Genomic DNA, 144,179 nt, shown 5'->3' on the forward strand with positions numbered 1-144,179 from the left:
CATGTGTTTTGCTGTGTATGTTTTCACTTTTTGTGTGATCTTGGGCACTGGAGCCTCACCTACTCCAGAGCACCACTTTTTGTGTGTGTTACACAGCACCTTCAGTGCAGTGACACAGGATTGTCTTTGAGACTTCCCACTGACTCAATTTTTCTGGGGCTGACTACTGTCCCCCAGAAACAGGTAAAGTTGCCATTAACTTTATATAGTCACTTTAAATTACAGACCTAGTACACCCCATCTTACATGGAGTACTGGAAAGGGTTAATTCTTGTCTGTTTTTGTCTGTGCCTCTTGGAGCCTTGTTTCGCTCCCTTAACTTAAGACTTGGCTGGTGGCAGTGGTATCTACCCTAACTTTTCTACCGCGATTATCTTATGTAAACGTGGTATTGTTTTAGGCTATTATATTAGCCTCTAACATAAACCCGCTTACCCAAATACATTTCATTTTGGTTCCGGCTGGGTTTATTTGCCATTTCTTTTTGTTAAAGTCTTTCTCTTGTTTTTCTCTGCGCGCCAAACTGGGGATGATTCCTTGTTCGCTGTCTTTTCACGGGCTTCTGCTCAGAAGCCCTCCTTAAGTCGCCTGATAGTCTAGGTAGGCATGATGTAAGGGAGGGATCTTCGGACCCCTGCCATGGGTTCCCTTGGTAACCCAAGTCGCACTATTGTCTGATTGGCTAAGGGGACTGGCCTTGCCAGACCAGCCACCCTGTGGGGGATTGACAGCCAGGCTGTTTGAATGGGGAAAAACTGCATAAAAAGCAGGTCTCTGGGGTGAGAAGAGCAGAGTCGCCACTGGAACGAAAGAACCAACGAGGAACTGGAAGAAGGAAACCCCTACAACGACTGAACCGCCCGGTGAAGCCCTGCTGCAGGTCCGAATCTCCAAATCCAACGACAGAGAAGATCCTCCAGGAAACTTCTTCCCTTGAGCTGGTGGGACCAACTAGTTTGCCCAAACTACAAGCCAGGAACCCTCCTCTGGTTGAATTCGCTGTACAGAGCTACAGTGGGCCGGATAGCCAGGAAGGTCGGACCCGGCTTGAGTTTTAAGGAGCGCGCCTTTTATTCGTTGTTTTGCTCGGCTGCTGGTTTCTTCCCTGGGTGGCGCAGGACCCTCCAGTCTTCCTACTTTGTGTCCGTCTGACAGTCGCTTCAGGAACCATGAGCCTGCAGGAACCACCAGGAATGTCCGCCTCAGCTACAGCTCCCTCTCCGTTTTAAGGTGCTGTGCAAATCCAGTTGTCCATTTCGTTCAACCGCGGTGAAAGTGTTTGCAATCTTTCTCCAATCCGAGTCTTGTCCTTCTCTTCTCTTTGAACTAACTTTTCTACCAACCAACCTCGTCTGGAATCTGTGCCACGAACTTTACCGCGAACTACACTGAACTGTATTATCTTGAGCAAAAGACTTTTGAACCATTGACTTTGGCCCTAAGCCTTTTCTATCTGATTTTAACCTTGTAGTCTCTCTTGTTCAATTGCCCTGATTACTTACCTGTTTTGCCTAATTTCTAATAACTTTGTCTTTCCCTCCCTTTTAAATTGCTGGAGTGGCATTTTCATCCCACTTCATTTTGTGAGCTTAACTTGTCTGGAATTTAAGGGAAGTGGTGTGGTGTATTTTTGATTGTGATTTTTAACTTGCTTACATAGTGAAATGTTATACAACTGTTGAGTAAATAAATATATATTCTTTTACTTAGAAACCTTGAGTCAGTGTTTGCCTGAACCATAGTAATTGCTGTCCTTTGTGTAATCATTTGTACTGCTCACTTACTCTTGAGAGAAGTCTGGCTGCTCCGCTACTGCTACCACTATAACTGTGTAGTACAGGCTTGTACCAAAGGTGAAATTGTACTGTCACTTGTAGTCTTAATTGTGTGTAGTGTTCCCAAAGGGTACTGCATATGATTCTGCCGAACAGAGACAAGACAGCAAAGCTTCCTGTCCTGGTTCAGGACAATGTAGCTGCTAACATTTTGTTAGGCAATTATCTAGTACAGTTGGGGTTGATCTCCAATGGTCTCCCCATGACTGCTGCTGCAGTCACTAGGTCACAGGTGACACTGGTTCTGACTGAGAGTCAGGTACCCAAGCCAAAAGTGAGGCCTAAGGCAAGAAGGACTGTGATGCTGGAAATGCATCGGAGGGACAGGGCCTCTGTATCCTTGTCCTTTACTGTTTTTTTATCGTGTGTTCTGGCGGTTTTCCGTGCAGGAGTTCATGTGGGCTCCTGCCGGTGCAGCTCCCTTTCTTTGGGTTTGGTGAACGGACCCGTGGGATACCCTTATGGCACCCATGGGTGGAGGTACAACCCTGTGCCCCTAGTGTATGTTTTTGGGCACCTGTGGGTGGCCCACAGAGCAGGGTATGGGCTGGTGGCAGCTCCATGCTGAATTTGACAGGTGTGCAGAGTATCCTCCATTTTGGGATACCCCGGCCCTGCCATTGGTATCAGTTGATCCCTGATGGAAAACAAGATGGCCCCTGTGGCCTCTTGCTTTCTATTACCCATTACCTTGTTTTCCCAAAGTCCTGGAAAGCCCTGACTATGTCCCTTCCCCCTGACTGACTGTTGGGTGGAAATGCCATATATGGTGTTGTTGTGAAGGCCCGGCCAGACTAGCTGGAGCCTTCCCAGTGATGTATGTTGTGGGTACCTCCTGTGGGTGGGACCTGGGTGAATAGAGTGTGTGACGAATATGCATTCTGTGTTGTGGATGTCTAGTATCTGGTGGTTGACACAATGGCCCTCATTACGACCCTGGCGGAATTCGGAAAACGATGGCGGAAATGCAATACCGCCATCGAATAGCGCTCGGTGCGACTATGACCCGTCACCGCAAAGTACGATGCCATTAGCGACACCATAGTGAACGCCAACGCTAACTGCACCAAGCACGCGCGCGCCATGCCAAACCGTAAACACCACCATGGCGCAACGGTACGCCAATTCCGACCCCAGCGGACATGTACCTAACGCCATCAAGCATGGCGGAATGCACCATTCCGCCATGGTGAGAAGTACGGCATCGCGAATCAACCGTAAACGGCCCCACTGACTGCCCGTACACCGCTCCCTGCCCACAAAGTACAACTCCCCGTAGGTGCAACGAAGCCACAATGCAACCAGTGAAATGCACAAGTCACCCATGCATGCCAACGAACAAATGAACCTCAAGAGGGGCCAATGGGAGCTGCAGGGCACAGATGGCACGAATACAGAAGCCATCCCAATGGACATGACCACAGTCCCCCACCAAGAAACGCACGCAAACACAGGCACCTGTGACCAGCAATATTCAGAAAATCACAACATTCCAACAGTCCACCTGGCTGACCGGCATCTGTCACGCAAAACCCAATCCCCCGTCCCTGAGCATGACAACATTCAAACTGGCATATTGGCAGCCCCCATCCCTGACCTCACGGGCTTCGTAGGCAAACGCGCCCAGTACAGTACCACGCAACTAAACTCCGAAGCTGGAACCCAGTGCAGATCTCCTCACAATACATCGCTCCCCAAATAGGAATATGCCACATCACTTGCAAAGAAGAACGCTACACGGGCCAAATCAGAATAGAAATTTAATGCACATCAAAATCACCAAGCCCATACAGCCATCAGGCCATGAACTCCAAAACACATTTCACCATTGTGGGCTGCATCCGCAAGAAATGACCAGCCACTACTTGTGTGACGCCCTGTTCCCTCATGGTACACAGAGCCACATTCACGTACGAAAAGGCAACATGGAAGCGCACAGAACCGCAGGGCCGTCCCAATGGGGAGGCACTAGTCCAGCTGAAAGGCCGAAATGTTGCTCCGAGCCACCAGTACTGCGTAAGGGCATGTGGCCCATTGGCGATCGTCCCATAAGATCGTAATGCTGCTCCACTGATTAACACGAAGCAGCAGGTGTCGGGAGTAAAACCCATCTGCAGGAGTGGCATACAGATGGCAGTGGCAAAAGGGGAGGAGATACCTGTCAACCAAAAGAAAAGAAACAGAATAGAATGGCCATCAGAACTACATTCGAACAACTCACTTCAATGATCACACTAGATCCACAGCCATATGCATGCAAGCCCACTCCAAAGGATCATCACCACCCCAAAACCACTTGCGAATCATAACTATCTATATCGAGGTGAAAACACCATCACAAACGAGTGTACCTGTGCATGCGTCTGTGAAAACAGAATCCTTCAGATGGGATTGGTAACGTGCATGGACACAAGTGTCTGAAGGTGCGTCGAGACAGGGAGGGCTCAACAAGGCCAGATAGACGATGGTCCCACTATGGCAGCCCTGCATCACATAGCGCAGGGGGGGCGGACAGATCCCATGAAGCCCTGTACATGGCAAACTCTGTATCAAATCACCTGCCCATGCATCCATTCATCATTCCCTCATCCCGTAATGAAAACGCCTGAATATTTACTCACATAACATTAGAAATATCCATTGAGTCTGTGCGTTATGCAGCCTGCAAAATCCACAGTGCCCCAGCACGTAATTCCAGTCTAGTGAAGTAACATGTATTTGGGAACGTCCTGCCTTATCGTCCACTACGCAATTGCGCATCCCATACTATTCATATCAATCATAGCATTCTCGCCATGGCCCCTGTCCCAAGGACATTGAACAATAGAACGTTATATTTGCAGTCAGACCTGTGGGCATCTCCTCGCCGCTAGCTGAAAACCGAAAGCGCCGCCCTTCGAATTCCTCATTTGCAACATCACGTCGAAGAGGCATCTGTGGCCGTTTGAAAACACTAATTAATCCATCGAGTGCGGCTGTGTGTGAAAATGGCAACTGCCTTCACCCACTAATGGGACGCCCCGCCCGTCGTTGCAACTCGGTACAGTGATGAATGAGGGCCCACCGTTACTCGAGTACTACGTTCCACTGACCCTTCACAACTCTGTTCGCGACTGCACAGATAGTATGTGAAACAATGGGACCACAACAGAATGAACATATCAACCAATGTTACACGGCCATCGGGTACAAATACAAGATTGCAATAGCAAGATGCCATTCCACTAATTGCAGCGTTGTGCGCGGGACGTGCTCGGCCAAAGGGGAGAGCAGTTTGCACAGGTGGAATGAATCACCACAGGTGGAGGCCATTCAGCCTGGAAACACATAAATTGCACAGCCAGTCTCCTCCCACAACCACACCGAAATGCTACCGGCAGGACTCGCGATGTTGGCCCTGGGGGACCTGATAGCACTGCAAGTACTCCAACTCCAAGAAGAAGACGAACACCAACTACAACCGGCCGCACGGAGGAGACGCAGGAGGAGGAGGAGGCCAAGGCAGGGCCAGCAAGGGCCGCCAGCACAGCCACTACCACCACGCAGGCAGCCCGCAATCCCACGCCTCCGAGCACATCCGTTCAACCTCACTGATGAGCAGATCCACACCCTCTACCGTCTGGACCGGGACACCATAACCGCCATTGTGGACATGACACAGGCTGACCTTGTCAGCATGATAGATAGCCCAACCGCCATCCCACCCCTACTGAAGGTGGTGTCTGTACTCCACTTCCTGGCCACAGGCACCTACCAGCACACAGTCGGACAGTTGCATGGCATTTCTCAGCCACTGTTCTCACGGACACTATTGCAAGTGCTCGATGCCCTCCTGAAGCACGCAGACGACTACATCTCCCTACCACGCTCGGAGCTGGAAATTACCAACACAAAAGTGGGATTCCATGCACTTGCCGGCATACCGGGTTGCATTGGTGCCATCGACTGCACCCATGTGGAATTGGTCGTCCCACATGCCATGGAGGCCCAGTACCGCAACCGAAAACAATTTCATTCTCTGAATGTACAAATGGTGTGTGACTCCAACAGGATCATTACACATTGTTGTGCCCGATTCCCTGGATCAACCCATGATTCTATGGTCTTGAGGAACTCTACAATACCACGCTACATGGAGCGACACGCAGGGAACAGATCCTGGCTACTCGGTGAGTCTCATTTCATGCATGATGATGTGGGGTATGTGATTCGGCAATGACCTGGCAGGAAGGGGGCGGGGGGGGGTGTGCGTACGTAGCAATGGCATTCCACATCATACGTTTATCGTCCACATACAGGTGATGCTGGATATCCACTGAAGAGATGGCTCCTCACACCAGTCCGGAACCCACGGGACCAGCATGAGGAGGACTACAACCATGCCCACTCACGTACCCGTGTAGTCATTGAACAGGCATTCGGCCTACTGAAGGGTCGTTTCCGCTGCCTCAGCAGGTCTGGCGGGGCACTCCTGTACCGCCATGAGAAGGTTGCAAAGATGGTGATGGCATGTGTCATGCTCCACAACATGTGCGTACGTAGAAATGTGCCCATGCCCCCTGACGCAGAACTGCAAGCACCTGTAGATGGTCATGATGAGGGTGGGGATGTGGCAGCACCTCAAGGAGTCTGCGAGGCACCGGAGGGCCGTGACATTCGTCAGCATCTCATTGATGTATGCTTCTAGCACTCACGCCTGGTGGCTGATACATGGACACGGGACTCGTGGCACTGTGTGTGTCTGGGACATGCACAATATGGACTGTACGCCTATGATGGCCTAGTACACAAAGATCAATGTCCACACATCTCATTGGTTGATCGTGCACTTTTTATGGCATATGTGATATCATGTTGTACACCCTATCGACCCGCCACCCAAGTGAGCCCAACACACCCCCTCCACCCTCCCACCTCCCCCCCGAACACCAGTGTCCAAAGATGCTCATCGTCAGTGGGCAGTCGCTATTGCAAGCCCCCTCTGCGGGTATCAGGGGCACCCCTGCCTGTGGAGCGCAGGTTCCTCCCAGATCTACGTTGGGGGCTGCCCTGGACGGAACTTGCAACGGATGATGTCTCTGCCTGCTCACGTCCATGCATGTCCCTAAGGGTTTGTGAGAGCTCAGTGAGCACACGGCGCACTGCGGCAAGTTCACCACATACGTCTTTGGACGTCGCATGCAGTTCCCCCCCCCTCAGGCTCTCGGTGCTTCTCTCCATTTGGACTCTCAGGCTCTCGGTGCTACTCTCCATTTGTGCCCTTAGTGTCTCTGTACCTCTCTCCATTTCTGCCCTAAGTGTCTCAGTTGATGTTTCTATGTCTGCCTTAGTGCCCCCACATTCATCGGCATGGTCCTTGAGGAGCGTGGCCAGTTGCTGCTGTTGCACGATTAACTGGTCGAGGGACTGTTGCCTCTGCTGGGCCATGGCCATTTGCGGGGGTGTCACAGAGGGGCTGTTGTCCTCATGTTGCCCTGCCACAGGGCTTGTGGGGGATGGCCAGTCGTCGTCTTGTGGGTGCCCCTGCGTGGTATCCTCATGTAGTACGGGATGGAACAGACAGGGGGATTGGGACAGGTCATGGATGGATCTGACTTCGACATCCCCGTCTTCTGTGTCGGAGCATGCTGCCATCAATGGGGTGTCACCTATGGTGCTGCTGCCACCGGAGGCAGTGCCTTCTGTGGCATCCGTTGGGGGGACCTGTGGTGGTGGTGTTGTGGGCATGCTGGCTGCTGGGGTGCCTGTTGATGTTCCCTCCTGTGTGCTGCCACCTGATTTGTGCTGCTGCCGTGTCTTGATGCGTGCAGCTGAGGTGGAGGGTCTTTGGCCGTTGGTCTTGGCCCTCTTTGCAGGTGTGCTGGTAGGGGTGTCCTGCAGCTCGTCGTTTGGATCGGACCCTGTGGTGGAGTAAAGGAGGGCGAGGGTTATTGGTGGGTCTGTGGGAATTGGAATGGCATTGTATCACATGCATTGGGGTGGTACCTGAGGGTGATTTGGGTCGGGGCCTTGGAGGTGCTTCCATTTGTGTGTGGAGTGAGGGTGCAGTTGTTTGGCAGCCTGCAGTTAGGGTGTGCCTGCTGCACGTGTAGTGCGTGTTTTAGGGGTTTTTAATTATTTATGTATTTATTGTGGGTTTTAACGTGCGCTATCAGGACGATGTGTGTGGACGTTCTCCTGGACATGTGTTTCTGTTGCACTATGGGGACACATGGTGCTTCACATGGATGGACTTTGTGGTTTTGGCATTGTTTCATTAGGCCCACCTACCTGATTCTTCGGATGTCTGCACTCCTTTCTCCATCCCTCCGACTCCCTCTATGCTCTCCATTCCGATGGTGGAGGCACAGATTTCTTCCCAGGGGGTCAGCTTGATTGGTGATTCCGACCCTCCCCCGGTGGCTGTGGCAATGTTGCGGTTGGCAGAGAGTATGCTGCGGACGCGTATCCGCAGGTCGTCCCATCGCTTACGGCATTGCTGTGGGGTGCGGGGTGCGGTCCCCACCGCACTTACCCGCTGTGCCACCAGAGCCCATATGGCCTTCTTGTTTGCGAGTGCCGTCCTGGTCATTTGCGTGGAGAAGACGACGGCAGCATTCTCCTGGAGGGTCTCTGTTAGCACGGTGAGTTCCTCACGGGAGAAGTGGACCTGCCGCTTGCGGTCGCACGCTTTCTTCGCTACTTTTCCCATTTTTCTTGGTTTCGCTAGGGTGGATGACGGGTTGGGTTGTGTCTCAGGGTGGTGATTTTAGTGGTTGTGTGGTTTTAGTGGTTTTATAGGTGTACGGCGGGTTGTTTCCCGTTCCGGGCCCGTGTTTTAACTTCCGTTTCCGTATATTTCCGGTCACCGTACTTTACGGTAGGCGCACACTGCGGTGTCCGCTGTGATGGGTGGCGGTATTGCACCTAGGGCGCCGTACGGCGGCGGTGTGGGCCGTTTTGGGTTCATTTCCGCCATCGCGGACTTTGCACTTCCGCCATGCCGTGGTGCTCGTGCCCGATGGGTCGGAATGGGCCGCACTTTGCTCCTTCTTGCAATGGCGGAAACGCTATTTACGCTGTGGCGGTCCGGTCAGTCACTTTCCGCCAGGGTCGTAATGAGGGCCAATGACTGAGACACCCTGCCCGAAACCGGTATGAAAGCGGCTTGGAATGTTGAATGACACATAACTTGTTGTGAGTGTCTGGAGAGAAGTGAATGGCCTGAATACCCCATGTGCCTGATTGGCTGCCTGCCTGCATGAATGAATGCCCGTAGTCGTGATTGGATGCTTGAGTGTGACCCAGCAGAATGAATGGGAGATCAACAGTATATCTGGGGACCTCTCACTGCTAGAAATCGTGTTCAGAAGCTGAAGTCCACTACGATGAGTAACTGGAGTAACTGACGCTTGACCTTGAAACCCCGCTGGAGGAGAAGGAGTGCTGTGGCTCTCCCTCGCAATCTGAAAGCTGCTGTGTTTCCAAGGACTGACCCAGAGAGGACCTGGTAAGGCGCCCTCTTCCCGAGCTACAAGGGACCATCGTGCACAACTGATCTTTGCCAACGCTCCCTGGTAGACAGACCTTAGACAGGCTGCTGACCCGATACGGGGACTGCTGCGGAACTCCAAGGAGACACACTCGGACTGTTGTCCGCCACTGTCGACGACCGCTGTCGCCGCCCGGAGCCGCCGTGCTCCCGTTTGCCTAAGAACTTCAATTGATCATCGGACGCTCTCGTCTGCATCGTCACCCGCTTGTCTCCCGCTGGAGAAGGCCCGACCGGCGACACGCCGAGGAGTATCCACCGGCGGGTTTCCCGCCACCTAAAGACCACAGAGACGCTGACGACTCGACGCCCTTGCTGGGCCACAGTTCTTCATCATCTCTTTGCGGTCCAGAACTATCGTCACTGAGGTGCCCCGCACGCCTCTTCCTTGCAGGACGCCAACGCTCTGTCGTCGACGAGCACCGCTAGGAACAAAGCTGCCACTTCACGGCCATAGTTCACCCTGTTCACCGTCGGACGTTCGACGACCCGTGACTCCCGCCTTAAAGGAAGGGCACTCAAGAAGGGCCGTTGATTCCCCGACACCGAACGCCGAGGTCCTCGACACCTCTCGACGATCCATGGCTCCTGCCTGAAAGGGAGTCACTCAAGAAGGATCGGTCGACGCATCGTCGAAGACCTCTACTCCACCTACATTGGGGGGGGTAAAACCTTAATAGGAAGAAGTGAGACTATTGATCATATGGACTGGGCTTGTGCGATATATTTTTATTTACAGGTTGCCCAGGTGGGGGGGATCTCCACACAGAACTGTGCCTCGTGGTAGGGGTCAGTATTCTGCCTATTGTTTCAACCATCTTACGTTCCTGCCTATCTCTATTGCTGGTTTTCTCATTATTAATCTGTGTGACATTTTAACCGTACAGTTGATGCACTTTAATGAGATTGGATAACATTAGTGGTACCACTTTAGAACTGTATATATATTTATCATTATTGACTTCCAAGTACAAAGTGCGTTATTATGATTGTGTACATACTTTTGAATATTAATTATTTAAAGACTGTGTTTTCAGTAATACAGTGTGTGGACATTCCTTTGTGGGGGTTTGGGGACTACACTGTACTTAAGAACCAGCCCGCATCACCTCCTGAGAAGCTAGGCCTTGATTTCTCGTCCATTGCTACCTTATAGAGAATCTTGGCTGGGGTCCGCTGTGCCTCTCCTCTACCATATAGAGAGCAGAAGTACAGACACCCCCTACCAGTCTTTACACTGGTGGCAGCCGTGGGATGCTTATGGTTTTAAGATTCAGTGTATAACCGTGCCACTTACAAAATATCTGCACTTTATTAGATTAAGGTTTGGGTGTGTACAAAATAACGGCATTACAAGCAATGGAGTCTATTGCGAATGGTAAATTGACTCGGATGAGCTTAGAGGCTCTCCAGAGTGCTTGTGAAGCCAGGGAGTTAGACTTTGTGGATAAGTCTAGGGCTGAGCTGATAGCTGCCCTGGTGGACTACCAGACCGATGGTGAAACTCTTGATGAGGGGGGGAATGCAACCAATGAGGACTCTGCCCCTGGGGTTTCTACTGAATCTGTTTCTGGGAATGCCGCCATGTCTGTTTCTGGGAATGCCGCCATTCCTGATGCCTCTGTTCCGAACCCCAGCAATTCCTTGGAACTTGAGTTATTAAGGATGAAATTGGCCTTTGAATATCGCAAGCTGGAAATAGATGCTGAGTTTAAGAAGGAGGAGCTGGCTCAACAAGTGGAGCTCAAGAATAGGGATCTTGAACTCAAGAATAGGGATCTTGAACTCAAAGACAAGGACACTGAATGTCAGAGAATCCAGCTAGAGAAAGCTCGGGTGGAGACTTCAGCGAAACCCAGTGAGAGTGTCAGGTCCCCAGCAACTAATATTATGAAGGATTTGGTTGGTGTGTTTTCGGAGGGGTCTGATATCCTCCAATGGATTGAAGCGTTTGAAATGGCTTGTGCAATTCATGATGTTGACAAAAGAGATTGGGCTAAGTGTTTGCTAAGCAGAGTGCCTCAAACTGGATATGACGGTGTTCTGAAACTGAGTGTGGAAGAAAGGGGTCAGTATGAGTGTATGAAATCTGCTTTGATTGCCAAGTTTGGCAAGACGCCTACCCAATACCTTAAAAGGTTCAGGGATTTTAAGAAAAGAGAGAATGTGTCTTGGGTTGACTGGGTGAGTGCTGCGCACATGAATATGATGGGGTGGAGTGATGGTTACAAGGTGAAAACCTTTGTTGAATTGTCCCACCTGTTGTTTTTTGAGCATTTTTCTGAAGCCTGTTCACCAGAGCTGCGTCAGTATGTTGCTGACCAGAACATTTTGGATCCCTTTAAGCTGGCTAGGTTGGCTGACAAGTGGGTCTCCCACCGGGTGTCCCCTAAGGACTCCAGTGGGAAGGACAAGGGCAAAGAAAAGTGGCCTCTCAGAAAGCTGAGGAGTCCCAAAAGCAGTCACAGTCGAATAAACCTAAACCCTCCTCTCCTAAGACCCAAAAATCTAGTGGGGATAAGTCATCTGTGGGTGGGAATAAGAGTAGTGGTCCACCTGCTGCAAAGCAGGCTCCCGGTGGTTCCAGTACCGTACCCCGCACTACTGGCACTTGTTGGGGCTGTGGGGCTCTGGATCACAAAAGGGGTGACTCCAAGTGTAAAGTTAAGGCACTCGGAGTACAGGCTGTCAGCCTGACCTACCCTTACCCTGTGTCCGAGGTGGAGGCCACTGTCTTCCCTCCTCTACAGGGATCACATTTGGTGCTCCCGTAGAGATTTCCTTAGTGTCCCTTGGGGCCTGGGACCATTACGCGGAAGTACTGGCGACTATCCCACAGAACTCTTGTAGATTTTTGAGAAGTGTCCTCCTGAATGGCCAGCCTTCTAATGGTTTGAGAGACACTGGGGCAAGCATGACAGTGGTGGACAGGACCCTGCTCAAGCCAGAGGACTATGTAGATGCTCCTCTGAGAACCACCAGGTTAGCTGGTGGGCCTCCCAAATTATCGCCTGTAGCCCGAGTCACACTCGTAATTGGAGACAAGACAGCAAAGCTTCCTGTCCTGGTTCAGGACAATGTCCCTGCTAACATTCTGTTAGGAAATGATCTAGTCGAGTTGGGATTGATCGCGGATGGTCTTCCCATGACTGCTGCTGCAGTCACTAGGTCACAGGTGACAGGTGACACCGGGTCTGGCTGTGAGTCAGGTACCCGAGCCGAAGGCGCGGCCTAAGGCAAGACGAAGGAAGAGCAAGGAGGCCACCTCTTTGGAGGGAGCTCCTTCTCTTCCTGCTGTTCCTACAGCACCCTTGGGATCCATGCTCCGGACGGGTTGGGTCCAGTGGTAAACCCAGTCTCAACTCCTGTGGGAGAAGAGCCAGAAGACTCTCCTGTGGGAGAGGTTCTCAACCCGGAGGATCATCCCGATCTTCAATGCTTGCTAGCTGAAGGGGGACCCTCCCGGGCAGACTTCTGCAAAGGACAGAGAGAGTGTCACTCTCTGGAGGGTCTGAGGAAACAGGCCTTGTCCCAGGCACAAGGAGAAGTGCCTCGGACAGTCCGGATTTATTGGGAGGGTGAGCTCCTTGTTAGTGAGCCCACTAAGCCTGAACCTGGTGCCCTCAAGAGGTTGGTGGTACCCCAGGTTTACAGGCCCTTCCTACTGCAGTTGGCGCATGAGGTGCCCTTGGCTGGTCATCTTGGTACCAAGAAGCCTTCAGTTCTGGTCACCATCCACAAACCAATGGACAGACCGAAAGAACTAATCAAACTCTGGAACAATACCTGCGCTGTTTCACCAACGCTTCTCAATCTGACTGGATGTCGCATCTTGCCTTGGCCGAAGCGGCATACAACAATTCTGTTCACTCAGCAACTGGACTGAGTCCCTTTTTCTGTTCCTCTGGTCTTCACCCCAAGTTGCTGCCTCTCCCTCCTGTTCAGTCCAGCATTGTTCCTTCTGCTGATCTCTCTAGCTACTGTCTGTTCCCCTTGATTTACCAACCTGAACTGTGTTTTCTCAGCTGGTCCCCAGTGTGTCTCCACCACTTCTCTGCAAGGATTCAGGATCTCCTCTTCAATCTTCAACCAGCATCCTTGGACTTGTCTTCAGTTCCATCTACCTTCCCTGTCAGTGCTTGCACTGTCTTGACGTCACGTAAATCCGCAGGGAAGAGTTCTCGTGGCGTCAGGAGTTGGTCCCCATCCATACCTGTATCATCAGTGCTGGGTTGGGGCTGCTTCCTTGCGTCACCTTTTCATATACCGGCTTCCTGTTCAACCAGTCTGGATTCTCCAGTACGAACATCTCCCGGAAATACAGGTACATCACGGTCACATGACGCACACCTTAACAAGGTCATTGGCGGCACACCACTCCTGGACAGCAGACAGACAGTCAGAGATGAGGGAAGGAGAAGAGGAGGCCGAGGGTAGCCTGAAAATGAGCTGGGTATCATCCACATAGCACTGAAAATTGGGGCAGAGAGCGGTGATGCGTTGGGCAAGGACTGCCAGGTATTGGTTGAACAGCCAAGGAGAGAGGTTAGATCCCTGGGGGACACCACAGGTAGAGAAAAAGATATCGGAGAGGAAGGACCCAAGTTGGACCTGGGAGGGTTGGTCGGAGAGGAAAGAAGTCAGCCACGCCAGAGCCTGTCCAGTGATACCCAGGTTATCACAGAGACAGTTGAGCAGGATGGCATGGTTGACAGTGTCAAAGGCAGAAGAGAGATCAAGCAAGATGAGGACACACGGGGTGTTGGAGTCAAGGTTGGATAGCAGGTCTTCACAGATGTTCAGGAGAGCAGTTTCCGTGCTTCTGGCTGCCCTGAAGCCAGACTGATGGTCATGAAGACAACCAACAGATTCGGTGTGGAGATTAAGATGGGAGATGGCTAGTTTCTCCAGTAGCTTGCCCAGGAAGGGAGTGATGGAGATTGGGCGATAGTTAGCCGGGCAGGAGGGGTCAGCAGAGGGTTTCTTAAGAAGAGGGTGGACAAGGGAGTGCTTCAGGGGGAGTGGGAAGACTCCAGCGGCGAAGGAGTGATTGCAGAAATCAGCCAGGGCAGGAGCCAGGGAGTCAATGTGGTCCTTGATAGTTTTGGAGGAACAGGGGTGAACCTGTTTTGACAAGACTTTCACAGATCGGACTTGTCGAGAAAACTTGTCTGCAGAGAAAAGGGGAAAGGCAGAGAAGGAGGGAGGGGGTTGGCTGCAGAAGGGCCAGAGGAAGAGCAGGGAATAGAGGGAGGGAGGCAATAGGAGGAGAGTGAGGACAGGATGCCCTGTGTTTTTTAAATGAAGTGAGAAGCCAGTGCTGTGCAGAGGGCCTGGGAAGGGACAGGAGAGGTAGAGACTGCGGCAAGATTGGCCAGTTCCTTGCAGATTTTAAAGAGTTCAGCCGAGTTGTTAGATGCCGCACAGATGCAGGCTTGCATATGTGCTCTCTTCTTGGTGAGAACGGAGAGCTGGTATTGCCTTTGCAGCAGGCGGCAGGCCAGTTTGTCAGAGAATGAACATGAAGCACGCCATTTCCTCTCGGCCACCCTGCACTTGCGTTTTAGGGTGACAGGATCTGAGTCATACCAGGAGTTACACTTGGCTTTGGGCTTCAGTCGGATTCTCATGACAGGGGCAAGGATATCAAGAGTATCAGATATAGAAGAGTGGAGCATGGAGAGGGCTGTGTAAGGGTGAGAGTCAGCCAAAGGGGGAGGAGGAGGTGAGAAGGTGGCGGCGAAAGCCTCAACTTCATGGGTCGGATGACCACGAAGGTGGGTGGCAGTGATGAAGGTGGCTTGGCCTGAGAGGTAGGGAGGGTGAGGTGGGAGGATAGGAGAAAGTGATCACTCCAGGAGAGAGGAGTGGAGAGAGGGACAGAGAGGGGAAGGTCAGAGGAGATCAGAGCATCAAGAGTGTGCCCTGCAGAATGAGTCAGGCCGGAGGGAGAATGGTGAGTGAGAGTCGCAGAGGTCACGAAAGTGTCCAGAGCGAGGACAGGAGGCATCCAGGTGGATGTTGAAGTCTCCAAGAAGGAGGAGTTGAGTGGTTGAGGCCAAGAGGGAGGAGGAGAGGTCCGCCCACTCGGAGAGGAAGGAAGAAATCTGACCAGGTGGCCGATAGATAGTAGCCACAGTAAGGGAATGGCTAGGAGAGAGAGAGAGAGAGAGCGTGCAGACAAGGTATTCAAAAGAGGAGTAGGTCTGCGTAGGAGTGACAGAGGCAGGAATCCACTCAGGGAAGATAAGGGCAACACCCCCACCAGCACGGTTGGGCCTGGGCACGGAGAGGATCTTGTAGCCGTCAAGTGGGAGTATGTCAGAGCTGGTGCCAGAGCTGGTCGTGAACCATGTCTCAGTGAGACCGAGGACATCCAGGTCAAGTTCTTCAAGAAGGCGGCAGATATCAGAGGAATGATTGACAGCAGAGTGTTAGGCAGAATCCTGTGCAGTTCCCTTGGGGACCACTGCAAAAAGATTAAGACTACAGGAGTAAGCAGTAAACCCAATTGGTAGCAGTCTGCCCCACCCAGATTTACCTGGTAGCTGTGGCTGAGCAGTCAGACTTCTCTCAAGAAGAGTAGGGCAGTATACAGAGGATATACAATAGGGCTAAAAACACAGTAGAGCAAGCAAACACTGACCAGAGCTTGATATCTAAAGTATACAATTATTTATTTAACACACACTTTAGAAAATACACTAGCGCTATAAATCAAAAGCAAGTTCAAACACAATCAGAAAAGTATACACACCTCCCTTAAGAATTATTCGACAAGTCTAAGTCAAAACACCACTATTTGTGAAAACAGATGTGAGCGCGTAACTTAGATGGCACTCCAATAATTAAGTAAAAGGGAGAGAAAAAGACAGGTCATAAAAATAGAACAGTTCCCAACACTTTTCTAAGACCAAAACAAGTTAGTGAAGGCAGAGTCTACTGTAGATCCAAAGTTCATAGGCCAGGCCCACTTTAAATGGAGCAAGGTGAAATGTGCCCAAGATAACACAGTTTAGAAATGCATTCAAGTCTTTGTAAAAATGTTCAAAAGAGGTTGGGTTGATTCAGAAGGTAAAGTTAGATGGTCTGGGGGCTAACCCAGTTGGAAAGCCAAGGATTTAAGGGTCACCTTTAGCAAACCGCAGAAAAGGAGGCCAGGTGGAACACAGTACCTTTAAAGTTGAGGAAGCTCCAGCGGTGGCAGTTGTTCCTGGCAGCGGGTGCAGTACATGGTTTCGACCAGGGGAAGAGATGATCTCGTCGAGGAGGAAACTTGGAGTCGTTGCACTGCCCAGGGAAGAGACCAGCCGCGGAGTTCGTCGGTTAAAAGGTGCATTCCTGTTATCCGCGGTCACAGTGGTGAAGCTTGGCTATGCGGCCGCCGGGGTGCTTGGCACTGGCGATTCGACCAAGAGACGTCCTGGAAGGTGAATGGCGAACTGGTTGATCCCACCAGCTCAGAGGAAGAAGACTCTTTCAGCAGAAGATCTTCTCTTGTCGTCGGGAAAGTGGTGAAGTCGTTGCAGCAGGGCTCCACCGGTGGTGTCGTTGTTGCAGATGGCTCAGCTTCTCCCCTCTTCGGATTTCTTAGGTCCTGTGGCGACTTCTGAAGTTCCAGTCCCCAAAGCACTGCTTTTATGCAGAAAAACCCCCATTCAACAGCCTAGCTGTCACTCATACATGCTAAGTGGTGAGCCGGGCGGCTCACCACTGGGCCAATCAGAACAGAGTGCAACTTGGGTTGCTAAGGCAACGCAGTCCAGGGTGCCAATTCCCCCACCCACACATCCTGTGGAACCCAGACAGAGTGGCACCAGTTGGAGGGCTTCTGTGGAGATGCCCGCCAAAAAGTTGGAACAAAGGGCCCAACCTTGGTTGGAGTTACAGAGACGGACACAGACGCCATTTTAGAAAAGAGTTCTGGCGAAAAGACCCAACTGGTGATTTTATATTAAATAAATAAACCAGCGGTATCTTTAACATTGCACCAAAAAGTGGTGCGTTTAAAATCAATGGGAAAATCCCATAGGAAATATTCCGGTGGAATATTTTGCGTGGTAACCACTGCCACCAGCCGGAAACTCGACAAGTGGGGACTGGACAGTGCCCCTTGAAAACAGACCCAGGGGCAATCTAATTAATCCCTTCCAGTACTTCCACAATATGATGGTTTGTACTGGTTCTGTTCACAATTTTGGACTAGTAAAGCCAATGGTGACTTTACATGCCCTGGGAGACAGTAGTCAGTCCCAGGGTATGGAGTCTATGTTTGGGGGTCACTATGACACCCCTGTGTGACTGCACTGAGGGTGCTGTGTAACACATACATTAAAACAGATGATACCCTATGGAGTAAAAAGACCCCATAGCCCATAAGCACACAATAAGTCAAAGACATACCTCAAATCATGCCTAAGAGTGGGAGAAAAAGAGTCTCACTCTTAGCAGGAGAAAAAACAAACCCCAAAAATCCAGCAAAGCTGCTGGGGGACTCACTAGGTTTGGGAAATTAGCCTTATAAGAGAGTTCTCCCTAACACTCACCCCCCCCCCCCCCCCAGACTAAGGGACAGGAGGATTGAATCCACTCCTGGATGAATCTCATACCTCTAGTCAGTTACAAACATCCTAGAGAGACCATCAGCATTTTGGTGGTGACACCCTGACCTGTGCTCAATGGTGAAATCAAACACCTGGAGGCAGATTGACCATCTCAATAGTTTTGGGTTTTCCCCTTTCATTTGCATCAACCATCTCAAGGGTTGGTGGTCAGTCTGAATAACAAAAGTAGAACCATCCAAGTATGGCCTAAGCTTCTTCAGAGCCCACACAATAGCAAAACACTCTTTCAATGGTTGCCCACCTTGTCTCAGGTTCCTTCAGTTTTCTACTGATGAAGCAGATGGGGTGCTCCCTACCTTTCCCATCCAGGTGACTAAGGACTGCACCTATACCTGCATCTGAAGCATCTGTCTGTACAATGAAAGTTTGGTGGTAGTCAGGAGCTCTTAGTACTGGAGCTTGACAAAGGGCTTTCTTCAGGTTTTCAAAGGCCTGATTGCACTCCTCATTCCATCTAACCTTTTTTAGGGAACTCAGGATTGGAGATCACATTCAGTGGAGAAGCTGTGGTCCCATAGTTCTCTATGAAATTCCTGTAGTACCCAATGAGACCTAAGAAGGCTCTCACCTGGGTCTGAGTAGTAGGTGTTATCCAGTTTTGCACAGCTTCAATCCTACTGGGCAAAGGCCTTCTTTCTCCACCTCCTACCTCATGTCCAAGGTAGACCACTTTACTCTGTCCAGTCTGGCATTTACTTGCTTTTATGGTCAGATTGGCCTTCTCAAGAGCCTGCAAAACATGTCCTAGGTCGTCAACATGCTCTTCCCAGGATTGGCTGAATACTGCAATGTCATCCAAGTATGTCATGCAGAAATCCTCCATCCCAGTCAGAACATGATTTACCATCCTTAGGAATGTAGCAGGTGCATTCTTCAGTCCAAAAGGCATAACCTTAAATTGGTATAAACCAACTGGGGTAGAAAATGCAGTTTTCTCCTTGGCATGGTCTGTCAGGGCTATTTGCCAATAGCCTGACGTCAGATCAAACGTGCTGAGGTACTTGGCTGAACCAAGTCTATCCACCAACTCATATGTCCTTGGCAAAGGATGGGCATTAGTCTTGGTGACTGCATTAAGAGCTCAATAGTCCACACAGAATCTCAACTTTTTGGCTCCTGCCTTTGGTACTAACACAACTGGGCTAGACCATGGACTAGTAGAGGGCTCTATTACCCCGAGGTCAAGGATCTTGCTGACCTCTCCTTTGATGTGGGTTCTTACATTCTCTGACATTCTGTACCCTCTGCTTTTTACAGGCAGACAGTCACCAGTGAGTATATCATGCTGGCCCCAAGGGGTCAAGCCTGGTGAAAGTGAGAACAGGGAGGCAAACTGATTTAACATAGATTTGCACTCCTCTTGTTGCTCAGGTGTCAGATTTGAAGAGTGATTAACTCCTTCAATCTTTTCATCCAAAGGTAAGCCTCTGAGGAGATCAGGGAGAGGTTCACTCTCTTCTTCTTCTTCTGCTGAAGCTAGAAGCAAATCTCCTACTTCAGGCCTAGAGACATAAGCCTTCAGTCTGTTGGTGTGGAAAACTCTGGGAGCCTCCTTGGGATTGCCCAAGTCCACCAGATAGTTCACCTCTCCAAGTTTTCCCACAACCTTGAAGGGTCCCATCCATTTGTCTTGCAAGGCCCTCTGCCTTGTTGGTATCATAACGAGAACTAGCTGGTCTTTTGTGAACTCAACCATGTTAGCCTTTTCATCAAGCCAGTGCTTGACCAAAGCTTGACCAGCCTTCAGGTTATCACTAGCTTGGGCCATCATCTGTGACATTCTCCTCTGGAGTCCTATCACGTAGTCAGTCACTCTGACTGGCTTGGGGGAAGGAGCACTCTCCAACCCCTCCTTAATCAGGGCCAATGGACCTCTGACTGGATGGCCATAAAGAAGCTCAAAGGGACTATAACCTACTCCCCCCTGAGGGACTTCTCTATAAGCAAAGAGAAGGCATGGCAGTAGAAGATCCCACTTTCTCTTAAGGGGTTCTTCTAAAGCACGTATCATGCTCTTCATGGTCCTATCAAACCTTTCAACCAACTCATTTGTCTGAGGGTGGTAGGCAGTTGAGAACTTGTAGGTAACTCCACAGTTTTTCCACATGGCTTTCATGTAGTGGGACATAAAATTTGACCCCTGGCAGAGATTACCTCCTTAGGAAACCCAACCCTGGTAAAAATACCAAGGAGGGCCTTAGCCACAGCTTGCGCCGTAACAGTCCTCATAGGAATTGCCTCAGGGTACCTAGTAGCATGGTCTACTACAACAAGGATAAACCTGTTGCCTGAGGAGGTTGGAGGATCAAGGGGACCAACAATGTCGATTCCTACCCTCTCAAATGGGACTCCCACTACTGGGAGAGGCACTAAAGGTGCCACATTCTTGGAACCACTCTTACCAGAAGTTTGGCAGGTGTGGCAGCTCTTGCAGAACTTATCTACCTCAGCCCCCATTTTTGGCCAATAAAAGTGAGAGAGAGCCTTTCCTTGGTCTTCTTGAAACTCAAGTGACCAGCCAAAGGAATCTCATGGGCTAGTTGCAAGAACTGGAGTCTGTTTTCTTGAGGCACTACAAGTCGCTTGTAGTCTCCAGGTGCAGACTTAGTCGGTTCACTATAGAAGAGGCCATCTTCCCAGTGCAACCTATACTTCCCAGGCTCTTGCCCATCAGCCTGAGAAGCTGCCTGGTGGCGAAGACCTTCCAGAGTTGGACATTCTCTTTGTCTCTTACTGAAGTCTGCCCTGTTGCGTCCACCTTCTGCCAGTAAAGACTGCAGCTCAGGATGGTAAACAGGATCCAGATCTCCAATAAGTTCTTGGCCTTCTACTAGCTCTGTCTCTTCAGAGTCTAGTTCAACCACACAGGGTTGTACCTCTCTCTCAGCCTCAGCTAGAGGTGGAGTTACAGGTGTAACTTTGGACAACCTAGGGGAAGTCCTAGTTGGAAGCACTGGAGTGCTTGCTGCTGGTTTCCTTATAGAAGTCTTGGGTTTCCCCTTTGCTTCTTGTTGCTCAGATGTAGCAGTAAGTAGCTCCAGTGGAGTAGGAGTGATTTATTTTCTCATCATCTCCTTGGGAGAACCTGCAGGTCTGGTTAGCTCCTGTAACCTTTTACTAGGAGGTCTGGGGGTATGTGACACTACTCCAAGAGTTTTCAGGTCATTTCCCAACAGAACCCTTCCTGGTACCTCACATTGTACCCTGACAGGTATCTTCACAGTCATATCATTGCACTGGATGAGAACTGGTAACTGGGGAAGCATCTACACAGGCCCTCCAGCTAACTTGGTGAGGCGTGTGGGTGCCTTAGCAACATCCTCTGCCTTGAAAAAAGATGAATCCACCACGGTTATGCTGGCCCCAGTGTCCCTAATGGCAGGAGTCTCCTGACCATTCACTTGGACACTGTCCATATAATACTCTTTAGTATTATCTGGGATAGAATTATATACATCTAGATTCTGCTGTTCCCACAACCCCAGGGACACTAAAGAAACACTAGCTGAGTTTCTATTACTGGGTTCATCAGCCAGTAATAGAAAGTTTCCACTTGCCATTTGGACTTCCTCCTCTGGAGCGAAGGCTAAGGAGACAGTGTGGACCCCTGGAGGTTTACCCTTACATTTGGGATCCGCTTTCACATGGTCAGTAGAGCTACAAACATAGCATTTCCCAAATGCCTTCATGAATGGTGGCTTGTTCTGACCTCCTTCTGGTTTGGGACCAGAAGGTACACTAGCCTGATTTGGTTCCCCATGTGGCTTACCCTTATGGTTCTGTTTGGGGCCCTCTTTGGAATTGGAATTATTGGAATTCTCTTTGGAGTCCTTTTTAGGCTGTTTCCCCTCATCCTTTTTCTGAGTTACCCCAGAATCCTTGTGAGTAGCCCCGTTGGCAACCCACAAGTCAGCAGCCTTAGCTAGCTTCTTGGAATGTATTTCCTTTGAATCAGCCAAGTGCTGTCTGAGCTCAGGAGAGCAGGCATCATAAATTGACTCCAACAAAACAAGATTTTTCATTCCTTCATAAGTGTTCACTCTGTAACCCTTAATCCATCCCTCTAAGTTCTTCAAACTTTCACTCCCCCAGGTAGCCCAAGGGGTACCATCATGCTTTTTGAGGGTCCTAAACCTCTTAAGGTACTGGGAAGGGTTCTTCCCAAATCTAGCTATTAAAGCTATCTTCACACATTCATAGTCCATCCTATCCACCTCCCCCAACTCCATTACCACATCAGATGCAACAGGGGGGAGCCTAGAGAACAACAAAGGAAGCAACTGATTCCCTGTGATGTCCTGGAGCCCATGATTATACTCAAATATAGCCAACCAATCCAACACATCCAACCTAGGTTCATCCATACCCACAATCTCTTTAGGCATCCGGGGTCTTTTGGGACTGGAACTCCTAGAGGATCCAGGGAGAGAAGCATTTTCCACAGACAATTTCTTCATCTCTAGCTCATGTTTGAGCTCCATTTCTCTGTGCCTTAGTTCTTGGTGCTTTTGTTCAGATTGGGCACTAATTCTTTTGAAATCTAATAAAAGCATCATGTTATCTAGTTCAATGAATGCAGGACTTAATGTGGGACCTGACAAAGGTCCAGTAGACACAGCTTGAGGTGCTAGAGCAGGCAGAGGGCCAGTGGGGACAGTTACATTAGTCTCACCTTCCTCTTCTGAATCTACAACAATATTATCAACACTTTGATCCATATTAACTTCATTACTGTTGTCTACATTTGCTGGGGCGGTAGGCTCATCTGAACCACTACCCAGACTTTGGTTTTCTAACAATCTTTCAATCAATTCTGTTTTCTTGCCTTTTACAGGGAGATTCTTATGTCTACAAAGGGCTCTTAAACAATCAGCTGTATTTGCAGTAAGAGGCTCCTGGCTGTAACTTTCCACAGCTGACTTGTTAGAAAATAAACTTTTTGTAGCGCTAAGCTTTGTGGTTAGTTGCACTTAAGTATCATAAGCACTCTACAATGTATCCTCAATACAAATCCCACCGCTGTAAAACAGTGTTAGGCTGAATCCACTGCAGTTCCCTTGTGGACCGCTGCAAGAAGATTAAGACTACAGGAGTAAGCAGTAAACCCAATTTGTAGCAGTCTGCACCACCCAGATTTACCTGGTAGCTGTGGCTGAGCAGTCAGACTTCTCCCAAGAAGAGTAGGGCAGTATACAGAGGATACACAATAGGGCTAAAAACACAGTAGAGCAAGCAAACACTGACCAGAGCGTGGTATCAAAAGTATATAATAAATTAATTTAACACACACTTTAGAAAAATACACTAGCACTATAAATCAAAAGCAAGTTCAAACACAATCAGAAAAGTATACACACCTCCCTTAAGAATTATTCGACAAGTCTAAGTCAAAACACCACTTTTTGTGAAAACAGATGTGAGCGCGTAGCTTAGATGGCACTCCAATAATTAAGTAAAAGGGAGAGAAAAATACAGGTCATAAAAATAAAACAGTTCCCAACACTTTTCTAAGACCAAAACGTGCCCAAGATCACACAGTTTAGAAATGCATTCAAGTCTTTGTAAAAATGTTCAAAAGAGGTTGGGTTGATTCAGAAGGTAAAGTTAGAAGGTCTGGGGGCCAACCCAGTTGGAAAGCCAAGGATTTAAGGGTCACCTTTAGCAAACCGTAGAAAGGGAGGCCGGGTGGAACAAAGTAGCTTTAAAGTTGAGGAAGCTCCAGCGGTGGCAGTTGTTCCTGGCAGCTGGTGCAGTCCGTGGTTTCGACCAGGGGAAGAGATGATCTCGTCGAGGAGGAAACTTGGAGTCGTTGCACTGCCCAGGGAAGAGACCAGCCGCGGAGTTCGTCGGTTAAAAGGTGCGTTCCTGTTATTCGCAGTCACAGTGGTGAAGCTTGGCTATCCGGCCGCCGGGGTGCTTGGCACTGGCGATTCGACCAAGAGACGTCCTGGAAGGCGAATGGCGAACTGGTTGATCCCACCAGCTCAGAGGAAGAAGACTCTTTCAGCAGAAGATCTTCTCTTGTCGTCGGGAAAGTGGTGAGGTCGTTGCAGCAGGGCTCCACCGGTGGTGTCGTCATTGCAGATGGCTCAGCTTCTCCCCTATTCGGATTTCTTAGGTCCTGTGGCGACTTCTGAAGTTCCAGCCCCAAAAGCCTGCAGAAAACCCCCCATTCAACAGCCTAGCTGTCACTCATACATGCTAAGTGGTGAGCCGGACGGCTCACCACTGGGCCAATCAGAACAGAGTGTGACTTGGGTTGCTAAGGCAACGCAGTCCAGGGTGCCAATTCCCCCACCCACACATCCTGTGGAACCCAGACAGAGTGCACCAGTTGGAGGGCTTCTGTGGAGAAGCCTGCCAAAAAATGGAACAAAGGGCCCGACCTTGGTTGGAGTTACAGAGACGGACACAAATGCCATTTTAGAAAAGAGTTCTGGCGAAAAGACCCAACTGGTGATTTTATATTAAATAAATAAACCGGCGGTATCTTTAACATTGCACCAAAAAGTGGTGCATTTAAAATTAATGGGAAAATCCCGTAGGAAATATTCTGGTGGAATATTTTGCGTGGTAACCACTGCCACCAGCCAGAAACTCGATAAGGGGGGACTGGACAGTGCCCCCTTGAAAACAGACCCAGGGGCAATCTAATTAACCCCTTCCAGTACTTCCACAATATGATGGTTTGTACTAATTCTGTTCACAATTTTGGACTAGTAAAGCCAATGGTGACTTTACATGCCGTAGGAGACAGTAGTCAGTCCCAGGGTACGGAGTCTATGTTGGGGTCACTATGACACCCCTGTGTTACTGCACTGAGGGTGCTGTGTAACACATACATTGAAACAGATGATACCCTATGGAGTAAAAAGACCCCATAGCCCATAAGCACACATTAAGTCAAGGACATACCTCAAATCATGCCTAAGAGTGGGAGAAAAAGAGTCTCGCTCTTAGCCGGAGAAAAAAACAAACCCCAAAAATCCAGCAAAGCTGCTGGGGTACTCACTAGGTTTGGGAAATTATCCTTATAAGAGAATTCTCCCTAACACAGAGCAAGAGTTAGGAGTGGCAATGTGGAGAAGGTTGCCATCCTTGAAGGACTTCCGGGGAGGGGTACAGATCAGAGGTACGCCCTGCGGAGGTGTATAAGGAGCCAGAGAGGGGGCAGAGAGGGAGGGGGAAGGCAAGGTAGCCGAGGACAGGGGAGGGGGGACAGCAGGAGAAGAAAGCAAGTTGATGAGGCACGTGAAGCGTCTATCAAAGAGGTGAAAGTTGGCCTGAGGGCCTTGGACCAAGACGGTCCCATTAGAGTAAACATTAATGATGACCTTAGAGGAGTGGAAGGAGGCCAAGAGGACATCCCAACGGGTTCCACCATTAATGGGAGAAGAAGAGAAAGGAACGAGCACAGAGACCATATGAAGGGTCCATAAGTCAGGTAAAGGCACAACAAAGAGGATGTCAGTGAGAGTTTCCTTCGAGGGGGCACTGGTGTAGGTGTCAGCGATAGGGAGGCCTGGGTTGGAGACCAGGATGTCCTTTTTAAACTTAGTTGGACTGTGTCAATCTTTGGTTTTCTATGTATCATTTGTAACTATGAATGAATTGGAGTTTTAACTTATTCATGTATTCACTGATTGTAATTGTTTAATATTCATAAAATGAAAATAAAGAATTAAAAAAGAAAAAGAAACCTCTAACAGAAACTTCCTTTCCTGTTCAATTGGGTTCCGAAGAATATAACCCTCTTGAATCACAGTCTAATTTGATGTCGCAGATTCCACATCAAACAAAAAGACCATATCACATAATTATCAACAATGGTATAACATTGGAGGACATCATGAGAAGCATAAACTGCAATAACAGAAATAGGAATAGTTTAGACCGTTCAGTTGTATTGATATGTATTTGGCCCAGGAAATTAGGGTTTATGGGCCTGCCTACCTAGTGTGTTTGGTAGCACTGATACTACATGGAAGGATGAGGAGGAGGATGTGAAGGATGCCCAGACTATGCCATCCATGAACAATATTATTTGGGATGCCAGACGAGGAGATGTCTGGAAGATATTGCTTCCTTCCCCATTACATCCTTGACCTTACTCACAGAGTCGGAGAATGACCTGTTATCACCCACCACATGCTCACAGGCTTTGCCACCTCTGTTCAAAGTGCTATCAGGTCTACTCTTCCTGGCCACAGGATCATTTCAGCACACCAGAGCATTTGTAAGCAGAATATCACAGCCCACACAATCAAGGTGCCTCCACCAGGTCTTGTGCTGCATGCTAGCATGTGGGCATAGCCACAATCACATGCCACGTACACTGCAGGCAAGCAGACAGTGTAGGAACCCTATCCATTTGCACAGTTTTGTCGGGTACTGGGAGCCATTGACTGGACCCAAGTAGAGCTGCAACCCCCCCACACCGAGCACATTTTTTCAAAACAGGAAACATTGCCATTCCATCAATGTGCAGGTGATCTGTGAAGCCAAAGGACACATCATGCATGTCATTGCAAACTACCGGGAATTCACACATGCCCACTACTTCTTCAGCCATTCCCCAACATACCAGGCCCTTCGTTGTCAAGGTTACTGAATCCAGCCACCTGAGATGAGGCGCTCTAACACGCAGCACAGATAACCACTAGGGACCCACATATCGAGTGCTATGGTCGCACTCCCTTGACCACTCAGGTGGGGTATTGCTATATGCACCCCCCTCTAGTATGCAAAATCATTGTGGCATGTTGTGTCCTGCATAACATTTCCATATGACGTGGCATAGTAGTCGAGGTGCAGGAGAGCTTCTGCTATCATCCACAGGCACAACTCATTCCATAAGCAGGCCAACAGGCACAGGGACAGGGGACACGCAACCAGGATCCTACTTCACATGAATACTAGCCCCTATGGAGCACACACAGTAAAGCCACATCCCTGATGGCCTTCAATGATGCAATCGGGCAAATGCAGCCTGCCCATAATAACACCCTGATAATGGGTCTCTGGACTGCCAAACTGTGTGTGCCCCTCATCACGAAAAGTACAATGCCACCCCATCAACATTCATCACATGAAGTGCACAAACCACTGCCATAGTAATTTGAAGTGGAATAAAAGTGACCATGCCACAGGCCAAAAATGCAAAACATAGTGAGACCAGCCCCGGATCTATGTGATTTCTGCACCGAGTTTACTGCACTGGCTGAAAATGCAGACTTTTTTTTACCCATTTTTCACAGCATATGTATGTGTGGGAGACTCCCGCAATCCTCCCACTCCTCCCAGCATAAATTATTTACTGTACCCAATCCCCCACAAATATATACTGAGAAAAGGGGGTTTGGAAAAAAGTCTGCATTTTTGGCCGGGGCAGTAATGGTATGATTCCCCCAGCCCCTGGCACAATGTCCCTATGCTATGTGTCCCCTGTGTGGCATGCATCAACTGCAAAAAAGTGCTTACCTGACTGCAATCTTCATGACATGTCCTTCCACAACATTGCAGCTGCTCCTGCCCACCTCCACACCACTGGCATGTACGTGCTCCTGCAATGGGGAAAATACACAGCTGCCCACCCACCCACTCCACATGCATGTCTCTGATACCCTCAATATGCCCCCAGTGCATTCATAACGATGCTTTCCAGGAATACCAGAAAGCAAGCTAGCCAACCACAGGATACACAACCATAAATAAAAAGGTATGGTAGCGCAGCCCTCCCCATCAATAGCCCTTGATCATATTAATGGGAACATCAGCAACATTACACATGACACATGAGAAAGACGTTCCGGCCTCCGACACCTGCACCTCACCAGCAATGCACTACATACTACACACATTACCCACCTGCATACTTGTCAGCTGGATTTTCCACCTATGTGGATTGTGGCAGGCAGCTGCTTTGCATTCCCCTGCAACATGAACAGCGGTGGACTGGGAGCCAAAAGAGGCCATGTAAAAATGATAACCAAAATTACCCCACATGACACTCGTACTACACTACAAGTCCAACCCAATTCCCATGAGAAAATGTGGAAAAACCCCACAAGAGGCCCAGGGTGCAGACGTGAGAGTGCTCAATAGGCCATTTCGCACCTGATCATTGCGTGGCTACTGGACATGAGACAGGTCAGGAGACGGCATGCAAGGCTGACATGACAAGAGTGCAAATGGAATGCCACAAGAAAAATGAAGCTACTTCACCAGCCCTCACCAAGAACATGTGCACAGGAACATCCTGAGTAGACTGTCTACAAGCAGCAAGTCGTGGATGTGCAACCAGTAACCCAAAGCACATGCATAGCTGATCAAGGAGACATGCACACACACAGTTAGGGAGGACAACTCACATCTTCAGTGACAGTGACTATCACCAAATCAGATCATCCATGTAAACCCTACGAGAGCCGCATCATGCCACAACTGGAATGCATATATCACCAGCCATGTAAATCTGTGACAGTGCACAACCTTACCTGGTGGTACAGCTGTGGTGCTGTGAATCCCTCACAACCTCCTCCTAACACTGGGCTTCCACATTAATGCTAGGAGGGGCAGTGTCCAGCAGAGAGAATGGGGGCTTGGATGCAAATAAGGTGCTGGGGGGACCTCCCAGGGAGTCTAAGCACTGGATGAGGCAACATACCTGAAATAAGAGAACAGACTCCCTTGTTAAGAGCACATCTCACAAATATAAAGAATAAACAAATGTACATATTTGTGAGATGCGCTCTTAACAAGGGATTCTGTTCTCTCACATTATAGTAAGGCCATTTGTTGGGGCTTTCCCTTACTTGAGCTGCTCTCTTAATAAACCAATGGAAAAATTATTCTTCAAGAATATTATTGCTAAAGTGGCAACGCCTGGCACGATCTGTCAACCACTGTGCACTCTAATCTTAGAGTGTGGGCAGCAGCTGCTTTCACCCGATAAATAATTTATTTCCAATTACAACTTACTATGGATGTTATGTTATGTTTTGTTATTTGGCATTTATGTAGCGCTCTATATATCATTGGTATGATCTCAAAGCGCTGGTAGATTGAACACCCTCTGGGACAGCAATTCAGGTCAGCAGAGAGAAAAAAGTGTTGTAGGGTGCGTGGGAGCACCATTTATGGGTGCAGTTTATGTAATTGCCTGATGGTAGCTGCAGTCTAGCATTAGATGTGGTGGTGGAGATATCAGTTGAATGTGTGCAGTCTGGTGGATGGACATCCGGACTGGGTTCTGACTATGTTAGGCCTGTAGGACGCTTATGTGAGCAGCTAGACCGGTTTTTCATGGGATATAGCTGCATTTTATTAGAGTGATGAGGTGTTCATGGTAGTGTTCGTATGTGAACAGCTAGGCCGAATTTATCAAGGCGTCTAGATGTACTCTAGTTGAGTGATGGTGTATAGTAGAGAGTGAGCGTAGTGATATGATATGATATGATGGTTCATCCTTAAAGCGCCTGAGACCAGGCAGGTGAACAGGAGGTCAAGGGTACACAGCGACACATGGGCACAAAGGGGCACACAGTGACATGGGGGCTGGGCTTAAAGCAACAGGACGGGGGGCCCAGAGGGATATAAAGCAACATCATGGCGAACAAGAAGGCAGGGTACACAGTGACATACGGGCATGAGGGGTGAGGATGACTGAAGGACCACAATGAGCACACAGTGCAAGGACACTTACAAATTACTCCCAGACAGGTGTATATATCAAAAATATAAACACATTTTGCACTGCCCAGGGAAGAGACCAGCCGTGGAGTTCGTCGGTTAAAAGGTGCGTTCCTGTTATTCGCAGTGACAGTGGTGAAGCTTGGCTATCCGGCCGCCGGGGTGCTTGGCACTGGCGATTCGACCAAGAGACTTCCTGGAAGGCGAATGGCGAACTCGTTGATCCCACCAGCTCAGAGAAGAAGACTCTTTCAGCAGAAGATCTTCTCTTGTCGTTGGGAAAGTGGTGAGGTCGTTGCAGCCGGGCTCCTCCGGTGGTGTCGTCATTGCAGATAGCTCAGCTTCTTCCCTCTTCGGATTTCTTAGGTCCTGTGGTGACTTCTGAAGTTCCAGCCCCAAAAGCCCTGCTTTTATGCAGAAAACCCCCCATTCAACAGCCTAGCTGTCACTCATACATGCTAAGTGGTGAGCCGGACGGCTCACCACTGGGCCAATCAGAACAGAGTGTGACTTGGGTTGCTAAGGCAACGCAGTCCAGGGTGCCAATTCCCCCCCCCCCACACAGCCTGTGGAACCCAGACAGAGTGCACCAGTTGGAGGGCTTCTGTGGAGAAGCCTGCCAAAAAGTGGAACAAAGGGCCCGACCTTGGTTGGAGTTACAGAGACGGACACAAATGCCATTTTAGAAAAGAGTTCTGGCGAAAAGACCCAACCAGTGATTTTATATTAAATAAATAAACCGGCAGTATCTTTAACATTGCACCAAAAAGTGGTGCATTTAAAATCAATGGGAAAATCCCGTAGGAAATATTCTGGTGGAATATTTTGCATGGTAACCACTGCCACCAGCCAGAAACTCGATAAGGGGGGACTGGACAGTGCCCCCTTGAAAACAGACCCAGGGGCAATCTAATTAACCCCTTCCAGTACTTCCACAATATGATGGTTTGTACTAATTCTGTTCACAATTTTGGACTAGTAAAGCCAATGGTGACTTTACATGCCCTAGGAGACAGTAGTCAGTCCCAGGGTACGGAGTCTATGTTGGGGGTCACTATGACACCCCTGTATTACTGCACTGAGGGTGCTGTGTAACACATACATTGAAACAGATGATACCCTATGGAGTAAAAAGACCCCATAGCCCATAAGCACACAATAAGTCAAGGACATACCTCAAATCATGCCTAAGAGTGGGAGAAAAAGAGTCTCGCTCTTAGCAGGAGAAAAAAACAAACCCCAAAAATCCAGCAAAGCTGCTGGGGGACTCACTAGGTTTGGGAAATTATCCTTATAAGACAATTCTCCCTAACACAGAGCAAGAGTTAGGAGTGGCAATGTGGAGAAGGTTGCCATCCTTGAAGGACTTCCGGCGAGGGGTACAGATCAGAGGTACGCCCTGCGGAGGTGTATAAGGAGCCAGAGAGGGGGCAGAGAGGGAGGGGGAAGGCAAGGTAGCCGAGGACAGGGGAGGGGGGACAGCAGGAGAAGAAAGCAAGTTGATGAGGCACGTGAAGCGTCTATCAAAGAGGTGAAGGTTGGCCTGAGGGCCTTGTACCAAGACGGTCCCATTAGAGTAAACATTAATGATGTCCTTAGAGGAGTGGAAGGAGGCCAAGAGGACATCCCAACGGGTTCCACCATTAATGGGAGAAGAGGAGAAAGGAGCGAGCAAAGAGACCATATGAAGGGTCCATAAATCAGGTAAAGGCACAACAAAGAGGATGTCAGTGAGAGTTTCCTTCAAGGGGGCACTGGTGTAGGTGTCAGCGATAGGGAGGCCTGGGTTGGAGACCAGGATGTCCTTTTTAAACTTTTTCCTACCAGATTTAGTGAGGAGAGCAGGTTAGTCAATAGAGAAGATAGGAGAGATAGAGAGCACCATAGAGTAGGTGGGAGAGGAGGGGGAGAGGGAGAGGGACATAGGCGAGAGCTGGCGGACAAGATAGCGAACGGCAATCAAGTTGCGCAGTACGACAGACTCTCAGGGTTAAAGAGCTCACAATGCTCGAATATAGAACCGGGGAGAAGCCACCTAAGTTTGAGAATCCTGAAAGGGGAGAAAAGGGCCTAGAATTTCACAGTGCAATATTTGTGGTTTAAGTACATAGTTGGACTGTGTCAATCTTTGGTTTTCTATGTATCATTTGTAACTATGAATGAATTGGAGTTTTAACTTATTCATGTATTCACTGATTGTAATTGTTTAATATTTATAAAATGAAAATAAAGAATTAAAAAAGAAAAAAAAAACTCTAACAGAAACTTCCTTTCCTGTTCAATTGGGTTCCGAAGAATATAACCCTCTTGAATCACAGTCTAATTTGATGTCGCAGATTCCACATCAAACAAAAAGACCATATCACATAATTATCAACAATGATATAACATTGGAGGACATCATGAGAAGCATAAACTGCAATAACAGAAATAGGACTAGTTTACACCGTTCAGTTGTATTGATATGTATTTGGCCCAGGAAATTAGGGTTTATGGGCCTGCCTACCTAGTGTGTTTGGTAGCACTGATACTACATGGAAGGATGAGGAGGAGGATGTGAAGGATGCCCAGCCTATGCCATCCATGAACAATATTATTTGGGATGCCAGACGAGGAGATGTCTGGAAGATATTGCTTCCTTCCCCATTACATCCTTGACCTTACTCACAGAGTCGGAGAATGACCTGTTATCACCCACCACATGCTCACAGGGTTTGCCACCTCTGTTCAAAGTGCTATCAGGACTACGCTTCCTGGCCACAGGATCATTTCAGCACACCAGAGCATTTGTAAGCAGAATATCACAGCACACACAATCAAGGTGCCTCCACCAGGTCTTGTGCTGCATCCTAGCATGTGGGCATAGCCACAATCACATGCCACGTACACTGCAGGCAAGCAGACAGTGTAGGAACCCTATGCATTTGCACAGTTGTGTCGGGTACTGGGAGCCATTGACTAGACCCAAGTAGAGCTGCAACCCCCCCCACACCGAGCACATTTTTTCAAAACAGGAAACATTGCCATTCCATCAATGTGCAGGTGATCTGTGAAGCCAAAGGACACATCATGCATGTCAATGCAAACTACCGGGAATTCACACATGCCCACTACATCTTCAGCCATTCCCCAACATAACAGGCCCTTCGTTGTCAAGATTACTGAATCCAGCCACCTGAGTTGAGGCGCTCTAACACGCAGCACAGATAACCACTAGGGACCCACATATCGAGTGCTAAGGTCGCACTCCCTTGACCACTCAGGTGGGGTATTGCTATATGCACCCCCCTCTAGTATGCAAAATCATTGTGGCATGTTGTGTCCTGCATAACATTTCCATATGACGTGGCATAGTAGTCGAGGTGCAGGAGAGCTTCTGCTATCATCCACAGGCACAACTCATTCCATAAGCAGGCCAACAGGCACAGGGACAGGAGACACGCAACCAGGATCCTACTTCACATGAATACTAGCCCCTATGGAGCACACACAGTAAAGCCACATCCCTGATGGCCTTCAATGATGCAATCGGGCAAATGCAGCCTGCCCATAACAACACCCTGATAATGGGTCTCTGGACTGCCAAACTGTGTGTGCCCCTCATCACGAAAAGTACAATGCCACCCCATCAATCTTCATCACATGAAGTGCACAAACCACTGCCATAGTAATTTGAAGTGGAATAAAAGTGACCATGCCACAGGCCAAAAATGCAAAACATAGTGAGACCAGCCCCGGATCTATGTGATTTCTGCACCGAGTTTACTGCACCGGCTGAAAATGCAGACTTTTTTTACCCACTTTTCACAGCATATGTATGTGTGGGAGACTCCCGCAATCCTCCCACTCCTCCCAGCATAAATTATTTACTGTACCCAATCCCCCACATATATATACTGAGAAAAGGGGGTTGGGAAAAAAAGTCTGCATTTTCGGCCGGGGCAGTAATGGTATGATCCCCCAGCCCCTGGCACAATGTCCCTATGCCATGTGTCCCCTGTGTGGCATGCATCAAGTGCAAAAAAGTGCTTACCTGACTGCAATCTTCATGGCATGTCCTTCCACAACATTGCAGCTGCTCCTGCCCACCTCCACACCACTGGCATGTACGTGCTCCTGCAATGGGGAAAATACACAGCTGCCCACACACCCACTCCACATGCATGTCTCTGATACCCTCAATATGCCCCCAGTGCATTCATAACGATGCTTTCCAGGAATACCAGAAAGCAAGCTAGCCAACAACAGGATACACAACCATAAATAAAAAGGTATGGTAGCGCAGCCCTCCCCATCAATAGCCCTTGATCATATTAATGGGAACATCAGCAACATTACACATGACACATGAGAAAGACGTTCCGGCCTCCGACACCTGCACCTCACCAGCAATGCACTACATACTACACACATTACCCACCTGCATACTTGTCAGCTGGATTTTCCACCTATGTGGATTGTGGCAGGCAGCTGCTTTGCATTCCCCTGCAACATGAACAGCGGTGGACTGGGAGCCAAAAGAGGCCATGTAAAAATGATAACCAAAATTACCCCACATGACACTCGTACTACACTACAAGTCCAACCCAATTCCCATGAGAAAATGTGGAAAAACCCCACAAGAGGCCCGGGGTGCAGACGTGAGAGTGCTCAATAGGCCATTTCGCACCTGATCATTGCGTGGCTACTGGACATGAGACAGGTCAGGAGACGGCATGCAAGGCTGACATGACAAGAGTGCAAATGGAATGCCACAAAAAAAATGAAGCTACTTCACCAGCCCTCACCAAGAACATGTGCACAGGAACATCCTGAGTAGACTGTCTACAAGCAGCAAGTCGTGGATGTGCAACCAGTAACTCAAAGCACATGCATAGCTGATCAAGGAGACATGCACACACACAGTTAGGGAGGACAACTCACATCTTCAGTGACAGTGACTATCACCAAATCAGATCATCCATGCAAACCCTACGAGAGCCGCATCATGCCACAACTGGAATGCATATATCACCAGCCATGTAAATCTGTGACAGTGCACAACCTTACCTGGTGGTACAGCTGTGGTGCTGTGAATCCCTCACAACCTCCTCCTAACACTGGGCCTCCACATTAATGCTAGGAGGGGCAGTGTCCAGCAGAGAGAATGGGGACTTGCATGCAAATAAGGTGCTGGGGGGACCTCCCAGGGAGTCTAAGCACTGGATGAGGCAACATACCTGAAAGAGAACAGACTCCCTTGTTAAGAGCACATCTCACAAATATAAAGAATAAACAAATTTACATATTTGTGAGATGCGCTCTTAACAAGGGATTCTGTTCTCTCACATTATAGTAAGGCCATTCGTTGGGGCTTTCCCTTAGTTGAGCTGCTCTCTTAATAAACCAATAGAAAAATTATTCTTCAAGAATATTATTGCTAAAGTGGCAACGCCTGGCACGATCTGTCAACCACTGTGCACTCTAATCTTAGAGTGTGGGCAGCAGCTGCTTTCACCCGATAAATCATTTATTTCCAATTACAACTTACTATGGATGTTATGTTATGTTTTGTTATTTGGCATTTATGTAGCGCTCTATATATCATTGGTATGATCTCAAAGCGCTGGTAGATTGAAAACCCTCTGGGACAGCAATTTAGGTCAGCAGAGAGAAAAAAGTGTTGTAGGGTGCGTGGGAGCACCATTTATGGGTGCAGTTTATGTAATTGCCTGATGGTAGCTGCAGTCTAGCATTAGATGTGGTGGTGGAGATATCAGTTGAATGTGTGCAGTCTGGTGGATGGACATCCGGACTGTGTTCTGACTGCGTTAGGCCTGTAGGACGCTTATGTGACCAGCTACACCGGTTTTTCATGGGATATAGCTGCATTTTATTAGAGTGATGAGGTGTTCATGGTAGTGTTCGTATGTGAACAGCTAGGCCGAATTTATCAAGGCGTCTAGATGTACTCTAGTTGAGTGATGGTGTATAGTAGAGAGTGAGCGTAGTGATATGATATGATATGATATGATGGTTCATCCTTAAAGCGCCTGAGACCAGGCAGGTGAACAGGAGGTCAAGGGTACACAGCGACACATGGGCACAAAGGGGCACACAGTGACATGGGGGCTGGGCTTAAAGCAACAGGACGGGGGGCCCAGAGGGATATAAAGCAACATCATGGCGAACAAGAAGGCAGGGTACACAGTGACATACGGGCATGGTCCTAAAAAGGCTCTCACTTGGGTCTGAGTGGTGGGGGTAGGCCAGTCTTGTACTGCTTGGACTTTACTGGGTAGAGGCTGTATCCTGCCTCGACCTACTGTTAGGCAGAATCCTGTGCAGTGCCCTTAGGGACCACTACACCTGATTAAGACCACAGGTGGCAATACAAGTTTTACCTTTGGTACAAGCCTGTACTAATAAGTTATAGTGGCAGCAGTAGCAGAGCAGCCAGGCTTATCTCAAGAGTATATCAGGTCTCAGGAGGGGTGAGGGTGACTGAAGGACCTCAATGAGCACACAGTGCAAGGACACTTACAAATTACTCCCAGACAGGTGTATATATCAAAAATATAAACACATTTTGCACTGCCCAGGGAAGAGACCAGCCGCAGAGTTCGTCGGTTAAAAGGTGCGTTCCTGTTATTCGCAGTCACAGTGGTGAAGCTTGGCTATCCGGCTGCCGGGGTGCTTGGCACTGGCGATTCGACCAAGAGACGTCCTGGAAGGCGAATGGCGAACTGGTTGATCCCACCAGCTCAGAGGAAGAAGACTCTTTCAGCAGAAGATCTTCTCTTGTCGTCGGGAAAGTGGTGAGGTCATTGCAGCAGGGCTCCACTGGTGGTGTCGTCATTGCAGATGGCTCAGCTTCTCCCCTCTTCGGATTTCTTAGGTCCTGTGGCGACTTCTGAAGTTCCAGCCCCAAAAGCCCTGCTTTTATGCAGAAAACCCCCCATTCAACAGCCTAGCTGTCACTCATACATGCTAAGTGGTGAGCCGGACGGCTCACCACTGGGCCAATCAGAACAGAGTGTGACTTGGGTTGCTAAGGCAACGCAGTCCAGGGTGCCAATTCCCCCACCCACACATCCTGTGGAACCCAGACAGAGTGCACCAGTTGGAGGGCTTCTTTGGAGAAGCCTGCCAAAAAGTGGAACAAAGAGCCCGACCTTGGTTGGAGTTACAGAGACGGACACAAATGCCATTTTAGAAAAGAGTTCTGGCGAAAAGACCCAACCGGTGATTTTATATTAAATAAATAAACCGGCGGTATCTTTAACATTGCACCAAAAAGTGGTGCATTTAAAATCAATGGGAAAATCCCGTAGGAAATATTCTGGTGGAATATTTTGCGTGGTAACCACTGCCACCAGCCAGAAACTCGATAAGGGGGGACTGGACAGTGCCCCCTTGAAAACAGACCCAGGGGCAATCTAATTAACCCCTTCCAGTACTTCCACAATATGATGGTTTGTACTAATTCTGTTCACAATTTTGGACTAGTAAAGCCAATGGTGACTTTACATGCCCTAGGAGACAGTAGTCAGTCCCAGGGTACGGAGTCTTTGTTGGGGGTCACTATGACACCCCTGTATTACTGCACTGAGGGTGCTGTGTAACACATACATTAAAACAGATGATACCCTATGGAGTAAAAAGACCCCATAGCCCATAAGCACACAATAAGTCAAGGACATACCTCAAATCATGCCTAAGAGTGGGAGAAAAAGAGTCTTGCTCTTAGCAGGAGAAAAAAACAAACCCCAAAAATCCAGCAAAGCTGCTGGGGGACTCACTAGGTTTGGGAAATTATCCTTATAAGAGAATTCTCCCTAACACAGAGCAAGAGTTAGGAGTGGCAATGTGGAGAAGGTTGCCATCCTTGAAGGACTTCCGGGGAGGGGTACAGATCAGAGGTACACCCTGCAGAGGTGTATAAGGAGCCAGAGAGGGGGCAGAGAGGGAGGGGGAAGGCAAGGTAGCCGAGGACAGGGGAGGGAGGACAGCAGGAGAAGAAAGCAAGTTGATGAGGCACCTGAAGCGTCTATCAAAGAGGTGAAGGTTGGCCTGAGGGCCTTGGACCAAGACGGTCCCATTAGAGTAAACATTAATGATGACCTTAGAGGAGTGGAAGGAGGCCAAGAGGACATCCCAACGGGTTCCACCATTAATGGGAGAAGAAGAGAAAGGAGCGAGCACAGAGACCATATGAAGGGTCCATAAGTCAGGTAAAGGCACAACAAAGAGGATGTCAGTGAGAGTTTCCTTCGAGGGGGCACTGGTGTAGGTGTCAGCGATAGGGAGGCCTGGGTTGGAGACCAGGATGTCCTTTTTAAACTTTTTCCTACCAGATTTAGTGAGGAGAGCAGGTTAGTCAATAGAGAAGATAGGAGAGATAGAGAGCACCATAGAGTAGGTGGGAGAGGAGGGGGAGAGGGAGAGGGACATAGGCGAGAGCTGGCGGACAAGATAGCGAACAGCAATCAAGTTGCGCAGTACGACAGACTCTCAGGGTTAAAGAGCTCACAATGCTCGAATATAGAACCGCGGAGAAGCCACCTAAGTTTGAGAATCCTGAAAGGGGAGAAAAGGGCCTAGTTTTTCACAGTGCAATATTTGTGGTTTAAGTACATAGTTGGACTGTGTCAATCTTTGGTTTTCTATGTATCATTTGTAACTATGAATGAATTGGAGTTTTAACTTATTCATGTATTCACTGATTGTAATTGTTTAATATTTATAAAATGAAAATAAAGAATTAAAAAAGAAAAAGAAACCTCTAACAGAAACTTCCTTTCCTGTTCAATTGGGTTCCGAAGAATATAACCCTCTTGAATCACAGTCTAATTTGATGTCGCAGATTCCACATCAAACAAAAAGACCATATCACATAATTATCACCAATGATATAACATTGGAGGACATCATGAGAAGCATAAACTGCAATAACAGAAATAGGACTAGTTTAGACCGTTCAGTTGTATTGATATGTATTTGGCCCAGGAAATTAGGGTTTATGGGCCTGCCTACCTAGTGTGTTTGGTAGCACTGATACTACATGGAAGGATGAGGAGGAGGATGTGAAGGATGCCCAGACTATGCCATCCATGAACAATATTATTTGGGATGCCAGACGAGGAGATGTCTGGAAGATATTACTTCCTTCCCCATTACATCCTTGACCTTACTCACAGAGTCGGAGAATGGCCTGTTATGACCCACCACATGCTCACAGGCTTTGCCACCTCTGTTCAAAGTGCTATCAGGTCTACGCTTCCTGGCCACAGGATCATTTCAGCACACCAGAGCATTTGTAAGCAGAATATCACAGCCCACACAATCAAGGTGCCTCCACCAGGTCTTGTGCTGCATCCTAGCATGTGGGCATAGCCACAATCACATGCTACGTACACTGCAGCAAGCAGACAGTGTAGGAACCCTATGCATTTGCACAGTTTTGTCGGGTACTGGGAGCCATTGACTGGACCCAAGTAGAGCTGCAACCCCCCCCCACACCGAGCACATTTTTTCAAAACAGGAAACATTGCCATTCCATCAATGTGCAGGTGATCTGTGAAGCCAAAGGACACATCATGCATGTCAATGCAAACTACCGGGAATTCACACATGCCCACTACATCTTCAGCCATTCCCCAACATACCAGGCCCTTCGTTGTCAAGATTACTGAATCCAGCCACCTGAGATGAGGCGCTCTAACACGCAGCACAGATAACCACTAGGGATCCACATATCGAGTGCTAAGGTCGCACTCCCTTGACCACTCAGGTGGGGTATTGCTATATGCACCCCCCTCTAGTATGCAAAATCATTGTGGCATGTTGTGTCCTGCATAACATTTCCATATGACGTGGCATAGTAGTCGAGGTGCAGGAGAGCTTCTGGTATCATCCACAGGCACAACTCATTCCATAAGCAGGCCAACAGGCACAGGGACAGGAGACACGCAACCAGGATCCTACTTCACATGAATACTAGCCCCTATGGAGCACACACAGTAAAGCCACATCCCTGATGGCCTTCAATGATGCAATCGGGCAAATGCAGCCTGCCCATAACAACACCCTGATAATGGGTCTCTGGACTGCCGAACTGTGTGTGCCCCTCATCACGAAAAGTACAATGCCACCCCATCAACCTTCATCACATGAAGTGCACAAACCACTGCCATAGTAATTTGAAGTGGAATAAAAGTGACCATGCCACAGGCCAAAAATGCAAAACATAGTGAGACCAGCCCCGGATCTATGTGATTTCTGCACCGAGTTTACTGCACCGGCTGAAAATGCAGACTTTTTTTTACCCACTTTTCACAGCATATGTATGTGTGGGAGACTCCCGCAATCCTCCTACTCCTCCCAGCATAAATTATTTAGTGTACCTAATCCCCCACATATATATACTGAGAAAAGGGGGTTGGGAAAAAAAGTCTGCGTTTTCGGCCGGACGGTAATGGTATGATCCCCCAGCCCCTGGCACAATGTCCCTATGCCATGTGTCCCCTGTGTGGCATGCATCAAGCGCAAAAAAGTGCTTACCTGACTGCAATCTTCATGACATGTCCTTCCACAATATTGCAGCTGCTCCTGCCCACCTCCACACCACTGGCATGTACGTGCTCCTGCAATGGGGATAATACACAGCTGCCCACCCACCCACTCCACATGCATGTCTCCGATACCCTCAATATGCCCCCAGTGCATTCATAACGATGCTTTCCAGGAATACCAGAAAGCAAGCTAGCCAACCACAGGATACACAACCATAAATAAAAAGGTATGGTAGCGCAGCCCTCCCCATCAATAGCCCTTGATCATATTAATGGGAACATCAGCAACATTACACATGACACATGAGAAAGACGTTCCGGCCTCCGACACCTGCACCTCACCAGCAATGCACTACATACTACACACATTACCCACCTGCATACTTGTCAGCTGGATTTTCCACCTATGTGGATTGTGGCAGGCAGCTGCTTTGCATTCCCCTGCAACATGAACAGCGGTGGACTGGGAGCCAAAAGAGGCCATGTAAAAATGATAATCAAAATTACCCCACATGACACTCGTACTACACTACAAGTCCAACCCAATCCCCATGAGAAAATGTGGAAAAACCCACAAGAGGCCCAGGGTGCAGACGTGAGAGTGCTCAATAGGCCATTTCGCACCTGATCATTGCGTGGCTACTGGACATGAGACAGGTCAGGAGACGGCATGCAAGGCTGACATGACAAGAGTGCAAATGGAATGCCACAAAAAAAATGAAGCTACTTCACCAGCCCTCACCAAGAACATGTGCACAGGAACATCCTGAGTAGACTGTCTACAAGCAGCAAGTCGTGGATGTGCAACCAGTAACCCAAAGCACATGCACAGCTGATCAAGGAGACATGCACACACACAGTTAGGGAGGACAACTCACATCTTCAGTGACAGTGACTATCACCAAATCAGATCATCCATGCAAACCCTACGAGAGCCGCATCATGCCACAACTGGAATGCATATATCACCAGCCATGTAAATCTGTGACAGTGCACAACCTTACCTGGTGGTACAGCTGTGGTGCTGTGAATCCCTCACAACCTCCTCCTAACACTGGGCCTCCACATTAATGCGAGGAGGGGCAGTGTCCAGCAGAGAGAATGGGGACTTGGATGCAAATAAGGTGCTGGGGGGACCTCCCAGGGAGTCTAAGCACTGGATGAGGCAACATACCTGAAATAAGAGAACAGACTCCCTTGTTAAGAGCACATCTCACAAATATAAAGAATAAACAAATTTACATATTTGTGAGATGCGCTCTTAACAAGGGATTCTGTTCTCTCACATTATAGTAAGGCCATTCGTTGGGGCTTTCCCTTAGTTGAGCTGCTTTCTTAATAAACCAATAGAAAAATTATTCTTCAAGAATATTATTGCTAAAGTGGCAACACCTGGCACGATCTGTCAACCACTGTGCACTCTAATCTTAGAGTGTGGGCAGCAGCTGCTTTCACCCGATAAATCATTTATTTCCAATTACAACTTACTATGGATGTTATGTTATGTTTTGTTATTTGGCATTTATGTAGCGCTCTATATATCATTGGTATGACCTCAAAGCGCTGGTAGATTGAAAACCCTCTGGGACAGCAATTCAGGTCAGCAGAGAGAAAAAAGTGTTGTAGGGTGCGTGGGAGCACCATTTATGGGTGCAGCTTATGTAATTGCCTGATGGTAGCTGCATTCTAGCATTAGGTGTGGTGGTAGGGATATCAGTTGAATGTGTGCAGTCTGGTGGATGGACATCCGGACTGGGTTCTGACTGCGTTAGGCCTGTAGGACGCTTATGTGAGCAGCTAGACCGGTTTTTCATGGGATATAGCTGCATTTTATTAGAGTGATGCGGTGTTCATGGTAGTGTTCGTATGTGAACAGCTAGGCTGAATTTATCAAGGCTTCTAGATGTACTCTAGTTGAGTGATGGTGTATAGTAGAGAGTGAGCGTAGTGATATGATATGATATGATATGATGGTTCATCCTTAAAGCGCCTGAGACCAGGCAGGTGAGCAGGAGGTCAAGGGTACATAGCGACACATGGGCACAAAGGGGCACACAGTGACATGGGGGTTGGGTTTAAAGCAACAGGACGGGGGGCCCAGAGGGATATAAAACAAGAAGGCAGGATACACAGTGACATACGGGCATGGTCCTAAAAAGGCTCTCACTTGGGTCTGAGTGGTGGGGGTAGGCCAATCTTGTACTGCGTGGACTTTACTGGGTAGAGGCTGTATCCTGCCTCGACCTACTGTTAGGCAGAATCCTGTGCAGTGCCCTTAGGGACCACTACTCCTGATTAAGACCACAGGTGGCAATACAAGTTTTACCTTTGGTACAAGCCTGTACTACTAAGTTATAGTGGCAGCAGTAGCAGAGCAGCCAGGCTTATCTCAAGAGTATATGAGCAGTAGCAGAGGTTACACAAAGGGACCACAATTACTTTGACTCAAGCAAACACTGACTCAAGGTTTCAGGTAAAAAATATAAGTACATTTATTTTTAAACCATCATTTATAAACACAACACCTCTATTAAACTTTAAACAAAACCATACGTTAAATATACTACAACTAACCAATTCACTTTGTACAGTAAGTCTCAAGGTAAGTACCCTGTGTTTGAATGAACTGGTGTTATGAACAAAACACGATACCGCGGATACAGTTGCGATCACTTTTGACAGTTCGGTCTACTAAATAAACGCATATCCGTGATATGAAATGCTACCGGGGCAAAAACACACTTAGCACCTAGGAGTTGGAGGCAAAAATCACAGGCAATATTTAGGTTAGTCAGACAGTATCAAGAAACACTCAGAAACAGGAGTTCAAAAGTCAAAGGGTCGGAGAAAGGTTTAGGTGACACCAGAGGCCTGTGCCGAATATCACACCATTAGATCGTTCACGATTCAGTGTAGCCAAGAAGTACTTGGATATTGTCAATGTTCAGAAGCAAAAGTTATAAGAAGGAGGGAAGACAAGGACGAGCCTTGTGGATGAAGAAAAGGGATTCACCCAGTTTACTCGAGTAGAACACAGTACCTTATTCCCACGATGCAGCTGGTGCCGTGGCAGTTGTTCCTGTTGGTTTCCCGCAGACCCACGATTCCTGGAGCTTTGTTGTGAAGGAGGATGTCTGAAGGGGTGGTCTGCACCACACAGGGATGAAGCCAGCAGCAGCGACAACGCAAAGGTGTGCTCCTTAAAAACAGGAGAGGCTCAGCAGGTGGCTATACGGACCACTACAGCAATGTGCAGCGATTTCGACCACGGCGGAGATCTCTGGCTGAAGAAGATGAGGTGGTTATGCCCACCAGGCTCAAGGGAAGAAGACTCCGGACTGGATTTTCTCTTTGTTGTCGAAGGGAAGATAGCTCAGGACTGCAGCAGGTCTTCACCGGAACGGGGTAGTTGCAGCAGCCGTCATTCTCTCCACTTCTCTTTGGTTCCTTGTAGTTCCAAAGGCGACTCTGACTTCAAGCCCAAGAGACCTGCCTTTTATGCGCAAAACCGCCATTCACACAGCCTGGCTGTCAATCACGCAGCAGCCCGCCAAAAGACGGTGAACAAAGAAGGCGAACCTAGTTTGCCACGCAAAGTAAAACACAAGAAGGACTTTAACAAAAAGAAATGGCGAATAAACCCAACCGGAGCCAAAAGAAAGACGATTTGGTCAAGCGGGTTTATGTTCGAGGCTAATATAATAGCCAAGAACAGTACCACGTTTATCTAATATAATCGCGGTAGAAAAGTTAGGGTAGAAGCCACTGCCACCAGCCAAGTCTAAATGTTAAAAGAGCAAAACATTGCTCAGGGACGTACAGACAGAAAAGGGGTACAGATTAGCCCTTTCCAGTACTCCATGTAAGATGGGGTGTACTGGGTCTGTGGTAGAAATGACTATGTAAAGTAAATGGCAACTTTACCTTTCTTCTGGGGGACAGTAGTCAGCTCCAGCGAAATGGAGTCAGAGGGAAGTCTAAAAGACAACCCAGGGTTACTACACTAAAGGTGCTGTGTAACCCATACAAGAACAGGTGTAACTTGGTGTGGTGTGCTCCAGTGCCCAAGATCACACAATGAGTAACAACACATAGGCCAAAACACATGTAAGAGTGGAAAAAAAGATGTCCACTCTTACCAGGTGGAAAAAATAAACTCCAGAAATCCAGCAACGCTGCTGGGGGACTCACTAGGTGGGGGAAATTAGCCCTAGAAGGAGAATTCTCCCTAACACCTACTTCATGTCCAAGGTAGACCACTGATCCTTGCCTCACGGGGACAGGAGGGTAAGGCGGTACAGAGGGATATATAGCAACATCACGGGAACCGGAGGGCAGGGTACACAGTGACAAACTGGCACGGTGGTCATACAGCGACATCATGGGGACAAGAGGGTAGGGCAGTACAGAGGGATACATGGCGGCATGATAGGAACAGAAGGGCAAGGTACACAGGGACACACAGGCACAAAGGGTACACAGCGACAGAGGGCTGGGCTTACAGCGACAGTGAGGCAGAGGCATATATAGCGACGACATGGGGAACAAAGACAGGGTACACAGGTCACACCGGCAGAGTGGGGTTTATAGCGACATCATGGGGACTAGACAGATGGGCAATATAGAGGTACACATAGCAACATCACGGGAATAGGAGGGAAGGTGTACACAGCGACACACTGTTGTCTATAGCCAGTTCAAAAGGCATATTCATTGGTGACATGTGTTAAGACGGATTTCTGAACTCTGACCTGGTGGACAGAGGTTCAGAAGGCCAGCCTAGTTTCTTTGAACAGGGTAACCTCTTGACAAGCCAGACCAATCAAGGTAGCTATGGCAGGCGGTCAAGACTAGGTCTCAGGAGGGGTGAGGGTGACTGAAGGACCTCAATGAGCACACAGTGCAAGGACACTTACAAATTACTCCCAGACAGGTGTATATATCAAAAATATAAACACATTTATTACAAGGCCTTTGTAACTCAAGACATCGTAAAAGAATCACAGCAATACTACTAAACCAACACAACACCATCAATAACAGATATATACAAGACCATTGGGGTCTAAAGGGTTAACAGCACGAAATATGTCCACAAATATGTCCACAACCTAAAAGGGAAGGAAACAGGCAGTGGAGGTAGTCTTTAGTCCCCTTCAACATCAAACACACACCTAACTAAGAGGCAGTCCAAGCCCTAAGAAGAGGGGAGCCTTGTGCCCATAGCACATGCAATGCAAGCGCACGCGGTTGTTCCAATGGGCAAAACGGGGTCTCTAGCAGCTCAGGAAGGTGGGTGAGGCAATGAAGAATAGATTCCCACTATTCAGGGAGAACCTCCACTTGAAAGCAGAGGCAGTTCCAAGGTTCGGGAATAGTTTGCTAGTTCGCAACTAGCAGTGGAAAGAAGAGGGACCCCCAGGGGCCACTCATGCATAAAAATGGATGGAGGTGCTAGGGGCCACCGGTTAAGGTTACTTAGCGGCCCCAGGCGCACTCCAGACCAAACTTCGCCAGTCGAGTCCACTTCGGTTACAGGTTCAACTGCGGCAATATGACAGTTCTACGGCTTTCAGTTCTGAAGATACAGTGATGATTGCCAAACGGGACAGTGGTGATTTCTCCGCTCCTGATGGATGGATCAGGCCAGTTTCACTGCAGCAGGCTTCAGGGGCAAGAGGGTCACAAATGCAGCACACCTGCAAAGATCGTTGCCACGGCTGGGCAACACGGTAACCGCGTTTACTCCGGTCCTGGCGCACTCGTCTCACTTCAGACCTGGGAATGCCAAGTGTTCAAAATTCGGTGTGCGGGTGCCAGGGACACAGATCTAGCAGTATACCAAGTTTCGAGGGACTCCTCGAAACGATGTCAGAGACAGAGCAAGGGTCCTGCGTAAGCTGATCAGCCCAAACTTCTGAGAAGGCTTACTTGCAGATTTTGTTGAAGGTTGGTCCCACTATTCTAATGGGTCGAAGCGTCCTCGCAGACCTTCTAGGATGACCAGATGCAGAAGGGTCCCACGGGACGACAGCGGGCTCAGGGTGCCAAATCTTCCAGCGGTTCACCAGTGGTTCCTCGACTCGGCTTCTTAGTTTCAGGATACTTGGATCCTATCCTTCGTTCAGTGAGAACTCCAGAAATCAACATAGTATGGGTGTTTTTGGCCTCCTCTTATCCAGAGTCTCATTCATGCCAAAACGAAGAGGACCCAATGGGAGATCTGCTCACAAACACACACCCCATACGTGGACCAATCACGGACCACGGTGGTCCCAGGAATTCACAGCACTCCAGACTCTCTGAAACCCAGGATGTGTATTGGGGACAGACACCCCAGCCCACATCCTGAGGCACACACACAGGGCCTGCAGAAGCCCATGAAAGCTTGGCGTTTTGCGGGAAACTGCATGACCAAATAAGGACTGACCCCAGTCGGCTTGACCTGGGGAAGGCAAAGGGGCAAGATGGCCAAAGGGCACGACAAAGAACCTCATGGCATGGCCATTTTGGAGCCAGGCCACCTATTCGGTTAACATGGTTTAAATGTCAGGAAATGGTTAAAATTATATGAAAAGATAACCTGCCACCAGCCCTGTCCATGACACATCTGCACATTGCCCAAAAAGTCCTACGAGAGTATCTAGGGTCGTTGGAAATGACTATGAGACCGAAGTGTACTGTACTGAAAGGTACAATGTGCACTTGTTACATGTTGTAGAAAAGTTGCAACATTGGAAAAGGACTAAGGGAAACAAAATCTCCCAGTACTGACTGTCTTGAGGGCATGTCAGTTTCCCCATCAAAAGTGAGGGAAAGCCCAGAGGAGTGCAGCAGAAGGCTGTGCTCCCCTGGCAAAGTGAGACTAAGGTGTTTAAACAACAGCAAAAAGTTTGGGAGTGTACAACTGGAGGGAAAATTACATGTAAACTGAAATCTTTCCTAACACCCGCCCCTCCCAGACTAAGGACAGGGGAAACTAATCCACCCCTGGATGAGTCTCATGTTCAGGTCGGTTAAACGTTCTGGACAACCCATCAGCATTGCTATGTTGGACACCTGGCATATGCTCAATGGTGAAGTCAAAGCCTTGCAGACTTATGGACCACCTGAGCAACTTTGGATTATCTCCCTTCATGTTCATTAGCCACTTTAAGGGCTTATGGTCAGTTTGCACAGTGAAGTGGGTCCATAGAGGTAGCCCCTCAGCTTCCTTAGGGCCCACACAACAGAGAAACACTCTATCTCTACTGTGGACCATCTGAGCTCTCTGTCCTTAAAATGGCGACTAATGAAGACAATAGGGTGTTCCTTACCCTTCTCATCTACTTGTGATAGTACAGCTCCTATCCCAGTGTCAGAGGCATCTGTCTGCACAATAAAAGGTGTTTGGTAATCAGGGGCCCTGAGAACAGGGGCCTGGCACAATGAGTCTTTTAAGCCATTGAAGGCCTTCCCACACTCTTCAGACCAAGTTACCTTCTTGGGTTTCTTAGGAGTGTGGGAGAGCAGTCAGTCAGAGGGGCAGCTATGGTGCCATATTCTGCCATGAAATTTCTATGGTACCCATTGAGTCCTAAGAAGGCTCTCATTTGGGTCTGAGTGGTGGGGGTAGGCCAGTCTTGTACTGCTTGTACTTTACTAGGTAGAGGCTGTATCCTCCCTCCACCTACTTCATGTCCAAGGAGGAGCACTGATCCTTGCCCAATCTGGCACTTACTGGCCTTTATGGTCAAGTGGGCCTTCTAAGAGCCTGTAACACAATCCTAAGGTGTTTCACATGGTATTCCCAGGTGGCACTGAAAACTGCTATATCATCCAGATATGCAAGACAGAATTCATCCAACCCATTCAACACATGATTCACAAGCCTCTGGAAAGTGGCATGTGCATTTGTCAACCCAAAAGGCATTACCCTGAACTGTTAAAGACCCTCTGGTGTTACGAAAGCTGTCTGCTCCTTGGCATGTTTTGCAAGAGCCATTTGCCAATAGCCTTCAGTGAGGTCAAATGTGCTGAGGTATTTGGAGGCACCCAAAGTATTCACCAGCTCATCTGTTCTAGGCAAGGGGTGTGCATCTGTCTTGGTGACAGCATTCAGAGCCCTGTAATCCACATAGAACCCCAACTCAGAAGTACCTGCTTTTGGAACCAATATCACTGGGCTGAACCAAGGACTACTAGAGGGTTCAATCACCACAAGATCCAACATTGTGTTGACCTCTGTCTTAATGTAAGACCTTACTTTGTCTGACATTCTGTATCCCCTACTTTTGGTAGGTACACTGTCTCCTGTGTCAATATCATGTTTGCACCAAGGTGTCAAACCAGGGGGCTGTGAGAACAAGGGGGAAAGCTACCTAAGCAAACTTTTCACCTCTGCTTGTTGATCAGAAGTCAGGTGAGGGGCCACTTGGACACCCTCAATGGAGCTGTCTGAAGGACGGCCTTGGAACAGGTCAGGGAGAGGTTCTGACTCCTCTTCCTCAACATCTGAAACCAACAGCAGTGCAGCGATTTCAACTCTTGGGATTAAAGCCTTCAGTCTATTCACTTGGAACACTTTTGGAGCCTATACAGCCCTTCTAAGGTCCACTAAATAGTTGACCTCACCCAGTTACTCCACCACTGTGTAAGGGCCTGACCATTTGTCATGCAAAGCTCTAGGCTTTATAGGATTTATGATCGGGACTTTCTGACGAGGTGTGAAAGTGATGAGGGAAGCCTTCTGGTCATACCAGTGTTTCACCAGTGCTTGCCCTGCCTTCAGCTTCTCACTAGCCAGACCCATCAGGAGTACCATCCTTTTCCTGAGCCCTAGCACATAGTCCACTACGTTGGTAGTAATGGGGGGAGTGGGCATCTCCCATCCCTTCTTGACTATGGCCATGGGTCCCCTTACAGGGTGACCAAACAGAAGTTCAAAGGGGCTGAAGCCAACACCCTCTTGTGGTACCTCTCTGTAGGCAAACATTAAGCATGGTAGCAGAAGATCCCATTTTCTTCTTTGGGGTTCTTCCAGAGCCCCAATCATACTTTTCAAGGTCCTGTTAAACCTTTCCACTAGACCATTGGTTTGTGGGTGATATGCAAATGAAAACTTATAGGTGACACCACATTCCTTCCACATGGCCTGCTTATACTTTGAAATAAAGTTGCTGCCCCTACCAGACACAACTTCTTTTGGGAAGCCAACCCTAGTAAAGATGCCAAGTAAAGCTTTTGCAACTGACTTGGCAGTCACAGTTTTTAATGGGAATACCTGGTTGCATCGTCGACCAGCACCAGGATAAACCTATTGCCTGAGGAAGTTTGGGGGTCAAGGGGACCAACAATGTCAATCCCTACCCTCTCAAATGGTACACCTACAACTGGGATGGTACCAATGGAGCTTGGATTGTTGAGCCACTCTTACCAGATAACTGGCAGGTGGCACAACTCCTGCAGTGACTTTCTACTTGCACCCCCATATTGGGCCAGTAGAAGTGCAAGGATAACCTTTGCTTGGTTCTCTTCATTCCAAGGTGACCAGCAAGAGGCACTTCATGCACCAGCTGCAGGAGGAAGGGTCTTACAGCAAGGGGAACCACCAACCTCCTGTGGTCTCCTGTATACTCTGTAGGCGCACTGTACAGGAGCCCACCTTCCCAATAAATCCTTTGTGTCCCAGGAGGTTCACCCTCAAGCTGGGCATAGGCCTGTCTCCTTAGGCCATCCAGAGATGGGCACTCATGTTGGCCTTTGCTGAATTCTTCTCTGTCAGGTCCACCTTCTACTAATAAGTGTTTTAGTTCAGGATGGTCATGTTGATCAAATACTTCATGCAACACATCTACCTCATCAGGTTCTGGTGCTTGACCAACTACCTCCACCTCAGTGGTAGATGAGTTAGGGGGAATAGTCTCCTTCCCTCTTTTGTTTTTTCTGGCTCCTTCAGCCTTGGGTTTCCCCTTTGGCTTGGGCACCGCAGTGTTCTTGGCCAGTGCTGCCCTTGTTTGAGACCTTGTGCAGGGTCTTTATGCTGTATCTCCCACAATCCCTAAAGCTCTGAGATAATTTCCCACCAAGACCTTTCCTGGGACATCTCCCTGAACGCTCACTGGAATCCAGACTACTGTACCATTTATAATAAGATTTACAGGTATTACTGGGAACTGGAGAGGTGGGCCATGAGCCAACTTAGTGGGCATCAGAGGAGCTCTGGCAACTTCTGTTGGGTCTACGAAGGTAGAGTCCACTACAGTTCGACTACACCCACTATCCCTAAGAGCTGGAGTATCTACTCAATTGTTCAGCACACCGTCTTTGAAGTAGTGCTTGGTATTGTCTGGTATCCTACCATAAACCTCTGAGACTTTAGGCTCCCAGGAACCATGGGAAACTAAAACTACCTCAGAATCTATCCCACTGGAGAAGGATGCTCCTGTAATCTCTTCTTCCTCATAGGAGGAGAAGGCCAGATTAGCAGAGTGGGTCCCCAGGTGTTTGACCTTACATCTGGGATCCCCCTTCACATGGTCACTTGCTCCACAAGCCACACAAGATCCACTGGGTCTGGTGTCATAGGAGGCTTACTATAACCTGAGCTCTGTTTTGGAGGCTAACCTCCAAAACCCTGTGAGTTCTCTTCTGACTTACCCTTATTTTTCATTTTGTGGCCTTTTTGGGAGGATGTTTTATCAGATCCCCCACCCTCCTTATCTTTGGGCTTTTCCCCTCCTCCTGCTTACCAGGATGAGTCTTGTCCTTATGAGATACTCTATGTGACACCCACAAATCTGCTGCTATGGCTCGCTTTTTAAGATCTATCTCCTTTGCATCTCCCAAATGCTGCTTAAGCTCAGGGGAACAAGATGCAAAAATATGTTCAAGCATGACAAGACATATCATACCCTCAAAGGTGGAGACCTTATAACCTTCAACCCAGACAGTCAAGTTTTTAAGGACTCAGTTACATTGACGGACCCTGAGGATCCTCGCGTATGGAAACAAGGCACAATCACCATACACAAACTGCAATGCCAGACACGAGGTTTGATTCCCAAAGTCTAGGGTTTATTGCAAAGCAAAAAGTCTCAGTCGGCCGACTGGGTCTCACGTCTCGCAACGTGTGTCACCCAGACCTTGTGAGACGCAAGAGAGCGAGCATTCTACAACTGTGACATATATACAAAAAGACCATCATATTATCAGCTTGTGACACATCAAAACCGCCCATAATGTATCTTTCTTAGCAAGGGTTCGGTGATTGACAATTATGACAAGTATGACACCTTCTAAGACATTATTTTAGCAACAGTTGCAATCTGCGAAGACGCAGAGACTATTCTTTGTTACAGCGAACACGATGCTCTTGTTCTGTGAGCGAGCTGTGTTCATAGGAGAGACACATTCCAAGACCTGCTATCTTCTAGTTTCTATTTGTGAGCTAGAGGTCCGCTCGATCTAAAGGGGCCCAGTAAGGGGGGCCGTTAAAGAGAGTATAAGTCATGTATTTGCCTGTCTATTTCTGCAGTTTCTGCAGTTTCAGTGAGACCAGCTGGCACCTGGCTTGATGATTAAATGCCTCTCTGCTCACCTTCAAGGACTCGCGAGGGAGGAAAACAATGTATTTTCTGTCTGGGCCTGTCTCTCATATGTAACTTGTGGCCTTGCTTCGTGCATGAGCAGAACAAAATAAAATACATTTTGCAAGCGTTTGAAACAGAAAAGCAAGGAAGCAAATGGCGGACTCAGGGCACAAAATGGACGTTATATGGTTATGCTGCCGATTCTGCATTTGCGATGTAGGGTGTATGATGCGGTTGGTTTTCAGCTAACATAATATACCGTTTATGCTATGGTAAGGTATTTTTCAAGACTAACAACAGAAGACACCCAAGTACCTCTTTCTTTCTTTTTGTACTCTCTGAATCTCTTCAAGTATTGGGCAGGAGTCTTTCCAAACTTTAATGAGATGAGAGTTTGCTTCAACATTGCAAAATCTGCTCTCTTGGCTCTTGACATTTCCATAAAGGCACTGCAGCCAGAATGGGGCAGTCTACAAAGTAACCATGTAATTGTATCAGCATTGTCAACCTGTTGAACTTCACATGCATACTCAAAAGTATTCAGCCAGTCCATAATGTCATTCTTTTCATCATACACACTGAGCAGATCTTTAGGAAACCTTGGATGAGAGCAGTACCCAGACCCATGTCCAGGACCCTTAGATCCATTGGAAACTTGAACCTTGGCCAGTTCCAACTGGTGATCCCTGTCTTTCTGTTTTTCTGCCTGCTCTATCTTCAGCTTGGCCATGTTAAATTCAAGCTCCTTCTGCCTAAACAGTAGTTCTTGCTTCTTGAATTCAAGCATGACCTCAGCATCAGCACTGGCAGAGGAAACATTGTACATCACATCATCTAAATCCTCATGGCTCCCATGGATAAGTGCAGAAAAATACTTGTCAGTTCTGCCAGTGAGAGCAGCCCCACCACCTTCTGCACTTTCCTCAGGAGCTTTGGCACCAAGTTGTGACTCTTGCCATTCATTGATTCTTTGACTCATTTCCATTTTTGTGCCCTGAGCAGGTAAACCCCTCTCAGCACACATCTTTCTTAATGTTTCAGATTTAGAAGCATTTAAGGTTAACAAGGTACTTGTTTGCATTTTGTTAGATAAGTCTATGGCCTTTTTCAGTTATGCTACACAATTCACTATGTGTCCTGGGTAGGAATAACTCAAAATGCCTTCACTAGTGCGCAACACTGGATATCTTCAGTCCTATCCCACTGCTGTACACCAATTTGTTAAGACAGATTTCTGAACTCTGACCTGGTGGACAGAGGTTCAGAAGGCCAGCCTAAATTCTTGAAACAGGGTAACCTCTGGACAAGCCAGACCATTCAACGTAGCTATGGCAGGCAGTCAAGACTATGGCCCTCATTACGACCCTGGCGCTAAGTGAAAAACGATGGCGGTAAATGGTTACCGCCATCGTTTTCCGCTAGGTCCGATCATGACCCGTGACCGTTAACTACGATGCCATTAGCGGCATCGTAGTTAACGCTGCCGCTAACTGCGCCAATGGCGCGCGCACGCGACTTCCCACACCGTACTAAGCGCCATGGCGTAAAGGTACGCGAATGCCGACCCAAGCGGACATGCACCTAATGCCATCACCCAGCCCGTTAAGTACCTTACCGCCATGGTGCTAATTACGCCATCGCGAACCAACCGTAAAGGGCCTTGTGCAGTGAATCCAGCTGCCACAGGCGCACAGAATCAGCACAGGTGGAGGCAATACAGAGTCAGGAAGTACAAAAAGAGCACACCCAACCCCTTCCCAGACCCAGTCACACTCCACAATGATTCCAATAGGACTAGCAATGTTGGGGCTGGAGGACCTGATAGGAATGCAAGTGCTACAACTTCAACTACAACAACAACAACAATAGGCTGCACAGAGGAGACGCAGGAGGAGAAGGAGGGCAAGGCAGGGCCAGCAAGCCCCACCAGCACAGCCAGTGGCACCACGCAGGCAGCCCACAATCCCACGCATCAGAGCCAGTCCATTCAACCTCACCGCTGAGCAGATCCACACCCTGTACCGTTTGGACCGGGACACCATCAACACCATCGTATACATGATACACAAACAGCATGATAGAAACACCAACCGCCATCCCACCCCTACTGAATACCCCACCTGGCTGTGAGTAGCAGAGACAACGGAGCCAGATCATACCCTAAAGCAGCACAAACCTCAGCTGACACCACTAAAGCTAATGCCCGATGTATGCAGCCCCACCACGTGAATGAAGGTGTGCCCCAACATTGACACAACCATCTGCAAGTGCATTGTACCAATTCACACCACATTGACCTCAACGAAATGCACCTACATGCACGTCACCAGACACCATCCACTAAAAGGCCTGTCCCCATAACTGCGCACGAATGAGGCACATGACGGACAGAAACATCAACACACCATCACACAGACAGCAAGGCCCACAAAATGTCCCTATCAACATCAGTATTGCTCACTGGGGTCATGATGATGCTGACAGCAATGTTGCAATGATGTGAGCGTTGACCTCATAGGACACGTGCCAGGCCACCAAAACAAACGGCATGAACGAACACAGTGGATGGACACTCACAAGGCACTTGACCCCCCTGCATACATTGGTTGATGGCATGCACCACATTCCATAGGAGCCATGAGCATATACTGGTCGCATAGTGTGAATCAATTAGTGCATTCAAAAGAGGTCCGAAGTAACAGTTGGATGCAAGCCATGGTGGCACGTCATGTTTTGAAATAGACGTCATGACTGACACATACATTCTCGCCCACATACAGGTGATGCAGGCTATCCGCTGAAGAGGTGGCTCCTTACACCAGTCCAGAACCCACAGAACCAGCACGAGGAGGACTCCAACCGTGCACATACACGTACCCGTGTGGTGATTGAGCAGGCTTTTGGCCTATTGAAGGCACGGTTTCGCTGCCTCAGCAGGTCTGGTGGGGCACTCCTGTACCACCATGAGAAGATGGCAAAGATCGTCATGGCATGTGTCATGCTACACAATATGTGCGTCAGACGCAATGTGCCCCTGCCCCCTGATGCTGAACTGCAACCACCTGTCGATGATGAAGGTGGGGATTCGGCAGCACCTCATGGAGGCGGCGATGCACAGGAGGGGCGTGAAATGCGTAGTACTCTGATCAACCAATTATTCTAGCACACGCGAATGGGGGGTGTCACCTGGAGATGACGATTGTGGCACTGTGTGCGTCTGTTATATGGACACTGGGGACTGTTTACCAATAAATCACACATACGCAATGAGCAATGTCCACACATCTGATTTGTGCAAATATGAAAAGTGTATTGTGAAAGTGATTTTGTTGAACACACCCACTCCCCCCTGAACTCCCCAACACGCCCACTCCCCCCTCCCCCCTGAACTCCCCAACACACCCACTCCCCCCTCCCCCCTGAACTCCCCAACACACCCACTCCCCCCTCCCCCCTGAACTCCCCAACACACCCACTCCCCCCTCCACCCTCCCCCCTGGAATCCCTACAAAGGTGTGAGTAAGTCTGTGCAGCAGTGTCTGATGCAGGATTTCTCCACTGTCCGGCCACTATTGGCAGCCCCCTCCCCTGGCCCCCGGGGCACCCCTGCCTGTGCTGCGCAGGTTCCTCCCCGATCGGCGGATGGGGCTGCTTGGTGTCGAGCTGGCAGCCGAGGAGGTTCCTGCCTGCTCATTTGGAGGCATGTCCCGAATTGTCTGCACAAGTTCAGTGATGACGTGCCGCACAGCGGCGAGTTCTGCGCAGATGTCCTTTGTGGAGGACTCTATAGCAGCCTTCACTGTCTCCGCACATTTCTCCATTGCTGCCGTTGACCCCCCACATTCTGCAACATGCTCATTGAGGAGCGAGGATAGTTGCTGCTGCCAGGTGACGATCTCCTCCAGGCTTAGTTGTTCTTTCTGGCCCATGGCTAATGGCAGTGGTATTCCCATTGGGCTGCTCACCTCCTGCAGCGGGGATGGAGAGCCTGGCCAATCGTCATCCTCTGACTGCCCCTGTGTAGCACCCGCATGCGGGCTGCTTAGGGACAGGTAGGGGGAATGAGGGTGGGCAGTGGGGCTTCCGACATCAAACTCCTCAATGATCCCTGCTTCGCTATCGGAGGAGGCTGCGATGGCAGCAGTTTCCCCAATAGTGCTGCTTGCAGCAGAGCCTGTCCCTTCTGTGGGCACGATTTGGGTAATGTCTGCTGCTGCTGCTGCTGCTTCTGTGCTGCCTGCTGGGGTGGCTGTCAGTGCCCTGTCCTGTTTTCCTGGCATGGATTTTGGCTGCTGTGGGGTTTTCCTCGGGACGGCAGAGATGGAGGGTTGTGGTGTTGGCACAGTTGTCCTGGCCCTCTTGGTGGGTGTGGAGGCAGTGGTGTCCTCATCCTCAAGGTCGGAATTTGAGCCTGTGGTGGAGCACAAGAGGGAAAGTGTTATTGATGGGTCTGTGGACATTGGGCGGGCATTGTGACGACTGACATCTTATCAGTTAGTACATGCGGCACATTTGAGGCAGGGGAAAACAGGTTGTCTCCCTTTTGTGTGGAAGTAGCATGGAGGTATGTGGGTGCCTGCAGTTAGGGTGTGCATACTGCATGTGTACAGGGTGGAGATCGGATGTATCTGTGGGCAGTCTCCTGCTGATGTGTTGCATTTACACTATGGGGCAACATTGTACTTCACATGAATGGACTTTGGTGAATTTTGCATGGCTTGATTTGAGCCACCTACCTGCATCGCCTGATGTCGGGGCTCCTCTCTCCATTCCTCCTACTCCTTCTATGCTCTCCATTCCGATGGTGGAGGCACAGATTTCCTCCCATGGCTGCAATTTGATAGGGGACTCCGATCCTCCCCCGGTTGCCGTGGCCAGGTTTCTGTTTGCCGATAGTATGCTCCTGACTCTGAGCCGGAGATCGTCCCACCGCTTGCGGCACTGTCTCACATTGCGGGGTGTTGTTCCCACGGCACTAACCCGCTGAGCTACCAGTGCCCATATGGCTTTCTTCTTGGCTATGGCCGGTCTGGTCATTTGGTTGGAGAATACCACTGCGGCGTTCTCCTGGAGGGTCTCCGCAAGCATGGTGAGCTCCTCTCTGGTGAAGCGGTCTTGCCGCTGGCGGTCACAGGCTTTCTTAACCACTTTAGGCATTTTCTTGCAGGAAGAAGGTTGATGATGGTATTTGCCGGGTCCCAGGCTCGGATGTCCAGTGGTTGCGGAGGATGGCAATGGATTGTGTTTTTAAAGATGGCCGCCGTGCTCTTTCCCGTTCCGCCGCGGTGACGCTACTTCCGGTTCTGCTTATCTACGGTCACCGCTAATTGCGGTGACCGCTAACTACGGTCACCGCTATGAACGGTGGTCGGGGTGGCGGTGGTGCACCTTGCGCGGCATACGATGCCGGTAGGTGCCGTTTTGGGGGCATTAACGCCATGGCGCAGTTTACATTTCCGCCATGGCATAATGCTCGTGCGCGATGGGTCGTAATATGGCGCTCTTATCGCCATCGAACCATGGCGTTAACGCTCATTACGCCATGGCGGTAATTTCGATTACTTACCGCCTGGGTCGTAATGAGGGCCAATGTCTCAGGAGGGGTGAGGGTGACTGAAGGACCTCAATAAGAACACGGAGCAAAGACACTTACAAATTACCCCCAGACAGGTGTATATATCAAAAATATAAACACATTTATTACAAGGCCTTTGTAACTCAATACATAGTAAAAGAATCACGGCAATACTCCTAAACCAACACAACACTATCAATACAAGACCATTGCGGTCTAAAGCGTTAACAGCACAAAATATGTCCACAACCTAGAAGGGAAGGGAACAGGCAGTGCAGGTAGTCTTTAGTCCCCTTCAACATCAAACACACACCTAACTAAGAGGCAGTCCAAGTCCTAAAAAGAGGGGAGCCTTGTGCACAATAGTACATGCAATGCAAGCGCACACAGTTGTTCCAATGGGCAAAGCGGGGTCTCTTCAGGGGTCTCTAGCAGCTCAGGAAGGTGGGTGAGTCGATGAAGAATAGATTCACACTATTCAGGGAGGACCTCCACTTGAAGGCAGAGGCAATTGCAAGGTTCAGGAATAGTTCGCTAGTTCGCACTAGCAGTGGAAAGGAGAGGGACACCCAGGGGCCACTCATGCATAAAAATGGATGGAGGCACTAGGGGCCACCGGTTAGGGTTAGGGTAACTCACCGGCCCCAGGCGCACTCCGCACCAAACTTCGCCAGTCGAGTACACTCCGGGTTGCAGGTTCAACAGCGGCAATATGACGGCTCTGTGGCTTTCAGTTCCGAAGATACAGTGATGATTCCCAAACGAGACAGTGGAGATTTCCCTGCTCCTAATTGATGGATCAGGACAGTTTTACTGCAGCATGCTTCAGGGGCAAGAGGGTCACAAATGCTGCGCACCTGCAAAGATCATTTCCACGGCTGGGCAACACGGTAACCGCGTTTACTCCGGTCCTGGCGCATTTGTCTCACTTCAGACCTGGGAATGCCAAGTGTTCGAAATTCGGTGTGAGGGTGCCTCGGGCACAGATCTAGCAGTATGCCAAGTTTCGAAGGCCTCCTCAAAGCGACAGCGGAGACAGAGCAAAGGTCCTGCGTAAACTGGCCAGCCCACTGGTTGGCCTAGGGACACTTCCGAGAAGGCTTACTTGCAGGTTTTGTTGAAGGTGCCGAGAATAGTTGGTCCCACTATTCTAATGAGTCGAAGTGTCTTTGCAGACCTTCTAGGATGACCAGATACAGAGGGGTCCCACGGGACGACAGCAGGCTCAGGGTGCCAAACCTTCCAGCAGATCTCCAGCGGTTCCTCGACTCAGCTTTTTAGTTTCAGGATACTTGGATCCTATCCTTCGTTCAATGAGAACTCCAGAGATCGACATGGTATGGGTGTTTTTGGCCTCCTCTTACCTAAAGTCTCCTTCACGCCAAAACAAAGAGGACCAATGGGAGATCTGCTCAAAAACACACACTCCATACGTGGACCAATCACGGACCACGGTGGTCCGAGGCATTCACAGCACTCCAGACTCTCTGGCACCCAGGATATGTATTGGGCACAGGCACCCCAGCCCACATCCTGGAGGCACACACACAGGGCATGCAGAAGCCTGCGAAAGCTTGGCGTTTCCCGGGAAACTGCATTACCAAATAAGGACTGACCCGGGTCGGCTCGACCTGGGGAAGGCAAAGGGGCAAGATGGCCAGAGGACAGGACAAAGAACCTCGTTGCATCACCATTTTGGAGCCAGGCCACCTATTCGTGCCAAACGCGGTTAACGTGGTTTAAATGGCAGGAAAGGGTTAAAATTTTATGAAAAGATAAGCTGCCACCAGCCCTGTCCATGCCAAATCTGCACATCTCCCAAAAAGTCCTACGAGAGTATCTAGGGTCGTTGGAAATGACTATGAGACCGAAGTGTACTGTACTGTAAGGTACATTGTGCACTTGTTACATGTTGCAGAAAAGTTGCAACATTGGAAAAGGACTAAGGGAAACAAAGTCTCCCAGTACTGACTGTCTTAAGGGAATGTCAGTTTCCCCATAAAAAGTGAGTGAAAGCCTAGAGGAGTGCAGTTTAAACAGCAACAAAAGGTTTGGGGGTGTACAACTGGAGGGAAAATTACGTAGAAACTGAAATCTTTCCTAACAACATGGTTGGGGGTCCCATTGTGAGTTTAGTCGTTGGGTTGTTGGAAGTTCAGTAACATCTTCAAAGTTGTGGTTGGTGTTATGGAAAGAGCCACGTTTTTAGTACTTTGCGGAATGTCATATAGTCTTGGGTGTGTCAAATGTGTGATGGAAGCAAGTTCCACAGAGTCGGGCCAAGGCTGAGAAAGCGTATCCTCCGATCCTGACAGAGTTAGTGGTTGGACTCACTAAGAGGAGGGCAGTGCTTGATCTTAGGGTGCGGGGTGGGAGGTAAGGTTTTAACTTATTTTGCAGGTGTAATGGGCGGTCTTGTGCACTGCACGGTGAGTGATGCACAGGGTCTTGAAGGTGGCCCTTCATCCAACTGGGAGCCAGTGGAGGGTTCGGAGAGCTGGAGAGGTGTGGTCTCTTGGCCCCAGGGCGAGGAGCAGTCTAGCAGCAACGTTTTGCGCTCTTTGAAGTTTATTAGGGTGGTATCCCGGGACTCCTACGTATAGGGAGTTAGCATAATCCAGTCTCGACATTACAATATACATAACAGCGGCAAGTCTGTTCGGGTAGAAGAGGTAGGGAAAAATGCATCTGAGGAGTCTGAGATGGTACTGGCAACATTTAGACACATTGTTGATCTGTTGAGAGAGGGTTAGGCCAGAGTCCATAGTGCAGCCTAGGTTTTTTACCGTGACGGAGAGGGTGGCCCAAGAAAGCGGGCCAAGGGAGCGTATGAGGTAGAAGCACAGTGTTACCGCACACCATGATTTCGGTTTTTGTGGGGCTTAAGAGGAGGTGGTTTATTGTCATCCATCGGTCAATATCTAGGAGACATGCTTCAAGGTCGGGCTTGGGGTTGGACTCTGAGTTGTAAATTGTAAGGATGATTTGGGTATCGTCAGCATAGTTGTAGCACAAGATATTGTGCAAGCGGATGATCCCTGGAAGGGTGGACCTATAGAGGTTGAATAGGAGAGCAGATAGACATGCGCCTTGCGGTACTCCGGTATTAACCGAGCGAGCAACTGAGACAAAGGGGGAGAGGAGGGTTATTTGTTTCCTGTTGCTGAGGAAGGAGGCGATCCACTTGAGAGTGGTGCCACGGAATCCAAGGGAGTGGAGACGATCAAGGATGATTGAGTGGTTGATCGTGTCAAAGGCTGCAGAGAGGTCCAGGAGAATTAGTGCTGCACATCCATCAGAGTCTGCAGTGATCTTGAGATCATCCCAGATTGAGGTCACAGTGGTTTTGGTTCCATGTCGTGGTCTGAAGCCTGATTGTGTGGGGTTGAGGAGGTTGTTGGATTCAACAAAGGTGTTTAGTTGGCAGAATGCTGTCCAGTCAATGAGTTTTGCAAGGAAGCTGGTGTTCAAGATGGGTCTGTAGTTTTTGGGGTCAAGGGGGTCGAGGAATGGTTTTTTAAGGAGAGGCTTGACAAGCGCAATTTTGAAGGCATCGGGGAAAATGCCAAAACTGATGGAGTCATTTAGTATGGTTCTTGCGTGTTCTTCTGCGCAGGTGGACGAGAATATTTCTTTTATGACTGAGGCGGGGCAGCGGTCAAGGGGTGAGCCAGACGGTTTGCTAGCAGATAGTAGGTCAAGAAACTCGTCACTGTAGATGGGTCTGAATGAGTCAAAGGTGGGTGAAATGGGGGTTGGGGCAGAGGTGGGAGGGGGTTTGTTTGATTGGTCAGTTGTTGGGGGGGAGAGGAGGGACAGTATGCTGTTAAGGGAGGTCGTCCTATCAAGAGCAGTGGTGTAGAAGTGTAGGGTGAGGGAGTCGCAGAGAGATTGCGATGAGGCAGATTGGGTAGAGGTGCTCGTGGGTTTGATGAACTCAGATATGATTCTATGGAGCTCTTTGCTACGGTTACCACAGATGAGAATCCGATTGTTGTAATAGGCTTTTTTGGCTTTCCGGATTTCAGCTTTGTAATTGCGATGGCGCAAGGTGAAGGTGGATCTGCTGAGATTGTTTTTTGATGCTCGCCATTTGCGTTCCAGAGATTTATTTTGTTTTTTGGCATTCATCAGTTCGGGCGTGAACCATTTGTGGAATGGTCCATTGCATGAGGAAGCGGCGCGCGAGGGGGTGAGAGGAATTAGCGATTAATTGAGCCAAGAATCAAAGGAGTTGATGTTAAGAATCTGTCTGGAGGGGGCATTGGAGGGGGTCTAAGAAGTAGGGCTTTGGCAAGGTCAGGAAGGATCTTTAGTTTGTTCCAGCATTTGAGGACATGGGGAGGGGCCAGGGGGCTGTAGGGGCAGGGGTAGGGGAGAGGATGGAGAAAGGGATGACAAAGTGACTAAAGAAACAACAGCGATGAGGATTTTGAGGCATCATTCACTCCGGGTCCTAGAGAAGATAAACTCAGTTGTCCATGCCCAGGTCTTGGACCTGCAGGCATGGATCCAAGCTGCTGGTGAGTACTCACAGGATGAACCTTTCCATAGAGTTTGTGTGTCCTGCATGGGTATTCATAAATTGAGCATGTCAGTTCTTTTCACTGCATTTGTGTTGCACAATTCTTAACAGGCATGCAGCCTCATGACGATGTGGGAGTATGTGATGGCACACATCTGTAAAGTGGACAGGTGCAGGGATGAGCTATGTCAGATCTTGCTGACAAAGTATACCTGTGTGCATGCAATGTTAGATGCTGACTGCAAGGCCTCATACAGGACCAGTTGCCAGTTTGAGATGTTGCAGGCATGTGAGCTACAGTCATTTACACTTCCCCTATTGGTTTCAGTTTGCATCATCTCCACTCAGCAGCTGAGACAACATTGTTATCTGTCAGGCCACATACATTGTGGCTCATCATGGCAGTTGTTGGGGTTGGGAGTGACAGCATTGTTGCTTGATCCTCAGCAATGTGTGCATGTATGCGTTGCATGCTTTCATGTTGGACTGTCAGGGGTGCATGTTTGCTAGATGTGGTTAGATGGAGAAGTGCCTATGATGCACCGAACACATGTGGTTGGGTGCCCTTTCAATGGCCCTGCCTGCAGGACACACTTGAGTCACTGCATTATTGGTATTGTGATGTGAAATGAGTTGTTTTCATGTGTATGCTGTCATGAACCATCAAACTCGCCCCTTCTGGGCCTCCTAGTCCCTTACACTCCATAATACTACCAACATGGAGGGAAGATCAGAACGCTGCTTGCCAGTCTTCACGTTCTACGCAGCGTCCTCTATAAAGAAGCCACACCCCCGCGGCCCCGCGCGTCTCAACGCTGCTACTAGCTGTGATCAGACGTGTGCTCCGAACCTTCTCTAGTGCTACTTGCTATCCCCTGGCCCCTGGATTCCCTTCTCCCGACTTCTTCCCTCTTTCCTAAACTTCCCGGAATCCATGCGTCGCTTCCGCTTGCCCCCCTATTCCTTCTTGAATAATCCTGGAGTTGCCCGTGATCCTGGACATCGAAGCTGAACGTAATCTGGAAGCCGAGGACGGCCGAGCGGGCTTATTGAAGTCCCGAACCATACGAAAGAAGACTCCACCTAAAGAGGACACCAGGCAACATAGACAGGTGAGAAGGGGGGAAACCTGTGACATATGCGGCCAAAAATCAATGTGCTAGGTTCACATGTGAATGTCTCATCATTGTGACTTGCCATTTTGCTTTCACTTGTGAGACTATTCATTCTGATTCAGGGCATGGGCATGTGTGTCTGAAGCAGTTGCTTGTTGACTCATGCTGACTGCTTGTTCCTGTTACTATTATGGAGACTACACATGCATTTGCACTGAATGTTCCTGTTATTATTGTGGAGACTACACATGCATTCGCACTGATGATTGATACCAATGTTCTTTGTTCCCTTTTCCACAGTTGGAGAAGAGGGTACAAGCTGTGCGGTCGAACTGCAACCAGGGACAAGGCGTCCAGACCCAGGTGAAAACCCCAGGCTATGCCCAGTTGTTTCCACCTCTTCTGAGGGCGAGTGTGTCTGGAGGAGCATCCCGTACATCTGGCAATGCTGCTGAGGGGGAGTCCAAGGATTCCAGCATTAGTGGGACAAAGTGGTGGTGACATTGCCACACAGGGGCCCGAGATCATGGAGACCTCATTGGAGGTATCTGGGTAGATGGAGGAGACCATTGCAGGCCTGCCCCCCGTGTCAGAGGGGGCTACTGAGGGGGATGTGCAGAATGCACACCTGACCCTTGGACAGGAGGGTGTGCAGTCCACCATGGAGGGATCAGCACAACCTCCGGTCCCAGGGCAATATTCTGCAGCACTACCCACCTTCACCTATGCCTTTACCCAGACAGAGGCGGCACTTCCAGCCGATGTGGCCATCCGAATTGAGGTGCGGCCCCTGCTGATGGGTGGCTTGAGGTGGCGGGCTTCTACACATGATATTGGCCCTCATTACGACCCTGGCGGAAATCGAAAAACGATGGCGGAAATGCAATACCGCCATCGAATAGCGCTCGGTGCGATCATGACCCGTCACCGTAAAGTACGATGCCATTAGCGACACCGTAGTGAACGCCAACGCTAACTGCACCAAGTACGCGCACGCGCGCCATGCCAAACCGTAATTACCACCATGGCGCAACGGTACGCGAATTCTGACCCTAGCGGACATGCACCTAACGCCATCAAGCACGGCGGAAAGTACCATTCCGCCATGGTGAGAAGTACGGCATCGCGAACCAACCGTAAACGGCCCTACTGAGTGCCTGTACACCACTCCCTGGCCACATTGTACAACTCCTCGTAGGTGCAATGAAGTCACACAATGCAACCAGTGAAATGTACAAGTCATCCATGCCTGCCAACGAACAAATGAATCCAGGGGCTCCAAGTGCCTTGTGAGTGGCCATCCATAATTGCCATGGCACCATTGCCGCACTGATGCAGCACAGGCATGTGAAGGGTCAAGTCCAGCAACATGAACAGAAAAATGACACAAACAAAAACAGGCCCCCCCATCGACTGACACCAGTGTAAGGCAACATCCAAAGCAGTATCCTGAGTGAGACTGCACCAGCCCTGTACTCCTGCCAGTAAACAAACCAACCATCAGCATAAGCATGTACCACACAAGTTGGCAGAGTGGCTGAGCAGCCAGGCTCATCTCAAGAGGGGCCAATGGGAGCTGCAGGGCACAGATGGCACGAATACAGAAGCCATTCAAATGGACATGACCATAGTCTCCCTCCAAGAAACGCACGCAAACACAGGCACCTGTGACCAGCCATATTCTGATAATCACATCTTTCCACCAATCCACCTGGCTGACCGGCATCTGTTACACAAATGCTAATCCCCCACCCCTGAGCATGACATCATTAAAACAGTCATGTTGGCAGCCCCTATCCCTGACCTCACTGGCCTTCGTAGGCAAACGCGCCCAGTACAGTACCACGCAACTATACTCCGAAGCTGGAACCCAATGCAGATATCCTCACAATACATCGCTCCACAAATAGGAATATGCTACATCACTTGCAAAGAAGAACGCTACACGGTTCATATCAGAATAGAAATTTAATGCACAACAAAATCACCAAGCCCATACAGCCATTAGGTCATGAACTCCAAAATATATTTCATCATTGTGGGCTGCATCCGCAATAAATGACCAGCTTCTTCTTGTGTGACGCCCTGTTCCCTCATGGTACACAGGGGCTACATTCACGTTCAAAAAGGCAACATGGAAGCGCCTAGAACCGCAGGGCCGTCCCATTAGGTAGGCACTAGTCCAGCTGAAAGGCCGAAATGTTGCTCCTAGCCACTAGTACTGCGTAAGGGCATGTGGCCCATTGGCGATCGTCCCATAAGATCGAAATGGTGCTCCACTGATTAACATGAAGCAGCAGGTGTCGGGAGTAAAATCCATCTGCAGGAGTGGCATACAGATGGCAGTGGCAAAAGGGGAGGAGATACCTGTCACCCAAATGAAATGAAAAAGAATAGTATGGGCATCCGAACTTCATTTGAATTACTCACTTCAATGATCACACTAAATCCACAGCCATATGCATGCTAGCCCACTCCAAAGGATTATTTCCACCCAAAAACCACTTGCGAATCATAACTATATATATCGAGGTGAAAACACTATTACAAAGGAGTGTTTTTGTGCATGCGTCTGTTAAAACAGAATCCATCAGATGGGATTAGTAACGTGCATAGACACAAGTGTTTGAAGGCGCGTCGAGACAGGGAGGGTTCAACAAGGGCAGATAGACGATGGTCCCACTATGGCAGCACTGCATCACATAGCGCAGGGGAGGTGGATAGATTCCAAAAAGCCCTGTACATGGCAAACTCTGTATTAAATCATCTGTCCATGCATCCATACATCATTCCCTCATCCCGTAATGAAAACGCCTGATTTCATACTCACATAACATGTGAAATTTCCATTGAGTCTGTGCGTTATGCAGTCTGCAAAATCCACTGTGCTCCAGCCCGTAATTCCAGTGTTGTGAAGTAACATGTATTTGGAAACGTCCGGCCTCATCGTCCACTACGCTATTGCGCATCCCATACTATTCATATCAATCATTGCATTCTCGCCATGGCCCCTGTCCCAAGGACATTGAACAATAGAACGTTATATTTGCAGTCAGACCTGTGGGCATCTCCTCGCCGCTAGCTGAAAACCGAAAGCGCCGTCCTTCGAATTCCTCATTTGCAACATCACGTCGAAAAGGCAACTGTGACCGCTTGAAATCACAAATTCATCCATCTAGTGCGGCAGTGTGTGAAAATGGCAACTGGCTTCACTCACAAATGGGACGCCCCGCCCGTCGGTGAACCTCGGTACAGTGTTGCATGAGGGTCCACCGTTACTCGAGTACTACGTTCCACTGACCCTTCACAAGTCTGTTTGCGACTGCAAAGATAGTATGTGAAACAATGGGACCATAGCAGAATGAACATATCAACCAATATTACACTGCCATCGGGAACAAATACATGATTGTAATAGCAAGATGCCATTCGTCGAATTGCAGCGTTGTGTGCGGGACGTGCTCGCCCAAAGGGGATTGCAGCTTGCACAGGTGGAATGAATCACCACAGGTGGAGGCTATACAGCCTGAAAACAGATAAATTGCACACCCAACCCCCTCCCACAACCACACCCACTCCGAAATGCTACCGGCAGGACTAGCGATGTTGGCCCTGGGGGACCTGATAGCACTGCAAGTACTCCAACTTCAAGAAGAAGACGAACCCCAACTACTACAACAACCGGCCGCACGGAGGAGACGCAGGAGGAGGAGGAGGGCAAGGCAGGGCCAGCAAGGGCCGCCAGCACAGCCACTACCACCACGCAGGCAGCCCGCAATCCCACGCCTCCGAGCACATCCGTTCAACCTCACTGATGAGCAGATCCACACCCTCTACCGTTTGGACCGGGACACCATAACCGCCATTGTGGACATGACACAGGCTGACCTTGTCAGCATGATAGATAGCCCAACCGCCATCCCACCCCTACTGAAGGTGGTGTCTGTACTCCACTTCCTGGCCACAGGCACCTACCAGCCCACAGTCGGACAGTTGCATGGCATTTCACAGCCACTGTTCTCACGGACACTATTGTAAGTGCTCGATGCCCTCCTGAGGCACGCAGACGACTACATCTCTCTACCACGCTCGGAGCAGGAAATTACGAACGCAAAAGTGGGATTCCATGCACTTGGCGGCATACCGGGTTGCATTGGTGCCATCGACTGCACCCATGTGGAATTGGTCGTCCCACATGCCATGGAGGCCCAGTACCGCAACCGAAAACAATTTCATTCTCTGAATGTACAAATGGTGTGTGACTCCAACAGGATCATTACACATTGTTGTGCCCGATTTCCTGGATCATCCCATGATTCTATGGTCTTGAGGAACTCTACAATACCACGCTACATGGAGCGACACGCAGGGAACAGATCCTGGCTACTCGGTGAGTCTCATTTCATGCATGATAATGTGGGGTATGTGATGCGGCAATGACCTGGCAGGAAGGGGGGGGGGTGCGTACGTAGCAATGTAATTCCACAAACATCCTTTATTGTCCACATACAGGTGATGCCGGGTATCCACTGAAGAGATGGCTCCTTACACCACTCCGGAACCCACAGGACCAGCATGAGGAGGACTACAACCATGCCCACTCACGTACCCGTGTAGTCATAGAACAGGCATTCGGCCTACTGAAGACTTGTTTCCGCTGCCTCAGCAGGTCTGGCGGGGCACTCCTGTACCGCCATGAGAAGGTTGCAAAGATGGTCATGGCATGTGTCATGCTACACAACATGTGCGTACGTAGAAATGTGCCCATGCCCCCTGACGCAGAACTGCAAGCACCTGAAGATGGCCATGATGAGGGTGGGGATGTGGCAGCACCTCAAGGAGTCTGCGAGGCACAGGAGGGCCGTGACATTCGTCAGCATATCATAGATGCATGCTTCTAGCACTCACGCCTGGTGGCTGATACATGGACACGGGACTTGTGGCACTGTGTGTGTCTGGAACATGCACAATATGGACTGTACGCCTATAATGGCCTCGTACACAAAGATCAATGTCCACACATCTCATTGGATGATCGTGCATTGTTTATGGCATATGTGAAATCATGTTACACACCCCATCGACCCGCCACCCAAGTGAGCCCAACACACCCCCTCCACCCTCCTACCTCCCCCCCGAACACCAGTGTCCAAAGATGCTCATTGTCAGTGGGCAGTCGCTATTGCAAGCCCCCTCTCCGGGTATCAGGGGCACCTGGAGCGCAGGTTCCTCCCAGATCTACGTTGGGGGCTGCCCTGGACGGAACTTGCAACGGATGATGTCTCTGCCTGCTCACGTCCATGCATGTCCCTAAGGGTTTGTGAGAGCTCAGTGAGCACACGGCGCACAGCGGCAAGTTCAGCACATACGTCTTTGGACGTCGCATGCAGTTCCCCCCTCAGGCTCTCGGTGCTTCTCTCCATTTGTACTCTCAGGCTCTCGGTGCTTCTCTCCATTTGTACTCTCAGGCTCTCGGTGCTTCTCTCCATTTGTGCCCTTAGTGTCTCTGTACTTCTCTCCATTTCTGCCCTAAGTGTCTCAGTTGATGTTTCTATGGCTGCCTTAGTACCCCCACATTCATCAGCATGGTCCTTGAGGAGCGTGGCCAGTTGCTGCTGTTGCACGATCACCTGGTCGAGGGACTGTTGCCTCTGCTGTGCCATGGCCATTTGCGGTGGTGTCACAGAGGGGCTGGTCACCTCATGTTGCCTTGCCACAGGGCTTGTGGGGGATGGCCAGTCGTCGTCTTGTGGGTGCCCCTGCGTGGTATCCTCATGGTGTACGGGATGGAACAGACAGGGGGATTGAGACAGGTCATGGATGGATCTTACTTCGACATCCCCGTTTTCTGTGTCGGAGCATGCTGCCATTAATGCAGCGTCACCTATGGTGCTGCTGCCACCAGAAGCAGTGCCTTCTGTGGCATCCATTGGGGGGACCTGTGGTGGTGCTGTTGTGGGCATGCTGGCTGCTGGGGTGCCTGTTGAAGTTCCCTCCTGTGTGCTGCCACTTGATTTGTGCTGCTGGGGCCTTGGAGGTGGTTTCATTTTTGTGTGGATTGAGGATGCAGTTGTTTTGCAGCCTGCAGTTAGGGTGTGCCTGCTGCACGTGTAGAGGGTGTTTTTAGGATTTTTAATTATTTATGTATTTAATGTGACTTTTAAAGTGTGCTATCAGGCCTATGTATGTGGACGTTCTCCTGGACATGTGTTACTGTTGCACTATGTGGACACATGGTACTTCACATGGTACTTCACATGATTGGACATTGTGGATTTAGCATTGTTTTATTTGGCCCACCTACCTGATTCTTCGGATGTCTGCACTCCTTTCTCCATCCCTCCGACTCCCTCTATACTCTCCATTCCAATGGTGGAGGCACAGATTTCTTCCCAGGGGGTCAACTTGATGGGTGATTCCGATCCTCCCCCGGTAGCTGTGGCAATGTTACGGTTGGCGGATAGTATGCTCCGTACGCATATCCGCAAGTCGTCCCATCGCTTTCTGCATTGCTGTGGGTTGCGGGGTGCGGTCCCCACCGCACTTACCCGCTGTGCCACCAGGGCCCATATGGCCTTCTTGTTCGCAAGTGCCGTCCTGGTCATTTGCGTCGAGAAGACGACGGCAGCATTCTCCTGGAGGGTCTCTGTGAACACGGTGAGTTCCTCACGGGAGAAGTGGACCTGCCGCTTGCGGTCGCACGCTTTCTTCGCTTCTTTTCCCATTTTTCTTGGTTTCACTAGGGTGGATGACGGGTTGGGATGAGTCTCAGGGTAGTATTTTTAATGGTTGTGTGGAAATTGTGTTTTTATAGGTGTATGGCGTGCTGTTTCCCGTTCCGGGACCATGTTTTTACTTCCGTTTCCGTATATTTACGGTCACCGTACTTTCCGATTGCCGCTCATTGCGGTGACCGCTAAGATGGGTGGCGGAATTGCACCTAGGGCGCCGTACGGCGGCGGTGTGGGCCGTTTTGGGGTCATTTCCGCCATCGCGGACTTTGCACTTCCGCCATGGCGTGGTGCTCGTGCCCGATGGGTCGGAATGAGCCGCACTTTGCTCCGTCGTGCAATGGCGGAAACGCTATTTACGCTATGGCGGTCAGGTCAGTCACTTTCCTCCAGGGTCGTAATGAGGGCCATTGTGCAAGTATCTTGGGAGCTGCTTGTAGAGCATCACATGCAGATGGGCTGCCTCTTAACACAACTGGCAGCAGCACTTCTTTCCGGTGGTCTCTCTGGATAGCCCACTGCCATGCCCCTCCTCATCTGTGCCACAGTCATCCTCCACTGAGGACTCCATGCCAGCTACCACCATGGCCTCCTGTGCACCTGTCCCACCATGTGCCTGTGTCCTTGGTGGAACCGGAAGTCCATTCAATGGCAGATGAGGTGGTCACTGATCCTGCCCAGGAGCCTAGAGGGGAACAGGCTGTAGAGGAACATCCAGACGCTTGAGGGCAATGCAGGTGCTGTACTTTCCCTACGCCAGCGGTATTCAAACTGTGGGGCATGCCCCCGCAGGGGTCCGCGGCCACATCCCTGCAGGGCCGTGAGAGCCCAGCATGAAATGTAAAGATTTTTTAGATTGGAAGAAATGGGCAGGGGCACGGCTCACATGTTCGGGCTGAAGCATGAAACTGTCTCAGGCACCAATGAAAAAGTGGCCCGCAGTTGTAAATGGATATTCATTCCTTCAGTCACAGGCTGTTTGAATAGTACCCAAGGAGGTGCTTTGTGTTAAAATGTAAGTAAATTGTGATATTTAAAGAGTATTTATTCAGCAACAATGGTCAAAATTACTAACTGCATAGTGAAGCAACTACTCAAACTGGCCCACATTGGCCAAAAAGGTGGCCCATTTTGACTGGCCCACAATAGCATTTTGCATTTTTGCTACAGGCATTGCCCTATTGCCCTATAGGCCAGTCCGAGCCTGGCAGCTCATCCATAATGGCGAGGGGGTGCCCACCCAGTGGCCCTCTCACCCATTATGGAGGAGCTAAAGAGCCAGCCCAGTGAAACAATGAGCACTCCCTCAGCTGCTTTTTCGAGCTGAGGGAGTGCTCCTGGGCTGGCCGAACTGTCAAAGGGAAACACTATTTCCCTTTGACAGTTCAGTTTAGTTCCCCAGCCACACATGCTCACTGAGCCATGCAAGTGCTGGAGCGTTTTGCTTTGCCAGCATTGCATAGCTCATTGGAAATACTGGCTGGGGCACGGCATGTCTGTATGTGCGAGGGGGAGCTCCTGCGCCTCCTCGCACATTAGGACAGAGCAGCCTGGAGCAGGGCATTTCAGCACCCGCATGCAGGCCATTGCAGAAGGTAAGTTTATGTTCATTTTTTTAAATTTAAATATGTGTATGGATGTGTGCATGCTTGTGTCATGAGTGAGTGTATGGTGATGGATGCTCGTGTGAATGATAGAGTGATTGCTGCATGAATGTGTGTGTTCGTTTGTTTTGGGCCGTTGAGCTGATTTTGGCAAGTGGTGGATAGAGGGGGGAAGGAGGGTTGTACAACAAAGGCATTTTAAAAATGCCTAAATGCCTTTATTGCACAATCCCCCTACCCACCTGTCAAAATCAGCTCTCCTTCTGAGGCGCTTTGGAGCCCAGGGGACAGGGATGGTATTTTTTTATTGGATTTCTATCATAGATGTCCAGTCAAAAATACCATGCTTTCCCCCTTGGCCCCCTAGGGCCTTGCATACACACATAATCATGTTGATTTATTATAGTTCCAGTAAAAAATGGCATGCCTGGCCCCTGGGCCCCCCAGCACCAATTGCAAACTGTTTGACTATTTACCAATTTTCTTTTTTAAGTATGCTCTACAATGCAACATTTTAAACCATTATTTTTTTTTTATTCATGGGGGGCAGGGGGAACGCCACAAACCCCTCTTGATTGGTTTGGGCTCCCTCACTACACTCAATCACTATGGCATCTTTGGGGGAAATAGTTATGCCCCTCCAATTAAAAAATTCAGCAGCAGCCACTGGCCCTCGGAATGTGTTGGGAACAGGATGGGGGGGGGGGCAGAAACTGTGGTGGGAGTAGGATGGGTGGGAACCATGGGATAGTGGTGGGAGCAGGGTGGGGAGAGCCGAGGGTATGTGATGGGGTGGGGAGAGCCCAGGCACTTGGTAGGAGTGGGATGAGAGAGCCCAACCACTGATCGGAACAGGTGGGGGAGCCCAGGGACTATACTGGAAGTAGGGTGCAGCGATGGCACGCAACACATACTGTCCATTTGCCATTTGGGGGGGCGGCCTGCCCACATTTTGCTCAGGGGGGGCACGGGCTAAAAAAGTTTGAAGACCACTGCCCTACACAGACTGTCATCCAATTCAAGGGAGTACCTGCGCCACAGACACATTGCCAGGGAGCAGATGTTGACAGTGAGGAGGCAAATCCTGGATGGCATTTCCAGAAGGAGGAGGCACACACATGGTACAATTGAGGCAGGAGTCATGATGGCGCCTGCAGGCTCTGGTGCTCCAAAGTGAACTGGCCCATGAATGTTCATGATGTACAGCTGCCAAGTGTTTGGTGTTACAATAACTATACGACTGATACCACCATTGTACTGAACAAGGCCTGCAAGCCTGTTCGTCCCCTTGTAGGGACAGTGCATGGGTGTGGGTATTCCGTTGCTGCTCGGTATGTGACTGTACCATTTTGCCAACAGATCATGGATGTGTGCCTACATATTGTTTCGTCTATTCAGCAGGCAACAGGATTAGTGCATCTGTGGAAGTCTGATTGTTGTGTTCTGATGTGCAGTGGGTATGGGGGGTCAGCCAGTGAGCTGTTGTCAGGCAGGTGTTGTATCCAAATTGCATGGGAGTGTATGTGGGATACTTAGGTGGTCTGGGGATTCATCATGGACCTCTGTATGCAGGATTGTTCAATGGATGCTCTCTCAGACGTTACATTTCATCCAACTCCTGTTGTCAGTACTGTGCACTGTATGAGTAAGTGTGGGTGTTTGGTTGGTGCAGTTTAATGGGGGTACGTGGGTGCTGCCTTAATCTAGGGGACCGGGGCGCAGTTTAGTGGGGCTTCTGGGACGAGGGCGGACTTGTGGGTGCTGCCTCAATGTACGGGGCCGGGGCACAGTTTAGTGATGGTATGTGGGTGCTGCCCTAATGTAGGGGGCCGGGTCACAGTTTAGCGGGGTAATGGGACGAGGGCAGACTTGTGGGTGCTGCCTTGATGTAGGAGTCTGGGGTGCAATTTGGTGGGGGTACGTGGGGGCTTCCTCATATAGGGGGCCAGGGCGCAGTTTCGTAGGGGTACGTGGGTGCTACCTTAATGTAAGGGGGTGGAGTGCAGTTTAGTGTGAGTATGTGGGTGATGCTTTCAGTTAGTGGGTTGGGGCACAGATTAGTGGGGGTACTGGGACAAGCACTTGTCGGTCGCAGGAGAGGAGTGGATGTAATGGTGATTGTTGGTAAGAAATCCTTGATTACTTTTTTACATGGTCCGGCGTAATTATTCGACAGCGCTATGTTCTGTTTACTATGGGGGCATCTTGTGGGCGTCCGGATGCAACAAATTTTTCTTTGCACCACATGTTTCTGCGTGCATTTAATTCCATTAATCGGCTCCCGGCACTGTTTATTTCATCCATGCAATGTTGTTTCTCACGCTAACAACTTAGCGCAAACAAAGTGCTTTTTTATTAATTAGACCCCATGTCTGTACACATTTCACCTATCACTCACAGATATGATATGATATGATATGGCATTTATAACGCGCCTATACACAAGTATTTCAAGGCGCGACGAGGCAAGGGAGGGGGAAAAAGGGAAGACAGACAATGATCCTACTAGGCCAAGTGTCAATCAGATCGCGCAAGTGCATGGGAAAGGGGAAAAAGGGAAAAGTATGAGGGGGAAGGGAGAGGGGAAAGTGCAGTTCACAGGATAGTAGAATAAATAAGATAAATAAAAACAGCCGGCTGGTGGCAAGTGCAAGGTAAGTGCAGACATAAGTGCTGGTAGGGGGACTGTTGGGATACAGAAAACAGTCTCCAGGTGCAGGGGTTGCCAGGAAGGCAGTGAAGGTGGGCAATTGGCTGGGCCTGGGCCTGAGATCAGAAAGGGTGGCCAGGAACCTGTGGAGTTTCTGTCAGGAAATTAGCAGGGGAGAGGGGGAGAGAAAGCAGAAGCGAAGAGGAAGGTTTTGAGGTGCTTCCGGCACCAGAGATGGTTCTCCTCAAGTTTCAGAGAAGCAGGAAGGCTATTCCAGAGTGAGGCCTCTGCAGAAGAGAGAGATCTACCACCAACTCGTTGCTTGGAGAAACGACTGACCCTGAGGGAGTTGGAGGCGGATGAGCGAAGAACTCGAGAAGGAAGATATTTAGGAAGAGAGAGTTGAAGATATTGTGGCCCCAGGCCCCAGAAGGCCTTGTGGACAATGCAGAGGGTTATGAACTTAATCCTCACAGCCACTGGGAGCCAGTGCAGAGATTTCAGTCCTGAAGAGATACGATCCATGGGCTTGAGGTCAAGGACAAGTCTTGCAGTCCTGTTCTGGATGAGTTGAAGAGGGCGGAGGGTAGAGGCAGGCAGATTTAGATAGAGGCTGTTACAATAGTCCAGCTTAGACAGAACCAGGGCTCTGGAGACAGTGAGCTTCTGGGGGAAGGAGAGGAAAGGAAGAATACCTTTGAGGAGGTGCAGCTGGTAGTGTGACTTCTTAGAGACGTCAGAGATGTGAGGAGAGAAGGAGAGTGTGGAGTCGAAGATGACCCTGAGGTTTTTAGCCTTGCAGATGGGAGCAGGAAGAGGGCCAAGAGAGGCCGGCCAGAGAGCTGCAGGGAAGGAAGGAGTGGGTGTGCCGATGAGTAGAGTCCCAGTCTTACTGGCATTAAGGCAGAGGTCGTTGGCGGCACACCACTACTGGACGGCAGACAGACAGTCAGAGATGAGGGAAGGAGAGGAGGAGGCCGAGGGTAGTCTGAAAATGAGCTGGGTATCATCCGCATAGCACTGAAAGTAGGGGCAGAGAGCGGCAATGTGGTAGGCATGGGGTGCCAGGTGTTGGTTGAAAAGCCAGGGAGAGAGGTTAGATCCCTGGGGGACACCACAGGTAGAGAAAACGATATCGGAGAGGAAGGATCCAAGTTGGTCCTGGGAGGGTCGATCAGAGAGGTAAGAAGTCAGCCACGCCAGAGCCTGACCAGAGATACCCAGGTTATCACAGAGATGGTGGAGCAGGATGGTTATGTTATGTTATGGAATTTGTAATGCGCACCTGGTACCCGGAGGCTGATGAGCGCAAACTGACAAACACAAAACAAAACTACACAGCGCAGCACAGAGTATTACCTAGCCAGAATATCTACCAACAGATCTCTAGGTGAAGAGCAATGTCTTCAGCTTCTTATTGAAAAGTTCTGTTGAACCATGGTATGGTTGACAGTGTCAAAGGCAGAAGAGAGATCAAGCAAGATAAAAACGCAAAGAGTGTTGGAGTCAAGGTTGGAGAGCAGGTCTTCACGGATGTTCAGGAGAGCAGTTTCCGTGCTTCTGCTAGCTCTGAAGCCAGACTGATGGTCATGGAGACAACCAACAGATTCAGTGTGGAGATTAAGCTGGGAGATGGCCAGTTTCTCCAGGATCTTGCCCAGGAAGGGAGTGATGGAGATTGGGTGATAGTTAGCCGGGCAGGAGGGGTCTGCCGAGGGTTTCTTAAGAAGAAGGTGCACAAGGGAGTGCTTCAGGGCGGATGGGAAGACTCCAGTGGCGAAGGAGTGATTGCAGAAATCAGCCAGGGCAGGAGCTTGAGAGTCGATGTGGTCCTTTATAGTTTTGGAGGAACAGGGGTGAACCTGTTTCGACGAGACTTTCATAGATTGGACTTGTCCTGAAACCTCGTCAGCAGAGAAAAGGGCAAAGGCAGAGAAGGAGGCGGGGGGGTGGCTGCAGAAGGGCCAGAGGAAGAGCAGGGAATAGAGGTAGGGAGGCGATAGGAGGAGAGTGAGGACAAGATGTCCTGAGTTTTTTAAATGAAGTGAGAAGCCAGTGCCTTGCAGAGGGCTTGGGAAGGGACAGGAGAGGTAGCGACTGCAGCAAGGTTGGCCAGTTCCTTGCAGATTTTAAAGAGTTCAGCCGAGTTATTTGATGCCGCAGAGATGCGGTCTTGGATATGAGCTCTCTACTTGGTGAGGACGGAGAGCCGGTATTGCCTTTGCAACAGGCGGCAGGCCAGTTTGTCAGAGGATGAACTTGAAGCACGCCATTTCCTTTCGGCCACCCTACACTTTTGTTTTAGGGTGACATGGTCTGCGCCAAACCAAGAGTTACACTTGGATTTGGGCTTCATGCGGATTCTCATGACAGGGGCAAGGATATCAAGAGTATCAGATATGGAAGAGTGGAGTGTGGAGAGGGCTGTGTCAGGGTGGCGGCGAAAGCCTCAACTGACACGCGCTTCATGGGTCAGATGACCGAAAAGGTGGGTGGCAGTGATGAGGTGATGGAGGTGGCAGTGATGGAGGTGGCCTGGCCTGAGGGGCAGGGAGGGTGAGGTGGGAGGATAGGAGAAAGTGATCACTCCAGGAGAGAGGAGTTGAGAGAGCGATGGAGAGGGGAAGGTCTGGGGAGATCAGAACATCGAGAGTGTGCCCTGCAGAATGAGTCGGGCCAGAGGGGAGAATGGTGAGTGAGAGAGAGTCGTGAAAGAGTCCAGAGGGGGGACAGGAGGCATCAAGGTGAATGTTGAAGTCTCCAAGATGAGGAGTTGAGAGGTTGAGGCCAGGAGTGAAGAGGAGAGGTCCGCCCACTCAGAGAAGAAGGAAGAAATCTGACCAGGTGGTCGATAGATAGTAGCTACAGCAAGGGAATGGCTAGGGGAGAGAGAGAGCCTGCAGACGAGGCATTCAAAAGAGGAGTAGGCCTGCGTAGGAGTGATAGAGGCAGGAATCTACTCAGGGAAGATAAGGGCTACACCCCCGCCGGAGCAGTCGGGCCTGGGCGTGGAGAGGATCTTGTAGCCATCAGGTAGGAGCGTGTCAAAGCAGGTGACCGAGCTGGCTGTGAACCATGTCTCAGTGAGACCAAGGACATCAAGGTCAAGTTCTTCAAGAAGGCGGCAGATATCAGAGGAATGTTTGACAGCGGAACGAGATTTAAGAGTGGCAATGTGGAGAAGGTTGCCTACCTTGAAGGACTTCCGGGGAGGGGTACAGATCAGAGGTACCCCCTGCGGAGGTGTAGAAGGAGCCCGAGAGGGGGCAGAGAAGGAGGGGGGAGGCAAGGTAGCCGAGGAAAGGGGAGGGGGGACAGCAGGAGAAGAAAGCAAGTTGATGAGGTGTGGGAACCGTCTATCAAAAAGGTGCCGGTTGGCCTGAGGGCCTTGGCCAAGACGGTCCCATTTGATTAAACATTAATGATGACCTTAGAGGAGTGGAAGGAGGCCAGGAGGGCGTCCCAACGGGTGCCACCATTAATGGGAGAGAGGCGAAAGGAGCGAGCACAGAGACCATATGAAGGGTCCATAGGTATGGCGAAGGCACGACAAAGAGGATGTCGGTGAGAGTTTCCTTGGTGGAGGCACTGGTGTAGGTATCAGCGATAGGGAGGCCTGGGTTGGAGACCAGGATGTCCTTTTTAAACTTCTTCCTACCAGATTTATTGAGGAGAGCAGGATAGTCAATAGAGAAGCAGTTAGAAAAGATAGAAGAGACAGAGAGCAGACAGAAGGTGGGTGGGAGAGGAGAGAGGTGAAAGGGAGAGGGGGAGACACTAGCGAGGATGAAGAGTAGGCAGGCAAGCAAGACAATGAGAGGCAAAACAAGTAGGGCAATAGGACAAGACGACGACAGTGAAAGGGATAGGGGGAGACACTAGCAAGGACGAAGAGTAGGCAGGCAAGCAAGACAGTGAGAGGCAAAACAAGTAGGGCAATAGGACACAACAACGACACTCAGGATTAAGGAGCTCACAAAAAAGCACATTATTGTTAAAAAACAGGTGTGACACCCCTTAGCTTACGATTCCTGAATTGGAGAGAGAAAGCCTAGTTTAACAAAGTAAACACAGCAAATGGCCCAAGGAGGGTCTCAACAGATGAATGGAGCAGGTGGAATCAGGGCACGCAGTCACCCGCTCAGCCTGGATGTAATGGCGAGCGCGGTGTGCTGCGACTCCCTAGAGTGAAAACACGGGCACGAGGAGCCAATCGGGGAGGAGGGCGGGCAGTAGGCGGGCGGGAAGGAGGGGAAAGAGCAGTGAGGAAACGACAGAGGGAGCGGGGGACAGGGGCACCAGGAAATCAAGAACACAGTAAAATAAGCACAAATAACACATCACTGGACCAGGAGGGTCTCACCAGATGAATGGAGCAGGTGGAATCAGGGCACGCACCCGCTCAGCTTGGATGTAATGGCGAGCGCAGTGTGCTGCGACTCCCTAGACTGAGAACACCGGCCCGAGGAGCCAATCGGGGAGGAGGGCGGGCAGTAGACGGGCGGGAAGGAGGGGGAAATAGCAGAGAGGAAACCACGGGGGGAGCGGGGGACACGGGCACCAGGAAATCAAGAACACAGTAAAATAAGCACAAATAACAGAGCACTGGCCCAGGAGGGTCTCACCAGATGAATGGAGCAGCTGGAATCAGGGCACACAGTCACCCGCTCAGCCTGGATGTAATGGCGAGCGCGGTGTGCTGAGACTCCCTAGACTGAAAACACTGGCCCAAGGAGCCAATCGGGGAGGAGGGTAAACTTGTTAAAGGATAGTTCCAGGACTTTTTTTTTATTGTCCCTACGGTTCGGCCATGTGTTTTTAAGCATAACTCGGTAGATCGTAGAAAACTTTCCTATGGACCTTACCCGATTTTTCGTCCATTAACGCACTCGAAATCAGCCGCCATTTTCTGATAATCCTATCATTTCCCCCCATCGCCCTGGCTGCACTGCTTTTGCGGCACTAAATCAAATACCCCGCCCCTGAAACAGACTTTATGAAAACATTCATATTCCCCGCCTCTATCCGTGACGTGACTGAGCTGCGTAGGCAAACGCGCCCAGGCGTCTTCTACGCGACTCCACACAGAACCCGAAAATCAACACAGATGAGCTCACACAACACAGCGCGCCACAATTGGGAATATGAAACTGTACTTTTAAATTAAACCGCAAGATTGTAAATTTGGCAAAGTACATTTATTTGACATCAAATGTTTTGAGAATATTCAGCGGTTTACATTTTTATTTGCTCACGTTCCAAAAAGTTCGTTTTGAGGCACGCGATGTTCCTTTGCTGTACACAGGGTCTTAGATCATCTCACAATACAGCGCCACAATTCGGAATATGAAACTGTGGTTTAAAAGCAAACGGCAAGATTGTACACTTGGCAAAGTACTTTTATTGGACATCAAATGTTTAGAGAATATTCAGCGATTTGCATTTTTCTTTGCTCTCGATCCAAAATAGTTCGTCTTGAGGCAAGCGATGTTCGTGTGCAGTACACAGGGTGTTGGTTTACGATAAAATAAGCTCTTCGGTCGCACTGATAATCTCATGGCTGTTCCAACAACGAGGCACTAGGCCACCACAAAGGTCTGTATGTTGCATCTAGCCGTTAGTACCGCGTAAGGGCATACTTGTACTTGGCGATCGTCCCATAAAATGGTCAGGGTGGTAACGTTGTTCACACGGAGAAGCAACTGGTGGTTGAAAAACCCATCCGCCGGTGTCTGGTACTCGTGACACATGCAATAATGAAGGATGTACCTGTTTGAAAAACATAAAAAATGAAATTAGTCTCACCATCAGATCTTTATTAAAATTATTCATTTTATATATTTGGTCGGGAAATTATTTCATAGCTAGGACAGTGCAACTGGGTATTATACGTCAAGGGGGGGCTGTAGGATACTGAGACAGTCCCCCAGTGCAGGGGTTGACAGGGAGGCAGTGCAGGTGGAGAGTGGAAGGGCCCAGGACCGAGGTCGCAGACAGTGGACCAGTTGTAGCAGGGGAGAGGGAGAGAGAAAGCAGAAGCAAAGAGGAAGGTTTTGAGGTGCTTCCGTAAAAGGAGATGGTTCTCCTCAAGATAGTGCGCGGTACAAAACAATATGCCACATAGAACGAACAAGTTTAAATTGCGGTATAAACTCATCTAAAGAGTTACTTACATTATATTTGCATTTTCCATTGTTTCTGTGCGTAGGGCAGCCCCGAAATACCACTCCTTCTATGCCGACGTTATTTCTTCTAATGAACGAACATTAAATGGCTATCGTTTCTGAAATTTTATTCATTATCGTTTCTTACGTTATTGCACCACACCCCCAAAAAGAAGTCTTTCGGGGTGGTCCCGGCCTGTCAAGGTCAAATAACAATAGAACCTTATACTGAGTCGTGGGCCATTCCGGCACCCGAGCAAAAAATCAAAGCAGCTGACCTTCACTTTGAACGAGCACACATTCCTAGTTAGCTACATTCAGTCTAAGGCCATCTCACAGGACTTGAAATTTACACTCCATCTTTGCATTTTGTCTGCGTGCTTTGCAGCCCCAGAGAACCATAAATACGGAGACATTCTATATTTTTTGAAAAATGATTTATATTACTGTTTGGTTTAATTTAATGCGCAAATGAACAAGGTTGGATAGACACATTGCATGTACACTGACCAATCACTTTTATTTACACAATACATAGCTACACATATTCAATGGGCCTGCGACATGAGGAGACTCGAGAGCAAAGTCACAGGTGAAACCCGGGTGGTTCGCACTACTGCACGGTGAAGGGAGGGGCAAGGGTAGAGAGACACATTGCATGTACACTGAGCAATCACTTTTATTTACACAATACATAGCTACACATATTCAATGGGCCTGCGACATGAGGAGACTCGAGAGCAAAGTCACAGGTGAAACCCGGGTGGTTCGCACTACTGCACGGTGAAGGGAGGGGCAAGGGTAGAGAGACACATTGCATGTACACTGAGCAATCACTTTTATTTACACATTACATAGATACACATATTCAATGGGCCTGCGACATGAGGAGACTCGAGAGAACAGACAATCAAATTACAATCATTTAAACCGTGATGTGTATTTCTCAATGAGCTCTTCTTTAAGTGGACATGGAACAGAGGCAATGTTGGGTGGCAATGCAGTTGTCCCCTGCACAGGTTCATTCACAACTCCATGTATGTGCCTATCTAGGACATCAACAATTAGTCTCTCAATAAACTCATATTGCATATCCTCAAACACTGGTTTGATCACCCATTGTTTACTTCTTTTAGTGAAGGCCTTATTGTAGCGAAGCGTCCCTAAAGTTCCGGTCGTCCTACTTTGTTGACGGCCAACATTATGGTTATGTGCCAAGACCGCTAGAAGAGTCCGATTTATCATGCCCTCCATGCCAAAATGCAATCGTTTTGGCCGGTACTTTAGGCACATATTGTGGAACACCTCCAAATCTCCTGTGTGGCAGAATTCCGTGAGTCCCCTCAAATCTCTTGTTATAGTTTTATCAAATACAATCTTTTCAATGGCTTTGTGAGTGGGTGATGAAGGAATCAACCACTTCTTCTTCCGTGCCTCCTCTGTGGACAAATGGCCATGTTCACAATTGTGGAAATGTTGGTTTGTGTTTCAACGGTGAACGTTGGTACAGTGTAGCATTACTGACCGCCATTTTTCCAGTAGAATTTCCAACGACCCTCCACATGTTTTTGAGCTCCACCAAAGATGGTTGCTGATTGACTTGGACCACTGTGAAATACCTTGCATATCTTTTTTTTTACCTGCAGCCAACATTTTTTTATTGATTGTTTTTGCAAGATGCCAAACGTCAAATTGGTGATTTATATTTTTGTACTCTTCTCTCATTGTCTTGGCAATTGAAACGTGTCTGTCCGTGGCTATCAGGTCGATCACCATTCCCCGCGATTGTAGTTCTTGCAATGATGCTACAAAGCCAACTTTCTCCATGGCCACTGAGGATGTACTTTGTGACACCTGCACGACCACCGAACTCACAATTTTCTTACTTTCCATGTCCTGAAAGTGGTAGGTGCAGTACTTGGCTGAAAATCCTGGGCTGTCGCACTGTCCATCACCGGCTAGCCTGAACCGTTTGCCCGCGAATGTACTATCAATAGACATTTTTTCCATTCTCCAAGCTTCGCTAATGGCTGGAAATAGATAATCGGTTTGGTATTTGTAGAACTGAGTTTCCGCAATGAAATGGATTCCCACAAACTGAAAGAAAGACTCTAACTTTTTAAAACTTGAACCACTAAAAAGTGCAGCCGCTGCACAAAGTAGATTGCCTGCTGGCAGTCGCCCCAGCATGGGTTGTGCAGACCATGAGAAAGGATGATATTTTGTACAGGTGGCATGTATTTTAAGGTTAGTGCCTCGAATTGCACGAGTCACATTAATCAATGGCTCCCCACATACTTCCCCACCAACCGAATGGCCACATTTCATCCGAATAATAATATCAATCAAACAACTATCGAATACAATGAATTTGGCCTCTTTCCTTATACTGTCACTCTGCATCCCAGCTGGTTCGGCCTTTAACGTTGAGGACATGTCACTCACATGAAAGGTAGAATCTCTGATATTGTCTTCCGCTATGTTCAGTGATATTGATGGTGTTTCATTGTCGTCCACTTCATTGTCTTCCATTGCAACATCTGTTCCTTCTCCGGCGATGGGTGAATAAAACAATTTCTTCAACTTTCTCGCGGTCTTAGTTTTTGCGGGTGTGGATTCTGTGAATTGATCTCCGACTGCATCCGAACTACCAGGAGGACATTCACTATCGATGGCTGGGTGTGGTATAGCTCCGTTGTCAATCACTTCATATTCTTCCCATTGGCACGATGCATCTCCAGTCTCAAGTCCCTGCCAAAAGGTTTGACAAGCAACATCTCTCGTTCGCTTCACTGTCTGTGTAGATCTAGTTCGTACACCCACTCGCAACTAGAGGACAGATTGGAAAAGGGATGTTCAGTTTAAACACAACTTACAGTATTGAACTATTAACAGTGAAAAACAACATAATATAGTGACCAGGCCACTAACCTTCTTTTGCTTTCTTTTCTTTGAAACTTTCTTGCCTCGAACTTCAACATCAGGACGCTGTTGCTCCGACTCGTGTGTGCATGTCTCCACTTCCTCTTGCGCTGCAACGACTATATTTTCATGATAAGCACATCCATCACGCACTGACGCTCCATCGACTCCCTGAAACATAGAACTTTCATTAGTATGTATAATAATATCGAAAACACAAAATGTACTTGGGGACCAATACCCACGTACATCTCAATAGCAAAACACGAATGAACGCTTTGTGTAGAACATTCAAACGACAATTATTCACGCATTGTTGATCTAGTTAGATGGAACTGTCAAGATCCATACCTCGGGCTCCTCATAGACTTCCATTGATGATATTATTGAAGATGATGCTTCAGTACCTCCCTGAAACACAGTAATTGCATTAGTATGGTTTTCTATTTTGTTAAAAAGAACATAAACTTTGTGCAGGCGTCAACGGCTCATCTAAATAGACCTGCACAAATGATCAGTTGTCTAAAATAAATAATGGATATGTAAATATGATTCGATTTGCTCGATCGTTGGAAGTGTCACCACCCAGAGATCTGCATCAACTACTAGGGGTGATGTTCTTGTAGAAGAAGCTCCGTCATCTCCCTGAAACATAGTACTTGCGTTAATAAAGAAGGAAGTATAGCGGATGTAATCACGTCATATGATTTCGCTTGATCGAACTGTCAGTATCCATACCTCGAAATGCATAAGAACATCAAGGGACGATGTAACTGCGGTGCACACTTCTGCAAGCTGTTGCGCCGACCCGTAACTGCATGATCCCGCTTCTTCTTGGACTAATGCTCCATCGACTCCCTGAAACATTGGACTTTCGTTAGTAATGAACACAATATTGAAAAAAGAAGAGACATAGGAGGGCGACGACAGAAGGACATATCAATGACTAAAAACGAAAGAAACATTGTGTGTAACAATCACACTACAAGAATGCAAGATCTGATGATCTCCATCGATGGAACTGTCTGGAAACGTACCTCGAGCATCTGAGTGACATCAACGGTAGTCGTCAATACGTTGGACTCCTCAGCATCTCCCTGAAAGACAGTACTTGCATTATTTTGGATAACAATAATTATAACTGAAAACAAAGACTAGAGGACGAGTACAGTCAGTGGCAGAATAGCCAAGTAAGATTACCCGATAGGCGCTTGAAGTGGCTGATGACTGCAATAACGACACGGATGGAGAATCTTCCGCCTTCATATTGAGTGGATACATAAATGGGGAAATTATTGTTAGCTAATGCTACACACTACCGCAAGGCCGAGAGATAAATACGTAAACTTGACTCACCAGTGGAGGGATGTGGACGAATAGAGTGGGAATAGCGGTTGAGAGCAATTTTCGCCTCGCTCGCGGTGTGTTCTTCTTTATTAGCAATGATGTGGAGTACATGTCAAAGGTAAAGTGCCTGCTGCAGATGCGGTATCGATCACCCCTCTTGTCCGCAAAGACTTCTAGGACTCTACTTTCAAGCTCAGAAGGTGGATATCCGCAATATCGGACCCATTCTCGTATCTGATCTATTGTTTTAGGGAAAACATACATTATAGTACCTTCAGATTTATTATGGGTCTTCGAAGGGCAACCGCCAATGGAACAGGCATTGTGGAAAGTTCTGAAAAGTAAAGATCAACAATTATCTATGAATACCAATGTGTTAAAAAATTAAATGACACATAAAAGGTTCAATGCAAGGTTCGTTTTGGTTCTTGTAACTAAACTCAGAACATGTGACTAGTTCCTTGCATGTACTGTCTTGAACGAAAAGAAATTGGACGCAAAATGATTATGGTACATGGCCTTACCTTGACGAACAAACAGTTAGATGCAGGGATCAGAGCAGTTTCTTGTCGTAGAACAGGGAGCAGTTCACAGGTTGCAAACTGACGAGTTTCCTCGAAGTGGTCACGGAAGTTCGCAGAGACGAAGAGCAGATAACCAGCACCTTCACGGGTTGACTAGCAAAGCGCAAAGAAGTTCTCATTAGAAATATGAAGTGGGTTATAAAGAATTCGAAACAGGGGTGTGTTTGTGAATGAATGACGTGTATATGTCGTGGCATTATGCGGTTTGCAGGGGGCCGTCCAGCGTGAGGGGGGATGCTTGGCAGGAGACACGGGGTCTGGAGGTAGACATGGGAACAACAACCCATGCTCCATAGACCACTTTGAAGTGTACATGGTCTTTGGCACCTCTTGGCCTTTATCGCTCCCTGACAGCTCCACTTGGCAGCGCAAGTACCCCGGTGTGAACTGCCTTTGATAGGGCGGGGGTGGATTGAGGCGGTGGTCGTGCAGACAAGACACAGGAAGACTCGTGAATGGAGACACACTTATGTGGACTGCAGGGGGCCGTCCAGCGTGAGGGGGGATGCTTGGCAGGAGACACGGGGTCTGGAGGTAGACATGGGAACAACAACCCATGCTCTATAGACCACTTTGAAGTGTACATGGTCTTTGGCACCTCTTGGCCTTTATCGCTCCCTGACAGCTCCACTTGGCAGCGCAAGTACCCCGGTGCGAACTGCCTTTGATAGGGCGGGGGGTGGATTGGGGCGGTGGTCGTGCAGACAAGACACAGGAAGACTCGTGAATGGAGACACACTTATGTGGACTGCAGGGGGCCGTCCAGCGTGAGGGGGGATGCTTGGCAGGAGACACGGGGTCTGGAGGTAGACATGGGAACAACAACCCATGCTCTATAGACCACTTTGAAGTGTACATGGTCTTTGGCACCTCTTGGCCTTTATCGCGCCCTGACAGCTCCACTTGGCAGCGCAAGTACCCCGGTGCGAACTGCCTTTGATAGGGCGGGGGGTGGATTGGGGCGGTGGTCGTGCAGACAAGACACAGGAAGACTCGTGAATGGAGACACACTTATGTGGATTGCAGGGGGCCGTCCAGCGTGAGTGGGGATGCTTGGCAGGAGACACGGGGTCTGGAGGTAGACATGAGAACAACAACCCATGCTCTATAGACCACTTTGAAGTGAACATGGTCTTTGGCACCTCTTGGCCTTTATCGCTCCCTGACAGCTCCACTTGCCAGCGCAAGTACCCCGGTGCGAACTGCCTTTGATAGGGCGGGGGGGTGGATTGGGGCTGTGGTCGTGCAGACGAGACTCGTTTGCCGCAGGGCCTCACCAAGGAGAGGCCATCTAACTGCATGTAAGAGGCAGGCTGCAGGATCTAGTACATGGAAGGCAGGGGGGTGAGTTTATAAATACCTCACCCTCCCAGGAGAATATGTGGTGTGACAAGACAAGGCACAGGAAGACTATTCAATGGAGACACACTAGATTCATTTAAAAAATCAAAACAACCATTGTTAAAATATATGTTGGGTTTTATTTTAGATCTTTATTTCAATTGAACATAAATAATAAACATTACACATTGTAACTTTACACATTGTAAAGTTCCGGTTGCAGCACATCCAGGGAAAACCGCGGTATTGTCCACTGTCGCTGGGGAAATGTTGTCTAATGGCAAGTACCGCACAGGCAGGTATTACTCTCCGAACGCGGTGACCGAGCCTCCCGTGAAGCCACCAAGTGAAGCAACGATAGGCCACCAGCCTGTACCACCTGTGAAAATGAAAGATGCAAACTGTATTAAAATGACAAAACTTTCTTATCACTGTCGATTCAGGTAAAAAATGTCATTCTGCTTTGAAAAAAATTCTATCTAGAAAATGCACAATATGGAACCAATTTACATGCGTTCGAATGATATGTAGATGTAATTTTATATGTGGGAGACGACCATGACATAGTAGTGGCATCACTGACATCACAACCAGAGTATACTTACTCGTTACTCGGATTACGCGGACGAACAGTGCCGCGAAGTTCGTGCATAAGCACCATCATCATCCTCAACACGGTCCGTGAGAGGCAGGCTTCCCTGAACTCTGGCAGCTCGGTGATGCATTGCGGACTTGGCTCGCCTTCCGAAATGTAGGCCAAGCACCCGGAATTTTCACGGCAGCAGCAGTTCTCCTCCTCAGTTGGCATTAGCTCGCACCGATTGCACGTGCACCAGGTGGAGACGCCGTCCATGCGACATGGTCCAGGCTCTTCATCCGTTGACTGGTCCTCCCAACTGCTGTCAGAATCCCCATCGTTTTCGCGTGCTTGCCTTTCCAGTAGTTCCTCCTCGGTGTACTCGGGCTCGTACATATACGGCATTATTGTAGCCATTGTGTGGTAAAGAAAGTAAAATAATTTACAGAGATGGTACAGGTGTTCACAAGGCCTAGAAGCGGCGAAGGTAGCTGACCAGAGCACAGAAACGAGTCACAGAATACTCAAAGTAACACAGAGAGAGTAATGGAATCGAAAATCTGCTGCTGTGTGTTGTGAAACGGTGTGTTTATACTTATTGAGGAAAGAGGCATCCTGCCATTTCCATGGCGACACTTCATTAGCTGAGGCGCAGCGATTGTTGACACGAAACGTGCTTTGTCGTTGGGAAATGGGCGGTACGCGTCTGCTGATGTCAGGCTCAGGGGCGGGGGATTTGATTTAGTGCCGCAAAAGCAGTGCAGCCAGGGCGATGGGGGGAAATGATAGGATTATCAGAAAATGGCGGCTGATTTCGAGTGCGTTAATGGACGAAAAGTCGGGTAAGGTCCATAGGAAAGTTTTCTACGATCTACCGAGTTATGCTTAAAAACACACGGCCGAATCGTAGGGACAATAAAAAAAAAGTCCCGGAACTATCCTTTAAGTTCCATCAGAGCGTGAATTAGTCAAACATCCGTAAACTCCAAAATCATCAATCCGGAAGAACCAATATGCACAGATGTTCCGATTCACGGTATTATGAAATTTGTAAGAGATGACCAGCTGTTTTCGATGTTTATACAATATTGCACGTTTTAAGGATTTTAAAATCTAACTTTTGTTTTGGTTGCATTTATTTCCCTGCATTAGATGAATAACATATTTTAAACATGCATTGTTTTGGTAGTGAGCTTTTGTGATTTGTCTGGAACGTTCCCCAAAACCGGAGTACAGGGCCTAAGTAATTCTATTTCTTTGATGCAGCTTTATTAATTTATTCAGTTTCTTTTCTCGGATTTTCAACACACTGCAGTGCCACAAAGCACTAAGAACACTGTACACAACATAACACAAATAAGAAAATAAGAAATATGAAACAAAACCGCTGGCTATCTTTTTAACTGCAACAGGGCAGGAATCATGGCGACCACGGCCTCTTGACCGACTTTAAAATAGACCGCCTGTAAGATAGACAGACCATGACTGACCACTGGGTCTGAAATACTAAAGGGAAGGCGGCAACATCTCATCTCAGAACCTATAATATGAAGAGATATTTGAGTTTTTCTAAATCAAATACTGAAAATACTGATAGATGATAGACTAATAAGACAGACATAACATTCTTGAAGTTGATCAGCCTTGAAAAAGACTGTTACGGGTCAAAACACTACTAAGGAAGAAATAGATAACTATGTCAAATCTAAAATGTCTTAGTGAAGCATTAGAACCCAAGGAGGGGGGCATTACCGGTCTGGTAAGGTCCCTGGGGTGATAGTTACAAACCTGAACGAAGGGTACTAATATTCAATCTATAGCCTGAATACGGTTAAAAACTTAGGGTACAACACGGGTACTGTTCACTAAGTCCTAGTTATGTGTGGTGACAAAGGGCATACCCACAGAAGTCAGAAAATAAAATAACTCAAATCTTTGATTGGCTAACCCAGCCCCTTTTTTACTCAAATCATTATAACTTCAGCTTGTCACCCTACTTAACCCTGTAACGACCCAGATGTTGTTGTTATCACCCTATAGCACCACATTAGACCTCAGGGAGGATACATCTGTTTGAGACTACGAAAAGGGATGCCAATTTCATTTTCTTCCGTTTCCATCTCTTAACCTGCATCCCATGATTCCCAATGCATACTTTTGCCACGTCCAAATCTTGGCGCGTATGTGTCTTGTCATATGACTTGGTGAAACTCGCCCTTCCTTGTTTACAGGAGTGATTTCATATAAACAATAGAGCAAAAAGCCTCCACATTACAAGGGCCCACTTGAGTGAATCTCAAGCCCATCATGGCACCACACAATACTTATTTCTAGGACCACACAGCTCCAGTTCTAGATTTTGCAACTCAAGTTAAGGCTATATTTTACTACAAGCTACACATTCATTGTGGTTGCATTGCGTTCACACTGTTTTTTATAAGTAAGTACAGGCTAAAACATGCATCCATACTACCACAAACATTTCCCCTTACAACTCCCCATTAAACTGCTTGGGGGTCATACAAGGAACATGTACAAAGTAGTTAATCATGTTTTTTCTCTCCCTCTCACCTTACTACCAAAAGACAATAGTCTGAAAAGACACTGGCGGAGTCACAATACACCCATACCTACACAAGGCTATGCACTGTAAGACTGCAACAGTGTTGATGGGCACAGTATAAATATATCTTAAAGTAACATAACATAAACAAGGCAAAAAATAGGTTGGTGTGCTCACTTTTTAGGAATTTGCAAACATGTCAAATTCACATTGCTGACATACAACCCATCCCAAATGTTTTTTCGGGAACAGAGGTATAAGTAGAAGGGCTTTGCCATCTCTGTTTTCTTGGGCATGTTTTCAACATGTCCAGACTCACCATGACCATATGGAACACTGAAAGGTCTGACCACTGCTGAGCCAAAGACAGTCTTTGTGTCCTTAAGCACTTTGCACAAAAGCACAAGCATAAGACTTGGTGAAGTATAAAATCATTATGGCAACCATAACATAAATGAGGAAACCAACAAAAAAGTTGCTTTGCTTACTTTTCAGGAATTTGTCAACATGGCAAATTTGCATTTCTAACATACAACCACTCCTAAATGTTATTAAATACTAAAATGATTGTTTGCAGAGTGTTCTACCTGCACAGACTTTTTTGCTTTTTGTTCCTGGAGCCAGTCTGTTTTCCCAAGAGTGAGTGGAGCTGAGTTTTTCTCTTCTTTCTATACTCAGCAAAACATTCAAAACCCTCTTTCGCGACCAGGAGCGTCGCAGAGTGTTTGCAGAGTGTTCGTGGGTGTGTGAGGAACACACACCCGCTCTGCTATATCCTGCATAAATCTGCGAGACATCTGACTAGTATGGAGGAAAAACATGAACCTGACCAGCTGCAACGTACGAGAAGTAAGGTACGTCAACGTGTGATCCGTAAAGTTGCTGTACTCAGCTATGAAAGTGGGGCAGAGGTCGGGGTTGAGACCCGTACAAAGAATTCAAAATCCAAAAGTATGCACTCAATAGACTCAATAGACAAACGGAACTCACTGCGTCTTGAAAGCAATAATAGTTATCCCTCTTCCCCCCCGTCCCAACCCATTGAACCCTCCTCCTTTGGTAGAACTCACCGAAGATATCGACACAGTATTCTGTGAGCCTACAGACAAATGCATCATGACCCTACTCCTGGAAGCAGAAACTGCGAGCCAAAGAGACCAAGCCTTCGTATACTCTGAAGAATCCAGCTTGCCTGTTACTGAAGCGATATCCTAAAACTGGAAAGACGCGACAGCACAGAAGAAAGTAATGATAACAGGGGAAACAGACTTGAAATTACATTGCGCCCGACACAAACTCCGGAAAAAGACATACAGGAGTTGGCAAGCATGGAAATGGAGAGTGTCTGGGCAAGAGACGCAACAGAGGTGACAGAGGTTGTTCCATCACTCAAACTTGGACAACCGTAACTGCTGAACCCATATGCATGCATTAGTAATGGCCGAACCCCAAACCATCACCCATAATGATAGGCTCACAACTTGTATTAAGTGTTGGCAATAAAAGGCCGTAGGATTTTATTGTACAGATATGGGTTATGGCAATAACAATATCACATATCATGATGGCATCATACATTTGGGCACCGGGTCCTGAGGTTACCCCCATAGACCCGTGCCGCCTTCTTGTGTCCCACGACTTGTTGTGGGCACCGTACAGTGCCTTGTACTTATTTTTGTTCTCCTCCCCTTTTTGTAGGGTGAGCCGGTTCTGTGGTAAAGAAGCAAGAAGATTTGGAAGACACTGAGTAAACTGTGAACCTCCTGTTTGCTTGGGTCCCCGTTCAGGGTCCACAAACCGATTGTGTTTACTCTGAGCATGCTGCTCTCATTTATAGGACCCAGGGAGGCCCTGGGTCTTTGTTGTGTATGTGGTGGGGGCTGCTGTTGTCGGAGCCCCCGGCCGGATAGCCGACTGTCTGACACCCTGGTGGGGGCAGATCTTTTGAACCTGGGCCCTGCCTGACGGTTGTTTTCCTTAAGGCGCTTAGCACCTTGCTGTTTGGAGGAAGGGTGCGATGACTGTTCGCACCTTCCCCTTCCGTGTCTTTTGTCCTGCCGAGACTGCGTGTCTCTGTAGCTGGGGGGAGGAGAGGAGCAGGCGCGGGAGGTTGGGGCTGCCCCTCTCCCAGCTGCCGATGGTAACAGCAGTTACCCTGCCTCGCTTGTGGGATGCCCATGCAGCATTGCCCATAACTGCTGAACCCATATGCATGCATTATTAATGGCCGAACCCCAAACCCTCACCCATAATGATAGGCTCACAACTTGTATCAAGTGTTGGCAATAAAAGGCCGTAGGATTTTATTGTACAGATATGGGTTATGGCAATAACAATATCATATATCATGATGGTATCATACTTTTGGGCACCGGGTCCTGAGGTTACCGACTCGGACCCGTGCCGCGACACATGGGCAGGTTGCCGGCTGACCATGTTCCCCCAAGAGTATGCCCTAGAGACAGCCCCTGTGAGCAAGTGTTGTATTGATTTCCCGAAGGAAATGCTCTATGCCCTGGCTAGACAGATGGGTGCCGTCGTGGAGACAAAGGTCTGGGTTGCCTAGTGTAATGGCTGGGTGTTTTATGAAACCCAGTCCTCTTGTCATACAGAATCTCTCTATCGTCCTGTTCAGTTTTCTTCTGGATATGTCTATAGATTTGTAGCAGTTGGCCCCTAGCCATTTCTTTCTTGGTAAAATGGCTGAGAAGTATATTTCAGTACCCCTCCAGTTGTGCAAAATGCCTGCTAGGGAGGAGCAGATTTCTTCGCATAGGATGCGTCTAGCTGTGTTGACTAGGTCTTTGCCCCCTAGATGGATGATCAGGAATTCTGGGAGGTCCCTGTATGCCACCAGTTCTGCTAGTGTTTTGTGGACGTCAGCCCAACGTAGGCCTCTGTATCCCCACCATGAAGTAATGGTGTTTCTGAAAGGTGGCCCTTCTTTGGTCTCTTCTGCCCATCTGCCTGTCCTGAAAACAAATGAGTGGCCAGCTATCCATGCTGATTGGAGTGTGGTCCTCCATTCGCCTGTTGTTTCTGTGGTGGTTGGAGGTAGGGAAAAGAAAGAACATTTTTGGGTGGATGGCTATATCAATTTTGGTCTGATATATCTTTTATAACAGTCTGACTTCCATCCCCCTATGTTTTTTAGTAGTTGCGGTGCTAAACCTACTTGCCATGGTGCAGTGGCGGCACCTATCCTGAAGGAATGAGTGCCGAAATGTTTGGAATCCCACCCTGCTCTGCTGATTGCTTTTATCAGCACTCCTTTAAATTGGTAGCGGCTTAGGGCCGATGCATCCTTGTGGATTAAAAAACTCCCCCCTACTTTGGGTCGTTGTGTATAATAGAGGTTGGTGACGCAAACCGGGCAGTTTGTTGCCTCATCGATGCAACAAATATTGATGGTAATTTTTGCACCCATTTTCGACTGTTGCATTTATATGTTAACACTCTCCTGTCTCACCCTGATTTCCATGAAGCCCAGGCCGTTTGTGGCCTTGGTGCTGGAAGCGATGAGTTGTCCTACCCGGAAAGCCCCGAAGTAGGCTAGGAAAAAGGCTGTTTTAAATGGCATTATCTCGTATGGGTGCCAACATATGGCTTCCAAATGGCTTGCTATCTGCACCAGTTTGCCGAAATCAAGGGGTCGGCGGGTGTCCACTTGCGGACCCTCTATTCTGCCCCATCCCTTCATTGAATAAGAGATGAGGGCGTTCTGGGTGGGGTCTGAATCGCCCCGTATTTGTGTAAAGTATGAAATTGCCACCAGGTGTCTTTTAGCCCAATCCCTTTTGAAACCTTGTTCCCGGGCCCATTTTAAAAATACTTCTATATCTTTAATCGTTATTAGTTCTACGTGGTTTACACCTGTGGCCTTAAATACTGTTTGCAAACACTTACCGTACTGTGTTGCAGTGGTGCTTGCCACCGCCCTCTCTGCCATCTCCGTTAGGAAGCCTGTGAGGTTGTTGGCACCCGTTGTTGATGTGCCTGATTCTTGTTGGGCATCCCGGCCTGGGCTCTCTGGCGCTGGCGTTGATGCCAATGTGTTGCTGGCACCCCTTTTAGAGGTGCCTGCTTTGTATTGGTTACCCCGGCCTGCACTCTCTGGTGCTGGCGCTGATGCCAATGTGTTGTTGGCACCCGTTTTAGAGGTGCCTGCTTTGTATTGGTCATCCTGGCCTGCACTCTCTGGTGCTGGCGTTGATGCCGATGTGTTGTTGGCACCCGTTTTAGAGGTGCCTGGTTTTTTGTTGGGCATCCCGGTCTGTGCTCTCTGGCGTTGGCGTTGATGCCGTTATTCTTGTCTTCCCATTATTGCCCAGCATTCTGCTGGTATTGGCGTCATCTGTTCTTGGGCGTGCGGCGCTAGCTCTCGGAATCTTGTCCACTGGAAACGAGATAAGGCATCAGCAATGTTATTATCTGCCCCTGAAATATGCTTCGCTTTGAGAACAACGTTTACTTGTAGTGTGACTGTTGTAATGGCTCGTAATACTTTTAGTACTAAAGGGCATTTTGTAGACCTTCTGTTTATGGAGCCCACTACAGCCATGTTATCGCACCAGATCAAAAGTCCGTATTCGCTGGTCGCCTGCCCCAGATGTGTAATGTTAGCCAGATGGGGAATATTTCTAGTAGGGTGATGTTTCTTGTCCACCCTGCTGCTTTCCATGAATTGGGCCAGTGTCCTGCCACCCATTCGGAGTCTAGTATGGCTCCAAACCCCTTGCTCCCAGCTGCGTTGGTGTATAGGACCCTGTTTGACTGGGTATTTAAAGGCGTTTGCCAAAGTAAAGACCTGTTGAAATCTCTGAGGAATTATCCCCATGTTTCCAAGTCTTGTTTCACCTCTCTGCCATATGCAAGTGTGGTTTGGTGAGTGATTTGATTTTGAACTCCAGGCTTCTGGAAAATATCCTTCTTTGAGGTATTATTTTGGATGTGAAATTGAGGCTGCCTGTTAAGGATTGTATTTCCTTTACAGTCCCCTTTTCTCTCATTATCAGGTTTTGTATTTTAGCCAGGAGTTCTGATATTTTTGTTTTGGGGATTCTGCAGAGCCCCTTTGCTGAGTCCATTTCGATGCCCAGCAAAAGTATGTTTGTGTCTGGTTTGGTGGTTTTTCCCCTCGCTAGGGGAACTCCCCACTGTGCGGCCATGTGCTCCAGTTTTGCTAAAGCCCGGCCGCATTCCTCAGAGTTTGGTGGCCCTATGACCATGAAATCGTCTAGGTAATGCACTATTTTTGTCCCTGGTCTCTGCTTTAGGAAAGCCCACTGAAAAAAGGAACTGAATTGCTCAAATAGTGCACAGGATACTGCGCACCCCATGGGGAGGCATCTATCTACGTAGAATTTGTTGTTAAAAGTGAAACCTAGCCACTGCTGTGACTCTGGGTGGACTGGCAAGAGTCTGAAAGCAGATTCGATGTCCAGCTTAGCCATCAAGGCTTTTCTGCCGCACTCTTGTATGAGCCTTACCGCCTCTTGGAAATGCGTGTAAAATAAAGCAGATTCTGTGTGTGGGATGCCGTCGTTTAAAAACTGGCCTTTAGGGTAGGAGAGGTGATGGATTAGTCTCATTTTCCTGGGTTCTTTTTTGGGGACCAGGCCTAGTGGAGATATTAAATAGTCCTTTAAAGGCATGACGTCCCAAGGACCTGCTACCCTGCACAGTTGCAGTTCTTTCTTGATTTTGGTTTCTACTATCTGGGGGTTGTCCCTGGCTGACTTTAGGTTCATCGGGATGTATTGTGACCCAGTGCCCTTAAATGGGATGAAAAAACCTTTGGTGAAACCCTGCCATAGTAACCTGCTGGTTTCCTTGTCTGGGTAGCTGTTTAGGGCGTCCCTAAAATTGCCCGGATTGATGGGCGTTCGTCCTGGTTCTAAAATTGGGATATCATTCTTTCTTGGCTGGTAGTCTGGTGCAGTTGCTTGCTGCATGGTCGCCATTGCAGTTTGTGCAGGCGTGTTTGTACCAGCATTCTTTGCCCCATGTACACTGGTTTTTCCCAAAATTTCTGCATGGGATGTTGGATTTGACAGCCTGCTGTTTGTTCTGTGTGTGGGCATTATTTTTAGCTGCCGAAGGCTGGTTCCTCCGAAAGGGCTGCTCTCCTTTTTGGATTTATCATGGTCATGGGATTTGCTTATTTGCGAAATTTTGCTGTTTTTGGAAGAAGAATGCATGGTATCTTCTTCCTGGGGAGGTTCGGAGTTGAGGGTGTATAAATCGTTCTGGACTTCCTCCCACTCAATGGCCGGCCTTTCTGACATGCTCCTCCTAAATCTGATGTCGTATGCTAGCCATGTCTTCCCCCTCTGTGTTACTTTTACTTCCCTTATTTTATCAACGTATGCCCAGATCTTCCTACCATCCATGGGGAATTTTTCTTCATATATTGTTGCTAAGATGGCAAAAGCCTGTAACCAGTTGTCCCAGTTTTGTTCGACCTGAGTGTTTCTGGCAATAGCTTTTTCTTCTATTTTTTTGGGGTCTCTGAAAGCGTCTTTCCCCTTGCGCTGGGCTTCTATTAGGGAAAAGATTTCTATAAATTCTTTGGCCCATATGGCTTCTTTGATTGTGGTATCAATGTTCCATGCCAGGCATCCTTTGTATCTATTTAATATCTCTGTTTGGAAAGATTTCATGTTTTGGTCTAATTGTGCATTACAGATTGTTACAATGTCAGTTGTATTGCTGCCGGATGCCCCTGTCGCGCCCGTGTTGTCTGTGCCTGGGGTTGCCCATGCTTTTAGGGCACCTGCTGAATCTGTTGCTGGGGGTGTGGAGGCTGTTGTATTTATAGTTGTGGGCGCTATTGGCAAATGCTGTACTTGTTGTGGCGGGATTGCTGTAGGTAGTGTTACGGGTGGGTTGACAACTGTTATTGTAGGTTCTATTGCGATGGTAGGGTTTGAGGCCCCAGGTTCCTTTGTGGGCGGTGTCTGTTTCCCCCTTATTTCTTCCATTAGTTGCTGTAATTCCGCTACATTTTCACATAGTTTTGACAATTTTTTGGTACCTTTTCTGGCGCCTTCGGATATTTTTCTCCTTTTTAATGGTGCAGAAACCTCCTCCTGGCTGGGTGGGCTGGTAATTCCTTCCCTGGGTAGGCCGTACATGTTTTCTCTAACCCATGCCCATCCGTAGTGCTCTGCCGCTTCAATGGCTGCTAGCAATTGTGGTGATTTGGGCTTCTGCACCGGTGTTGGGGGTGCCCGTGCTTTCCGTTTGGGCCCCATGTTCTTCTATGCCTGCTATAGGAAAAGGAAAAAGATTTTATCAAGGAGTTAAACTGTTGTTATCGGCGAGTTCTCTGCGCCTGTTCTATTTGTTGCCCATGCTGGGTAACTGTTGACTGGTGTCTTCTTGACCGGGTTCAGAAAATTGGGCAGCCCCCAGGCTTTATTTACTGGATTTAAATAATTGGTTTCGCTTATGAGGTTGCCCTGTAATATTACAGAAATTATTTCAAATCTGCAGTGTTTGGGCCCGCTGAGCTTGAAACTGTGTTCGCCAGCTCTGCGTGGCTGTCAAGAAAAGACAAGCTCCCGGCTCGCCGTGCTACCAAGCTGGCTTGTGACTCTGCCCGAGTTTAAAAATTGCTTGTGTTATCTTGCCCCGCCTGCCTTATAACGCGGGGGTTCCGGTCCACTGTAATAAAATGTATCTCTTCCGGACATAAATGTCTATTTTTCCTCCCTCGTAGCCCCAGCGCGGTGGCTCGCCTGTAAGTTGTTGAATCGGAAGCCGTCCGCGCCGTGCTGTTCGAGTGCCACTCTTTCCTTCGTTCGCACTGGTTTTGGGGATGATTCCGCAGCACGCGTCTTTGTTTGTTTTGTTTTGGACACGCTCGCCGCTCGCTTTTCCTTCTATGCCGAAAATGTTGAAGTTGACAGGGTCCGCGCTGGCCGTTCGGTTGCCGCTTCTTCCTTCGTTAAGGCTGCATTGCAATTGCTTTGAACAGTACAATGTTCAGGAAGGAAAAAAGACACTGTGATGTACAGCGAACTTCAAGAATTGCTAAAGAAGCAAGAAGATTTGGAAGACACTGAGTAAACAGTGAAGCTCCTGTTTGCTTGGGTCCCCGTTCAGGGTCCACAAACCGATTGTGTTTACTCTGAGCATGCTGCTCTCATTTATGGGACCCAGGGAGGCCTTGGGTCTTTGTTGTGTATGTGGTGGGGGCTGCTGTTGTCGCACCCCCCGGCCGGATAGCCGACTGTCTGACCCCCTGGTGGGGGCAGATCTTTTGAACCTGGGCCCTGCCTGACGGTTGTTTTCCTTATGGCGCTTAGCACCTTGCTGTTTGGAGGAAGGGTGCGATGACTGTTCGCACCTTACCCTTCCGTGGCTTTTGTGCTGCCGAGACTGCGTGTCTCTGTAGCTGGGGGGAGGAGAGGAGCAGGCGTGGGGAGGTTGGGGCTGCCCCTCTCCCAGCTGCCGATGGTAACAGCAGTTACCCTGCCTCGCTTGTGGGATGCCCATGCAGCATTGCCCAGAAATAGTTAGGAATGGTGTAAAACCCGGAACAGGCCGTAACGGGCAGGAACGGTACCCTAATATATAAAACGGCAGCAAAACTCACCTGAAAATGATGCAAACACACATGAAGAACATTTTGGAAATGGGAAAGGTTGAACAATGTGCTGTCATTAACCCATTACTGCCCAAAATCTACATTTTCACACGAAAAAGTACCCAGAATGGGCCAGAACCGTACCCTAACATATAAAACGGCAGCAAAACTCACCTGAAAATGATGTAAACACACATGAAGAACATTTTGGAAATGGGAAAGGTTGAACAATGTGCTGTCATTAACCGATTACTGCCCAAAATCTACATTTTCACATGAAAAAGTACACGGAACGGGCCAGAACGGTACCCTAATATATAAAATGGCAGAAAAACTCACCTGAAAATGATGCAAACAGACATGAAGAACATTGTGTAAATGGGCAAGGTTTGAACAATGTGCTGTCATTAACCCATTACTGCCCAAAATCTACATTTCGAAGGGATTGTGTCCTCCGACGTATTCCTCATCTTAGATATCTCCTTCCAGCTTTGCTGGCCTCGGAAAAATTTTCTCTCTAGAGGGCACTGCGCGTCGACGTCCTTCGAGTCGATGTCCCTCGGCAGCCGCCGTATCGACGCCGACGTCATCCTGGCTATAAAGGCCGCGCGCAGCGCCCGTTGCTCAGTTCCGTTTTTCCGCGCGTACTCAGTGCCTCGGAATACCGTTGCTCAGTTTTGTCAAGTATAAACCTATTTACCTCGAGTTATTCGACCCGTACTCGATGGCTTCTTCGTCGGAACCGACAACTCCTCGATCCGGCTTCAAAAAATGCCGAGATTGTGGGAAAAAGATGTCGCTGACTGACCCTCACAGAGTTTGTCTGTGGTGTTTGGGAGCTGAACACCATTGTTCGGAGTGCGAGGACTGTATGTCCATGACAGCTAAGGCCCTGAAGGAGCGTAGGGGGAAGCTGGAGAAAGGTAAGACTTTTAAAGCTTCTTCTTCGTCGACGAAGTCGAGACATTCGTCTCCTCGTCACCATTCGCGCTCCAGATCTCGGAGTGGGTCTCATCACTCCTCGAGATCGAAGCACTCGAAGAGGAGACGTCGAAGATCCCCTTCTCCGTCTTCCTCTTCCTCTGTTTCGCCAAAGAGAATCCCGTGCCCCACGAAACATAGTTCCCGGGCTGAATGGGAGGAGTTGCGCAAAAATATGATGAGCGTCTTCGAGAAAGCGGCCTCGACCCCCTCGAAGACTGCCGAGAGCGATGCTCTGGTCGAAAGACCCGAAGGTCAAAAACGCCGAGAGTCGCAGTACCCGGCGAAGGAAACCTCTCGAGCGCGTCACGAACCCTCGAGCAGGACTATGACCTCCAAACCTTCCTCGAAGGTTCCGTCGACGCCGTCGACGAAAGTTCCGTCGACGTCGAGGTCGATGTCTTCGACGCTGTTGTCGAAGGGACCTTCGACACACGAGTCTGTCGACTCGACGCCAGCGTCGACAGCGGTGTTGACGCCAAGAAAAGTCACGGTTACGACACACCCAGTGTATATCCCCAGGTCCTCGACGTCGATGGCTTCGAAATTGTCGAGTAGAATCCCAATTCTGTCGAGGTCTTCGAGGCCTCCGCCTTTGTTTTCGACGCCACGCTCGAAGCCTTCGACGTCGGCGTCGACGACATCAACGTTTTCGAGGCCGATTATGACAAGTTCGGCACCCTCGGCCTTGGAAATGGGGTTTACACCCTTTATGAGTTCAGAGCAATTGAGAACTATGTCCTCAATATTGGAAGAGGGTGAATTGTCTGAACAGGAAGGCACATTTGACTTGCAGGGACCTGTAACCCCAATTAGAGAGGAATTTTCCTCTGAAGAACGCAGGTTAAAGGATCTTCATGATTCCTTACATGAGGCAAGTGGGTTAGACACCTCCCCTGAGGTGGAGTTTGCTAGGCCAGACCCGGGGGAACATGCTGAAACCCCCTATAGAGCCTTAATGGCCAGGATCACAGAGTTTATGGGGTGGTCTACACCTTCACAATCTTTCAACAAGATGACCTCACGGATATTCTGGACAAAGGCCCACAGGAGGATCCTGTGGTGCCTTTTCATAAAGCTCTTCAGAGGAAGATCATGACAAACTGGGAAACCCCAGATGTCGTACCAGCAGTAAATAAGAAACTGTCTACAAATTACAGGGTGTCCTCTACAGACCCGGAGTTCTTGTCTAAACACTGTAAAGAACTGGTGGGGGGTGATCTGTACTTCCGCTCTCTATATGGTAGAGGGGAGGCACAGAGGACCCCAGCCTAGATTCTGTATTCGGTAGCTATGGTCGAGCAATCAAGGCCTAGCTTCTCCGGAGGTGATGCAGGCTGGTTCTTAAGTACAGTGTAGTCCCCAAGCCCCCACAAAGGAATGTCCACACACTGTATTGGTTAGAACACAGTCTTTATATAATCAATATTCAAGGTTATGTACACTTATCATAATAACTCACTTTGTACTTAGGAAAATCAACAATGGCAAATATATACAATTCTAAAGTGGTACCACCCTTTGTATTAGATCTCATTAAAGTGCATCAACAGTACTGTAACAATGTCACACAGATCAATAGAGCGAAACCAGCAATAGAGAGAGGAGAGAAAATAAGATGGTTGAGCAATAGGCAGAATACTGGCCCCTACCACTAGACACAGTTCTGTGTGGAGATCCCCCCACCTGGGCAACCTGTAAAATAAAGATATAGCACAAGCCCAGTCCATATATCGTTCTGCAAGTCTTATTCCCTCCTATAATGTTTTTACCCCCCCAATGTACCTGGTGGAGTGGAGTTCTTCGAAGAGGCGTCGACAGATCCTTCTGGAGCGACCCCCTTTCAAGCGGGAGTTACGGATCGTCGAGAGGCGTCGAGAAGTGTCGAGGAACTCGGCGTTCGGCGGCGGGGAATCGACGGCCCTTCTTGAATGCCTTCCCTTTCAAGTGGGAGACACGGGGCGTCTAACGTCCGCCAACAAACAGGGTAGAACGGTGTCGATGAGGCGGCAGCTTCGATCCAAGCGGTGCTCGTCGACGACGGAGCGTTGGCGTCCTGCAAGGCAGAGGCATGCGGGGCGCCTCGACGACAATTGTTCTGGGCCGCAAAGATTGTGGAGACGGGGGCCCAGCAAGGGCGTCGAGTCGTTCGAGTCTTTGTGGTCTTCGGGTGGCGGGAAACCCACCGGCAGGTTTCTCCTCGGCGCGTTGGTCGTCCTCGACTTTCTCCGGCAGGATAAAGCGGTCGACGGTGCGGACGAGGGAGTCCTTCGATTCAAATGTTCTTAGGCAAGGAGCGGACGGCTCCGGTCGTCGGCGGCACGGCGTCAAGTGGTTCCCACGGCTGGGCAACACAACTTCGACGGGCCTCCAGCGGTTACACAGACCTGCGAACCCTGTTCGACGGCAATGGACTTCGACGGCGGCGATGTCCGGGTGCTTCACTTCGATCTCCTCGGCGGTCCCGTCTCGGGTCGGCAGCCTTTCGAGGGTCTGACTTCCAGGGCGCTTCGGCAAAGATGTAGCAGTGCTCGATGATCCCTCGGAGCACGGGAAGAGGGCGCCTTACCAGGTCCTCTCTCGGGTCAGTCCTCGACGACTTCGGCAGCTTTCAGATCGGTCGAAGCAAGTGCAACAGCAAGTCTTCTTCTTCCAGCTGGGCGTCGAGGATCAGCAGTTCCAGTTACTCTTAGAGTGGAGACTCAGCTTCTGAACGCTTCTGAACAATTACTAGTGGTGAGAGGTCCCCAGATATACTATTCTGTCTCTCATCCACACTGCTGGCACACACTCAGCAGCCAATCATACAGAAGGGCATTCATGCAGTCAGTCAGCCAATCAGGCACACAGTGCATTCAGGCCACACTCCTCCCTTTCAGACACTCACAACAATGAATGTGGATTGGGACAAGTACCCAGCCAGTCAACACTACACACTGCATTCAGGCCAGTTTCGGGCAGGGCTGTCTCAGTCTTTGTCTCTCATGCCAGAAACCAGACAACCACAAAAAGGAGTGTATATTGGTCACACACTCCATTCACCCAGGTCCCACCCACAGGAGGTACCCACAACATACAGTCACTGGGAAGGCTCCAGTCAGTCTAGCTGGGCCTTCACAACAACACCATATATGGAACTTCCACCCAACAGCCAGTCAGGGGGAAGGGACAGAGTCAGGGCTTCCCAGGACTTTGGGAAAACAAGGTAACAGGCAATAGAAAGCAAGAGGCCACAGGGGCCATCTTGTTTCCTATCAGGAATCAACTGATCCCAATGGCAGGGCCTGGGTATCCCAAAATGGAGGACACCCAGAGCACCTGTCAAATTCAGCATGGAGCTGCCACCAGCCCATACCCTGCTCTGTGGGCCACCCACAGGTGCCCAAAAACATACACTAGGGGCACAGGGTTGTACCCCTACCCATGGGTGCCATAAGGGTATCCCATGGGTCTGTTCACCAAACCAAAAGAGAGAGCTGCACTGCCAGGAGTCCCACATGGACTCCTGGGCAGAAAACACGACATAACACACGATAAAAAGCAGTAAAGGACAAGGATTCAGAGGCCCTGTCCCTCTGATGCATTTCCAGCATCACAGTCGCCCCCCCCAGACTGAGGTGGAGGGTGTCTAATCTCCCACGGGATAGACACCCTCATCCAGACGGTCAACATACCTTCTGGAAAGGCCATCTGCATTATCGTGACTCTTCCCTGGTCTGTGCTCTATGGTGAAGTCTAGCCCTTGCAGGCTAATGGACCACCTGAGCAATTTCGGATTCTCACCCTTCATCTGCATAAGCCACTTCAGGGGCTTATGATCTGTTTGGACCTTGAAGGTAGACCCCGTAAGGTAGGGCCTAAAACGCCTAAGGCTCCAAACTATGCTAAAACACTCCTTTTCAACAGTAGCCCACCTAAGCTCTCTATCCTTGAGTTGTCTACTGATGAATATGATAGGATGTTCTCTCCCTTTGTCATCTAACTGGGACAAGACAGCTCCAATTCCGGTGTCGCAGGCATCCGTCTGGACGATAAAGGGTCGGCTGTAGTCAGGCGCACACAACACAGGTGCCCTACACAGACTTTCTTTCAAGCCATCAAAGGCCCTCTGACAATCTTCGGTCCAATTAACCTTCCTAGGCTGTTTGGGTGAAGTTAGAGCTGTCAGGGGTGCAGCTATGGTTCCATAGTCTGCCATGAAATTGCGATAGTACCCAGTGAGGCCCAAAAAGGCTCTCACCTGGGTTTGAGTAGTGGGAGTCTCCCAGTTCTGTACATCCTTTACTTTACTGGCGAGAGGTTGGATTTGACCCCCTCCTACCTCATGACCAAGATAGGTAACTTCCCCTGAGCTATCTGGCACTTGGTGGCCTTGATAGTGAGATTAGCCCTTTTCAAGGCCTGCAACACCTTATCCAGATGTGTCAAATGCTCTTCCCAGGTGGAACTGTAGACGGCAATGTCGTCTAAGTAAGCCGCACAAAAGGCTTCCAGCCCACTGAGCGCATGGTTGACCAATCTTTGGAAGGTGGCAGGGGAATTCTTCAACCCAAAAGGCATGACCCTAAACTGGTAGAGTCCCTCAGGTGTTGAGAAGGCCGTCTTTTCCTTGGCATGGTCCGTCAGAGCTATTTGCCAATAGCCTGAGGTAAGGTCAAAGGTGCTCACAAATTTGGCAGCACCTATGGTGTCCACGAGCTCATCAGCCCTGGGCAATGGGTGCGCGTCAGTTTTGGTGACGGCATTGACTCCTCGGTAGTCCACACAGAACCTCCAATCCTTGGTACCCGCCTGGGAACTTGCCTTGGGGACAAGGACCACTGGACTGGACCAGGGACTGGTTGAGGGTTCAATAACACCCAGATCCAACATCTTGGCGACCTCTGCCTGGATGTGGTTCTTGACGGTATCTGACATACGGTAGCACCTGCTTTTGACAGGCACACTGTCACCAGTGTCAATTTCATGCCTACACCACGGTGTAAGGCCTGGCGTCAGTGAAAACAGAGAGGCATACTGTTGGAGCAAAGCCCTGCAGGCCCTCTGTTGCTCTGTTGTCAAATCCGGAGAGAGATGTACTCCCTCCACTGAGCCATCCTGAGGGTTGCTGTGCAGCAAATCAGGAAGGGGCTCACTCTCATCCTCTTTTTGCCCTGAAGCTAGCAAGAGACATGAGACTTCTGCTCGCCGGTGGAAAGGCTTGAGCCTGTTGACATGGAATACCTGAGGGGCTACCCCAGAGGCTCCCATGTCAACCAGATAATTGACTTCGCCCATCTTGGAGATGATCCTGAAGGGTCCAGTCCACTTGTCTGCCAAAGCTCTAGGCTTGGTAGGCTCCATCACAAGGATTTCCTGTCCCGGAGTCCAATCCACTTGCGAGGCTTTAAGGTCATGCCAGTACTTATTCAATTCCTGGCTGGCCTTGAGATTTGCTGTTGCCTGACCCATCATCTGCGTCATCCTCCGTCTGAGGCCTAACACATAGTCCCCCACTTGCTTGGCGGGACCTGGAGGGGTGGCTTCCAAGCCTTCTCGGATCAAGGCGAGGGGCCCCCTCACAGGATGTCCAAAGAGTAACTCAAAGGGGCTGAAACCAACACCCTCTTGAGGTACCTCTCTGTAAGAAAACAGCAGGCATGGCAGGAGGAGATCCCATTTCCTCCTTAGAGGTTCTTCCGAAGCCCTTAGCATGCCCTTGAGAGTTTTATTAAATCTCTCAACCAGACCATTGGTCTGGGGGTGGTAAGAGGTGGAGAACTTGTAGGTTACCCCGCACTCTTTCCACATGGTTTTCATGTAACTAGACATGAAGTTGGATCCTCTGTCAGAGACAACCTCCTTGGGGAATCCAACATGGGTGAAAATGCCCAGGAGAGCCCTGGCAACCACCTTGGCAGTAACAGTCCGAAGGGGTATTGCCTCAGGGTACCTGGTGGCATGATCTACCAAGACCAGGATGAACCGATGTCCACCTGAAGTGGGAGGGTCAAGGGGACCGACGATGTCGATGCCCACCCTCTCAAATGGTGTGCCAACCACTGGCAATGGTTGCAGTGGGGCAATGACACTGCCTCCAGTCTTGCCAGACAACTGACAAGTTGGGCAGGTCCTGCAGTGGGACTCCACCTCTACTCCCATCCGTGGCCAGTAGAAATGGGCAGAGAGCCTCTGCTTAGTCTTCTTGATCCCAAGATGACCAGCCAAGGGCACCTCATGCGCCAACTGCAGTAGGAAGGGCCTGTAAACCTGGGGTACCACCAACCTCTTGAGGGCACCAGGTTCAGGCTTAGTGGGCTCACTAACAAGGAGCTCACCCTCCCAATAAATCCGGAATGTCCTAGGCACTTCTCCTTGTGCCTGGGACAGGGCCTGTTTCCTCAGTCCCTCGAGAGAGAGTGGCACTCTCTCTGTCCCTTACAGAAGTCTGCCCGGGAGGGTCCCCCTTCAGCTAACAAGCATTGAAGGTCGGGATGATCCTCCGGGTTGAGAACCTCTCCCACAGGAGAGTCTTCTGTCTCTTCTCCCACAGGTGTTGAGTTTGGGTTTTCCACTGGACCCAGCCCGTCCGGAGCATGGATCCCAATGGGTGCTGTCGGAACAGCAGGAAGAGAAGGTGTTCCCTCCACAGAGGTGGCCTTCTTGGTCTTCCTTCTTCTTGCCTTAGGCCTCGTCTTTGGCTCGGGTACCTGACTCACAGCCAGACCCGGTGTCACATGTGACCTAGTGACTGCAGCGGCAGTCATGGGAAGACCATCCGAGATCAACCCCAACTCTACTAGATCATTTCCTAACAGAATGTTAGCAGGGACATTGTCCTGAACCAGGACAGGAAGCCTTGCTGTCTTGTCTCCAATCATGAGTGTGACTAAGGCTACAGGCGATAATTTGGGAGGCCCACCAGCTAACCTGGTGGTTCTCAGAGGAGCACCTACATAGTCCTCTGGCTTGAGCAGGGTCCTGTCCACCACTGTCATGCTTGCCCCAGTGTCTCTCAAACCAGTAGAAGGCTGGCCATTCAAGAGGACACTTCTCAAAAACCTACGGGTGTTCTGTGGGATAGTCGCCAGTACTTCTGCATACTGGTCCCAGGCCCCAAGGGACACTAAGGAAATCTCTACCGGAGCACCAAATGTGATCCCGGTAGAGGAGGGGAGGACAGTGGCCTCCACCTCAGACACGGGGTAAGGGTCGGTCAGGCTGACAGCCTGTACTCCAAGTGCCTTACCTTTACACTTGGAGTCACCCCTTTTGTGATCCAGAGCCCCACAGTCCCAACAAGTGCCAGGAGTGCGGGGTACGGTACTGGAACCACTGGGAGCCTGCTTTGCAGCAGGTGGACCACTACTCTTATTCCCACCCACAGATGACTTATCCCCACTAGATTTTTGGGTCTTGGGAGAGGAAGGTTTAGGTTTACCCGACTGTGACTGCTTGTGGGACTCCTCAGCTTTTTGAGAGGCCCCCTTTTCTTTGTCCTTGTCCTTCCCACTGGAGTCCTTAGGGGACACCCGGTGGGAGACCCACTTGTCAGCCAACCTAGCCAGCTTAAAGGGGTCCAAAATGTTCTGGTCAGCCACATACTGACGCAGCTCTGGTGAACAGGCTTCAGAAAAATGCTCAAAAAACAAGAGGTGGGACAATTCAACAAAAGTCTTAACCTTGTATCCATCAATCCACCCCATCATGTTCATGTGCACAGCACTCACCCAGTCAACCCAAGACACATTCTCTCTTTTCTTAAAATCCCTGAACCTCTTAAGGTATTGGGTAGGTGTCTTGCCAAACTTGGCAATCAAAGCAGACTTCATGCACTGATACTGACCCCTTCCTTCCACACTCAGCTTCAGAATACAGTCATATCCAGTTTGAGGCACTCTGCTTAACAAACACTTAGCCCAATCTCTTTTATCAACATCATGAATCGCACAAGCCATTTCAAACGCTTCAATCCATTGGAGGATATCTGAACCCTCCACAAATAAACCCACCAAATCTTTCATAAACTTGGTGGCTGGGGACCTGACACTCTCACTGGTTTTAGCTGAAGTCTCCACTCTAGCTTTCTCTAGCTGGATTCTCTGACATTCAGTGTCCTGGCTCTTGAGTTCAAGGTCCTTATTTCTGAGTTCAAGATCCCTATTCTTGAGCTCCACTTGTTGAGCCAACTCCTCTTTCTTAAGTTCAGCATCTATTTCCAACTTGCGGTATTCAAAGGCCAATTTCATCCTTAATAACTCAAGCTCCAAGGAATTGCTGGGGTTTGGAACAGAGGCAGCAGGAATAGCGGCATTCCCAGAAACAGATTCAGCAGAAACCCCAGGGGCAGAGTCCTCATTGGTTGCATTCCCCCCCTCATCAAGAGTTTCACCATCAGTCTGGTAGTCCACCAGGGCAGCTATCAGCTCAGCCCTAGACTTATCCACAAAGTCTAACTCCCTGGCTTCACAAGCACTCTGGAGAGCCTCCAAGCTCATCCGAGTCAATTTGCCATTTGCAATAGACTCCATTGTTTGTAATGCAGTTATCTTGTACACAACTAAACCTTAATTTAATAAAGTGTAGATATTTTGTAAGTGGCACGGTTATACACTGATTCTTAAAACCATAAGCATCCCACCGCTGCCACCAGCTGTAAAGAACTGGTGGGGGGTGATCTGTACTTCCGCTCTCTATATGGTAGAGGGGAGGCACAGAGGACCCCAGCCTAGATTCTCTATTCGGTAGCTATGGTCGAGCAATCAAAGCCTAGCTTCTCAGGAGGTGATGCAGGCTGGTTCTTAAGTACAGTGTAGTCCCCAAGCCCCCACAAAGGAATGTCCACACACTGTATTGGTTAGAACACAGTCTTTATATAATCAATATTCAAGGTTATGTACACTTATCATAATAACTCACTTTGTACTTAGGAAAATCAACAATGGCAAATATATACAATTCTAAAGTGGTACCACCCTTTGTATTAGATCTCATTAAGGTGCATCAACAATACTGTAACAATGTCACACAGATCAATAGAGCGAAACCAGCAATGGAGAGAGGAGAGAAAATAAGATGGTTGAGCAATAGGCAGAATACTGGCCCCTACCACTAGACACAGTTCTGTGTGGAGATCCCCCCACCTGGGCAACCTGTAAAATAAAGATATAGCACAAGCCCAGTCCATATATTGTTCTGCAAGTCTTATTCCCTCCTATAATGTTTTTACCCCCCCCAATGTACCTGGTGGAGTCGAGTTCTTCGAAGAGGCGTCGACAGATCCTTCTGGAGCGACCCCCTTTCAAGCGGGAGTCACGGATCGTCGAGAGGCGTCGAGAAGCGTCGAGGAACTCGGCGTTCGGCGGCGGGGAATCGACGGCCCTTCTTGAATGCCTTCCCTTTTAAGCGGGAGACACGGGGCGTCGAACGTCCGCCAACAAACAGGGTAGAACGGCGTTGATGAGGCGGCAGCTTCGATCCAAGCGGTGCTCGTCGATGACGGAGCGTTGGCGTCCTGCAAGGCAGAGGCGTGCGGGGCACCTCGACGACAATTGTCTGGACCGCAAAGATTGTGGAGACGGGGGCCCAGCAAGGGCGTCGAGTCTTTGTGGTCTTCGGGTGGCGGGAAACCCACCGGCAGGTTTCTCCTCGGCGCGTTGGTCGTCCTCGACTTTCTCCGGCAGGATGAAGCGGTCGACGGTGCGGACGAGGGAGTCCTTTGATTCAAATGTTCTTAGGCAAGGAGCAGACGGCTCCGGTCGTCGGCGGCACAGCGTCAAGTGGTTCCCACGGCTGGGCAACACAACTTCGACGGGCCTCCAGCGGTTACATAGACCTGCGAACCCTGGTCGACGGCAATGGACTTCGACGGCGGCGATGTCCGGTTGCTTCACTTCGATCTCCTCGGCGGTCCCGTCTCGGGTCGGCAGCCTTTCGAGGGTCTGACTTCCAGCGCGCTTCGGCGAAGATGTAGCGGTGCTCGATGATCCCTCGGAGCACGGGAAGAGGGCGCCTTACCAGGTCCTTTCTCGGGTCAGTCCTCGACTGTTAGGAAAGATTTCGTAATTGTAGGTAATTTTCCTTCCATGTGGCACCCCTAAACTTTTTGCTGTTGTTTTTCACCTTGTTCTTGACTTTGCCAGAGAAGTGCAGCCTTCTGCCGCACTCCTCTGGGCTTTCGCTCCTTTCTTACGGGGAAACTGACATGCCCTTAAGACAGCCAGTACCGGGGAACGCTGTTTCCCGTAGTTTCTTTTAACATGTTGCGGCTTTCGTGCAACATGACACAAGAGGGCAATGTAAGCTAAGTTACAGCTCTCTTGGGTCTCTAGCCTTCTACAGGCCCTAGATACTCGTTTAGGATTGTATTTGATCGGTGCAAGTAATTCAGGGACGGGAATGGTGGCAGCGATCGTTTCTTTGTATTTTGAGCTCCTTTTGGCGTTCTAAGCGCGTTTTCTGCGCTTAACCCAAAATGGTGGCCTGGCTCCCAAAATGGCCAGACCACGAGGCTCCTTTGTACTGTCCGCTGACCGTCTTGCTCCCTTCACCTTCCCCAGGTCGAGCCGACCCAGGGCCTTCCTTATTTGGGCATGTACTTTCCCGCGAAACACAGATGCTTTCGCGGGCTTCTTCATGTCTTGTGTGTGCCTCCAGGGTGTGGGCTGGGATGTCTGGTCCCAATACACATCCTGGGTGCCAGAGAGTCTAGGGTGGCGTGAATGCCTGGGACCACCGTGGTCCGTGATTGGTCCACGAATGGTGTGAGTGTTGATGAGCGGATCTCCCATTGGGTCCCCTCCGTTTTGGCGCGAAGGGAACCGTGGATAAGAGGGGGCTGGAAACACCACTACCATGTCGATCTCCTGAGTTCTCACGAACGAAGGAATACAGGAGCCAAGTATCCTGCAACCACGAGGCTGGACCGAGGAATCACTGGTGACCCGCTGAAGGACTTCTCCTCTGCACTGCTGTCGCCTTGTGAAACCCTTTTCACCTTTGATCGAACCAGAAGGCCTGTACTGGTACGTCGTCCCTTGGAATAGCGGGAACAGCTATTCTCGGCATCTTCACCATCTTCTGCCAGTAAGCCTTCGGAAGCGTCTCTGGGCCAACCAGTTGACTGACCAGCTTACACGGGAGTCTTGCTCTGTAACCGCCGCCAGGTTGTGTAGTATTTCGAGTCCTTGTCACTCTCACACGCTTCGTACACTTGGCGTTCCCAGATCGGAAGTGAGTAGTGTACATTTGGCTCAGATACACACGGCCGCTCCGTCGCCCTGCTGTGGTGACAAAACTGTGCAGGTTTCTTTGATTGGGACGTCTTTTTACTCAACACGACGACGAGGCGTTCCCTGCTCTTCTGAACCTGCCAGCTGCTGAAACTGACGCGGAGAAGCCTGGGTCTGCTTGCATCGGGGACCGGTGAGTAGCATAGCTAGGATCTGGTCGCCCTCCTGCAGGAGCCCATTGCTTTTCCCCGCTGTGTAAAACAGCACCCTTGTCCGTACTCGCGCTCTGCTTCTGCCCACTGTGGAGGCTGCGCTTGAGTCGCGGATCTTGTTCTTCTTCTTTATGCACTAAACTGAACTGCCTGACTTCCTTCGAAGAGCTTCTCCTTTTGCCCGTTGGCACCAGCGTGTGCAGGTACTTTTGAGCACAAGGCTCCACTCTTCGCAGGGCTCGGACTTCCATCTAGTTAGGTGCCGCTGAAGGTGAACTGGGTCTAAGCATTATCTCGCACTGCCTCTTTTCCTTCCCTTTTAGGTGGACTACACATTTCGTGCATATAACGCTTGCGACTGTCGTATTTGTATATATATTGTGTTGATATGGTATGTGTTGGCTTAGTATTGTGATATTGTGATTTTTTCGCTACGGTCGTTGTTTTAAAGGCCTTAAAATAAATGTGTATATATTTTTTATATAACACCTGTTTGGAGTAGTTTGTAAGTGATCTTGCTTTGTGTGCTCATTGCGGGCTTTCAGTCACCCTCACCCCTCTTGAGACCTAGTCTTGACCGCCGCGATCGCTACCTTGATTGGTCTGGCTCGTCCGGAGCTTACCCTGTTCCACGTAATTAGGTTGGCCTTCTGAACGTCTGCGCCACCAGGACAGAGTTCAGAAATCCGTCTTAACATCGACGACTTCGGCAGCTTTCAGATCGGTCGAAGCAAGTGCAACAGCAAGTCTTCTTCTTCCAGCTGGGCGTCGAGGATCAGCAGTTCCAGTTACTCTTAGAGTGGAGACTCAGCTTCTGAACGCTTCTGAACAATTACTAGTGGTGAGAGGTCCCCAGATATACTATTCTGTCTCTCATCCACACTGCTGGCACACACTCAGCAGCCAATCATACAGAAGGGCATTCATGCAGTCAGTCAGCCAATCAGGCACACAGTGCATTCAGGCCACACTCCTCCCTTTCAGACACTCACAACAAGGAATGTGGATTGGGACAAGTACCCAGCCATTCAACACTACACACTGCATTCAGGCCAGTTTCGGGCAGGGCTGTCTCAGTCTTTGTCTCTCATGCCAGAAACCAGACAACCACAACAAGGAGTGTATATTGGTCACACACTCCATTCACCCAGGTCCCACCCACAGGAGGTACCCACAACATACAGTCACTGGGAAGGCTCCAGTCAGTCTAGCTGGGCCTTCACAATAACACCATATATGGAACTTCCACCCAACAGCCAGTCAGGGGGAAGGGACAGAGTCAGGGCTTCCCAGGACTTTGGGGAAACAAGGTAACAGGCAATAGAAAGCAAGAGGCCACAGGGGCCATCTTGTTTCCTATCAGGAATCAACTGATCCCAATGGCAGGGCCTGGGTATCCCAAAATGGAGGACACCCAGAGCACCTGTCAAATTCAGCATGGAGCTGCCACCATCCCATACCCTGCTCTGTGGGCCACCCACAGGTGCCCAACAACATACACTAGGGGCACAGGGTTGTACCCCTACCCATGGGTGCCATAAGGGTATCCCATGGGTCTGTTCACCAAACCAAAAGAGAGAGCTGCACTGCCAGGAGTCCCACATGGACTCCTGGGCAGAAAACACGACAGAACACACGATAAAAAGCAGTAAAGGACAAGGATTCAGAGGCCCTGTCCCTCTGATGCATTTCCAGCATCACAAACACCCATCCCCAGAAAGTCTGGTGGTACAGGCAGCATCCTCTACCGATGTCAAGACGGCTTATCCTACCGTCCCACAGGACAGGGATGATAAAAAATATGATGCTATGGCAAAGAAAGTCTTTTCAGCATGTAGCATGGCGTTAAAATCTGTTAATGCTACTTGCACCCTTGCTAGATTCAGCCATACACTTTGGGAGTGTGCTTCTACAGCGGCTGACTGCATCCCGGAGGGAGAAGAAAGGGATGCGTTCCTGAATATTATACAGGACGGTAAAGACGCTATGTGCGAATCCCTCCAGATGGGCATTGATTCGGCTGACAGTATCAGCAGAGCAATGGCGGCAAGTACATCAACCAGGAGATTCGCTTGGTTGAGAAAGTCTGGTTTTGCCCCAGATGTGCAGGCCAGGCTCTTGAACATGCCATTCGATGGCTCTTCTTTGTTCGGGAAAAAGGCGGATGACAGTTTAGAGAAACTGCAAACTTCAAAAGCAGCAGCAAAATCCCTAGGAGCTGCAATCCGTCAGACACCTTTTCGTCCCACAGGAACCTCTGCGAGGGGCAAGTCCTTTCGCTTCTACTCCGCATTCGGAAGAGGTAGAGGACGACCGGCTTAAAGGGGACAAAGAAGAACTACCCGAGGTGGACGAGGTAGATATTCAAAAGCCGCAGCAACTGCAGGTGCCTCTTTACCATCGGCATCTGCATCAGCCGCCCCAAAACCACTCTGAGGACTTCCCTCACAGGACACCTGTAGGAGGCAGGTTAACTCAACATCTGGCGGTATGGCAGGCTATCACGTCAGATGCTTGGGCATTGGAAAAAGTTGCCCAAGGTTACTGCCTACCTTTCCTACGTATACCTCAGAGTCATCCACCGGGGATCAGCTCTCAGAAAGCTCCAGATCCGCTCCTCTTGCAGGACATTTTAGACCTGCTAGAGAAAGGTGCCATAGAACCGGTACCTGTAGCGGAGAGAGGAACAAGGGCTGGTACTCCCCTTACTTTCTCATTTCGAAGAAAGACGGAGGACTGAGACCCATCTTGGACTTGCGAGAATTGAACAAATTCCTCAGGAAAGACAAATTCAAGATGGTCACTCTTTCTCAGATCCTCCAGGCCCTTCAGTTCCAGGACTGGTTGGTATCTCTGGACCTTCAGGACGCTTATTTCCATGTGCCTATCCATCTCAAACACAGGAAATACCTGAGGTTCGCAATTGGCAACTCTCACTATCAATTTCGAGTGCTGCCATTTGGGCTGACCTCCGCCCCGAGGGTCTTCACCAAGTTAATGTCGGTAGTGGCGGCAAGTCTAAGGAGGGAAGGGATTCACGTCTACCCCTACCTGGACGATTGGTTGATCAGGGCTGTTTCTTCGGAACAAGCTCAGATCCAGCTAAATCACGTGTGCCACTTCCTTCACAGACTGGGCTTCTCCCTCAATTTAAAGAAGTCACAAATGATACCATCGCAGAGACGCCAGTTCATAGGAGCGATCCTGGACACTTCCCTGGGAAAAGCCTCGCCACCAGAGGTGAGGGCTCAAGATATTCTACAGATGGTTACCAAGTTCCAACATGCCCAACGTCTCCCAGCTTTCGATTTTTTGAGGTTGCTAGGCCTCATGGCATCCTGCATTTTCCTAGTGCCAGAGGCTCGCCTGAGAATGAGATCCCTCCAGTGGGCACTGAGGACTCAGTGGTCACAATTCTCAGGGAGACTGACAGATCTTCTTCAGGTTCCCGACAGAGTAGCTCGAGACCTTCAGTGGTGGGCCTGTCAGGAGAACATTCTGAAAGGAAAACAGTTTTGGCAACCCTGGCCGGAGATAACAGTAGTCACGGATGCCTCACTCACGGGGTGGGGTGCCCACGCCAACGACTTGACCATCAGCGGTCGTTGGTCCCCATCGGAGTCCAGACTACATATCAACCTGTTAGAGCTGAGAGCCATCAGACTTGCGCTGAAGGCGTTCCTGCCAGCTGTACAAGGGAAGAATGTCCTGATAATGACGGACAACACGGTGGCCATGCATTACCTCAACAAAAGGGGAGGCGTAGGATCACTACCCCTGTGCAGAGAGGCGATGCAGCTCTGGTTTTGGGCAATCCAAGAAGGAATCTCTCTATCGGCAGTTCACCTAGCCGGAGAGAAGAATTTGACAGCGGACGCTCTGAGCAGGCAGAGCACAGTCTCCCACGAGTGGGAGCTAGCTCAGGAAGTCCTTCAAGAGATCTTCGCCCTTTGGGGAACCCCTCAGGTAGATCTGTTCGCCACCAGCCTCAACAGGAAATGCGACCTATTCTGCTCAAGGGAATTTCCCCCGAGAGGAGCTCTGGGAGACGCGTTCATAGTGGACTGGGAGTTTCCGCTCCTGTACGCGTTCCCACCGGTCCCTGTCATTCCTCAAATGATCAGGAGGTTGAGAAGATTCCGGAGAACCATGATCCTAATTGCCCCGGATTGGGCCAGGAGAACGTGGTACCCGGACCTTCTAGACTTGTCCACCTGCCCTCCAATTCGACTTCCACTCCGAGAGAACCTACTCTCACAGAAGGGAGGTCAGGTTCTCCATCCAGACATCAAAACCCTCAACCTTCACACTTGGCTTCTGAAAGGCTGAGGTACAAGGATTGGGACCTCCCTGATGATGTTATGGAGGTGTTACTTTCGGCAAGGAGGCCAGCAACAAAGTCTTTATACCGCTGCCGTTGGAACAGATTTTGCAGCTGGTGTAGAGAGCAGAATATCGAACCCTTTTCATGTGGTACACCAATGGTTTTGTCCTTCCTACTATATTTGGCAAATTCAGGCCTTCAAGTTGGCACCATTAAGGGCTATCTCGCAGCGCTATCCATCTTTAAGCGCACTGCGGAAGAACCATCCTATTTCAAGTTACCCTTGGTAATACAATTTCTTAAGGGGTTAACCAATGTTTATCCCCCAAGACCATTCCAAGTTCCCCTATGGGATTTAAACTTAGTCCTAACTTTCCTGATGGGCACACCTTTCGAACCACTCCATTCTTGTTCGTTAAGATTCCTTACCCTTAAAACTGTTTTATTAATAGCACTTACATCTGCTAGAAGGGTGAGCGAATTACAAGCTCTTTCTTGTAAACCCCCTCACACTATCTTTCACAAAGACAAAGTTGTCCTGCAAGTGAAGCCGAATTTCCTCCCAAAGGTGGTTTCTGAATTCCATATCACTCAGAAGATTACCCTACCATCTTTCTATCCTCCTCCTCACCCGGGGAAAGAGGAAGAGAGGTTACACAGGTTCGACCCTAGAAGGGCTTTAAGTTTTTACATCAGTAGACTAGCCAGGATAAGACAGGCAGCCCAGCTGTTTGTAGGTTACACAGGTCACAAGCTGGGGTTACCTATAACTAAGCAGACCATTTCCAGATGGATCATCCTAGCCATTCTGGAATGTTATAAATTGGCAGGAAAAGAGCCTCCTCAAAACCTTAGGGCTCATTCGACCAGAGGTATTGCAGCTTCATCGGCCCTCAAAAGAGGTGTGCCGGTTAAAGACATCTGTGCGGCCGCTACATGGTCGTCTGTCCATACCTTTACACGATTTTACAATCTGGATTCCTCCTCCAGTCAAGAGACTAGGTTTGGAAGGGCTGTACTGCATTCTATTCATCAATAGAAGACAGCATGAAGTCAGTACTCCCTCCTCCATTAATAGAATACTGCTATGGGAGCATATCTAAGATGAGGAATACGTCGGAGGACACAATCCCTTCGAAGTTACTTCTTACCTTGTAACGTTCTTTCGACGGGATGTTCCTCCGACGTATTCCTCATCGACCCTCCCATCCATCCCCGCAGTTCTACTTCCCTTGTTGTTGCAGCTTACGCTCCTTCAGGGTGATTAGTTTAGTCCAGAAAGCATATTTGTGGGCTACAAAACGGAACTGAGCAACGGGCGCTGCGCGCGGCCTTTATAGCCAGGATGACGTCGGCGTCGATACGGCGGCTGTCGAGGGACATCGACTCGAAGGACGTCGACGCGCAGCGCCCTCTAGAGAGAAACATTTTCCGAGGCCAGCAGAGCTGGAAGGAGATATATAAGATGAGGAATACGTCGGAGGAACATCCCGTCGAAAGAACGTTACAAGGTAAGAAGTAACTTGTTCTTTCACATGAAAAAGTACACGGAACGGGCCAGAACGGTACCCTAATATATAAAATGGCAGAAAAACTCACCTGAAAAGGATGCAAACAGACATGAAGAACATTGTGTAAATGGGCAAGGTTTGAACAATGTGCTGTCATTAACCCATTACTGCCCAAAATCTACATTTTCACATGAAAAAGTACACGGAACGGGCCAGAACGGTACCCTAATATATAAAATGGCAGAAAAACTCACCTGAAAATGATGCAAACACACATGAAGAACATTTTGGAAATGGGAAAGGTTGAACAATGTGCTGTCATTAACCCATTACTGCCCAAAATCTACATTTTCACACGAAAAAGTACCCGGAACGGGCCGGAACGCTACCCTAATACATAAAATGGCAGCAAAACTCACATGAAAATGATGCAAACACACATGAAGCACATTTTGGAAATGGGGGAAGGTTGAATAATGTGCTGTCATTAACCCATTACTGCCCAAAATCTACATTTTCACACAAAAAAGTACACGGAACGGGCCGGAACGCTACCCTAATATATAAAATGGCAGAAAAACTCACCTAAAAATGATGCAAACACACGTGAAGAACATTTTAGAAATGGGGAAGGTTAAACAATGTGCTGTCATTAACCCATTACTGCCCAAAATCGACATTTTCACACAAAAAAGTACCCGGAACGGGCCGGAATGCTACCCTGATATATAAAACGGCAGCAAAACTCACCTGAAAATGATGCAAACACATGCAGAACATTTTGGAAATGGGGAAGGTTGAACAATGTGCTGTCATTAACTCATTGCTGCCCAAAATCTACATTTTCACACGAAAAAGTACCCGGAACGCTACCCTAATATATAAAACGGCATAAAAACTCACCTGAAAATGATGCAAACACACACGAAGAACATTCTGAAAATGGGGAAGGTTGAACAAGGTACTGTCATTAACCCATTACTGCCCAAAATCTACATTTTCATACGAAAAAGTACCCGCTACGGGCCAGAACGGTACCCTAATTTTTAAAACGGCAGCAAAACTGAAGGAGTGTGTGGGAGCACAGGAAGGGTTAGCAGAGCAGGGGATGAGAAGTGTGGAAAAAATCTGAGCTAAAGGGGGATGAGAATGTGGGATAGTGGAGAGAAGGTACTGAGAGGTGGGAGGGAAAAGACGCTAGTGAGATCAGGGATTCTTAAGCATTTTGCAGTGAGAGACGAAAGAACGAAGAGTGGTTGGGGGGAGAAGGGTAAAAACTGATGGTCCTGGATATTTTGTGACAGTAAAAATGGAGAGAAGAGATGAGGTTGGTGTAGCAGTGTGATGTAACAGAGTATGGGGAGTGATTCATTGTAGGAGACAAAAAGAACTTGGGAAAGGATGTTACAGCAGCAGCAGAGATGGATGTACATATAGTGTGATGAATCAGTAGTGATTCCCCCAGAATCTTGGCCTGTGACCCTTCTCATGTGGCATGGGGAAGGCAGACATTTCCTGATCCCAATCCTGGGGGTGGTGTTCTGTGGGAGGATCACATGGGATGTGAACAGGCCAGGAGGAAGGAGAAACTCCCTTGTCAATTTTCCCCGAAACCCCAATCTTGGAATGGCTTATTGTAAGGTAGAAGACGTTAGGAAAACTAACTTGGTTGGCAGGGACTTCCAAGTCCCATAATTCATTCAGTACTGGGACAAGGAAGAGGGATGCAGAGGAATACTGCTCTGGGAGCAGTCAGCTAATTAGTGTAAACGATCTACACCTGAGGGAGACTGAGAGGCTTAAAAAGCCCCCTCATGTGCAGGAAGAGGGAGAGCATGCACAGCATGAGCAGCAGGAGAGGAGAATGCAGTGCGGGCCTCAGAGGAAAGCGAAGCTGGCATGAGAGAAGACGCCGGGACCATTGTGCAGCCAAGAGCAGTGTGAAGTCCGGAGAGTGTCTTTGCCTCGAGCTATTACTGTTGCAGACGTTGCACAGCGGGAAGCGTAAGAACGGGACCCTTGCCCATTGAAGGCTCATTGTGCAGAGTTTGCGCAGCAGGAAGCGGAATTAGCGAGGGAAGTGTACCCTCGTTAAAGGCTTTAGGTGGCTGGGTTCCACCTGAGCCTCTACCGAGCGGAGGAAGCTCCAAATTCGAGTGGCATGAGTGGAGGTGGACCAGACAAGGCTGTTTGCCTGACTGCGAGGAGCCACAATGTCAGAAGACCTGCGAACACCAAGCTGAGCTAGATCGAGCAACTTAACTGGTGAGTTCACAGCTTGCAAGTGACTCCGGAGTGCTCTGATGCTATCCACGGCAGGCAGTTTCACTCGCGTGCGAGTGAGAGAAGCAGTGATTACAATTCTGAATACCGAACTTTACGAAACCAACACATGTTTTACTTATTAAACCAAAGTGACTGTGCAAGCAAGCATGCAAGTTGGTGGAAGTCCCAAAAACCCTCTGGGGAAGCTTTAGTCCAAACAAAAGCATACAAACAATACCAAGCCAAGAGTATTTAAAAACCCAGCAATACCAATACAACAAACATTGCTCAAGGTCTCGAGAGGATAGCTCCGGGGCAATGTGCTCACCTTGCAAGCAAGACGGCACAGAGCACCACAGGTTTAAGCGTGTTATAAATAACCTATCGTATCAAATAACCTATCAAGGCAAGAGGGGAATATTGGTATCCCCAAGAGTTGTAAGACTTTCTGTTTATTTGTTGTGTTATGAAATACAGATCACTAGATGACATAAACACACATTGCCAAAGCCAAGACAGAAATAGTGTAAGACCACTTTCTGGTCACTATTTGGTTGTTGGCTTAGAGGGGAAAGAAAGGTGGCAACCAGGCTGCCCTTCTGAAGAAGATTATCCAGAGGAAGAGAAGCATAGTTACAGAGGAATCCTAAAGAGCACTAATGTGATTCCTTGTTTCACGAAAATGGTTTAAAGTTTGATGCTAACTAAACCTTGTGAAGTTGTTGTTCTTAGTTGGAAGTTACCATTGAAGCACACTTTGATCTCTTGTGAAGTATTAGACGAGCAGACGAGTAAACCTGTGTGGAAAGTTGCTGAAGTAGAAGGCCTGGCATGAGTGAAAACCAGGTAGTAGTTGATGAGAGTGCTAAACTGTGGCTCTAACCAAGAACTCTTTAAATCGTTCTTACTCCGGGAGGAGTTGGAACACACTATTTCTTTTAAAATCAAAGGTATGGAATGGAATGGAATAGATTTTGTAAAGCGCATCATTTGCCTGAGGACATCTTGGTGCTCCCTACAGAGCAGGGAAAGAGATAGCCTAGAAAAGAAAAATGTTCAGAGCTTTGCAAAAATCCAGAGGAATCGGAGTAACTCTGAGAGAAAGAGGTAGAGAATTCCAGAGAACAGCCACAGCCACTAAGAAAGCGTGGACACCAATGCAGCTAAACATGACCGGTGGAACAGTCAGCAAGCAAGAGTTAGCTGACCGCAGAGCTTGGCTCGTGATGTAGGGCAAGAAGTTCTCCATGACTTATTCCACCCCTTGGCCATAGAAAGCTCAGTGGACCAGGCAAAGGGCCTTGAATTGAATATGTTTGGACTCCAGCAGCCAGTCAAGTTTGCAGGGAACAGGGGAAAATGTGACAGCCATGAGGAGTAGAAGTCATCAATCACACAGGAGCATTCTGCAGGACTTGCAGGCGATGAAGTATGTTAGCAGGTTGGCCAAAGTACAGAGAGTTGGAATAGTCCAGTTAGGACATAACCAGAGCAGAAATGACAAAGACACAGAGATGCTCTGGGATATAAGAGACAAACCAACACAAGAGCCTCAGCTGAAAATGGCCCCGCTGGCACAGAGAGCTGACTTGTGACTCAATGGACGCAGCGAGTTTAACCCAAAGGTCCTTGACCATTGAGACTGGCTGAGGAAAGGGGCCCAGGGAGGCAGGCCAGAAAGCTGGCGTCCAAAGAGTAGCAGCTGCAGGGGGATAAAAACCTCGGTTTTATCACTGTTCAGCTTAACCCAGTTTGAATGCATCCATTCTCACATGGCCTCCAGACAGGCATGAAATCTGGCAGCTGACTCAGGGCTGGAGAGATCCAGACGAACCAGTATCTGAGTGTCGTCAATGTAGGAATAACAGAGGAAGCCGTGAGAGAATATCAGTTTGGTCAAAGGCTGGACGAAGACGTTAAATATGAATGGGGAGACGGCGGCCCCTTGAGGAACCCCGCAGGATCTAGCCATAGCCGCAGAAAAAAAGGAGGGAGTGATAGAATTTGACAACGGGCGGAGAGGAAGGAAGAGAACCAATCAAGGACGGTGCCCGAGGGGCCGGCACCTGCCAGGTGGCCTAGCAGGACTAAATTTTCAATGGTGAATGATGTCAAAGGCGGCTGATGGGTCCAATAGAACCAGAGCACTGGCGCTGCCTCCATCATGAGTCCGCGCCAAGTCGTCCATGACAGAGAACAGGACACTTTCGGTCCCATGTCTTCGGCGAAACCTTGTTTGTGAGGGGTGAAAGAAAGAGGATTCCCCAAGAAAAGTGGAGAGTAGTGGACAGACCAGGGATTCAAGAAGTTTCTTCAGGAAAGGTAAAAGAGAGATAGGATGGAAGTTAGAAGGGATCAGTGGATCCAACAAGGGTTTCTTTAACAGTGGGATCACAGTGGCCAGTTTAAGGGAGGCCAGGACCACTCCTGCAGAGAAGGATGTATTAACTGTTTCTGTCAACAAATGAGCAATGTGAGGAAGGATTTCCTTAATAAGATGAAGAGGAATAGGATCAAGAGGGGATGATGTCCTGAGCTTAGTAACAGCAGTGGTCACCTCCAGAACAGAGAAAGTAGGAAACACCAACCAAGAAGCTGCCGGCGGAGGCTCAGATGGCCCAATATCATTTGCTGCTTTTTTAAAGTTCGCTGTTTGTACCATTTGCTGCTATTTTAAAGTTAGCTGTTTGTACTATTTGCTGCTATTTTAAAGTTAGCTGTTTGTACCATCTGTTGCTACTTCAAAGTTAGCTATTAGTGCCATTTGCTGCTACTCTGAATTTAGCTGTTAGTACAATCTGTTGCTACTTCAAAGTTAGCTGTTAGTACCATTTGCTGCTTTTTGTGACCTTGGCTGTGCCCAGTGACTACCCTGTGCTACCGCATACTGCATTTCCCCCATCCTGTCTCCCCGTAGCCCCTCTCCACTACTCTCCCTTTTCTTCCCCCTCCTCCATGACACCTATGGCACTCTCTGTCTCTCCTATTTGTTTCTAACGGTTTCTCCATTGACTATCCTACCCTTCTCACTAAGTCTGGTAGCAAGAAGTTAAAAAGGGATATCTTGGCCTCTAAACCTGGTCTCCCTATCGCTGACACCTACTCCAGCGCTTCCTCAGACAGACCCTCACCAACATCCTCTTTGTTGTTCCTTCGCCAGACCTTTGGACTCCTCTTATGGTCTCTGTACTCTCTCCCTTCTCTTCCTCACCCATTAACGGTGGCACCCGCTGGGAGGTACTCCTGGAACCCTTTCACTCCTCTAAGGTAATCATTAATGTCTACTTTAATGGCACTGTCTGTAAAAGCAAAAGGAAATATCGAGGCTGAGTACCGCAAAAGGAAATGCACCAAACACGGGCTTATAAAGATTCACAGATCTTTATTCTATAACTTGTTGGTGCAGATAATCCTCGATCTACAGGTTAAACTTAGGACAAGGTCTCATTACTTGACCCAAACATTCGGCCTACGGGCAGTTTAGACATTAACTTTGTGCAAAGGTCAGGACGGCTAGGTTACAAGCAGAAAAAACACTGTCCACCATTTTAGAACACAGAGTGACTTTGAAATGGAAATCAAAATGGCGGGTGGACCTAAAATGGCGGCTAAGTCGATCTAAGATCAGAACTTTGCAACGCAGATTTCTTCGCAGAGCGACTGGGCTTAGGCCAATATATACAATAAAGGAGGCACAATATGATATTCTGTTTAACATGTCATGGTCCAAGGCCCTCAGGCCAACCTGCTCCTCTTTGATAGATGCTTCCCACGCCTCATCAATTTCCTTTCTTCTCCTGTTGTCCCGTCTCTCACTTCATCAGCTTCCTTGCCCCCCCCTCTGCCTCCTCCTTGGCTACCTTGCCCTCTCCTCCTTCCTCTTCTGCCCCCCTCGGCCTCCTTCTATACCTCCGCAAGGTGTATCTCTGATTTGTGCCCCTCCCCGGAAGTCATTCAAGGATGGCAACCTTCTCCATATTGCCACTCTAAACTCTTGCTCAGCTGTCAAACATTCCTCTGACATCTGCCGCCTCCTGGAAGAACTTGACCTAGATGTCCACGGTCTCACAGAGACATGGTTCACGGCCAGCTCTGTCACAAGCTTTGACACTCCCCTCCCCGATGGCTGTAAGATCCTCTCTGCGCCCAGATCCAACCATTCTGGAGGGGGTGTAGCCTTGATCTTCCTGGAGTGGATTCCTGCCTCTGTCATTCCTATGCAGGCCTACTCAAATGCCTTGTCTGAGGCCTTCTCTCTCTCCTGGCCACTCTCTTACCACGGCTACTATCTATCAGCCACCTGGTCAAATCACCTCCTTCCTCTCTGAGTGGGCGGACCTCACCTCCTCCCTCCTGGCCTCAGCCACTCCACTCCTCCTTCTTGGAGACTTCAACATCCATCTGGATTCTTCCTGTCCCTCCTATGGACTCTTTTGTGACCTCTGCGACTCTCTCTATCTTTCTATTTTCCCCTCTGGCCCATCTCACTCTGCTGGGCACACTCTGGATGCTCTGATCTCTTCAGACCTCCCCCTCTCTATCCCTTTGACCACTCCTCTCTCCTGAAGTGGTCACTCTCTCCTTTCCTCCCATCTCTCCCTCTCTACCCATCAGGTCAAGCCAACTCCAACACTGCCACGTACCTTCTCAGTCATCCGACCCATGAGTAGTGTGTCAGTTAAGACTTTCACTTCCACTCCACCCCCCTCCTCCTCTGGCTGACTCACATCCTGACACAGCTCTTTCCATGCTCGACTCTTCTATCTCTGATACTCTTGATGTTCTTGCCCCTGTCATGAAGATCCGCTTGAAGGCCAAAGCCAAGTGCAAATCTTGGTATGACTCTGACCTAGTTACCCTTAAATGCAAGTGTAGGGTGGCTGAGAGGAAATGGTGGGCTTCTTGTGCATCCTCTGACAAACTGGCCTGCGCCTGCTTCAAAGGCAATACCACCTCCTTGTCCGCACTAAGAAGGGAGCCCATTTCCAAGCCTGCGTCTTTGTGGCATCTAACAACTTGGCCGTACTCTTTAAAATGTGCAAGTAGCTGGCCAACCCTGCTGAAGTCTCTACCTCTCCTGTCGCCTCCCAGGTCATCTGCATGGCCCTTGCCTTTCATTTCATCTAAAAAACCCAGGACATCCTTTTCACCCTCTCGTCCTCTCGTCCTCTCCTCCTCCTCTCGCTTCTCTCTCTGTTACCTTCGGCCCCCCTGCAGCTGCCTCTCCTCCCTCTTTCTCATTTTTTCCTCTGTTCTCCCTTGACGAGATTTCCAGAAAGTCCAATCTATGAAAGTATCGTCAAAACAGGTTACTTCATGTTCATCCAAAACCATCAAGGACCACATCGACACCCTTGCTCCTGCTCTGGTCGACTTCTGCAACCACTCCTTCACCTCTGGAGCCTTTCCTTCCTCTATGAAACACTGTCTTGTGCACCCTCTTCTCACGAAACCCATAGCCGACCCCTCTTGCTCGGGAACTATCACCCGATCTCTATCACTCCTTTCCTGGGCAAACTCCTGGAAAAGCTGGACATCTCCCAGCTTAATCTTCACTGTGATTCTGTTGGTTGTCTCCATAACCATCAGTCTGGATTCAGAGCTGCCAGAAGCACGGAAAGTGCTCTCCTGAACATCCGTGAAGACCTGCTCTCCAACCTTCATTCTAATATCCCATCTGTCCTCACCCTACTCAATCTTTCTTCTGCCTTTGACACGGTCAACCATGTCATCCTGCTCAATCGACTCTGTGATAAACTTGGTATCACTGATCAGGCCCTGGCCTGGCTGACCCCCTTTCTCTCCAAACGACCCTCCCAGGTCCAACTTTTGTCCTTCCTTTCCTCTATCTCACTTTGTACCTGTGGTGTTCCCCAAGAGTCTAACCTCTCTCCTTGGCTTTTCAACCAATACCTGGCACTGCTCGCCCACTGCATTGCTGCTCTTTGCTCAAACTTTCAGTGCTATGCGGATGACACCCAACTTGTTTTCAGGCTCCCCTCTGCAACCTCTTCTCTGTCTCTCATCTCTGACCATGTGTCTGCAATCCAGGTGTGGTGCACCGCCAACAACCTCTGTCTTAATGACAGTAAGACAGAGATCCTCCTCATCTGCACACCTGCACCTTCCTTTCCTGTCACTCTCTGGCCAGCATCCCTCGGCCCTCTCCCTACTCCCACTTGCGAGGCTAAGAACCTCTGGGTCATCTTCGACTCCACGCTTTCCTTTTCTCCACAAATCTCTGACATCTCAAAAAAGTCTAACTACCAACTGCACCTCCTCAGAGGTATACTTCCTTACCTCTCCTTCCCCCAGAAGCTCACTGTCTCCAGAGTTCCGGTTCTCTCCCGAGGCCTATATCTGTATGGTGTGCCGGTCGGCAGAGCGTCTGACATTCCGGTCTGAAAACAGACTCAGGGTTACTTGTGTTTTAGGCTTTCCCCTTGGCGCCCAGGTAGGTGCACCCACACATGTGAGGTACCGTTTTTATCGGGACACCTGTGGGAACGCGGGACGGTAGGCCATGTGTTGTTGGGGTGTGTTTCGATGGGTGAGCCGAGCGAAATGTGCAGCAAATGCATTTTTTCCCCCACATTTCGGATTTTGAGTGGGTGTCTGGGTAATACATTCTGGGGCGATTTGCCCAAATCATACCTCTGCGGATTCCCACGGGTGTCCTCTTTTCGGAAATGCATGGGGTTCCCTGTTTTCCTTCATCCACACATGTGAGTCAGAAGAGGAAAGTGAACCTAATGAAGTTAGCCACTCTGAGCCCCTGTCTGCCTTACCTACTGTACCTACTGGGCCTATACCAGGTCTTACATGTAACCCGGCTTATTTTGAACTTGAAAAAATGAAGCTTGAATTAGAGTACAAACGTTTTATTGCTCAATCTGAAAGAAACCAAGAGCTAGAGTTCAGAAGAATGAATGCCCAGGCTGAGCAGAAGCAAGCTGAGTTAAGACTCAGAGAAATAGAGCTTAATCATGAACTAAGAAATGAAGAAGTTGTCTGTGTAAAATGCTTCTCTCTCCTCTGGTTCCTCATGGAGTTCCAGTCCCAAAAGACCCCAGATGCCTAAGGAATTAGTGGGTATGTATGGACCTAAGTTGGATGTGTTGGATTGGTTAAAAATGTTTGAGTATAATCATGGGCTCCAGGACATCACAGGGAATGAGTTACTTCCCTGGTTGTTCTCTAGGCTTCCCCCTGTTGCAACTGATGTGGTAATGGAGTTGGGGAAGGTGGATAAGAAGGATTATGAATGTGTGAAACTAGCTTTGATAGCTAGATTTGGGAAGACCCCTTCCCAGTACCTTAAGAGGTTTAGGACCCTCAAAAAGCCTGATGGTACCCCTTGGGCTACCTGGGTGAGTGAAAGTTTGAAAAACTTAGAGGGATGGATTAAGGGTTACAGAGTTAACATTTATGAAGGAATGAAGAATCTTGTAATGTTGGAGTCAATTTATGATGCCTGCTCTCCTGAGCTCAGACAGCACTTGGCTGATTCAAAGGAATTAGATTCCAGGAAATTAGCTAAGGCTGCTGACTTGTGGGTTGCCAACAGGGCCACTCACAAGTATTCTGGGGCTACTCAGAAAAAGGATGAGGGAAAACAGCCAAAAAAGGACTCCAAAGAGAATTCTAATAATTCCAATTCCAAAGAGGGCCCCAAACAAAACCAAAAGGGTAAGCCACAAGGGAAACCAAATCAGGCTAGTGTACCTCCTGGTGCCAAACCAGAAGGAGGTCAGAACAAGCCACCATTCCAGAAAGCATTTGGTAAATGCTTTGTTTGTGGCTCTACTGACCATGTGAAAGGAGATCCCAGATGTAAGGGTAAACTTTCAGGGGTCCAGCTTGTCTCCTTAGCCTTCGCTCCAGAGGAGGAAGTACAAATGGCAAGTGGAACCTTTCTATTGCTGGCTGATGAACCCATTGGAGTCTCAGCCAGTGTTTCTGGGTTTGTGGGAACAACAGAACTTAGATGTCTATAATTCTATCCCAGATAATACTAAAGAGTATTATAAGGACAGTGTCCAGGTGAATGGTCAGGAGACTCCTGCCATTAGGGACACTGGGGCCAGCATAACTGTGGTGGACAAATCGTTTTTTCAGGCTGAGGATGTTGCTAAGGCACCCAAACTCCTCACCAAGTTAGCTGGAGGGCCTGTGCAGATGCTTCCCCAATTACCAGTGCTCATCCAGTGTAATGACATGACTGTGAAGATACCTGTCAGCATACAAAGTGAGGTGCCAGGAAGGGTTCTGCTGGGTAATGACTTAAAAACTCTTGGAGTAGTGGCACATACCCCCAGACCTCCTAGTAAAAGGTTACAGGAGCTCACCAGACCTGCAAGGGAGCGAACCATGAGAGGTACTCCCAAGGAGATGATGAAGAAAGAGATCACTCCTACTCCACTGGAGATGTCAGCTGCTGTCTCTAAGAAACTAGAAGGAAAAGGGAAACCTAAAACTTCTAAAAAGAACCTCACAGCCAGCACTCCAGTACAGCCAACAAGGACTTCCCCTAGGTTGTCCAAAGTTACACCAGTAACTCCCCCTCCAGCTAGCTGAGGCTGAGAGGGAGGTACAACCCTGTGTGGTTGAACTAGACTCTGAAGAAGAGCTAGTGGAAGACCAGGAACTCATTGGAGATCTGGATCCTGTTGACCATCCTGAGCTGTAGTCTTTACTGGCAGAAGGTGGACCCAACAGGGCAGACTTCAGTAAGGGACAGAGAGAATGTCCAACTCGGGAAGGTCTTCGCCACCAGGCAGATGCTCAGGCTGAAGGGGAAGAGCCTGGGAAATATAGGTTACATTGGGAAGATCGCCTCTTCTACAGTGAACCAACGGAGTCTGCACCTGGGGACAACAAACGACTTGTAGTACCCCAAGAGAACACACCACAGTTCTTGCAGTTAGCCCATGAGATTCCTTTGGCTGGTCACTTGAGTTTCAAGAACACTAAGGAAAGGCTCTCACTCTACTTTTATTGGCCAAAGATGGGGGCTGAAGTAGATAAGTACTGCAGGAGCACCTGCCAGACTTCTGGTAAGGTTGGCTCCAAGAATGTGGCACCTTTAGTGCCTCTCCCTGTAGTGGGAGTCCCATTTGAGAGAGTAGGGATTGACATTGTTGGTCCCCTTGATCCTCCAACCTCCTCAGGCAACAGGTTTATACTTGTTGTAGTAGACCATGCTACTAGGTACCCCGAGGCAATTCCTATGAGGACTGTTACAGCTCCGGCTGTGGCTAAGGCCCTCCCTGGTATTTTTACCAGGGTTGGGTTTCCTAAGGAAGTAATCTCTGACAGGGGGTCGAATTTTATGTCCCACTACATGAAAGCCATGTGGAAAACCTGTGGAGTTACTTACAAGTTCTCAACCGCATACCACCCTCAGACAAATGGACTGGTTGAAAGGTTCAACAGAACCATGAAGAGCATAATAGGTGCTTTAGAGGACCCTCTTAAAAGAAAGTGGGACCTTCTACTGCCATGCCTTCTCTTTGCTTATAGAGAAGTCCCTCAGGAGGGAGTAGGTTATTCTCCCTTTGAACTTCTTTATGGTCATCCGGTCAGAGGTCCATTGGCCCTGATCAAGGAAGGGTTGGAGAGTGCTACTTCCCCCAAGCCAGTCAGAGTGACTGACTATGTGATAGGTCTCTGAAGGAGAATGTCACAAATGATGACAGAAGCAAGTGATAACTTGAAAGCTGGACAAGCATTGGTCAAGCACTGGCATGACCAAAAGGCTAACATGGTTGAGTTTACTCAGGACCAGCTAGTTCTCGTTATGATTCCAACAAGGAAGAGGGCCTTGCAAGACAAATGGATGGGACCCTTCAAAGTTGTGGGTAAACTTGGAGAGGTCAACTATCTGGTGGACTTGGGCAATCCCAAGGAGGCTCCAACAGTCTTCCACACCAACAAACTAAAAGCGTATGTCTCCAGACCGGATGTAGGAGCTTTGCTTCTAGCATCATCAGAGGAAGAAGAAGAGAGTGAAGCTCTTCCTGATCTCCTCAGAGGCTTACCTTTAGACGAAAAGATTGAAGGAGTAAATCTCTCTTCAAATCTGACAACTGAGCAACAGGAAGAGTGCAAATCCATGTTGAATCAGTTTGCCTCCCTGTTCTCACTTTCATCAGGCTTGACCCCTTGGGGACAGCATGACATACTCACTGGTGACTGTCTGCCAGTCAAAAGCAGAGGATATCGAATGTCAGAAAATGTAAGAACCCACATCAAAGGTGAGGTCAGCAAGATGCTTGATCTCAGGGTAATAGAGCCCTCTACTAGTCCATGGTCTAACCCAGTTGTGTTAGTACCAAAGGCAGGATCTAAAGAACTTAGATTCTGTGTGGATTACAGAGCTCTTAATGCAGTCACTAAGACTGATGGCCACCCTTTGCCAAGGACAGATGAGTTGGTGGATAGACTTGGTGCAGCCAAGTTCCTCAGCACATTTGACCTGACGTCAGGCTATTGGCAAATAGCCCTGACAGACCATGCCAAGGAGAAAACTGCATTTTAATAATAATAATAATAAAAATAATAATAATAATAATTTGGCACTTATATAGCGCTACGAACCCTCAGGTATCTGAGCGCTGCTTATTATTAACCACGGTGTGTGGTGTTCATTTATCGACCTCGGAAGGATGAAAGGCTGAGTTTGGCCCCGCCGGGATTCGAACCTGCGTTAGCAGGCTCTGCACGGATGTCAAAGCAAGCGCTCTACTCGCTGTGCCGCTTGACCGGCTACCCCATTTTCTACCCCAGTTGGCTTATACCAGTTTAAGGTTATGCCTTTTGGATTGAAAAATGCACCTGCTACATTTCAAAGGGTGGTAAACCAGGTTCTGAATGGGATGGAGTACTTCTGCATGGCATACTTGGATGACATAGCAGTGTTCAGCAATTCCTGGGAAGAACATGTAGACCACCTAAGATATGTTTTGCAGGCTCTTGGAAAGGCCAATCTGACCATAAAGGCGAGTAAATGCCAGATTGGACAGAGTAAAGTGGTCTACATTGGACATGAGGTAGGAGGTGGAGAAATAAGGCCTTTGCCCAGTAAAATTGAAGCTGTGCAAAATTGGACAACACCTACTACTCAGACTCAGGTGAGAGCCTTCTTAGGCCTCACTGGGTATTACAGGAATTTCATTGAGAACTATGGGTCCATAGCTTCTCCACTGAATGTCATCTCCTCTCCTAAATTCCCTAAAAAGGTTAGGTGGAATGAGGAACGCAATCAGGCCTTTGAAACCCTGAAAAAGGCTCTTTGCCAAGCCCCAGTACTCAGAGCTCCTGACTACCACCAAACTTTCATTGTGCAAACAGATGCTTCAAATGTAGGAATAGATGCAGTCCTCAGTCAACTGGATGGCAAAGGTAGGGAGCACCCCGTTTGCTTCATCAGTAGAAAACTGAAGGATCCTGAAACAAGGGGGGCAACCATTGAACGAGAGTGTTTTGCTATTGTGTGGGCTCTGAAGAAGTTTAGGCCATACTTATATGGTTCTACTTTTGTCATTCAGACTGACCACCAACCCTTGAGATGGTTAATGCAAATGAAAGGGGAAAACACAAAACTATTGAGATGGCCAATCTGCCTGCAAGGGTTTGATTTCACCATTGAGCACAGGTCAGGGTGTCACCACCAAAATGCTGATGGTCTCTCTAGGATGTATGTCATCGACTAGAGGTATGAGATTCATCCAGGAGTGGATTAAATCCCCCTGTCCCTTAGTCTGGGGCGAGTGTTAGGTAGAATTCTCTCTTTAGGCTGAATTTCGTAACCTAGTGAGTCCCCCAGCAGCTTTGCTGGATTTCTGGAGTTTGTTTTTTTCTCCTGCCAAGAGTGAGACTCTTTTTCTCCCACTTTTGGACATGATTTATGGTGCTCCTTTGACTGTTTATGTGTTTTATGGGCTATGGGGTCCTTTACTCCATAGGGCCTCATGTGTTTTTACTACGTGTGTTACACAGCACCCTCCGTGCAGTGACACAGGGGTGTCATAGTGACTCCCCACCATACACTCCATACCCTGGGACTGACTACTGTCTCCCACGGCATGTAAAGTCACCATTGGCCTTCCTAGTCCCAAATTATTAACAGAAACCGGTACAAACCATCATATTGTGGATGTACTGGTCGGGGCAATTCGATTGCCCCGGGGTCTGTTAGTCGAGGGGGCACATCTCCGTCCCCCCTGATCGAGTTTTGGCTGGTGGCAGTGGATACTAATTTTTATATTCGACCGCGAATATATCCCTATGGGATTTTCCCATTGTTCGAGGCTACCAACTTTAATTATTTAATTCTCATAGCCTCGAACATACCACCGGTTTATTTATTTAATATTAATTCGCCGTTTGGTATTTTTTGCCAGGACTCGATTCTAAAATGGCGTTTGTGTTCTCTTCTGTGACTCCAACCCAAGTCGAGCCCTTTGTTCCACTTTTTGGCAGGCTTCTCCACAGAAGCCTCAAAATTGGTGCCACTCTGTCTGGGTAACACAGGGGGTGTGGAAGGGGGTTTAGGCACCCTGGACTGAGTTACCTTGGTAACTCAAGTCGCACTCTTGTGTGATTGGCCCACCACTTAGCATGTTTGATTGACAGCTAGGCTGAGTGAATGGGGGTGTGCTGCATAAAAGCAGGGCTTTGGCGACTGGAACTTCAGAAGTCGCCACAGGACCTGAGAATCCGACGAGGGAGAAGCTGAGCCGACCTACCACAACGACACCAGCGGTGGAGCCTTGCGGGACCGACTCGCCACTTCCCGACGACAGAGAAGATCTCCCGGCTGGTGGGCACAACCAGTTTACCCTCTTTTCCTCGCATGCCAGGACATCTTGTGGTCAAATTGTCCATGCCAAGCACCTCGGCAACCGGATAGCCACTTACCACTGGACCGCAAATAAAAGGACCGCTCCTTTTACCTGAGAACTCCGCGGCTGGTTTCTTCCCTGGCAGTGCAACAGACTCCTGTCTTCCTCCCCGACGAGATCCTCTCTTCCCCCGGATGAAGCACCGACTTGCATCCGCTGCCAGGAACAACTGCCCGCGCTGGGGTATTCTCACCACTTTAAGGTACCGTGTCCGTCAGGCCTCCCTTTCTAAAGATTGCTACAAAGTAATAATAATCCCTTAACCTTCTGGACTGGGCTGGCCACCTTGACATCTAACTGGTCCCTTTCTTTGGTCCAACTCTTTCTGAACCTTTTCAAGACTTTTTGTGCACTTCAACCGGGTGACCTTGGACATATTTCGTTCTGATCCTCTTAAAGTGGATCCAGCCTTCTGAACTCTAACTTCACGGTTTTACTTTGCGTTCCTCTCTTGTTGTGTTCTTATGAAAGTGTTGGGATCTGTTTCAAATTATACTCTGCTTTTCTCTCTCTTTTAAAACGTTACGCGCTCACCACTGTCTGAAAATAAGTGGGGCTTTACTTAAGAATTGTCTAAAATTTCTTTTAAGGGAGTGTATATCTTTTAGTGTCCGTGTTTTTGAACTGCTTAATATTAGTGCCTGTGTGTTTTACTAGATGTGGTTTAAAATAAATAATTATATCTCTTTTACACCAAACTCTGGTCAGTGTTTACTTGTTCTACTATGTTCTTTTGACCTATTGTGAATACTCTGTATACTGCCTAACTCTTCTTGAGGGAAGTCTGACTGCTCAGCCACAGCTACCAAGTGAATCTGTGTGGTACAGACTGCTACCAAGTGGGTTTACTGCCAAACACCTGTAGTCTTAAATCTTTTGCAGTGGTCCCAGAGGGAACTGCACAGGTTTCTGCCTAACAGGGTGTGCTTCGATGGGTGAGCCGAGAGAAATGTGCAGAAAATGTGTTTTTTTCCCCACATTTCGGAGTTTGCGGGGGTGTCTGGGTAATAAATTCTGGGGCGATTTGCCCAAATCATACCTCTACGGATTCCCAGGGGTGTCCTATTTTTGGAAGTGCATGGGGTTCCCTGTTTTCCTTGGTGGCTTGGACACCCGAGGCCCATATCTGTATGGTGTGCCGGTCGGCAGAGCGTCTGACATTCCGGTCTGAAAACAGACTTGGGGTTACTTGTGTTTTAGGCTTTCCCCTTGGCGCCCAGGTAGGTGCACCCACACATGTGAGGTACCGTTTTCATCGGGACACCTGTGGGAACACGGGACGGTAGGCCATGTGTTGTTGGGGGCCTGTGTCGATGGGTGAGCCGAGCGAAATGTGCAGAAAATGCGTTTTTTCCCCCACATTTCGGACTTTGCTGAGGTGTCTGGGTAATAAATTCTGGGGCTATTTGCCCAAATCATACCACTGCAGATTCCCACAGGTGTCCTCTTTTCGGAAATGCATGGGGTTTCCTGTTTTCCTTGGTGGCTTGTACACCCGAGGCCCATATCTGTATGGTGTGCCGGTCAGCAGAGTGTCTTACATTCCGGTCTGAAAAACAGACTTGGGGTTACTTGTATTTTAGGCTTTCCCCTTGGCGCCCAGGTAGGTGCACCCACACATGTGAGGTACCGTTTTCATCGGGACACCTGTGGGAACGCGGGACGGTAGGCCATGTGTTGTTGGGGGCCTGTTTCGATGGGTGAGCCGAGCGAAATGTGCGGAAAATGCATTTTTTCCCCCACATTTCAGACTTTGCGGGGGTGTCTGGGTAATAAATTCTGGGGCGATTTGCCCAAATCATACCTCTGCGGATTTCCACGGGTGTCCTCTTTTCGGAAGTGCATGGGGTTTCCTGTTTTCCTTGGTGGCTTGGACACCCGAGGCCCATATCTGTATGGTGTGCCGGTCAGCAGAGCGTCTTACATTCCGGTCTGAAAAACAGACTTGGGGTTACTTGTATTTTAGGTTTTCCCCTTGGCGCCCAGGTAGGCGCACCCACACATGTGAGGTACTGTTTTCATCGGGACACCTGTGGGAACATGGGACGGTAGGCCATGTGTTGTTGGGGGTGTGTTTCGATGGGTGAGCTGAGCGAAATGTGCGGAAAATGCGTTTTTTTCCCCACATTTCGGACTTTGCGGGGGTGTCTGGGTAACAAATTCTGGGGCGATTTGCCCAAATCATACCTTTGCGGATTCCCACGGGTGTCCTGTTTTCGGAAATGCGTGGGGTTTCCTGTTTTCCTTGGTGGCTTGGACACCCGAGGCCCATATCTGTATGGTGTGCCGGTCGGCACAGCGTCTGACATTCCGGTCTGAAAAAAGACTCGGGTTTACTTGTGTTTTAGGCTTTCCCCTTGGCGCCCAGGTAGGTGCACCCACACATGTGAGGTACCGTTTTCATCGGGACACCTGTGGGAACGCGGGACGGTAGGCCATGTGTTGTTGGGGGCCTGTTTCGATGGGTGAGCCGAGCGAAATGTGCAGAAAATGCGTTTTTTCCCCCACATTTCGGACTTTGCAGGGGTGTCTGGGTAATACATTCTGGGACGATTTGCTCAAATCACACCTTTGCGGATTCCCACGGGTGTCCTGTTTCCGGAAGTGCATGGGGTTCCCTGTTTTCCTTTGTGGCTTGGACACCCGAGGCCCATATCTGTATGGTGTGCCGGTCGGCAGAGCGTCTGACATTCCGGTCTGAAAACAGACTTGCGTTTACTTGTGTTTTAGGCTTTCCCCTTGGCGCCCAGGTAGGTGCACCCACACATATGAGGTACCGTTTTCATTGGGACACCTGTGGGAACGCGGGACGGTACGCCATGTGTTGTTGGGGGCCTGTTTTAATGGGTGAGCCGAGCGAAATGTGCGGAAAATGCGTTTTTCCCCCCACATTTCGGACTTTGCGGGGGTGTCTGGGTAATACATTCTGGGGCGATTTGCCCAAATCATACCTCTGCGGATTCCCATGGGTGTGCTCTTTTTGGAAATGCATGGGGTTCCCTGTTTTCCTTGGTGGCTTGGACACCCGAGGCCCATATCTGTATGTTGTGCCGGTCGGCAGAGTGTCTGGCATTCCGGTCTGAAAACAGACTTGGGGTTACTTGTGTTTTAGGCTTTCCCCTTGGCGCCCAGGTAGGTGAACCCACACATGTGAGGTACCATTTTCATCGGGACCCATGTGGGAATGTGGGACGGTAGGCCATGTGTTGTTGGGGGTGTGTTTCGATTGGTCAGCCGAGCGAAATGTGCAGAAAATGCATTTTTTACCCCACATTTCGGACTTTGAGGGGGTGTCTGGGTAATACATTCTGGGGCGATTTGCCCAAATCATACCTCTGCGGATTCCCACGGGTGTCCTCTTTTTGGAAACGCATGGGGTTCCCTGTTTTCCTTGGTGGCTTGGACACCCGAGGCCCATATCTTTATGGTGTGCCGGTCAGCAGAGTGTCTGACATTCCGGTCTGAAAAACAGTCTTAGGGTTACTTGTGCTTTAGGCTTTTCCCTTGGCGCCCAGGTAGGTGCACCCACACATGTGACGTACCGTTTTCATGGGGACACCTGTGGGAACGCGGGACGGTAGGCCATGTGTTGTTGGGGTGTGTTTCAATGGGTGAGCCGAGCGAAATGTGCGGAAAATGTGTTTTTTTTCCCCACATTTCGGAATTTGCGGGGGTGTCTGGGTAATAAATTCTGGGGCGATTTGCCCAAATCAGACCTCTGCAGATTCCCACGGGTGTCCTCTTTTCGGAAATGCATGGGGGTCCCTGTTATCCTTGGTGGCTTGGACACCCGAGGCCCTTATCTGTATGGTGTGCCGGTCGGCAGAGCATCTGACATTCCGGTCTGAAATCAGACTTGGGGTTACTTGTGTTTTATGCTTTACCTTTGGCGCCCAGGTAGGTGCACCCACACATGTGAGGTACCGTTTTCATCGGGACACCTGTGGGAACGCGGGACGATAGGCCATGTGTTGTTGGGGGCGTGTTTCGATGGGTGAGCCGAGCGAAATGTGCAAAAAATTCGGTTTTTTCCCCACATTTCGGAATTTGCAGGGGTGTCTGGGTAATAAATTCTGGGGCGATTTGCCCAAATCTTACTTCTGCGGATTCCCACGGGTGTCCTCTTTTCAGAAATGCATGGGGTTCCCTGTTTTCCTTGGTGGCTGTTAGGGAGAATTCTCTGTTTAGGCTGAATTTCATAACCTAGTGAGTCCCCCAGCAGCTTTGCTGGATTTTGGGGGTTCATTTTTTTCTCCTGCCAAGAGTGAGACTCTTTTACCCTCACTCTTGGACATGATTTGAGTGTGTTTCTTTGAATCTAGATGTGTTTAATGGGCTATGGGGTCTTTTACTCCATAGGGTTTCATGTGTTTTTGTGATGTGTGTTACACAGCACCCTCCGTGCAGTAACACAGGGGTGTCATAGGACCCCCCAGTATAGACTCCATACCCTGGGACTGACTACTGTCTCCCAGGGCATGTAAAGTCACCATTGACTTTACTAGTCTTAAATTCTGAACAGAACCAGTACAAACCATCATATTGTGGACGTACTGGCTGGGGCAATTCGATTGCCCCAGGGTCTGTTAGTCGAGGGGGCACGTCTCCGTCCCCCCTGATCGAGTTTTGGCTGGTGGCAGTGGATACTACTTTTTATATTCAACCGCGAATATTTTCCTATGGGATTTCCCATTGTTTTAGGCTACTATCTTTATTTAATTATTTAAGGTAGCCTCGAACATACCGCCGGTTTATTTAATTAATATTAATTCTCCGGTTGGTATTTTTTGCCAAAACTTGATTCTAAAATGGCGTTTATGTTCTCTCCTGTGACTCCAACCCAAGTTGAGCCCTTTGTTCCACTTTTTGGCGGGCTTCTCCACAGAAGCCCTCCAAAGTGGTGCCACTATGTCTGGGGTACTTAGGAGGGGTGGAGGGGAATTTAGGCACCCTGGACTGAGTTGCCTAGGCAACTCAAGTCGCACTCCGTCCTGATTGGCCCAAGTGGTGAGCCCGCCGGCTCACCACTTAGCATGTTTGAGTGACAGCTAGGCTGAGTGAATGGGGGTTTGCTGCATAAAAGCAGGGCTATGGGGACTGGAACTTCAGAAGTCGCCACAGGACCTAAGAATCCGATGAGGGAGAAGCTGAGCTGACCTGCCACGACACCACGACCGGTGGAGCCCTGCTCGACCGTCTCACCACTTTTCCCAACGACAGAGGAGATCTCCCGCCGGAGAGTTTTCTTCCTTTGACTGGTGGGGATATCCAGTTTCACCGTCTTTTCGCTTTCCTGACATATCTCGTGGCCGCCTTGCCCGTGCCTAAGCACCCCGCCAACCGGGATACCACGTTTTACCACGACCGCGAGATAAAGGTACCACCTTTTACCAGAAAACTCTGCGGCTGGTTTCTGCCCTGGTAGTGCAACGACCTGCATCTTTCCTCCACGTCGAGATCTTCTCTTCCCCTGGACGACGCCGCAACTTGCAACCACTACCAGGAACAACTGCCACCGCTGGAAGATCCTTCCCACTTAAGGTACTGTGTCCCGCCTGGCTTCCCTTGCAACCGACTGTACGGGGTAGATTTAGCCCCCGGCTTTCGAACCTGGGTTAGCCTGGGACACCCTGGCTAAACTTTTCTAAGCCTCTCTAAACTCTTCTCTGAACCCTCTGCAAGACTTTCTAAGCCTAGTGTAACTGTGTGATCTTGGGCGCATGTGTGCTCTGCTCTCTCTAAGAGTGGGCCCAGCCTTTGGACTTTGGCTCACCTGTGACTTTTTGCTCTCTGCCTTGCTAATAGTGTTCCTGAATCATAGAGTGGTGTAATCCTGCATATTCTGTCTTTTTCCCTCCCTTTTTCACAACCTTAGTATAGTGCAATCTAGTTAAGCGCTCACCTCTGTATGAAAATAAGCGGTGTCTTACTGTGATTTTCTAATAAGGGAAAAAGGGGTGTATGTATCATAATAGTAACTGTGTTTAGAATATTTTACAATAAGAGTGCTGGAGTGTTTCAACTGTGTGTTTATAAATAAATAATTATATACTTTGATACCAAAGCTCTGGTCAGTGTTTGCTTGTATTATGGTATCTGAGTGCCTATTGAGTATACTTTGCATACTGCCTAACTCTTCTTGAGGGAAGTCTGACTGCTCAGCCACAGCTACCAGGTAAATCTGGGTGGTGCAGACTGCTACCAAGTGGGTTTACTGCTAACACCTGTAGTCTTAAATCTTTTGTAGTGGTCCCTAAGGGAACTGCACAGGTTTCTGCCTAACAGTGGCTTGGATGGCCCATATCTGTATGGTGTGCCAGTCGGCAGAGCGTCTGACATTCCGGTCTGAAAACAGACTTGGGGTTACTTGTGTTTTAGGCTTTCCCCTTGGCGCCCAATTAGGTGCACCCAAACATGTGAGGTACCATTTTCATCGGGACACCTGTGGGAACGCGGGACGGTAGGCCATGTGTTGTTGGGGGTGTGTTTCAATGGGTGAGCTGAGCGAAATGTGTGGAAAATGCGTTTTTTTCCCCACATTTCGGACTTTGCGGGGGTGTCTGGGTAATAAATTTTGGGGCGATTTGCCCAAATCATACCTCTGCGAATTCCCACGGGTGTCCTTTTCTCGGAAATGCATGGGGTTCCCTGTTTTCCTTGGTGGATTGACAACCGAGGCCCATGTCCGTATGGTGTGCCGCTCGGCAGAGCGTCTGACATTCCGGTCTGAAAACAGATTTTGGGTTACTTGTGTTTTAGGCTTTCCCCTTGGCGCCCAGGTAGGTGCACCCACACATGTGAGGTACCGTTTTCACGTTTTCATCAGGACACCTATGGGAACGTGGGACAGTAGGCCATGTGTTGTTGGGGGCGTTTTTCGATGGGTGAGCCGAGCGAAATATGCGGAAAATGTGTTTTTTCCCCACATTTCGGACTTTGCGGGGGTGTCTGGGTAATACATTGTGGGGCGATTTGCCCAAATCATACCTCTGCGGATTCCCACGGATGTCCTCTTTTCGGAAATGCATGGGGTTCCCCGTTTTCCTTGGTGGCTTGGACACCCGAGGCCCATATCTGTATGGTGTGCCGGTCGGCCGATCGTCTGACATTCCGGTCTGAAAACAGACTTGAGGTTACTTGTGTTTTAGGCTTTCCCCTTGGCGCCCAGGTAGGTGCACCCACACATGTGAGATACCGTTTTCATCGGGACACCTGTGGGAATGCGGGACAATAGGCCATGTGTTGTTGGGGGCGTGTTTCGATGGGTGAGCTGAGCGAACTGTGCAGAAAATGCGTTTTTTTCCCCACATTTCGAACTTTGCGGGGGTGTCTGGGTAATATATTCTGGGGTGATTTGCCCAAATCTTACCTCTGCGGATTCCCACGGGTGTCGTCTTTTCAGAAATGCATGGGGTTCCCTGTTTTCTTTGGTGGCTTGGACACCCGAGGCCCATATCTGTATGGTGTGCCGGTCGGCAGAACGTCTGCATTCCGGTCTGAAAGCAGACTTGGGGTTACTTGTGATTTAGGATTTCCCCTTGGCGCCCAGGTAGGTGCACCCACACATGTGAGGTACTGTTTTCATTGGGACACCTTTGGGAACGCAGGACGGTTGGCCATGTGTTGTTGGGGGCCTGTTTCGATGGGTGAGCCGAGCGAAATGTGCGGAAAATGCGTTTTTTTCCCCACATTTCAGACTTTGCCGGGGTGTCTGGGTAATACATTCTGGGGGGATTTGCCAAAATCATACCTCTGCAGATTGCCACGGGTGTCCTCTTTTCGGAAATGCATGGGGTTCCCTGTTTTCCTTGGTGGCTTGGACACCCGAGGCCCATATCTGTATGGTGTGCCGGTCGGCAGAGTCTCTGCATTCCGGTCTGAAAACAGACTTGGGGTTACTTGTGTTTTAGGCTTTCCCCTTGGCGCCCAGGTAGGTGCACCCACACATGTGAGGTACCGTTTTCATCGGGACACCTGTGGGAATCCGGGACGGTAGGCCATGTGTTGTTGGGTGCGTGTTTCAATTGGTGAGCCGAGCGGATTGTGTGGAAAATGCGTTTTTTCCCCACATTTCGGACTTTGCGGGGGTGTCTGGGTAATAAAATCTGGGGCGATTTGCCCAAATCATACCTCTGCGGATTCCCACGGGTGTCCACTTTTCGGAAGAGCATGGGGTTCCCTGTTTTCCTTGGTGGCTTGGACACCCGAGGCCCATATCTGTATGGTGTGCCGGTCGGCAGAGCCTCTGCATTCTGGTCTGAAAACAGACTTGGGGTTACTTGTGTTTTAGGCTTTCCCCTTGGCGCCCAGGTAGGTGCACCCACACATGTGAGGTACCGTTTTCATCGGGACACCTGTGGGAACGCGGGACGGTAAGCCATGTTTTGTTGGGGGCGTGTTTCGATGAGTGAGCCGAGCGAAATGTGCAGAAAATGTGTTTTTTTCCCCACATTTCGGACTTTGCTGAGGTGTCTGGGTAATAAATTCTGGGCGATTTGCCCAAATCATACCTCTGCGGATTAACACAGGTGTCCACTTTTCGGAAATGCATGGGGTTTCCTGTTTTCCTTGGTGGCTTGGACACCCGAGGCCCATATCTGTATGGTGTGCCGGTCAGCAGAGCGTTTTACATTCAGGTCGTAAAACAGACTTGGGGTTACTTGTGTTTTAGGCTTTCCCCTTGGCGCCAGGTAGGTGCACCCACACATGTGAGGTACCGTTTTCATCGGGACACCTGTGGGAAGGCGGGACGGTAGGCCATGTGTTGTTGGGTGCGTGTTTCAATTGGTGAGCCGAGCGGATTGTGTGGAAAATGCGTTTTTTCCCCACATTTCGGATTTTGCGGGGGTGTCTGGGTAATAAAATCTGGGGCGATTTGCCCAAATCATACCTCTGCGGATTCCCACGGGTGTCCACTTTTCGGAAGAGCATGGGGTTCCCTGTTTTCCTTGGTGGCTTGGACACCCAAGGCCCATATCTGTATGGTGTGCCGGTCGGCAGAGCCTCTGCATTCTGGTCTGAAAACAGACTTGGGGTTACCTGTGTTTTAGGCTTTCCCCTTGGCGCCCAGGTAGGTGCACCCACACATGTGAGGTACCGTTTTCATCGGGACACCTGTGGGAACGCGGGACGGTAAGCCATGTTTTGTTGGGGGCGTGTTTCGATGAGTGAGCCGAGCGAAATGTGCAGAAAATGTGTTTTTTTCCCCACATTTCGGACTTTGCTGAGGTGTCTGGGTAATAAATTCTGGGCGATTTGCCCAAATCATACCTCTGCGGATTAACACAGGTGTCCACTTTTCGGAAATGCATGGGGTTTCCTGTTTTCCTTGGTGGCTTGGACACCCGAGGCCCATATCTGTATGGTGTGCCGGTCAGCAGAGCGTCTTACATTCAGGTCGTAAAACAGACTTGGGGTTACTTGTGTTTTAGGCTTTCCCCTTGGCGCCAGGTAGGTGCACCCACACATGTGAGGTACCGTTTTCATCGGGACACCTGTGGGAAGGCGGGGCGGTAGGCCATGTGTTGTTGGGGGTGTGTTTCGATGGGTGAGCCGAGCGAAATATGCCGAAAATGTGTTTTTTCCCCACATTTCGGACTTTGCGGGGGTGTCTGGGTAATATATTCTGGGGCGATTTGCCCAAATCTTACCTCTGCGGATTCCCACGGGTGTCCTCTTTTCGGAAGAGCATGGGGTTCCCTGTTTTCCTTGGTGGCTTGGACACCCGAGGCCCATATCCGTATGCTCTGCGGATTCCCACGGGTGTCGTCTTTTCAGAAATGCATGGGGTTCCCTGTTTTCCTTGGTGGCTTGGACACCCGAGGCCCATATCTGTATGGTGTGCCGGTCGGCAGAGCGTCTGACATTCCGGTCTGAAAACAGACTTGGGGTTACTTGTGTTTTAGGCTTTCGCCTTGGCGCCCAGGTAGGTGCACCCACATATGTGAGGTACTGTTTTCATCGGGACACCTGTGGGAACGCGGGACGGTAAGCCATGTTATGTTGGGGGCGTGTTTCGATGAGTGAGCTGAGCGAAATGTGCAGAAAATGTGTTTTTTTCTCCACATTTCGGACTTTGCTGAGGTGTCTGGGTAATAAATTCTGGGGCGATTTGCCCAAATCATACCTCTGCGGATTCACACAGGTGTCCACTTTTCGGAAATGCATGGGGTTTCCTGTTTTCCTTGGTGGCTTGGACACCCGAGGCCCATATCTGTATGGTGTGCCGGTCAGCAGAGCGTCTTACATTCCGGTCGGAAAACAGACTTGGGGTTACTTGTGTTTTAGGCTTTCCCCTTGGCGCCCAGGTAGGTGCACCCACACATGTGAGGTACCGTTTTTATCGGGACACCTGTGGGAAGGCTGGACGGTAGGCCATGTGTTGTTGGGGGTGTGTTTCGATGTGTGAGCCGAGCGAACTGTGCACAAAATGCGTTTTTTTCCCCACATTTCGGACTTTGCAGGGGTGTCTCGGTAATATATTCTGGGGCGATTTGCCCAAATCTTACCTCTGCGGATTCCCATGGGTGTCATCTTTTCAGAAATGCATGGGGTTCCCTGTTTTCTTTGGTGGCTTGGACACCCGAGGCCCATATCTGTATGGTGTTCCGGTCGGCAGAGCGTCTGACATTCCGGTCTGAAAACAGACTTGGGGTTGCTTGTAATTTAGGATTTCCCCTTGGCGCCCAGGTAGGTGCACCCACACATGTGAGGTACCGTTTTCATTGGGACACCTTTGGGAACGCGAGACGGTTGGCCATGTGTTGTTGGCGGCCTGTTTCGATGGGTGAGCCGAGCGAAATGTGCGGAAAATGCGATTTTTTCCCCACATTTCAGACTTTGCCGGGGTGTCTGGGTAATACATTCTGGGGCGATTTGCCCAAATCATACCTCTGCGGATTCCCACGGGTGTCCTCTTTTCGGAAGAGCATGGGGTTCCCTGTTTTCCTTGGTGGCTTGGACACCCGAGGCCCATATCTGTATGGTGTGCCGGTCGGCAGAGCGCCTGACATTCCGGTCTGAAAACAGACTTGCGGTTACTTGTGTTTTAGGCTTTCGCCTTGGCGCCCAGGTAGGTGCACCCACATATGTGAGGTACTGTTTTCATCGGGAAACCTGTGGGAACGCGGGACGGTAAGCCATGTTATGTTGGGGGCGTGTTTCGATGAGTGAGCTGAGCGAAATGTGCAGAAAATGTGTTTTTCTCTCCACATTTCAGACTTTGCTGATGTGTCTGGGTAATAAATTCTGGGGCGATTTGCCCAAATCATACCTCTGCGGATTCACACAGGTGTCCACTTTTCGGAAATGTATGGGGTTTCCTGTTCTCCTTGGTGGCTTGGACACCCGAGGCCCATATCTGTATGGTGTGCCGGTCGGCAGAGCGTCTTACATTCCGGTCTGAAAACAGACTTGAGGTTACTTGTGTTTTAGGCTTTCCCCTTGGTGCCCAGGTAGGTGCACCCACACATATGAGGTACCGTTTTCATTGGGACACCTGTGGGAACGCGGGACGGTACGCCATGTGTTGTTGGGGGCCTGTTTTAATGGGTGAGCCGAGCGAAATGTGCGGAAAATGCGTTTTTCCCCCCACATTTCGGACTTTGCGGGGGTGTCTGGGTAATACATTCTGGGGCGATTTGCCCAAATCATACCTCTGCGGATTCCCATGGGTGTGCTCTTTTTGGAAATGCATGGGGTTCCCTATTTTCCTTGGTGGCTTGGACACCCGAGGCCCATATCTGTATGTTGTGCCGGTCGGCAGAGTGTCTGGCATTCCGGTCTGAAAACAGACTTGGGGTTACTTGTGTTTTAGGCTTTCCCCTTGGCGCCCAGGTAGGTGAACCCACACATGTGAGGTACCATTTTCATCGGGACACATGTGGGAATGTGGGACGGTAGGCCAAGTGTTGTTGGGGGTGTGTTTCGATTGGTCAGCCGAGCGAAATGTGCAGAAAATGCATTTTTTACCCCACATTTCGGACTTTGAGGGGGTGTCTGGGTAATACATTCTGGGGCGATTTGCCCAAATCATACCTCTGCGGATTCCCACGGGTGTCCTCTTTTTGGAAACGCATGGGGTTCCCTGTTTTCCTTGGTGGCTTGGACACCCGAGGCCCATATCTTTATGGTGTGCCGGTCAGCAGAGTGTCTGACATTCCGGTCTGAAAAACAGTCTTAGGGTTACTTGTGCTTTAGGCTTTTCCCTTGGCGCCCAGGTAGGTGCACCCACACATGTGACGTACCGTTTTCATCGGGACACCTGTGGGAACGCGGGACGGTAGGCCATGTGTTGTTGGGGTGTGTTTCAATGGGTGAGCCGAGCGAAATGTGCGGAAAATGTGTTTTTTTTCCCCACATTTCGGAATTTGCGGGGGTGTCTGGGTAATAAATTCTGGGGCGATTTGCCCAAATCATACCTCTGCAGATTCCCACGGGTGTCCTCTTTTCGGAAATGCATGGGGGTCCCTGTTATCCTTGGTGGCTTGGACACCCGAGGCCCTTATCTGTATGGTGTGCCGGTCGGCAGAGCATCTGACATTCCGGTCTGAAATCAGACTTGGGGTTACTTGTGTTTTAGGCTTTACCTTTGGCGCCCAGGTAGGTGCACCCACACATGTGAGGTACCGTTTTCATCGGGACACCTGTGGGAACGCGGGACGATAGGCCATGTGTT

This window comes from Ambystoma mexicanum, chromosome 2p (assembly GCF_040938575.1).
Source record: "Ambystoma mexicanum isolate Mex_15411 chromosome 2p, UKY_AmexF1_1, whole genome shotgun sequence".
In the NCBI taxonomy this organism is placed as follows: domain Eukaryota; kingdom Metazoa; phylum Chordata; class Amphibia; order Caudata; family Ambystomatidae; genus Ambystoma; species Ambystoma mexicanum.